The 116508-nt window shown below is 43.0% G+C and overlaps 12 protein-coding genes across 15 annotated transcripts; 5 read left to right on the forward strand and 7 right to left on the reverse strand.

Annotated features, from left to right (window-relative positions):
- Window positions 1-414: 414 nt before the first annotated feature.
- Window positions 415-6897, forward strand: LOC139641638 (DDB1- and CUL4-associated factor 6-like; the record flags this gene model as incomplete). The annotated part of the gene is made up of 10 exons (XM_071516146.1): window positions 415-474; window positions 3001-3196; window positions 3681-3805; window positions 3922-4261; window positions 4468-4509; window positions 5242-5380; window positions 5492-5648; window positions 5771-5859; window positions 6397-6502; window positions 6759-6897. Coding segments are annotated over 10 exons (1313 nt in total), but the record flags the coding sequence as incomplete, so codon positions are not given.
- Window positions 6898-8864: 1967 nt separating this feature from the next.
- On the reverse strand, window positions 8865-13953 carry LOC139641641 (G-protein coupled receptor 161-like). Of its 2 annotated transcripts, none has more exons than XM_071516152.1 (6): window positions 13820-13953; window positions 12578-12965; window positions 10299-11020; window positions 9978-10085; window positions 9405-9530; window positions 8865-9167 (listed from the first exon to the last, which is right to left on the reverse strand). In XM_071516152.1, the coding sequence occupies exons 2-6, from the start codon at window positions 12919-12921 to the stop codon at window positions 8893-8895; spliced, it is 1575 nt and encodes a 524-aa protein (XP_071372253.1). In that variant the 5' UTR covers window positions 12922-12965; window positions 13820-13953; the 3' UTR covers window positions 8865-8892. The 2 variants fall into 2 exon arrangements, with proteins under 2 accessions (XP_071372253.1, XP_071372252.1); XM_071516151.1 differs by having other exon boundaries at window positions 13667-13827.
- A 523-nt stretch (window positions 13954-14476) lies between these two features.
- On the reverse strand, window positions 14477-18776 carry otc (ornithine transcarbamylase). The gene is made up of 10 exons (XM_071516166.1): window positions 18620-18776; window positions 18347-18485; window positions 18171-18252; window positions 17174-17261; window positions 16614-16767; window positions 16374-16496; window positions 16060-16113; window positions 15832-15981; window positions 14944-15081; window positions 14477-14794 (listed from the first exon to the last, which is right to left on the reverse strand). The coding sequence occupies exons 1-10, from the start codon at window positions 18700-18702 to the stop codon at window positions 14735-14737; spliced, it is 1071 nt and encodes a 356-aa protein (XP_071372267.1). The 5' UTR covers window positions 18703-18776; the 3' UTR covers window positions 14477-14734.
- A 613-nt stretch (window positions 18777-19389) lies between these two features.
- On the forward strand, window positions 19390-31535 carry LOC139641651 (X-linked retinitis pigmentosa GTPase regulator-like). Its single transcript, XM_071516164.1, is given in 16 exon segments — window positions 19390-19420; window positions 19824-19887; window positions 19889-19944; window positions 20063-20155; window positions 20399-20461; window positions 20570-20728; window positions 20868-21017; window positions 21257-21415; window positions 21776-21931; window positions 22396-22520; window positions 22663-22875; window positions 23452-23534; window positions 23727-23841; window positions 27387-27611; window positions 28689-31166; window positions 31473-31535. Coding segments are annotated over 16 exon segments (4233 nt in total).
- A 2559-nt stretch (window positions 31536-34094) lies between these two features.
- On the forward strand, window positions 34095-46994 carry srpx (sushi-repeat containing protein X-linked). Of its 2 annotated transcripts, XM_071516184.1 has the most exons (10): window positions 34095-34157; window positions 40029-40085; window positions 41703-41891; window positions 42607-42783; window positions 43696-43822; window positions 44002-44123; window positions 44324-44503; window positions 45032-45165; window positions 45952-46073; window positions 46172-46994. In XM_071516184.1, the coding sequence occupies exons 1-10, from the start codon at window positions 34097-34099 to the stop codon at window positions 46353-46355; spliced, it is 1353 nt and encodes a 450-aa protein (XP_071372285.1). In that variant the 5' UTR covers window positions 34095-34096; the 3' UTR covers window positions 46356-46994. The 2 variants fall into 2 exon arrangements, with proteins under 2 accessions (XP_071372285.1, XP_071372286.1); XM_071516185.1 differs by lacking the exon at window positions 40029-40085 and having other exon boundaries at window positions 34115-34157.
- Window positions 46995-47260: 266 nt separating this feature from the next.
- On the reverse strand, window positions 47261-87103 carry sytl5 (synaptotagmin-like 5). Its single transcript, XM_071516158.1, has 18 exons — window positions 87029-87103; window positions 59101-59447; window positions 58743-58958; window positions 57662-57774; window positions 57409-57541; window positions 56569-56709; window positions 55802-55907; window positions 55554-55683; window positions 54116-54216; window positions 53285-53377; window positions 51746-51811; window positions 50524-50702; window positions 50252-50354; window positions 49977-50138; window positions 49775-49883; window positions 49372-49510; window positions 49041-49249; window positions 47261-48756 (listed from the first exon to the last, which is right to left on the reverse strand). The coding sequence occupies exons 2-18, from the start codon at window positions 59217-59219 to the stop codon at window positions 48614-48616; spliced, it is 2262 nt and encodes a 753-aa protein (XP_071372259.1). The 5' UTR covers window positions 59220-59447; window positions 87029-87103; the 3' UTR covers window positions 47261-48613.
- Window positions 77033-80673, forward strand: LOC139641652 (dynein light chain Tctex-type 3-like). The gene is made up of 5 exons (XM_071516165.1): window positions 77033-77151; window positions 78227-78268; window positions 78373-78496; window positions 78622-78699; window positions 79672-80673. The coding sequence occupies exons 1-5, from the start codon at window positions 77125-77127 to the stop codon at window positions 79746-79748; spliced, it is 348 nt and encodes a 115-aa protein (XP_071372266.1). The 5' UTR covers window positions 77033-77124; the 3' UTR covers window positions 79749-80673.
- On the reverse strand, window positions 80761-87408 carry xk (X-linked Kx blood group (McLeod syndrome)). The gene is made up of 3 exons (XM_071516159.1): window positions 87029-87408; window positions 83979-84241; window positions 80761-83321 (listed from the first exon to the last, which is right to left on the reverse strand). Exons 1-3 carry the CDS (start codon window positions 87271-87273, stop codon window positions 82387-82389), a joined length of 1443 nt encoding a protein of 480 aa, XP_071372260.1. The 5' UTR covers window positions 87274-87408; the 3' UTR covers window positions 80761-82386.
- A 551-nt stretch (window positions 87409-87959) lies between these two features.
- LOC139641662 (lanC-like protein 3) lies at window positions 87960-92349 on the reverse strand. The gene is made up of 5 exons (XM_071516186.1): window positions 91816-92349; window positions 91503-91626; window positions 89909-90106; window positions 89534-89741; window positions 87960-89418 (listed from the first exon to the last, which is right to left on the reverse strand). Exons 1-5 carry the CDS (start codon window positions 92347-92349, stop codon window positions 89259-89261), a joined length of 1224 nt encoding a protein of 407 aa, XP_071372287.1. The 3' UTR covers window positions 87960-89258.
- A 9500-nt stretch (window positions 92350-101849) lies between these two features.
- Window positions 101850-103981, forward strand: LOC139641663 (gastrin-releasing peptide receptor-like). The gene is made up of 3 exons (XM_071516188.1): window positions 101850-102265; window positions 102632-102983; window positions 103667-103981. The coding sequence occupies exons 1-3, from the start codon at window positions 101850-101852 to the stop codon at window positions 103979-103981; spliced, it is 1083 nt and encodes a 360-aa protein (XP_071372289.1).
- A 2528-nt stretch (window positions 103982-106509) lies between these two features.
- On the reverse strand, window positions 106510-109997 carry asb11 (ankyrin repeat and SOCS box containing 11). Its single transcript, XM_071516183.1, has 7 exons — window positions 109872-109997; window positions 109300-109379; window positions 109017-109124; window positions 108666-108816; window positions 108447-108581; window positions 107286-107474; window positions 106510-107158 (listed from the first exon to the last, which is right to left on the reverse strand). Exons 1-7 carry the CDS (start codon window positions 109966-109968, stop codon window positions 107034-107036), a joined length of 885 nt encoding a protein of 294 aa, XP_071372284.1. The 5' UTR covers window positions 109969-109997; the 3' UTR covers window positions 106510-107033.
- A 1063-nt stretch (window positions 109998-111060) lies between these two features.
- Window positions 111061-115390, reverse strand: piga (phosphatidylinositol glycan anchor biosynthesis, class A). 2 transcript variants are annotated; one of them, XM_071516162.1, is made up of 7 exons: window positions 115295-115390; window positions 114246-114748; window positions 113859-114129; window positions 113622-113754; window positions 113402-113534; window positions 112497-112703; window positions 111061-112038 (listed from the first exon to the last, which is right to left on the reverse strand). In XM_071516162.1, the coding sequence occupies exons 2-7, from the start codon at window positions 114690-114692 to the stop codon at window positions 111742-111744; spliced, it is 1488 nt and encodes a 495-aa protein (XP_071372263.1). In that variant the 5' UTR covers window positions 114693-114748; window positions 115295-115390; the 3' UTR covers window positions 111061-111741. The 2 variants fall into 2 exon arrangements, with proteins under 2 accessions (XP_071372263.1, XP_071372264.1); XM_071516163.1 differs by having other exon boundaries at window positions 114246-114407; window positions 115295-115347.
- Between the last annotated feature and the right edge of the window lie 1118 nt (window positions 115391-116508).

Genomic DNA, 116508 nt, shown 5'->3' on the forward strand with positions numbered 1-116508 from the left:
CATTGTAGGAATACATTTTCTCAGCTCTCATTAGGCCTACCTACTATGACAGTTTAAAAGTAGGTCTGTAATGATAAGCATAGGTCTGTAATGATAAGCATGTGTGAACGTGTCACCTGTTAAGTATTAATACCCATATATTTGAACTATTGTGTCTAAAATTTGCAAACCTCTGATGCTCATTTTGCATAGAAAAACTGACGCTGCACTTATGTAACATTGTCTTCCTTGGTTTGCACAGCATTTCTTTATCAGATGAAGCTCTTCCTTAAGCTGGTTTGACAGCTCTTCCTGCTTGGCCTTGGATCCTTTCTAACGTGACTTTGAACTTTAACTTCCTGTGTGCCCTGACTGTGTGAGCCCTCTGGTTTGACCTCTCTGTCCGATGTTTAGTCAGTGTCATTTGTGTTCCAGATTCCCCCTCGTCTGTGGTAAACAAACAGCTGGGATCCATGACTCTTGATGAACAGCAGGGTGCGTCTTCTCCCCCCCGCCTCTTGCTTTCTCTTCTTTGCCCTCCCACACACAAACACTCTAACTCATACCTCTCCAGTCTTTCTTTGTTTTCCTCCTTTTTGCTTTCCCTCTATCTACCACTTTACTTTCCCATCCCCCCCCCCCCCCCCCCCCCCCCTCCCCTCTGCCCCCGTGTGTGATGCAGCTTTGTATTTGCATGGGACATCTCAGGGCTGTTCTGTTTTTTAATAACATACCTATGGATAGATAGAGCATGTCTATTCTGATCCAACTCAATGGCCCTGTTTATTTTTGGGAAACGCTAATGCCTACCAGTGCCCCTTTGTTCTGTTTACGAATCTCCATCTCTGTTGGTTTTGCTTGTTGGTCAGTGGATCGGATTATATTTCGTTTTTCCCAAGGCTTTTTTTCAGCTTGGAGCTTCAATGAACATGGTTTATTTTCGTTATGTCCTGTAACACTCCCTTCAAACACTACTGAGTTCTAAACAATCCTTTTTTTATAAAAATAACGCGGAAATGTATACGATAAAACTGGGCGTCCTGGAGGCTCAGTTGGCACATTTATATAACTGTGTTCGAATTCGGCTTGGGACCTTTGGCACATGTCATCCCCCTGTCTCCCCCCTATCTTTCCTTGTCTCTCTTCACTGTAGACTGTCTAATAAAGGCCTCCTAATAAACTTCCGCCAATGCTGAATTATTCTCCAACTTGTTGTTACACCCAAATACATAATTCCTATCACTTAAATTGGATTGAATTTCTTGAATTGTAAATGTACCCTTAGGATTCGGATCACTGTCTCTGTTAGTTTAATAGTTATGGCTAAAAAATGATGATTGTCTAATGGTGGAAATCCAGATCCAGTTTAATTTAATTAATTGTTCTTTGGCCCAACACCTACCTGGCCAGCTGCAGGTGGTGATTATGGGGTTCAGGCCCTAAATGGTAATGTCAAGGATTTAAGGCTTTAGTGGTCAGGAGCAGTATGGGTCAAAGGAGAGCCTGTTGCACCCATAGCAAGTTTCATAGTGGCATTGACGTCCATCCAGGGAGACTGTGACAGTTGTAACATATTAGTATAGGCAATAGGCATCAATAGGCATCCATCACTGGGTCACCTTTCCTGCCATTGGCTTAGCAGTGCTGCCAATTGGCCAAGTTCTGACAGATTTGAATAAATTTGGTATGCATGTTCCAGATGGAGATCCTAAATGCTTCATAATAATACTAACATTTGGCCGACCCAATTTCAAGATATCAGTTTTTGGTATTTGTGGTGCCCCCTATTGGTTGATTTTAAATGTTTTGATCCCCATGCTTGCTGCCACTGAATAGATGTAAGTTTTCTAATGATAGGACAAGCTGTCATGAAGTTATGACCCATTTTGTTGTAGGCCACACGCTCCTGCAACTTCATGGATTAATATTAGCCAAAAGGTTGAAGTTATCAAACATCTGGGAAACATTTTTTTTTTTAAAGCAATTCGTCCATAGATTAAGTTTTGGTGGTGATCTGGCTGATGATCAAACTTATGATTTTGGAGATATTACCTTTTTTATAAAAGCTGTTTTTTTTTGTTTTTTTTACTTTTAATTATAGTACCACCATCTGGCCAATTTGGGTTGTATTTCTGGAGTAGTTCTATTATCTATCATTTTGCCACATTTCATGTGTCTCACATGAAAAAAGAAAAAAGCATTTCACACTCTAGCTCCACATGCATAATATTTTTTACTGACAGTGTTTCTCCATAAAGCAGCCTTCTTTCAGGTGACATTTTGGTGCCAGTGGTCAGTTACTTCCACACAAAAAGTTCATGTCTGTCCAAATTTACCATTTCACAGGAAATTTTAAAAATGTGGTGGAATATTAAATAATAAACCGGCACAAAAACAAAACTATGGGGCTTGAACCCGTAATTACAGTGTAATTGTCCATATATCATGATATAAATTTCCACATAAGACCCATTCTTACACTGCAACATCTACTGGAACTGATCCTGGTATTGGCCCAGGAGTGAACTAAAATGATCCCCGTCCCCTACATCTACAAAAACAAAATCTACAGGGAACACTGATAATGGCCAACATTAATATGAGCCTGGTTGATCCTCCTTTGTATGACTGTATTCACCTGTGGAGGTGTATGGTGACACCTTCAGGGGCTTGGAGTTGGACTTGTGTCTTTAAGTGTTTCTGTCTCACCTGTCATGTTGCTGTGGCTGGTGACAGTTTATTATTGTGTCCCTTACAGCGTGTGTGCCTTTGTCCACCCTGTCAGTGTCAGCTGCATGTTCCCATTGCCGTTGGGTGTTGTCACTCAATGGGAAGTGATGCAACAGAAGGTTGCATGTTTCCAGTGTGTTTTGCAAAAACCTAGTATGCAATGCGAATAACAGGAAAAAGAACTCAAGACTATTCCCAAAATCATTGGGTTAAGCGGAACAGCCAGTATTTCAATATGATGATGATTCATTCTCACTTTCTTTGCCTCTCTCTCTTCCTCTTCCCTCTCAGGAGGACCAGACGCTGTGAGTTCAGCTCAGGCTGAACCTGGGTCTGTACCAGCCAGTGGGTCAGTGGCACCCAGCAGCGGCGCTCCCACCTCCACTGGCATGAGTCGGCCCAGTACAGCAGAGCCAGTCCTAAGCCTACACTACAGCTCAGAGGGAACCACCACCAGCACCATAAAGCTAGACTTCACAGACGAGTGGTGAGTGATCCGCTTACCAGTGGGAGAAATGTTTAGTAAAGTGGAGTCTAAATCTCACATCTCTCTGAAGTCGTGGTGAAAATCTGTCAGATAATTGGATTAACCTCTGCTATAGTTATGTTTTTGCATTGAGAATATTTTGTTCTTACATCTTGAGAATATTTGTTTTTAATGTGTCGCTTTTTGTGCTCACTGATGGAAGGCATTATTGCACTGCAGATGCAAGTGTAACGTGTGTTGGATTTATTCTACTTGTGCGTTGATTATGTATGCATGCTTTTCTAGCAAACTGTGATCATTTCTTGATGAATATGTTTCATCTTTTGCAATGAAAATGAATGTTTCATATAGTCTGTAACCAAGTTTTATCAGTTTAATCTCAATATGTTTGAGCCACGGGATCCTTCACTATAACTCTGCACATCGTTTGCATCATTATAAATGCATCATGTATTGGGTGTGATTGCTGTTGCTTCCTCTACAGGAGTAGTAGAACATCCAGCTCTAGAGGCAACGGAGGACCCAAGACATCTGAGCCTGTGACTGTACAGGGCAGAGAGAGTCTGTTGACAGAGAGCTCAGCCTCAGAGCGCTCAGCATCAGAGCAAGGTGAGGAACCTCCAGTCACATGAGGAATAATCATGAGAATGTTGCCTTGATACAGTTTGAAAATATTACAAAGTTCTTCCTAGTCCCATACACGACCCCCCTTCTTGCTTCTTCAGCTCCATCTGAGTCCTCCGGCCAGAGCCGGCCCACCGCCGGCACAGACCCGGTGTGTGAGGCTTCCTCCTCCGGCGCCCATGGCAGCTTGTCAGCCCAGGCCCCGGCAGAAGCCTCCTCAGAGGGGGACAGCATCACTTCTTCACCCCCGGAGAGGAGCCAGCCAGAGGGCATGGAGGACACGTCGGGGGGCTGCAGGAGAGCGGAGCCCGCCGGAGAGGAGGGGCAGGAGGCGGGGGGGGGGCAGAGTCAGCCCGCACGGGCCAACCAGGACTCGGACGACAGCGATGACGACCCGATCCTCATCCCCTCCGCGAGGTTCAGAGGAGGACAGGGACAGAGGTATGGACCGCAATGTAATGCTTACATTACACAACTGAATGCACTTGTTTCTATGCACACAACCTGGTGAGCAGGAAAGCTCATGTATTTCAATGTTGGTAACTACTGGATTCAAATATTGCTCTTGTATACCATGGCATTTAAAGGGTGGGTATTCTGCTTTGTTTTTTGTGATTCCTTGCCATTGACTATCTTACTACACATAGATTTAATTCCAGAGGATCTGCAGTAGGAGATAGAATGATCAGGTAAAGTCTTTGCACTGGCAACTAAAGCATCTAACCTGTCAGGCATGTGATATGCCATCAAGAAACTGTGATTTGTAGCCAAGATTAAGGTTTTGTGTTGGTTTGGCCAGTTCACTCACAAATATAACTAATATACATGGCTAAGTGTATAAGAGTGTGCCGTGCATGTGTGTACTGACACCACCAATGGTGTGAGCTGCATCATTACAACAGTGTTTTAAACTTTTTACACACAAGAGAGTTGGAGAATGAAGAATGAACATGTCCGCATGATTTCCTGATGGAAAGGAGCCCAAAAAAATAAAAATAAAAGATTTGATTTCCTCGATGGGATCTGTTGTGAAAAGAGATCAATTAATGTTTTGCATTTGCCATTGCAAACGTACTACATGAACCAGTGTGTGTCTGATTGAATTCAGCAACATTGCTGTCACTTGGTTAATGGGCAAGGCTATCCATGACGGAATAATATTGGCTTGATTCAGATGGGATGGAGCAAGCAGATATTTTACCTTTTTTAGTGGCTGCTTTCTAGCTTGGAGTTGTGTTAAACTGATTTTGGATGAATAGATCAATGGTAGTGTAATTAGAGGCTGTCTCACCATAGCTGTCAAGACTTGGCTCGGTAATAAAAAGAAGCATGGGTGTCACATTAGCAAAAGTGATATATTGGGTTTGTTTAGGTTTTGTGTGCTTTGTATATAAATGTATTGGCTGGCTTGTGTTCCACAGACGCTCAGCAGCCGCCCGCATCCAGGAGCTGTTTCGTAGGAGGAAGGAAAGAAGAGAGATGGAAGAAAGTGAGACCCAGAATATCCGGAGACCCTCAGTCAAAATGGTCTACAAGGGCCACCGCAACTCCAGGACGATGGTACACCTCAGGCCACTTGCATCGAAATAGCTAGCGATTTAGAGAGACCTCAGCAGAAAGCCTCCGGTAGTTACCAAACTTGGAGGTGATTTTTATTTCTTTTATGTCTAGATAAAGGAGTCCTGTTTCTGGGGCAACAACTTTGTGATGAGCGGTTCAGACTGCGGCCACATCTTCATCTGGGACAGGCACACTGGAGAGCACCTCATGCTGCTCGAAGCTGACAACCATGTGGTCAACTGCCTGCAGCCGCACCCCTACGACCCCAGTGAGTGACGCTCTATGCCTCAGATGGCTCTCTGCCCCATGGTGATGTGATGGTGTTTAATATGCCGTGTTACATGTGTGTGTGTGTGTTTGCATCTGGGTTCATTTTCTGCTCTTTTTCAGTTCTAGCCTCATCAGGGATAGACTACGATATCAAGATTTGGTCGCCTCTAGAAGAGTCGCCATCCTTCAACAGAGTCCTTGCTGACGAGGTATGACTGGCAAGAGATTGAGTCTTTTATTTCAGCTGATGGTAATTCATTGTGGAGACACTAGGTGTGAAATGGTGGGGTCTGGTTCAGATGATTATCCTTGGCATAGGCCTCCACCACACTGTTTGTTGTTAAAAAGCGCCTGCTGAGAAGACTGAGGCCAACAGCCTTGTGGGTGGAGCCAGACAGAATCTGAGACTGGCTGTTTTAATGTATTAATTTAGTTTTAAACACTAACTATACATCTATGCTTTTTATCTATGGATATCACAGCACTGCTAACTGATTGAAAAGCATGTTATGGTTGTTCTTCAGCTCTCTAAACATATGACAGACGTATGACATGGCCCACAAGTCCTTAAAGATGTTCTTTCCTTGGTCTTTTCTGTCAGGGCAGCTTTCCCTCCCTACATTTTTATGAGCAGAGAGGAAAAGTCTGGAGAGTTGTTTCTGTCAAATTCAAGCACCCCTCCCCCCGACACACACACACACACACACACCTCATGGCTTTTTCCTTTCCTCTCCTCCCCTTTCAAGGTAATAACTCGGAACGAGCTGATGCTGGAGGAGACTAGGAATACTATCACAGTCCCAGCCTCTTTTATGCTTCGAATGCTTGCCTCCCTCAATCACATCAGATCAGGTATACACTCTCACAGAACCTGGTTATTTATTTATGCAAATTCTGATGAGATTTGTGGCAGTTGAGTATTTGTGCATGGGAAACCACGTCCGGTACAGTAGTACAGTAAGCCTCTTACTGTTACCACAGAAACCAGTCATGATTAATTCTTTCAGTAGGTAACAGGGTAACATGCTCTGCTGTTTTCAGGCCTTTGTTTGCCTTCTCTCGCTCTGTTTGTCTCCCTCTCCTTAATATCCACCTTTCCTTCCTTTAGATCGACTGGAAGGTGATCGCTCTGAAGGTTCTGGCCAGGAGAACGAGGACGAGCAGTAGCCTGCTGACATTTTATTTTAAAGAAAACACTATTTCTTCTTGCTGTAAAGCACTTGAAAACCTGAGATTTGTACAAGTATACTGTAGAATACTTCCTTATGAAAATTAGTTGAATTTCTAGCCCCTCTGTTTTTTTTAAGATGACTTTTCTTACTGATGTTTCTGTATGAGGATATACTACATCTGTGTGAATGCAAGGGCAAGGAAGTCAATATATATTAAGTGTGAGAAAATTATGGTGGCTGGTGTGCAAGGATGTTAAGTGCAATATTATTTTGTTAGGAGAAAGTGAGCTTTGATCAGTGTTAAGGTGTGACATTTCTTATTTGTAGCACAAGGCAAAGAACTCAAATGTTGATGTACTGCACTGGCAGTTACGCATGTAAACAAGAACTTTGATTTAAGTAAACCATACTTTTGAGTATGCTTTAATTTTGTTGTTGAAACAAAGCTGTGCTTCTTGTTCCCAAAGGGTCAAGTCAACGAAATAATCTTTTGCCAAATTTGGAAAAATTTCTAAGCTAAATGGCATCTCAGAGATGTGTCTGTATATGGGTCTAGTAGATAGACCCATAATGACTGTGCAACTGGCCTCTCACAAGCAAATGAATGAAGTGATAAATTCATTCAAGAAATAAAGAACAATCTGATCTTTGCATATTGATTCCCGCAGTGATTCAAAGATTAAGTTGATCCTAGACAGCAGACTAGACTGACAGACAGGTCCGCATGACTGGTAAGGGATTTGTCACACACAGCCAATGCAGGACAGGTGGCCATTGTTTTGGTAGCTGTTGGTCAAACCACTAACACAGTATGGCCTATTATTACACCTCCACCCTCCCACTGATTCACACCACAAGGGAAAAAGTAAAGGGACTAAAGTGATTTTATGGGAGTACAATTCAAGGTCACTTGTTAAGTATTGACAAATTGGCACACGTACAGCTCTTTTCACTCTTGGGGAAAAACAGTTTGCTCATAAAATGTTATGTAAAAAAACTTTAATAGAGGAATCTTAATACAAAACTTTAATACAAATATTTGTATTAAACAGTTATAGTGGAAATCAAAAGGTTATAATACCTTCCTGGTGGTGTATTGCTGCTTCACAAACATAATACAAAAATACAATAATGAGGTAAGACTGAAGCACCAGAATCGGCTACCAATATCCAGTCGTTCAGTTTGGGAATTTGTGCTCTACTTGTGTTGCTTAAATAACTGTGATACTGATGGAGAAACTGGTGGTGTGTGTAAATGCAGGTAAAGCACATGTACCGCTGACATCTACATACTAACATAGTGTTGTAGTTAAAGACCAGTCGTGGCCTCAGACTTACCGTACCTGGACTTGGTCTTGACTACCGCACTAATATACTCCTCCATCTAGGACCATATGGAGTAACACTGACAAAATAGTGATAATCACTTTCGCTGACATGCTAACAGATTCCATTAGAGGAAGCACACGCTGCATGTTCAAGTGCAATTATATGTACATAATCATCTCTGGCAGATAATCATGAAATGTCAGGAACGGACTTAATCCATTGTTCTAATGCGCCTCAAATTACTGTAGGTACCAACCAATTAAGGAACATAAGACTCTGCAAGTACCTTACTAATACTACTGGCTAACAGATTCTGTTAATATGATGAGGCACAGTTCATGCAAATTCTGAAGAAATACTATTACGATAAATATAGTAGTAAACAAATTACTAAAACATTGGACCATTTAGGTTACAGTAGTTAAGGCTTCCTATTTGATTACATGAATACGTATAATTGCTTGCAAGGCACTCTGATGGTGTACACTTGGTCCAACTCAGTGGAATGAATCATGTGCCACTTATTCCTAATGACAATTTCAAGTATGGACTACTCATTTGTAGAGAAACCAGACTTCATAATGTCCACCGGCACAGCATGACCAACACCGGTGCTCAGAATGGTCAAGTTTCATATGATAGTGTTGTGTCTGCAGGTAAAGGGTGTGGCAGCCCTTGCAGTTTACAGAGATACTGAAGTAGGTCTATACAATGCCCAATATTTGAAGCGGCCACTTGTGTTCAGGCTGGTAATTCCTCCGCATCCTGCTCTTCATCTCTGTCGTCTTTGACTATCCCTTCATCTATACTCTCCAGCCTCAGTCTCTGGCCGTCCAGGTATCTGGGCCTTGGCGCCGCCCTGGTCATAAACAGTCCGCCCGGCAGAGCCGAACCCTCCCCAAAGAGGGTGAGCTTAGCGTCGCTCTCTATAGCCTTTGCCAGACAGGAGGCAAAGGTGTCAAGAGATTTGTGTATCTCTGCATGGACTTGGACGGTGGATGGGATGGTGCTTTCAGCTGAGGAGAAAATGCAGATATTATTTGTGTTGTCTACTGAACAAATGGCACTGTGGACACTGTTTAAATTTAGTTAGATTTTCTTATTTTCCTTCATCTATTTCCTCTTTTAGTACTCTTTATTTCCTCTTAAGTGGTAATCGGTTGACCATATCCTCATTTTTCACAGCCTCAAAGAGTATGAATTGAGTTCCCTCTCCTCTAATTTCCTGTTTCTGGGTAGGAAATGACAGATACCTTTGGAATGCTCCACCTGGTCTTCAAAGGTGACTGAGCTCCTCCTCTTCCCGGCTGTATTCCCATGGCACTGGGGATGGGAGGAGCCGTCGGTGGAGAAGTTATCCAGCAGCATCACATCTGTACCTGCGTGAGAAACATGACAGAGACATAAGGGTTGCTTCGTAATATTTGAAAGCGGTGATTTATAAAGAATTTACAGTATAAAAAAAAGTACAAACCATCTCTGTACTATTTGAGACAGAGTGGCCAACACAGTCAATGAAATGTGTGGACCATCAGACATTTCTTTGCATTACACGACATTACATGCCATTACATGAGCTGTGAAGAAGGAATGTGAGGTTGACCGTGGGAGTATGATGCAACAGAATAAATAAGACCATCTGCCAGCAACAACACCTTCATGTTTAAAAGTGCAATGAATCACCTTATCTCCATTTTATCTTCAAATAAAGAACAAGAGTCTGGCTGCTACAATGCAGAATGGACAGAATTTGCAGAAACACCCATGTTAAGGATAATGGAAGGTATTTTCCCCCTTTCCCTCTGCTTCCTGTGTGCAACACTTACATGAGTCCTGAGTGAAACTGAAGCCAGTGTCTCCTGTGCTGCTCCCAGGGGCCACCAGCTGCCCTCCACCAGCCAGCATGGCTGTCAGGTGTGGGGACATACCCAAGTCTGATGGAACACAACAGGTTGACAAGTGGTCACCATATAATATCACATTACATCACAAGAAAACAGCAATCTTAAGTCTATGATTTGGTATCTCAACATAAATGGCAAGTCAGATAACCATACCAATCCAAATTGCGGCCTGCCAGTCAAAATGACTTCAATATGCCTTCAAAATTTCTTGTGCGACAAATAGAGCCAGTGCTGCTCTCCCACCTGTGATTCTGTTGGAGATGCTGAAGAGGCGGGACGTCCTTTGCCGCGTGGCGAATGACTCTCTGTAGTAGCGATCTCCAAAGCACATCCCCAGTAGCTCCTTCCTTACCGTCTTATTCCACAGACCATAGATGAGCGGATGGCACACCGCACTGCAGAAGGACAGCCACGCTACCAGAGTCTCCAGCCCCTGAGACACACTCCCCTGCCCCCATAAGGCCTCGGTACACACCACCCCGACATACGGTCCCCAGGTCATAAGGAAGGTGCCTATCACCACCAGGATGGTGACGAAGGCCTTGCACTGGCTCCCTGCGTACACCAGGCTCCGCCGGCTTCCATTGGAGGAAGTTGAGGTGCTTGAGTTCTTGCGTCCGTTCCTCTGGGCTCCTGTGGAGTCGTCCTGGGCCACAACAACCGTCCCACAGTGCACCTTCCGGGCTTTCATTCGGGCAACGCGGAAAATGACACCATAACAGGCCAACATGGCGATTAAAGGGGGAAGGCTGCACCAGGTGACCCAGAAGGCTGTGTAGCCCGGTTCTCGGTGCCAGGATGCAACACAGGTCCACTTGAAGCAGTCAAACTCGAAGGAGGACCAGCCGAACAGAGGGGGCAGGCAGCCGACCAGGGAGTGCAGCCACACGTAGACGATGACCACCACCGCCCGGTTCCCTGTGATCTTCATGGGGTAGATCATCGGGTAGAGCACTGCGTAGTACCTGTTAGGATGAAAGGAGTGTAGAGTGGGAACCCTGTAGAAAAGCAACTCAACACCTTTCTCATGGGAGCCTTCTGGTCTAAGCAACACAGTGACAGTGACCAGTTAGATATTTACAGAAACCTTGGCTAGAGGCTGCACTTTTTTCAATGATGCTATTATGCGTTTACAAAAAGTTGCAGTGAGAACAGAAAGGGAGGGGCTCGGCAGGAGAACAAAAACATGCACTGTAATCTAAAATCCCCAAAGGTGAGGGGGGTAATTATGACCGCAGTCACAGAACAGTGGGGACTGTATGCTGGGGAGCAACATTAGGTCTTAGTAGCTACATTTCACAGCCCCTTGTGATCCTTCACGACAGGAATAACAATAAAACGTCAACCAAAGTGGCATTCAATGTTAATTCCAACCAACCTCAAGTGCAATTCCTCTACACACCAACCTCAAATGATGCTTGTTTATGGCATACTACTTCTCAAAAAAGCTACAGAGTCAGTCTGTAATCCAAAAAGCTGAAAATAGAGTTAAATTAGATGGATCAGCTGTATCTGCTGACTATCTGATTTTTACTTCCTAAAAATAGGGAGGGATGAGGAAAAGAATCTTCAGTTGACAGTGTGTTAGCTAGTCTAATGCTTGTCACTTGAGCTTGGAAAATCTCCAGAAAATTACCACCACTGGAGTGTGTGGTTAACCAGTCTTATTTACAAGTGTACATATTGACCTAGAAGGGAAATACATCCTAAAAGAGAATTCACAGAGTATGTTATTCCAACAACCTTGGACAGTTTGGCTTTGATATGTGAACATGAACATGTTTCTTTTCATCTAGAAACAGGAGAGACAATATTTTTTATCCCTTATTTAACCAGGCAGGTTGACAAAGAACATATTGTCATTAACAGTAGGTAGTTGCAGGGAGCGGAAGGGTTACACCTAAGAGCTGCCCATTACAGTGACAGTCCTCTACTGTTGGCCACAGAGCGGTTCCACTGGAGCAGCCAGGGGTTAAATACCTTAATCAAGAGCACATAAGTTGTTGTCTCGATTTTCCCAGCTGGTCCAGGAACTCAAACAGGCTACCTCTTGGTCAAAGTCTTGATTCTCTAATCATTAATTAAGGTCATCAGGAGACAAATACATGATCTGCTCTATTAACAACTAATGCTGAATGACTTTTGTGGAAACCGTGACAGTACCCATGCTGATTGTATGTGGATTTGCACACTTTTTCTGGTTCATGACATTACAATGAAACAAATCTCAGTTTGACTTAAAAGCTCCAACATTGTGAGTCCACAATGTGAGTCTCCAAGTAATTACCAATCGAGCAGCTCCAGGTTCTCCAGTTGGTCAAGTGCATAAACAGGCGTAACTATGAGCAACCCAAGATCATAGGAATAAAATATGTCAATTCTGCTTTAAGGAGGAATTTTCACTTTAAGGACATTACATTCTCACATGATTTCATTATTTCTGAGTCATAGTAGACTTCTATCTATAATGTTTAGCCAAATGCCTACAACTGTGATTATGATGTGGGCAGCTTGGCACAAACCTGTCAATGGCAATAGCTCCCAGAGTGAGCATGCTGGCAGAGCTGATGAGCAGATAGAGCAGGGCAGTGAAGTTGCACCACACCACTCCAAACACCCACTCCCTCTTGGCTGAGCTCACAGCCACGAACGGCAGCACCAGCACGGACAGCAGCAGGTTGGACAGCGTCAGGCTGAAGACAAACTTGTTGCTGGGGGTGAGCAGGTAGGGCCTCCTGTAGAGGGTTGCCACGATCAGGAAGTTCCCCAGGCAGGCCAGCAGTGTGATGGTCACGATGGAGACTGACTCCAAGACCGCCGGACCCTCTCCATTCCCCACAGGGGTGCAGTTCCTACTGGTGTTCATGGTGAGAGACTGGGCCACCAGACAGGTGAAGGCATGGTAGGAGACTGGTGAGGAGAGAGAACACAGTTGCAAAAAACATGGGAATGCTAGAGTGTTACAGAGAGAGACCCCTGCTGAAACATCTGTGGTGACATGTCTGTGGATTATCTTCACATAGCTACTAATCCAATGCTTATCTTCATCATATTCACAGTTAAACTTCAGCTGCTAGCCCTTCATGGCTTCGGGAACAGTACATTTTTACCATCCTAGGGGGGTGTGAAGCACAGGAAAAGACCGTATCATATGACTGGACCATTCATTACAGGCTTTACATCAGATGGTTTACAAAAATCAAAGCTTGGGAGGCTCAGGTCCATGGTGAAAAATAACGTGTGTTCAAAGTTCAAGTTACAGCCTCAAAATGTGTCCCATCCATGAGTCGTCAGCCATCGCAGCAAAAAAAAAAACAACAGAAGTCAGTTTAACTACTAACGCAACGTTACTTGGTAACGTTAACTTTTAGAGTGAAAAAATAACAGTCATGTAACTGTTAAAGTTCAGTTAACAGTGACTGAAGCGATTTTTTTCCAGATTCCCCCATGGCTATTCAAGCAATACATTTAAAGACCGTATGTAAACTAACTTATCTGAATGTGTGAAGAAGGTGCCGCACTAGCATTAGCTAAAACAACTAACGTTAGCATAGGTTAGCTAAAACTTTCTCCATTGTCCCTCAAAACACAGTTAGCGTATCCCTCCTTACCTGGTTTGGTATGGCGTAGTGGGTCCGCATTCTCTCCCCCAAAGGGAAAATGTCCATTCTACTTGTTTGTTTCTACACCAAAACACTGTAGCTGGCCGCTGAACCTGAAACAGCCCCGAAATCCCCTCGCCATCGTTAGTGATCCCTCCTCACCAGAAATCCAGACGGCCAGCTGCGGCTGCAATGGCGACGGCGTCCTCCCACCCTCAACTCAGCTCTCTGCCTCCAGTGTGTGGGTGGTCGGGGATGAGATCTGGCTTATTTTGATGGCAGCTATTCCTCTATGGTTAACGTGTGTAGCTGATTATTGCATTGCATTTTGACGTGCACTATAATCACAATCACACAGCATCTGCTGAAAAAAGTAGCCTACAGTACTCTATTTCTGATACTCGAAGTAGTGAATTAGTAGGGTGGGGGGGGGGGATTAGTATCAGTGTTGATGATAGCCCTTTAACTGTACGCATGCACAATTTCTTCATAGTAGGCTTGTAGTGCTTTATGAATGAAGTACTAACTAGCATCACTTTTATCCCGCTGGCTGGACCACCCAAGTAGATCAAAGCTTCCCGCACATACACGTCATCCTCAGTCAGCCAATCTGAGAAAGGGGATGTTGCCGACTCCGTCCGCTGGATGGCGCACTTTGTCTCCAAGTCAGCATGATGAACCACTGAGATATAAACCCTGGCATTAAAAAACATATTTGTAAAGTAATTGAGGTTTCATAGTCACAAAAACTGGACGTATAAGTGATAGTAATCTTACAGTCTTACAAGATTTATGCACACAATTTTATTTTGTCACTCATTTGTGTGATGTTTTACCCTTGTTCTCCAGCAAAGGCTCTTGGAGACAATACAAAAGATACAGCAGTATCACCTATACACCTGAGTTGTAAACAAATTTAGAGAGCGTGGTGTTAAAAGGCACATTTGTGTACACTCAAACCTTACAGTGTCTCATATAAAACTGATTTCAAAGTCAGATTTATCCATATGGTAGGAATATTCATCTTAGAAAACATTGTTCCCATGTAGACAAGGCATTTGGCAGTAAGACCTCGAGTTACAGCTTCAGCATTGGGGTCTGTGGAGTGTAGTCAGTCAGCAGAGACACCATCAGACCCTGAAAGAGAGGAGAGTTGTGCTGATGAATTGCCTGAACACAAGGAATAAGACAGACTATTCTGACAGACTCAAACTTGACCCAAACTTATATTATCAACATATACAAAGCCATATCTTGGATAATTGTATTTCATCTGGGTTACTTACCATGATGGTCCACTTCCTGTTCTCAGCCTCGGGGAAGACGAGGGAGCGGGATGAGTAAAACACCTGGTCATCCACCTCCTCCTGCTTCCGGGGAAGACAGTGCAGGAAGGTCCAGTCTGGCTTGGCCACACTTCCTGTCTGTAGTGGGCAGAATCAGACCACAGAGGAGTTATGACCTGAGTCAACTCTGCGTGACGAAACACTGTGTGGGATAATGCAAGGGGGACAGTACATCCTCTACTCAAGCTTCTCTCTTGTCCTCTACTGTTTGCCTCCTTCTAGTGTTTATTCTTCTCTACCCAGTGTCCGAAATGAACTTTTTGGCTCATCTGCCACAGACTGGTGTTTTGAAAAGAATTTACTTGCCAAGAATAATTTTACTGGCCAAAAGAATTGTTGCTGTTTTCCAGAGAAATAGGTCACCCTATCAGTTTTCAATCATGCTATTCTGTGTATAGAATCAGGTACTGTGTGAAACATTCAATAAAGAGACAAGCAGATTTTCACATAGATCTTCAGAATTTCATTTAAAACAATGGAGAAAGTTTGTAACTTTCATCATGACGGGAATAATGTTAAGTTTTAACTAATGTTAGGCTAGTTAACCATCCAGGCAGGTTGGCAAAATTTGGACGTGACCGCTTTGTGAAGAGCTAGTGTAGCAGGCAGCCAATCAGGAGCCTGTTTGATACAGAGCCATTGTTTTGTTTTGATGGCAAAGACCAAAGATTGTACATAACCAAGACACTCAAATGTTATCATCGCTTTAAGTTACCAGTCAGTGTGGCGGGTGACCCTTACTGATTTGGCCACCAAATACAAATTTTACAAACAGGTGTTAATTTTGGACTCCGTCTCTACCATTATCGTAATAGTCACTGTCTTTACCTGCATGGTAATCTGGTAACCATGGAAGTCTTTGATCCTCTTTTTCTTCTCCTCCTCCTGTCCCATGCTGACCCAGGTGTCAGTGACCAACACATTGCTGCCATGGGCTGCCTCCATCGGGTCAGAGGTCAGAACCAACTGGGTCCCATGCTGAGACAAAACGGAAAGTCATTAGAAGTGGTTTATAATAATGTATAATAATGATACTGTACCTGAGGAGAACCTCACCTGCTTGGAGAGTCTCTGTGCCTCTTGAATCACACTGTTTTCTGGCTCATACCCCTGAGAATGAGGATACAGTTTGAGCTTCCTCTCTGATTAGCATTAATAAGCATGAATAATGTACAACATAATAGAGAACCACACCCAGTAACTCCTGTCACTCAAGGAGCAACTGGGGAGATGAGATGCTGAAGGCTGACTGCATGCATGTCTACCACAAGAAACTATAAACAAGAATAGTAGAGCACAAAAAGGGAAATGGATGAACAAATACATAATATAACTGGCAAGAGTACATGATCATGTAAAGAGAAGCAAACCTTGGGAGTGGCAATCCTGAGATGAACTCCCAATTTGGCTGCAGTCATCATGAAGGAGTGGAGGACGTTGTTCCCATCTCCGATCCAGCTCAATGTTAGTCCACTAAGTGACCCGTAATGCTCCTACAAGGGAATGTATTAGTTTAGAAAGCAGCATTTCAGCATCATTTGAAACTTGTAGGAACAGTATAATGTGGAGTTGTAGATTAGAGGAACATTCTGTTGGAGACGTTGCAGTACCTGTAAGGTGAGGAAGTCGGCCAGGATCTGGATTGGGTGGTAGAGGTCTGACAGGCCGTTGATGATGGGGATGGACGCCTCCTTCGCCAGCTCCTCCAGTGTGGAGTGGCTGTACACCCGTGCCAAGACAATATCACACAGTCCTGAGAGAACCCTGTATTGGTTCAAAGAGCAACACAGAGATTAGAGAAGCAGACATGTACCGGAAGGTCTGCGGTTCATATACCAGACCGGCTGGGAAAAACTGGGTAGGAAACACTCTCCCCTCCCTCAGTAACTATTGTTGAGAAGCCCTTGACAGTGGAGCTGTTCAGTGGCCAACAGTAGAAGACTGCTGCTGCACTGGACAGCTCCCAGGTATGAATGTGTGTGAAGCACGGTGATGCTGAAACAGCATGCATGCTCACTGAACTTTCCTTGGATAAACAGAGGTAAAAAAAAAAAAAAAAAAAGTGCACATGTGGCAAAATGAGACTCACATTTAATTTGCCATTGTAACACATTTTGATTAACATTTCTAATAGTTATAGCATAATTTACTAAAGTGTCAAAACACTCACCTAGCTGTATCTGTGCCACTCTCATTCACACCCAGGTGGATGTCCTGGGAGGTAAGGAAACAGGGGTGCCCACCCAGCAAAGCAAAACCTGGAAGGAATAATACACAACAGGAGCTTAAGCAATGCAAAACATGGCTTATTGTGTGGAAAGAAATTTGCATGTCTATTCTACTTATCAGCCAGGTTCAACTCAACTTTATTGTCCCAAATGGACAACTGCTGCTTGACAAATGCATGAATCTCTCACACTTATGGAAATAAGTACATGGCCATGCTTTGTTCACATAAATAGCAACAGATACATACATTTTGAGGGGGCAAAGTATACAGAAAAAGAGCAATGGAAATAGATGTTCAGAGTTTCTTTTCAGGGAGGCACTGAAAGCGGCTTTTCAGCAGTTCTATTGTATCCTGCATTAGCGTTGACTTCTGGACCACTGAGCACGGTGGAGAATGGCATCAGCCCAGCTAATAGTATGGGAGCATGCATTTCTATCAGATCAAAACCTACTCATAAAATGTACTAAGCTTAAAGGGGAATGCCACCCATTTTAAGAATTAAAATGTTATTTCTGCGTCCCAGGACAGCCAAATGAGGCAGGTTCATACCTGTTAGCAAAGCAAGATTAACTTAATTTTGGTGTCACAACTCAACTCAGCATCTTATGGCTGCACGAAGTCAGTGCCCCATTCATTGTCTATGGAGCAGCCGCTGATTTTCCTAGTGACATCACAAATTCAAGGGGTTTCTCTCTGATTTCTAGCTTTACAAATGAGTAGTGAAAATTCACAAATATTGACTGAACTGTTCCAGGGCACAGAAATAACAAATGTGAATTCTTAAAATGGGTGGCATTCCCCTTTAAGTATCCATGTGGCTGTACAGACTTGAATGAACTTGTTACTAGTTAGTGCTTTTATCAATGTTTACAGTCAGGATGTTTGACTAAACTACATAGTATACAAGTGGGCAGACCGTGACACACAAAACTCACACCTGTTTCAGTGGACATTCTTGTTCTGGTGCTCCTCTTCTCAAATATCATACCAATCGACTTCCCTTGCAGAAGAGGCAGATACTGAAATAGAAACGACAAATGACTAACCGAATCAGAGGGTGCACAATAAAACTCGCGGGTTAACGTGCAATGGACACACTGTGTTTATCGATACCTGCTTTCCATGTTTGATCCGATGTTTCAGATCCCCTGACACCCACAGCAGCCTCTTGATTTCTTCTGAATTGAAATCTTTCAATGTGAGAAAGCTGCGACCCTTTAAATTCACTGAACCAAGGCATGCTGCTCCAATGCTGAAAAAGTATAACAAAGTCATAATGCATTTGTTATTAGTTGTGCTGGTGATTCTTTCGCCCGACAGTGACTAGATAGCTAGCAAAACCTCTGTGCTCGCCTGCAAAAATCGAAGTAATCCAGAATCTCTTACCTAAACTCCCGCACCCGAGTGTTTTGGAAAGTTTTCAAACATTTGAAAACGGGATTGCTAACAGAGAACAATTTAGTTGACATTGCAGCTCAAACTGGAAAACCAATGCGGTTAGATGCTAGCAATGCTGACTAACTCTTTCATCAGAAAGAAAACACCGTTTCACTGCCAACACCACACAGCACACAGCCTGCAGCGGCGTGGCTGACAGGCGGAATCAGCAGAGAACGTGGAGGCGGGGCGGGGCTTCTCGCATAGTGGTTTACTCTAGGGAATGAACAGGAATGTTTAATACAGAATTTATTTTAATAGATAGTAGTTAAATGTTAATAAGTAAATGCAATTTTTCCGCAAAGCAATATGGTTCTTGAACTGCCAATGTGGTTGATGAGCCACACATAACAACCAGTAGTAGAGTGTTGACTTTCGCAGGTGTGCGTTTCCATAGTGTTTTACAACGGCTTCGAACGTCTTCAGCCAATCAGAACAGAGGAACTATCCCTTTAGAAACTTTATTTCTGTTTGTGTGGCGTGTCAGGGCACGTCTCGAAGCCCATCACGGCAGTAGCACGCTGTTTTGCTCACGAAATTGCCTATATTTATACCAATATTATTAATTATACTGTTATTTATTATAACATTATTACCACGGACTGTGTTGGCAGAAGGATATTATGCCTCTTCCGGTTCAGCCCCTCTGACGTTTCATTCATTCACCTGACACCGGTAGACGGTGAGATGCGAGGTGTGAGAGGGATAACGGACTGGAGATGACAGGACAGACCGATGTTGACATACCTGGTGAGAGTATTTTCTACATGTAAATTATGTGGCATAGCCCTCTGCTTATCCGTGGTTCTTACCTGCCCAATGTACTCAAGTATCAATTAGAGCGGCCTCTATGTGTGTGTGTGTGTGTGTGTGTGTGTGTGTGTGTGTGTGTGTGTGTGTGTGTGTGTGTGTGCGTGTGTGTGTGTGTGTGTGTGTGTGTGGTAAACCTGTTGCTATTTCTGGCTTGCTGCTGCTACTTAAATGGCTAGAGATCTGACAGCAGGTTGGGATTTAGCCGGCAGTAGTTAAGAGAACATTAGTCAGACTGTGTTGCCATTTAGTCATTTGAACATTTAGTTAGTGGGCATTAATCTTACAATTGTCATAATAAATTATTCCGGCTTTCTAAAATGAATCATACGTTTCTCATCAGAAACTGGAGCCATCTTCACATTTGGAAAGAGCAGTTTTGCTGACAATGTGCCTAGTAAATTCTGGGAATGACCATCCAGCGCACATATCATGTGGAGGAGAGCACACTGCTGTCATCACAGGTGGACACCCTGTCTCTATGTTAATGATGAATACATACTGTTCAGTCATGCATATTAATGTGTATTTCTCCTGTAAGTAAACCTTCCAGGTCTCTAATAATTCTTGCTGTGTCTGCAGGCAATGGTAAGCTGCTCATGTTTGGTAGGAATAGTTGGGGTCAACTGGGACTGGGGGTAAAGCCCACTACCAACAAACCTACATCTGTCAAAGGTCAGTTACTATACACCTGGGTGGGAGAAACATTTATTTAAGTATTTTATTTTATTTTATTTTTTAAAATCTTTTATGCTGTGTTGTAATAATGATTATTACTTATTACCCACCTCTTACCCTGCTCTATCTACTGCTACCTTTTTTTCTTATGTCTTCTGCTTCTTGTTTTTAAATAAAATAAATAATTAAAATAAAATAAATGGTTTTAGTGCTAATAATAGTTTGTTTTTTCTCTTTCAGCCTTGAAGTCTGAGAAGGTGAAGCTTGCAGCTTGTGGGAGAGATCACACAATCGTCTGCACATGTAAGATGAAGAACAAATATTTGGTTTCTCCTTGACAAATGTTTCTATGAAAGGAGGTAGTGGGAGTTGTTTGTTTCTGTGTTTCATTCAGCTTTTGCATCTTTCCAGGGCGGGGGAGTGTGTATGGAGCTGGCAGTAACCAGGAGGGGCAGCTTGGTTTGGGTCATTGCAGCGACACTACATCCTTTCACCTGCTGCCCCCCTTCTGTGAGCATGCACCGATCAAAATGCTTTCTGCAGGATGCAACACCTCAGCTGCCTTAACAGGTTAGAACGGTGACAAGCAGTGATAGATAGTCAGGATCTAGTTCTGGACAAATTCCCAAACTGCGTGTGTGTGTGTGCACTTATGATTGTGTGTGTGTGACATTTGTTTTCCACCGTCTCTGTTTGTATGTGTTGGTAGAGGATGGGAGGCTGTTCATGTGGGGAGATAACTCAGTGGGTCAGATTGGATTGGGGGACGAGGGATTTGCACCCGAACCCAGAGAGGTGAACGTGGGGCAAGCAGTGTCATGGATGTCCTGTGGGTACCACCACTCAGCATTTGTCACAGGTACAACGCAACAAAACACAGCACAACACAACACAACACAACACAACACAACACAACACAACACAACACAACACAACTCAACACAAGAGACACTCATACTTCAGTGAATCATTTCATCCTGGTGTAAACCTTTCATGATGCACATAATCCTGAAAAGCGTTTGCTGACAAAGTATCAATCTTTTGAATACCGTTAACTCAATTGATTATGCTTGCTGTGTTGTCTTGGGCTTGTCCCAGTCGATGGAGACCTCTACACATTTGGCGAGAGCGGAAATGGAAGGCTTGGTCTCTACCCAGAGCAACTGGCCAATCACAGAGTCCCTCAGCGGGTGCAGGGCATTCTGGGTCGTGTCATCCAGGTGTCCTGTGGCGGGGAGCACACTGTGGCACTCACAGGTATCATGCAGAGAGACTGTTGGTTAACAAATTAAGAGCTTTGTCCCAAAATGAGACAGCCACCATTTGAAAACAGTGACACCTTTACTTACTAAATGACCACTAGCACAAACTTAAAAACATGTTTTGGTATTTTTTTAAAGGATAGTATGTAAGTTAAGTCCTTTGTTGATAAGTTGATGACATTTTAAAGACTGGACTGTTTCAGAAATTAATGTGAGTGAATGTGAACTTCATATAATTAGTTTATTCAAAACGAATGTAAAGCATTTCGTAAGTGAACTCTGAATTTTCACCTTGTGAACACTGCAACCTCTATTTTCCCCTGTCTGTTACTCTTCTGTGTGTTTTCTGTGCCAGAGGAGGACGTGTACACGTTTGGCAGGGGTCAGTACGGTCAGCTGGGCCATGGGACATTTCTGTTTGAGGCTGATCTGCCAAAACCAGTGGAGCACTTTTGTAACGGCATCATCAGCCACATCACATGTGGAGAGAGCCACACTGCTGTGATCACAAGTACGCTTTAGATTAAGAAATACATACAGTACTATTTTGGCCCAATGAAAAAATCGATTAAGATTACTGTAGTCATAATGATATATTGTGTTCAGCTTGGTTTTCCCTGCCCTGGCTGTTCAACTTTTTGGTTTTCCACATGATTTTCTGACCACATAAGTGAAAATATCAAATATCCAAAATCCCCAAATCCCAAAATGTCATGGAAAACTGTATTCTATCCTTGCAGAAGACTTGTGAATTAATTACAATAATGTCTTTATTTATATTGCATATGTATTTTTAGAAGATGTTGAAACACCCCTCCCCATTGGAAACACTGCTACGTTTCCACCCCAGCCAGTCAGGGAAAACCCCAATGTACAGCACTATGCAACAGTTACAAGGCCATCACACCTGATAAGTGCAGCAGTAAAGTAAACATACCCTTCAACCTTATATAATGTATTTGTCCTCCTCCACAGACAGCGGGCTGCTCTACACTTTTGGTGATGGCCGCCATGGGAAGCTGGGGTTAGGGGAGGAGAACTTCATCAACCAGTTCAGCCCAACTCTCTGCACACGCTTCCTCAAGTACAGCATTCAATTAGTGAGTGAATGCAGTGCAAGTGCTGTACACCGTATGTGTGAAAGTAAATGAGCGAATGAAGAAGCAAACCTCCAATCAAAAAAGTAAGAAAACAAAATACATTAACATGGTGAACTGAATCCAGGTGTGCCTTTGTGTTCAGGTGACCTGCGGTGGGGATCACATGCTGGTCCTGGCCACACCAAGACCTCCAGAGAGCGGAGGAGAAGTGATGGAGAAGGACAGCAACATCACAGAGGACCTTTTGGAGCTGACTTACACAGAAATACTCTTGCGGGACGCTCCCATCGCTCCCAGCACACCAGCCGCACCCCCGCTCTTGTCCCTCTCTGCTCGAGCCCGCCGCAGAGAAAAGGTGAAGAGCTACACATTAGTGCTCATATTCCTGACATTACCAGATGCTTACAAGTAAAAAACGTATTTAACTGTAATTGTGGTCAGCTGTGGTCATGATTTAAAGTCCCCATGAAATGAACTCCCATTACTTTAACAGAGTATCTTTCATGGTGACCTCATGCTGCACTAGTAGGCGTAAATATACATTTCTAACCAATAAAACCATCAGATGTTTCAACAGTCTCGCCCCTCCGCACCCCTCCCATCACATAAAATTGCCTTTCTCTCCCTGACCCATTGAATGACCCCCTGACTTTTGAATGATCCCTCACTGCGTTATGTCCCGCCCCAACATCCAAATCAAGGAAGTAACGATGCCATTTCATGGGGTCTTTAATTTCAGCAAAGTTTCTAGTTTCAGTCATGGATAATTGTAGGCTAGTCACTCTTTACTTCCAGTAGGGAGCAGTGTTCCCCCATATTGCTGCTGTGTAGCAGTGCCACTAGCTGACTGGTTGGGGGAGCTCCATAGCTGTACTGTACTGCCACTCTTATTCAGTAAAGTTTTGCTGTTTTTTTTGCCTCTGTGATTCAGGAAAGTTCTGTGGAGCAGTTTGGAGAAATGTTTCAGAACCTCCCGCCTCTACATTCTGGCTTCCTTAACACCTCTTTGCCAACGTCCAGAAATATCCAAAACTCTAAAAGGTCGTCAAAGGATGTTACTACCCCTTCATCATCCCCCAAACCACAATCAAAAGCAACTCCAAGCCCACCGCTCTCCCCAAAACCTCTATCCAAATCCACACAGAGTCCAATGTTATCCCCTAAGTGCACAAGCCCCGTCCCTTCCTACCCCTCTCCAATCCCGAGATCCCCGTTTCAGAGTAAAGCCTCCACTCCAGCCTCTTCTAAATCTAAATCCAAAGAGTTGTCTTCTCCCTTCCTGTCCCCTAAGTCCACACCTCAACGCAGCCCCAGCACCCCAGTGACCCCAAGGACAAATGCCAAAAAAACACTGTACCCAAAGGCAGCAGCCAGAAAGGCCTTAAGCAGCAGAACATCACCTCAGCTCTGGCCTGAGGAGTCCCCCGGCCCCACCGGCCCCATCAGCCATGTCTCCGATAAACATCCGAGAGAGGAAGAACAGAATTACATCGTGGAACATCCTGCCTCGCCACAAACAGGTATTTTCAACCTACAATTTTAGCAGCTTACTGGAATCTCTAGCTGAGCTGAAGTTTACCTTGCAATCCCATGACTGAAAATATAGAGATGCTACTTCGGTGAATCCTGATTTAGCAATGTCTTGTCTGTCATGTTTTTTTATTTCAGAGGTTGAATCCCTTCCAAAACAAAAGGTCATTGAAGATGTGGAGGAAAATATCTCTGAGAAAGGAGTCGACTATGACATTTTGATAAATATGGTGAGAACAGTGATTTTTAATAGCTGTTTGCAGTGTGCTTTGTCTTTGATGGGGTAGAGAAATACAGTAATTGTCCATATATTGCGTCACTGCAGTACATTATTTTGCTCTTCAGGCTCCCTGGTTTTGGTCTAGATTAAGTGCACTCCAGGGCAGGAAGCAGCAACGCTGAAGGCTCACTGACTTTTCCAGGAAAATGTGCATAGCTCAGCATGCAAGTGTGTGTATGTGTGTGTAGGCACATGTGTGTGTATGTGTATGTGTTTGTGGAGACATTTTCCACTTGGTGCAACACTGAGGCGAAATGTTGAACCATCAATTTTAATTCAACTTGGTCTTTTGGTCTCTGCAGTTTTGTCCCACATTCACTTGTTTTTCCAAGAAAGTATGTAATAAATCTCCTCAAAACAGACCCAGAGATTAGGATTGCTCCTGCCAATAAACAAATGTGTTGGAGCTCAACCCTCACACACACGCAATCATGCACACACACACACACACACACACACACACACACACACACACACACATAAACAAACACAGACAAACACACGCCAATGTGTTCCAATGCGTTGGAAAAGTTGGCAGGAATGTTGCCACATTTCATCAGTGTTTCCATAGCCAGTGATGAAGCAAGCTGTGAAGGAGTCTCCTGCGTTGTTCTGTGTCACAGTGCAGCAGTGTGGAGCCCAGTATCTCCTTCTTGGCTAAGCTGTAGTGTTAAATACAGGCTTCTATGCGTGTTTGTTTGTGTGTGTGTGTGCATGTGTGTCTGTGTGCTCACACAGGTGCAGCCATGAATGTGTTTTAGAGAGAATAATTCACTGAATATTTCTAGAGAGGTACGCTACGTGATGGATTATGAAATAAATCAATGTGTTACATTCTAATGAATGTGCATGTGTTAATGAATTTGCTTTAAAATACCTTGTGGTGGTATAAAGCTTGTTGTGACAGTGATTAAAACAGGCTGCTTTTAAATCACACCTCACTGACCCCCAATTAACCACATTATGTTTTCCTCCAGCGCAGATGGAAATATAAAGGATTTATCTTCTTTTCTTCATCGTCACCATGGTTCTCTCTCCTCCCACCAACATCTGCTTTTAAGCCTGTGATGACATTTGTTATGTACTGTATGCCCACCATGCAGACATGTGCTGTGAATACAGTGATATTGTTGTTCTAACAGTTAAATCTGCTTCTACTGAAAAACCCCCCCATCATTTTACCACGTCAAAATAATTTTAGAGATTTGTTTCAAAATATACAAGAATGGGCCAAAATGTATTTTGCAAATGGCATTTATTCTAAATACATATTGGACACTGGAAATACATGTTCTTCTTATGCACTGTTGACAACATACTGTACTGTATATCTACAACTACAGTCAAAATATATTCGGGCCACATTTTGAATTAATGTCATCTACATGTTTGTATATTTTGAAACATAACACCTTAAACTCATTTTTGCTACAGTTGCTGCAGTGAATATGGTGCAAAACACATTCACACACCCGTATCAAATAATGTGAAGTCATGGACAAAATTTGCACATCCGCAAATCAGTATGTGAATTCATGCAATGAGAGTTGCACACCTGTAGAATATTTTCTCACAAATACATTTTTTTTCTTGGATATTTTTCTAGCACAAACACAAGTCAATCACTACAACTGCTTGAATCTGCCGCTATGAGTCTCAAATGCTGTTTTTTGCTCACAAATGACAAGTTCCACGCGCTCTCACTTTTGCACCACATATCTCAGTGAAATGTGGATTTGATGATTTGTGCACCTGTAGGCGTAGTGGCCAAGTCACGTGACACCATCGGGCCCAAAAAGACTTTTTCCCATAGAGATACATGGGAAAAGAAACGCCTGTAAAACTCCAGGATTTTTTTCAAAATGGAGTCTTTGAATTATCAATTTTTAAATCATTGGGTTAATTTTTCTTTGGAAGCCACCAAGAGCCGTATAAAGCTGTATTTTCTGGAGCTCCGTGAACGCGCCTCCAGGCCACGGGAACGCTCTGTGCGCATTCACTGCTTTACTTCCACTGTTGACAAGCTATACAGCTAGCTGATTGTTAGCAGAGGCTGTTAGCTGTATGTGATCAAACTAGTAGCCTAGACGTGCGTTCACGGAGCTCCAGAAAATACAGCTTTATACGGCTCTTGGTGGCTTCCAAAGAAAAATTAACCCAATGATTTAAAAATTGATAATACAAAGACTCCATTTTGACTTTGTGCAATACCCAGAAAAATTTTCCCGGAGTTTTACAGCCGTTTCTTCTCTACGGAGCCCCTAAAGTCCCGAAAGGAGATATTTTTTTATTTTGTGCGCACAAGATAAAAAAATATCATCTTGTGCACACAAGATAATTAACTTGTGCGCACAAGATAAAAAAATATCTCTTTTCGGGACTTTAGGGGCTCCACACTTTTCCCATGTATCTCTATGGGACAAAGTCTTTTTGGGCCCCATGGCGTCACGTGACTTGCAATGCCGAGCTTGGCCACGCCTACAGGTGCAAAAGTGAGAGCGCGCGGAACTTGTCATTTGTGAGCGAAAAAACAGCATTTGAGACTCGTAGCGGCAGATTGAAGCAGTTGTAGTGATTGACTTGTGTTTGTGCTAGAAAAATATCCAAGAAAAAAAATGTTTTTGTGAGAAAATATTCTACAGGTGTGATACACACGTGTGACTATTTTCTACAACTACAATAATTGCTCCAATAATACCTTCATAGAAATGTATGTGAAATGCATTTTTTACTGTTATTGTATCTTGTATTACTGAGCAAGAAACCACATCCTTAAATTAGTAGGCACACATACAATGTATAAATTAATATATGAAGTCAGTCTGAGACTGTTAAAAGCTGAAGTCTGCTGGTTTGCTTGTATGAGATAATGTGTGTGTGTGTGTGTGTGTGTCTGTGCTGTTAGGGACAGCAAAATCGCTGCCTGTTCCTCAGTTTACTTTCCCTTTATATCACACTGTATTGTCCGGCCTATGACCTTTTTTCCTGTGCATTCCCTTGGTATTATTTTCATGTCCATTTCTCTGAATCCCTATTTTCTGTCTGACTCTTTCTAGGAAAAGAAAAAAAAGGGTAGAGCTCTTAGGAAAACTGCAGAAGAGGCAGAACCAGTCCAGTCCAAAGGGAAGACAGAGTTAACTGCTCACAAGGCCTTACCCACAGAGCTCCTGAGAGGCTCCAGCTCGCTCTCCTTAAAGAGTGAAGTCTCTCCACTAAAGAGCGCCAAGAGTCTGAAGAACTCCCAAGTCGCATCTAAAGGCAAGGAGAACATTACCAAGCAGGTTAAGCCCACTAAAATCAAAACTCAAGCTGGCAAACAAGCTCAAAGGGAGCTCTCTCATGTACCTGGCACAACAAAACATGATAAAAGCAGGTTGTCCGAATCTAACCGAAGAACTCCAAAACCTGGCCGGAAGACACTGACTGAGGCGCAGCAGAAACTGACTGAAATGAAGGAAAGCGCTGTGAGAAAAGGAAATTTTAAAGAAAGTAACATAAACAAAGAGCCTGTAACAGTCAGTTCTTATATGGATAAAGACTTGAAAGGGATAGCAGGCACACCAAAAAAGGAGAAAACTCAAGCATCAAATGTGGAAGTGAAAAGTCAACCTGTGGACAAAATATCCGCTGGGGTCAAGGACACTGAAGGAAGTGAAGTGGCCAGCGCATCTGGCCAAACTAAAAGTTCGACATCCATAGAAAATGTTACAGAGGAAGTCCAAAGTAAAATCACTGAAATCAAATCTACCAGAGTCAAATCAACTCCAACAAAAGATCTGCATAAACCGCAGGGGGTTAAATCTACACCAGTCAAAAAGGTAAAAAGTGGATCAAAACAAACCATCACCACACCTATTAAGGTTAAAAGCGGTAAACCTGCAGGTATGAAATCTACGCCTGTGAAGGTTAAAGGGAAGTCACAAGAAGCCAAATCCACTCCAGTCAAAGTTCAGAGTAAGCCTGCAGCGTTTACTCCAGTTAAAGGTAGAAGCAAAGGAAAGGATGTAGAAAATGAGTTAAGCTCTGCCAAGACTACCACTCAAAAAATGAAAGGTAAACCTGTAGACCAGCAGAAGATACTTGAAGTTGGTAGCACTGGACTAAAGGGAAACAAGGAGGCAAACGAATCTGAAAATAAAATGACGGCAAAAGGAAAGCCAGAGCCAGCAGAATGGGAAGAAAGCACAGTTAAAAGTGAAGCTGAACACAATGAAACAGCGAGCACACCCGCAAAAATCAGAGATCTAGACATTGAAGATAATATGAAGGCCACTCCGAGGAAGGCGAGAAGCAAGCCGATTGAAGTTTCCAGCCAAAATAAACCCATTGAATTGATGAGCGACCCCTCTTCCTCACAGAGCCCCAGGAAAACACGGGTGATTTCAGTCAGTGAACCTGCTGAGAAAGATCTGCTTGTTTCTGCGGGAGACAAACTGAAGCTCTCAGGAGAGGATACTCAGCGCCTGACTGAAGATAATAAACCAAAATGGGGGGAAATTCTCAGTGATGCAGCCTCTCTTCTTCCGGCCGTGGGGATGGCAGCTGCGGCCATGGGGGTCCTGAGTGAGGCGGTGACAAGTGTGAAGGATTTCCAGTCTGACAGTGACACGGCGGCGACCCCCACACCGCCCAAGAGATCCGGTCGAGCTGAGCGCTTCAGAAAGCAGAGCGCAATCACGAAGCCTTCCCTCTCCTCGGCCTCCTCGCATTCGTTTTTGACTCATGCCGCTCAGGAGACGTCAGAACAAGAAGCAGAGAGGAGGGACATCTCCCAGCAGGCTGCAGTGAGCGATAGGTCAAGAGGTCAGGCAGAGGTGGATGAGGATGAGAGAAGCAGAGATCAAAGTTCACAGATAGAGGATGAAGAGGTTTCACAAACGGAGGGGAAGAACAGCGGCACAGACGTGGAGAGTTCCCAACAAGAACATGGAGAAGAGGAGGATGAAGATGACAAAGTTAGCAAGGTTTCAGATGAGGACGTGGGAGAAGAGGATGAGGAGGACGAGGGTGGAGGAACAGAGAATGAGGAGGATGAAGGAGGGGGAACAGAGAATGAGGAGGATGAAGGAGGGGGAACAGAGAATGAGGAGGAGAAGGAAGAGGGAGAGAGTGGAACTAGCGTGGGGGACAAAGAGGAGGAGGAGGAAGAGAGAAGTGAAGGGAGTGATGAGATAGAAGCTGAAGAAAACAGCGATTCTGGGAGCGGTGGGGAGGGTGAGGAAGAGGACAACAAGTCAACTGAGGGGGAAGAAGGTGAGGAGGAAACAGACTCAAGCGATGAGGGAGAAGACGAGAGTCGCGAGAAGAGTGACGACAGCGACGCTGAGGCAAGTGTTGAGGGGGAGGAAGAAGAGGGAGAAGAAAAGGCTGAAGAAAGCAGTGAGGGAACAGGCGAAGGAGGGAGTGACTCCGAGGTGAGTGAAGCGGGAGAGGAGGAGGAGGAGGAAGGGGGGAGTGAGGAAGACTCCAGTGAAGGAGATAATAAAGAGGAAGAGGAAGAAAGCAGAGTGAGCGATGATGACGAAAATGAAAGTGGTACAGAATCGGGTAGCAAGAGCGAAGAATCAGAAGCGGAGGAGGACGGTGAAGGAAGTGACGCAGCAGAGTCGGAGTCTGCAAACAGTGACGAGAGTGAAGAAGAAGAAAACGAGGAGGAGGAGGGGGAGAGCGGAGCAGAGGAGGAAGGAGAGGATGAAGATTCCACCGGAAGTGATGATGAGGAGAAGGAGTCAGAGGAAGATGAAGAGACAGATAAGAGTGAAGGAGAGGGAGAGGGTGATGATGAGAAAAAGGATGAAGAGAGTGGAGAGGATGAGGCAGCTGTGGAGGAAGAGGAAAATGAAGAGGAGGAGGAGGGGGAGGCTGATGAAGAGGAGGGAGAGCAAGATGAAAAAAGTGATAGAGAGGAGGAAGAAGAGGGTGAGGAAGAAGAGGGTGAGGGCCAGGCTTCATTAGAGGAGGAAGAAGTTGAGGAAGAGGCTGCAGATGAGGAAGAAGAGGGTGGTTTAGAGGCTGCAGATGAGGAAGGAGAGGATGATGAAGATGCTGCAGATGAGGAAGAAGACGGTGAGGAAGATGCTGCAGATGAGGAAGAAGAGGGTGATGAAGAGGCTGCAGATGAGGAAGAAGAGGGTGATGAAGAGGCTGCAGATGAGGAAGAAGAGGATGATGAAGAGGCTGCAGATGAGGAAGAAGAGGGTGATAAAGAGGCTGCAGATGAGGAGGAAGAGGAAGAGGCTGCAGATGAGGAAGAAGAGGGTGAGGAAGAGGCTGCAGGGGAGGAAGAAGAGGGTGAGGAAGAGGCAGTGGAGGAAGAAGAGGGTGAGGAAGAGGCTACAGATGAGGATGAGGAGGGTGAGGAAGAGGCTGCAGAGGAGGAAGGAGAGGAAGAGGAAACGGAAAGAAAGGTGAAAAGTATGAAGGATAATAAAGAGATAACGGTAGAGAGTGATGAGGAAGAGGAGGAGGAAGGGGACGAGGAAGAAGAGGGGGAGGAAGCAGATGAGGAAGAGGAGAATGAAACAAAAGCAGAAGAAACAGATGAGGGAGAGGGTGACATTAAGAAAGAGAGGGAAAGAGAGAGGGAAAATCAGAGAGAAGAGCCAAAAGAGGAAGGAATTGAAGGAGAGAAAAGAGACGAGGGAGATGATGATGAGAAAAATGAGGAAGAGGCTAAGGAGAAAGAAGATGGAGCCGAGGTAGAAGAGAACAAAGACCAGGAAGAGGAAGCAGAGGGCGAGGAGGGAGAAGATGAAGAGAATGAGGAAAAAGACAATGTGGCAAAGGCTGAACAAACTGAGAAGCTGGCTGAAGAGGAACAGGAGAGCGAGGAAGAGGTGGAAGAAGAAGAAGAAGAGGAGGAAGAGGAGAAAGAAAATGAAGGAAATCCCAAAGTGGAGGAAGAAGAGGAAGAGGAGGAGGGAGAAGAAGAGGGAGAAGGAGACGAAGAAGATGAGGAGGAGGAAGAAGAGGAGGAGGAGGAGGAAGAAGAAGAGGGAGAAGAAGAAGAGGAGGAAGAAGAGGTCAAAACAACACAAGCAAAAAGGAAGAAGGCACAGAAATTGCCACCTAAAGCAGCTCCTCCAGACAGCAGAGGGAGGCAACAGAGAGAAACCCCCAAACCGGCTCCCAGGACGAAGCAGAGGGCAGCGGGGGAGCAGCAGTTCTGGAACAATGTGCTGCCTCAGTACCTGGACCTGCAGTGAGGGACAGGCTCAGTCCCAACAACACACACACTGTCCTGTCACAGTGTCCTGTCAGTGTGTGCTGGAGTAAGACATTGGACCCTCAGTCTCTCTAGATGAAAGTGTCAGCTGAATGCCTAAAATGTAAATGTAAGTCAAACTAAAGAGTGACTTTAAGAAATACTGGCCCACAGTTACATTGCAGAACTTCAGTGAAGCTTTTGCTCCATTACTGTGTGTCATTTGAGATACACACAGAACAAGACTAGGTCAAAACGTAGTATATGGCTGGCCGTGCCACGTGCCACGGCCGACCAATGGTGTAACTAACTCCGCTGTAGACTGTTAATACACAGAATAATAGTCCATACATCATACTGATCTCCGTTCCAGTGCGCCCCGTCTCCTCTCTCCGCCGCTGTCGTCAGAAACAAGATGGCGGAGAAAACGAAACTTAAATTTCTGGCTCTGTGATCCTATGATGTACCATGTGCCATGGCCGACCAATGGTGTAACTTGATTACTCACTCAGTCAGTCAGTCAGTCAGTCAGTGAGTGACAGACATTTGCGTTTATAGGGCTGTTGCGGTCCAGCCAAAAATAAAGAACCATATATGGCTCTTTGGGATATTAAAAGGTTTGTAATTCTTAGTTATTGGATGGTGGGCGGTGGCAATTCCTCCATAGTATATATTGTGCAATTGCAAATGAGGCTATACATGGGCAGATAAACAAAAACACAATGTAGCTGTCTATGCAAAGGAGTGCAGAAACAGTTCTTCAAAGAACCTTGGTCTGAAAGGTTCTTTGAGGAACCAGAAATGGTTCTATGGCTGAAGAACCATTTTCAGTTCCAGTTTGCACCTTTATTTTTCTGTGTAGTTTCTCTCACCCTCTTGACTATTGTTAGGTTTGATGTAAAAGTCTTATTTAAGTATATTTGATTTATGCCTATTTATAATACCAGTTGTGTATTTTGTTCTCCATGTTCTCTTAAATGTATTTTGCACTTGTAACGCTGAGTGTGTGCCTTGTTTCTCCATAGATGGTGTTGAATGTTGTTTTCTATTGATGTATGTATCATCACCTCGGAGGCAGGCAGTGTAGAATTGTACAGCAGTTACGTTTAGCAGCAGTCAGACAGTTTTTCAAATTGTAGCCCATTATACATTAAAATCAAGACACGCTGTCTGTGTGCTATGTAATAAAATATTCACTACCTTTATGGTGGAGTGCCTGCAGTAATTACATGCGAGTGCACTGTATGTCTGGGTAGGAGGGAGTTTCCTTAGCTGGAAAAATATCCTTTAAAATGCTGAAACCTAAAGGCAGTTCTTCAATAGCCTATGCACATGAATAGAACACCAACTAAGTGTAAGTCCACATAAACAACAGTTAAACAGGGCAAAACAAAACCCAGAGACAGACTTGATCCATAAATCCAAAACCATCGGCTGTAACTGCCACATCAAAGTGGGACCGAGCCTGCAGACCCAGGTGAGCAAAGGTAGAGCTGGTGAACTGTTCCCTCATTTGACCCGAGACGGACATTTTCTGCCCAAGCAGGCCTCACGGTTGGATGCACCCTCATGAATAATTACAGATCAGGAGAGCCGCTCGCGGGGGCCCGGTTCACCACACGCCCTCCTTTCCTGTCTCCTGTAAAGACAAGGAGCTCTTCAACACCTTCATGTGCAGACTCGCCCCCTCAGACTGCAGAGTGGGCTGCAGCTCAGCCTTATGCTGTGGAGGAGAAAATTAAACAGTGATTAGTCCTTCACCAGCCCTGTACTTTCACTCAATGCTCCCACTATGTGTGTGTGTATGTGTGTATGTATGTGTGTGTCAAGCCAAAATATTTTGCAGCTTGTAGAAAATCCATAATAATAACATAGATTAAAAAAAATACAATAAATTACAATATGGTTACTAAACTTATCACAAACACACTGAAGATCCCTATATTATACTATTATCACTATATTATAGTGGGGGTTTTTTGGTGTTGGGGCGTGTGTGTGTCTGTGTCTGTTTGTGTGTGTGTGTGTGTGTGTGTGTGTGAGAGAGAGAGAGAGAGGGAGAGAGTAGCTAGATATAATGGCATGACCAGGGATGTAGTGGAGGCAAAACCCACCTAAACTCAGTTTTACCCTCCTTTTTATTTGCAAAATGGAATTTACCCTCCTTTTAGGCTGAAGATGAATCTTAATGACATAAACCCATAGCATATATCATAGCAAGTATATGAGGATGTGGAATCTTATAGGAAAAAGCATGTTTTTGTTTTGTTTACATTGCCTTGTGATGATAACCGACTAGAGGTCACAGTTTATCCTCATTTTTATTTTCCCCTAGGGCTACATTTCTGTGTACATCAAAAGGGTATAGGCGTATAGCAAAATGAGTAAAAAAAAATATCTCTACTACTGTATCTGCCGTGCCCCATGCCGGCCGGGCCTCACTCTATTAGGAAAATCCTGCCTTGTTTCTGGAGCAAGAGGCGGGCCTTTGGAAAGCAGGAATGCGCTGGAAGTTTTCCTGCAGGCTGCCTTCATATGTTGAAGAGCGTCCCGCGCCTGAATATGGACATGTGGCCGCTGGTACTGGTGTTTGTCCACCTCTGCTTCTGCTCAGGGTATGAAGGTAGGACTGGCAAAGGCCCAATTTCACCTCTTTGACATATTTAACCCTACTGACACCAGAATGGTCAAACAATCTAATAGTTTATTTTCATCTGTAAGTACAAAATTGAAATATCACTGTTTATAGGCTGGACATAGATGAACCGCTTTGATCGCGTCGTAGGTGAAAATGTTTGTCTTTTACATGCTTTTAAGGTTTCTTATCTGCACCGCTGGGTTTTGGTGAACCGCATTTGTGTTTACGTGGAGGGGGAGGACAGCGGGGGGAGTGCAGTGTGCATCTGGGGGACGTTTCTCTGCACGGAGCGCTCAGCCAGTGCCGTTAATGAAAACCTAATAGCTGCAAACCAGTGTGGCCAGCAAGTTTGAAACGCTAGCTTAGTTCTTTTTACTACAAATGAGGGCAATTTTTCACTTTTTTTTATTTGCCTTTCCCCCACTTTTTATTGCTTTGCTAAATTTACTGAGAGGGGAATTCTCATCAGCTTTATGAATTAAACAACGGGAGAGAGTTTCACATCTGCATGTTTGTGAATGTTGGTCAGGCTGAAACTATTTACAGTACTTGGCTGATGAGTTTCTATGTCTTGGTGCTGAGTAAACACTGAAGGGAAATACTCTCTCTCTCTCTCTCTCTCTCTCTCTCTGTCCCACATCACATACACACACGCCACGCTGAAAACCATCAGCACTAACATCCAACACAGGAAACATTCACATACAGGCTATCCAGATGGATGGACTCAAACAGAGCAGGGACTGTAGCCTGCGGTGAAACACACAGCCTGGACAGTAATGAGAAGCTGAAATGACTTCAAAGCTCAGATAGGGCTGGGATAAAGTATAGATGCAAGAGTTTATATGTGTGTGCGTGTGTGTGTGTGTGTGTGTGTGTGTGTGTGTGAGTGAGAGAGAGTGTGTGTGTGTGCGCACGTAAGTGTGCAAGTTCAATCATATATATGTCCTGCAGAGTGGGGCTCACCACTGATGTATGATCATACAGGCTGAAACATGAACACAAGCTGCTGGGCAGATTTACACTGACAGGGTAAACACAGCTTGTCAAACTGACACTCAGGACGCTGGTGTGTGTGCATGTGTGTGTGTGTGTGTGTGTGTGTGTGCATTTATGAGCAGTTTATTTTACAAGGCTGTGTTTGTGTTTGTTTTGGGGGTCAGTTAGCCCATTATCAGCTGTGTGTGCATGCCTACAGATGTGGCTGGTAGTGCAACAGAATGAAATGCTTGGTGTGTGTGTGTGTGTGTCACTGTCATTTGATAAGAAAGTTTATGAAAAGAACTGGTGTTGCAGTTTTGAGGTGGTTCACAGCAGCCCTCTTTTTCAAAATGGGAATCTTTGGGATGACGTTTTCATGCTTGCTCTGTGTTCTACTTTGCTTCTCACATTCAAACCCATCTACAGTAAAAGCCAGCTCATATTTTCCATGATGTCTTGTACTGATGTGGGTCTAGGGCAGATAGGTCCTCCTGCCGCTGTGATGTAACCCAGGGAAATGCCAGTAAAGAACCATCACTGGAGAACGGTTACTCTAATTGTGCAGTTGCATTGTGTCTCTGCCAGAGAGAGGGAAACAAAAACTCATGAGCAGGAGTTGGTGCCTGAGGCTCAGAGACGGTTGATTAAGTATGGAGCGGTAGGCATGCTTGTATGAAACCGGATAGAAATCATTTAAAAAATGTTTCAAAAAGAATGATGTAATTATAGGATGTTGAACTGAGAGAGCGAGAAAGAGAAGTGACAGACACTTTATTTTTTTGGCTCAGTGTCTTCTATGCCGTGTGAGAACTGCCTGTAGCGATAGTCCAACATTTATTCGTAATAAGCTTCTGTATGGTGACAGTTCCTATTACAGGCCTGCAGAGAAAAGCTAATTGGACTATCAGGCTCTGTAACTTAAAGGTTATTCTCTCGCTGAGGTTTGTCAGAAAGGCAAAGCTGCTCTCCTGCCTGCTCTATAAACATTTTGATGTCTTTCTCTCCGAGGAACTCTTTGAAATGGGGAAAGAACAAGGAGAATGAGATGTTGAAAGGAGATCCCACCTCAGCCTGTTGACAGATTTATTTGAGATGCATGTGAATGAAATACAGCTAACGCTCTCTTCCCGTATCCATTTGGATTGGTATAGCCTGGATCTGGCACAGGTTTCACTGCAGTAAAAAGGTGAAAGCAATAAGGAGGAGATCAAAGAAGTCTCCATCCTGTCAGCTTTCTTTTTCCAGACTCTATGGAAGATAAAATGTTACAACCCCTTGTCTGTTGTGGATTGTAAACTGAAAGCCTTCAAGTGTATCATTGCAGGAATGTGTATGTATGTATTGAAGCTAATAAAGAAATTGGACACAAAATACTGGAAAGTGCATCCACACTATACATCTGCTCTAATAGTAATATTAGAGGAGAGAAGGCAGGCTACACTGTAAGTGCAGCTTCTCCATTTTCACAGTGATGGATGATCTATTTTTTCCTTGAAACCCCAGGCAACACAGGTATTGCACACTGTGCTCCAGATTTCTGATGCAGAATACACCCCACACCATAAAATCTTATTAAGATATACCGAAGGGACATGGTTTAAGCGTTTCCCCGCAAGAAAGGTAAAATTAGAACAAGTTTGGAGAGAGATAATATATTCAAAACATCTAACTCTGACTCCAAGATGAAGTATAAATAATATATTTTATGAAATGCTGAACAAAGTTTTTTCCGGCAAGACCGTTTGCCCCAAGTGAGTAAAACAGATAAATACTTCTAGAAACTAGATTTTTCTGTTATTGGAATATATTCCTTCCACATAACATTTCTTGACTTTCCATTCCTCTATGATAGAAAAGAGGACTTGAGAGAGTTTTGACAAAAAATCCCAAATGGTTGTATATTGAACTTCTTTGAAGTTTGGAGCATAAAAGTCTAGGGGAGTAAATCAATTTTATGTATAGTGACAATCTCCTGTCTGTCGGTGGCTTGAACTTGGCTTGACTCGACCCGACGGACAAGTCCGTCAGGTCGAGAGGGGAGATGTTTGAGAGGGGAGATTAGGTGTCAAACAGTGCAGACTTTCTCTGCTGCATGTAACTTCCTCTAACAGGAGTTGAGTGAAGCAGCCCGCCCGCCTCCATCTCTGGGGAAATATGGTGTGCTATCCGTCCTGGGCTTGTCTGCTGGGTATCCAGGCACACCCAGAAAACTGTTGTGTCCACGACGAAATACTTGGGCTATCACCTAGACTCAAAGCTCAGTGGGGACACTCATATTGAAGAGACAGTAAAGAAAGCCTCCAAGCGGCTACATTTCCTCACCATTTGGCCAGAAATGGACTACCTGCAGATGACCTAGTCATGGTCTACACTATACTCACATAAGGCCATGTCTTGAATATGGTGCAGTGCTCTTGGTGGGATGCACTAAGAAACAACAAGCAGAGTTGGAGCGAGTTGAAACACTTGCCTCTAAAATTATTAGAAGAAGGGCTGGTATCACCTCACAAGTACCACCTTCACTTCAAAATAGGAGGGAGGGGGCTGCTGTGAATTTGATAAGGGACATGCAGAAACCACAACATCCCCTGGATGATCTGCTGCCACCAACGTGAGGCAGCTGTACTGCCAGAACATTAAGAAACCAAGACAAACTGGCGGAGTTCAGGGCCAAAACAAACTGACTGAAAAATTCAATTAGGCTAATTAATCAAGCATCTTAAAACTGTGTAGGAAGTAACTATTTAAATGTATTTACTTATTTATGTTTTTGTTTTTTATCACTTTGAACAGCTCTTACATTGTCATGTTTTAAAATATACTCTGAGCTCCACTTATTCCTAGCGGTCTTGTACGTAAACATATTTCTATTTTTTTTTACCTTGTCTTGTTTTATGTGTACAAAAGTTTCCTTTTTATGTCCATGTTTTATGATCTTAGTGTTACTGATGTCACATTCTGCGGCTTTTTCAGTATACCCTACTGCAAGCATGAATTAATAAAGTCAAGAGTAGAGGAATTAAGGGATTGGGATAAGAGCAGCTGATAAAGTGGGCTGGTTAGTGACTGTGTGAGTGTGTGCGTGTCTGTGGGAGAGAGAGAGAGAGTGTGTGAGAGATTGTGGGGAGGTGTTGTTTGAGAGGGGAGCTAGGCTAATTAGGTGTCAAACAGTGCAGACCTTCTCTGCTGCCTGTAGCTTCCTCTAACAGGAGTTGAGTGAAGCAGCCCGCCCGCCTGCCTGCCTGCCTCCGTCTCTGGGGAAATATGGCGTGCTATCCGTCCTGGGCTCGTCTGCTGGGTATCCAGGCACACCCAGAAAACTGCCTGGGATTGTGGTGTTAAAATAAAACTGAACTGAAACATAAGGATGCTGAGATGTGATGGAGGATGTGAATCTATTGTTTGTTACTAGTATACAAGTCTGCACCATTCGTGATCACGTTGAGGACAGCGGATGCTCAGGAATCAATGCTCTGCTATTTGACAAAAGGTGAAGCCCTGCTGTGCGGTGCTGTTTGCTTGGTTACCACAGCAGATACAGGGGGTGTTATATTATTAACACCCACTGCTATGAATGTCCTCTAGGTTGTTACAGAGCTGATCAATATGCTGTAAGCAACATTCTCACGCACGCACACACACACACTCCCTCGCACATACCTGTAATTAGTTTTCCATACCTTCCTCTGCTCCCTCCATTAAGACTGTCTTGAGTACCAGAGTCTAAAGTTTTCCCCTTAGACAGCTGAATCTGACTCACTGAGTACGTGGGCTTGCTCAGTAGAAACCACGCTGTGTGATCTGACTGCTAAAACCTCAGCGCTTGTTGTGTGTATCGACAGTATGTTTTTTCTTTTGATGACTCGCGGCATTTGGTCTAGACAGCTTTTATCTCGTTTTATTATTTATTTGATGAGGAGTGCGGAGGGAGACGCGCTCACCCCTCGGTGACGCACTGTATCGGCTCCACTGACCAACATGTGGCTGATATATGAAGCCGGGAGCTTGTGGCCGCTTTGGAGGGTGGAACACTTCTCTCTTGTGTCCATCATGGATCCTGAACAGAGGACACATTCACACCGGGGTTCATAACATCCTGGGGCCAAGGTTAAACAACACCCCCCCCCCCCAACCCTCCTCCTCCTCCTCCCCTTTAACCCCTTCTTCGCCAATTTCCTCATTCCTCTCCGTTTTAACACTTCCTGACCTGCTGTATCTCCCCCATCCCTTCCTCTGCCTTAAAATAATCCTCCTTGCTCATCACAATTCCCCTCGCGCTTGTCTTTTATCAGAACCACTCCACTCTCTCCTCTAGCAGACTTGCATTATGGCCACTACTCAGAAACATTTCAATTCTCCTTAAAATCTACCTCGGAAGCTACTGTTTTGTAGTTTAAATATCTCTGTCAGTGTTTTGATGTTCTGAGTGATTTGGTATTTTGCTGTTAAAGGTGCTGCCTGCTTAGAAAAAGGTCAAATCAGTCAATGTGGATGCTAATCTAGAGTAAGTATGAGCTATGGTGATCACACAGCACCACTGAACAGAAGTGGTGGTAACTACAAGAGACCACTGCATTGAACAAAGTGAATCTTTGTATTTAAGAGATTCATTTTTTCAAAGCAGCTGGAAATAAAGGATCTTTTGAGGTTTATCCTCAGCATGTGTCCTGTCCAAGAGATCCTTTACAGATTACCTCATGTGGTTTATGTTGGATGAGAAGTTTAGCAAAGCCTGATCTTGTTTTGTGTTGTTTTGCAGTAAAAGCCTGCAGGACAGCCCAACACAATAGTTTCAAACATTGCTAAACATCTTGAACGCAGCCTTGCTCTTTTCTTGCTTATTAGTTGCTTTTCCTCCTCTTCTCTTTTTCCCAGGGTCGGGACAGTACGCCTATGGAGATGATGAAGACTGGTATTCTCGTAGATATAAAGGTGACCCCCCCTCCCCCAACCTCCCCACCACCCCACCCCCACCCCACACACACACACACACACACACACACACACACACACAGAGTGATCGGATCATAAATGCACTGTGAAAATTTACTCGACTTTCGCAAGGCAAGATTCTCTTTCATTTTAGGGAGAACCTCTACTGAGATTAAAACAAATGTGTTTTCTTTCATTTTTATGCAGATCAAGGTGTCCTGACCCCATACAAAATGCAGCTCTACCAGAGTTTACTAAGTTCCTCCAGTCACAAGGTGGCATAAGGCAATGCCTCAGTCAGCGTTACCAACTGACACAATTACGTAAAAGTAGCTTCTAGCTTTAAATTCGGGGTCAGTTAGACACGGAACATTATCCTCCAGGCCAAACCAAACTCTCCCCTTGTGTAAAAGCTCAAATGTAGTATTATTTTCTCTTACTCAGCGGTTGTGGAGATTTTGCCAACACACACACACACATGCAGAGAGAGAGAAAGAGAGAGAGGGAGAGGGAGAGAGAGAGAGGGAGGTCCGCTATGTTATGAATACTCATCACCATTCCAACTGGAGATTAGCCTAAGCTGGTGTGTGTTCTGCTCTGCATGTGTGTGTGTGTGTGTGTGTGTGTGTGTGTGTGTGTGTGTGTGTGTGTGTGTGTGGGTGGGTGTGCCTGTGTGTGTGTATGTGTAGGTCCACAGGGGTGAGTGTTTGTCCCAAGCCAGCGGGAAATAGACTGCAGATTTTATTTCCCTGAATTGGAATACGAACCTTGTGGCCCCTCAAACTTGGCATCAAAGAAGGAATTTTTACGCAAGCGTTGTAGAGATGGGCAGAGGTATCCAACGTGGGAGGAGGAAAGCTGGAGGCAAAGTCAGTGTTTTGATGGATCTTCATCCCTCATGGTTAGGGCTATATTGTTCAAAAATAACGCTGATATGTCCTTGGTTAATCTAATCACCCACATGATTTGGGGCTCATATGATGCCACTAGATCTGAAGAGATGAACAGACAAAAGCTTCCAGAGATGGAAATGGATTCAGGGATAGTGCAATAAAGAGAGAGCTGATATATTAAATCAGCTCCCTCTAAGTAGAGTGATAAGTGGCAATAAAGAGCCGCACTCCGCAGACTCACTCACTCTCTCTACTGTGTTCTCTATCACACACTTACACACACACACACATTCAGAACCTCAAGTGCTCTCTACACATCATTATCTGTCCTTACCCTCATGCAAGACTTTTCTTTTTGCCTCATGAGACACTGTGGGATATGGCAAGTTGCAGATAAGGTAATGACAAATCCATCGTATCTGTCTGTACTCAGAGGATGGGTGGGTTTTCACATTTCCCATCTTATAAAGTCTGTCTTTTAAGATCTTTGGGTAAGTACTTTTGACAGAGGCTGCTGTGACTGTAAAACTATCTGCTAGAGCCCACGCTTATTGTTGAATACAGTTGTTAACAACATTTGTTCTCTCCCTCTTTGTGTAGTGGAGCTTCAAAAGATGTGCCATGAACAGATAACAGCATTTCCTTTAATAGAAATTGCACTTATCAGGTGTGAGCTGTTTTTCCTTATCCCGTTTGAAAGATGCAATTCTCCCTCCATTTTTAGGGACCCCGTGGTGCGCTCCCATTAAGGTGAAGCATGGTGACGTGAGCTGCCGCACCCCCAGAGGGGAGCACTACAAGAACGTCATGGGGGCGCGCTGTAAGATCCGCTGTAAGAGGGGGTACGAGGCCGAGAGCACAGAGGTGGTGTGTATGGCCAGCAAACACTGGTCCGCTAACTACGCCTGCCGAGGTGAGAGCTAACACACCTGAGCACACACACACACACACACACACACACACACACACACACACACACACACACACACACACTATACATAATCTGTTGTCATTGTATACAGTGCATATATGCACACACGCATGCACACATGCACACTAGGGTGCAACTGATATGGGTTTTTGAAGGCGGATATTTTTTAATTGAAGCTGCCAGTACCTGTTATTCAGGTTTTTTAAATGAATGAATTACAAGTATTCTGTGTTTCCCCCAGAATTTTATTCCTGTCATGGTGGAAAAGCCTCTTCAGAAACAGCATTTAGACCATAGGACATTAAAACTCTCCATTGAAACCCAGGATAATAATACTACCACTACTACTACTACTACTACTAATAATAAGAAGAAGAAGAAGAATGATAATAATAAACATATTCCTACATAGATGGAAACCAATTAAGAGTACATTAGAATCAATTCAGGTTAAGGGCTCCCTATAGATAACCAGTGTAATATTGATCAGTTATACAATAAATATGTGATCAAACAACCTTGTCATATCCATCATATTGGTAGACGACACTGACTGCACTATATCCAATTTTTAATAACATGCCAATATTGGCCTCATATATGTGGCAAACGGATACCTAAGCTTACTACACACATTAACACTGAATGAAGGAACGCTGTTTAGTTGCTCAGAGTAACAGTGTGCTCCCTCTGACAGAGATCCGCTGTCCCAAGCTGGACATGCCTGTTAACGGCGGCTACAAGTGTTCGGACGGCTCCTACTTCAGCTCTCGCTGCGAGTTCTTCTGCTCCCCTGGATACACTCTGAAGGGACCGAAGACGGCCACCTGCCAGCACAACAAGCTCTGGAGTGCTGGAGACAGCACCTGCGTTGGTAAGGCTGTGTGTGTTTGTACATGAGTGTTTTATGTGTCTTTATACGCACGTGCTTGTGCATAATTTCGACTCCCACTCTGTTATCAAGCCAGAGGAATGCAGCCTGCAGCTCGCTCTTCAGACCGTAGGAATACTAAACGATGAACCAGAATCCTTTTGCCTCTGAATCCTAGCCCACTGCATGAGATAATGCCCGGGCTGCACTGTGGAAACCTGCCGTGCAATAAATTGATTTAATTAAGAACTTTAAATAAGACCTTTAAATAGGTTTAGTATCCTCATGGCTGCAGTGCTGGCCAAAGCTTGAGACACCAAGCCAGCTTCAGAGACTGCTGGATGAGAGCCTGCTATGAAGCTAATCTCTCTTACAAGACTATATAATTAACTTGGTAATTGTACAAGACAGACCTGCAGACACACAACTCTCACTCACACACACACACACACACAGACAAAAATACAGCTTGTTTCTCATCACCAGGAAGTGATAAAAGCCTTTGACGTCTTTGCAGCCTTTAGTTTTCTATTCTGAAAATTGGAGTCTGTGCATGAAAATGACGCTATTTTGCAGGGGAAAGCTGAGGTATAATGACTGCACTTATGTAATCATATGCGTGGCTGAATAGTCCTGCAGCCTTGATAAAGGTGGATAATCATAGCGTTTGCGTGCGCTTGCACAGACTCATTCAGATCTCGCTCCGCCGCAGCCATCACGTCCTTGCTGGAGTACTATATTGTTTGTGGCATGCCATTGATTCCCCCTAACTTTCTGTGAGGCAGCTTCTCAAGGTTGTTTCAGCTCTATGTCACTACAGAGCAAAGATTCACTTTACTTTTTTGATCTCTCTCTCTCTCTCTCTCCCTCTCACTCTCACTCTCTCTCTCTCTCTCCCTCTCACTCTCTCTCTAGATATTGATGCTCCAGTGATCAAGTGTCCTAATCTGAAGGATAAGTGGGCAGAACCAGGGAAGCTGACAGCCAGAGTGACTTGGGACACTCCAGAGGGCGTAGACACTGCAGATGGCATCCTTACAGAGTCAGTCTGACCTTTCAACCTTTCACCTCTCACCTTCTACCCCCTCTTTATACCAGACTTTTCCCCCTCCATTTTGCTTCAGTACACTGTGTTTTTATCCTGTGATCTGGACAAGCTGTCATTCTACTCTGAACAGGGAGATCACAGTGTGAGACTGAGACTGAGACTGTCTTTTGCAGTGTGATCCTGAAAGGGAAACCTTCAAAATCAGACTTCCCAGAGGGGCTCCATAAGATGTCCTACACTGTGTTCGACCGCGCCGGGAACAAAGGGTCCTGCCGCTTCTCTGTCAGAGTGCGAGGTGGGAGAAGGAGTCTTTTTGATATGCCCATCAAATGTTTCTGTGGCCTTGTGTTGTGTAGCTTGTTTTAGGACACTTCAGCAGGGCAGATGCCTGCCAACACAGGAGCTTGAACCTGGTTCCTCTGATTGAAGGCCAGTCTCTCTACTCTCATACTCCCTAACGTTTTGTCTGGTATGATTTGCTCTTGCTCTGGGCAGTGCGCCGCTGCAGCCCCCTGTTTCCTGCAGACAACGGCTACATGAAGTGTGACAGTGACGGAGACAACTATGGCGCCACATGCGAGTTCACGTGTACCGGCGGCTTCGAGCTCCAGGGCAGCGCTGCCAGGGTGTGCCAGTCCACACTCACCTGGTCCGGCACAGACACAAACTGCGCGCGTATGTACTGCATGCAGATGGACACACACACACACACACATATACACACACAGACATTACATTCTGTCCCTCATGTACCCTTTGCTAAACCGGTTCCATGTGAGTGGTTCAGCGGAGGTGAAAATGGGAATGTCTGCTTTCATAGCGCGCTGTCCATTGATTAGAAACGTCCAGCTGATCAATACTGGATGCCCCTCCATCGACCGTCTGCATCTGTGAGACGTGAATGAGTGGATCGCTGTCTGATGGGAGTGTTTTGCAGCTCCCATCTTATACAACACGCCCTCAGCACTTATCCTCAATATTGCGTTTTTACTGTTTTTCTGGGATGTGTTTTACTGTCGAAGGTGGACCAGCGCATTATTTGATTCCATCTGCTGAACAGCCTGAGAATGAAATCATGCAGCGCCACACTGTACGTCGTGTTGTTGTGCTGTTGTGTGGTGATTAAATCTTGTTTCAGCAGCCGGGCCTGTTGTATGTCATGTCTTGTCGTATCACTTTATTTTACGCTCCACGTTGTCACAGCCATGAACATTAACGTGGGCGTGCGTACGGCCGCGGCGCTGCTGGACCAGTTCTATGAGAAACGACGGCTCCTCATCATCTCCGCCCCCACAGCTGCCAATCATAACTACCGCTTCCAGATGACCAACTTACAGGTGAGACGTGACTCGCAGGGAAAGAAAGAGGTGTGGGTGTGGAGACTGAGAGCGAGGGGAGGAGAGGAATGAAGCAACTGATGGAAGTTAATGCCTATGAGATGCATTTGTCCTTCACTTCAGTGCAGTGATTTTGTGTGTGCTCTCCATTGTTGCATGCAAGGAGGTACTGCTTTGTGTGTGTGTGTGTGTGTGTGTGTGTGTGTGTTTGTGTTTGTGTTTGTGTGCTGGGTTTTCTCTGTTGCCCATCTGCTTGATTTGGACAAAGAGAGAGAGAGAACGAAAGCGAGAGGGGCGGGGTGCAGCATTTCAGCTCCTGATGAACAGAAAATGTCACGGCAATGAATAAACGATGCTGACACCCACTCTGATAAGGCTATTCTGGGGCTGGATGTTTCCCCGGCTCGTCAGAAACCATTAAGTCAGAGCTGTCTTTAAAAGGCCTGACCTTTCAAAGTGACTGGGTGATATGCTGAGAGACAAGCCCGAGCTAAATTGCACTCAGCAGGTGAAACACCTAAAAGTGATGGGCCTTGGGATCTGTTTGGTTGCTTGGTTATCAAGAGTTATTCTTGCTCTCCATCTGACTGGGTGTTGGTGTCAGTTGCCAACTTTGTCCAAAAGGGTTTTATATCCTCTCTAATATGGGCTGCGCTCAATTTACTTTTGCCTGGATAGGAATCAATAGCAAAGCTATAAAATGGCAAACCAGGCCAATATGCTTCAATTTCACTCCTCTCTCTCTCTCTCTCTCTCTCTCTCTCTCTCTCTCTGCTGTGGGAACAGCATGCCCAGTGTGGATTGGACCTGAGGCATGTGACAGTGATAGAGCTGGTTGGGACTTACCCAGCACAGATTGGTCGTATTCGACACAGGCTTCTCCCTCCAGGGCTGGCCCTGCAACTCAGGTACTCACTCTCACACACACACACACACACACACACACATTCATAACTTCCAGCCCCTCACCTCACCTGCGTACTGAGCTGATGTGTGTATCACCCAGGTTACTGCTCCAGATTTCACAAAGGTCCTACAACATGGTGCTGATAGACAAGCAGGGCACGGACAAGCAACGCTACACCTTCCCCATTACATCGGCCGAAATATTCACCACCATTGACACCTTCCCCATCCGCAAGGACGAGATGGTGCTGCAGCAGGAGGCGGGGCAGACCTGTCAATCATAAAAGGCCGTGGTCTGTTATCGTACTTCCCTGTACCGTCACCCATCTTGTGCCAGACCGCACCGTGAAACTTTCCTACTCAGTCACAGCAGACAGTACTATCTATAATCTTCTGTTTCAGTCAGAGACCTGTCAAACCATCCACACTCCTACCTGAACTCATGGCTCATTTAGTCTTGTTTTAGTCTTGTATCCGGTAGCTGTGTGTGTGTGTGTGTGTGTGTGTGTGTGTGTGTGCGCGTGTGTATCTGCCATAATAGGAAGGGGATGTCAGTCATGGTGCTGGTCTGATACAGAATGAGGCAAAAAGATTTATTGAATCCAAAGAGATCACTAAAGAGAATGGGTCATACATTACAATCATATTGATTCCTGTGTCTTGTCTATCTGTATGGTTTTTTATTATTATTTTCAAAACAGAAATGTGTTTCACTATTTTGTACAAAAACATTCTTTTTATGTATGAAACTGGAAAAACTTTCAGCTGTCTAAATATTTATGTCTCACTTTTCTAATAGCGATGTATTCAGACACTCTTTGGAATATGTGCATATGTGCAGTGCAGAGACAGTGATGCCGGTCTGTCAGTGCGCTGTACATCTATACGTCTGAATTTACATGACATGACATTAAAAAACATCTCTCAAGACTATCACAGCGGACGTGATCTTTCATGTGTGAATGTCAGTGCAAGAGATGTGCGCAAATCCAGCCAACTTGGGCCAAGTGCTGGGTAGAAAAGTGAGAAATGGAGGGGAGGGAGAAGAGATGGAGGGAGAGAGAGGGTTTCATGAGTTTACAAAAAAAGCAAGAAGAAAACCTCTTAGTCAATCATATAAAATCGTTTATCATCAGAAATATTTTCAAAAGAAAAGAAAAAAGCAGTCTATGGAAAGATGTGTGTTTATTTCAAAATATTCCTGTAACACTTTTGAGACAAAATAGGATTGACTACAGTGAATTCGATGCTATGATACCAGACTTGCGGACACACAACAGAGAAAGTACATGCTGTAAGTCTAGAGTTTCTTCAGTAGTCGGGTATTGCACACGCCTCTCATCTACATTATGCTGTACAGTAAACACCATGTATTATTACTATAATTGTGCACTGTGAAACTCTTGTTTTCTCTGGCAGTTCAGAGCAGAGGATTTACCAAGGACAAAGGGGGGCATAATTGGCATTCCACATGAAGAATGGCACTACACAGCTCAACTCCAGAATCCATTTTCCGAACTAGGTGATTCATTGCAGGATGCGGTAGCGGTGGGTCGCAGAGCCTCTGGGCGACAGGGACAAGGTGACAGTCAGTGACTCATTATTAGGCTCCTCCTGAGATGAAGGCCCCGCCTGAGTGCTGACTCACTCTATAACACATAGCCCCCGCCTCAGGCTCCCTGGGAATGCGGTTACTCACAATTACACTCCCTGTTGTAAGTGTAAAGTTAGCAGGTTTCAGAGATGCCATACAGTTGTGCCATTGTTCTATCATTATCAGTGCTTTACCTGGTTTTATGTTCTGCTATTTCCGTTTTCCTCGAATATCATGCAGTTTTTTTTATTATCACACTGATACAGTGTTATGTAAATTTATGTCTATTTACTATTTTCAGTAGTGTAATCATCCTTGATCTTGTGCCACAGATTTTTCACACAAGTGTTAATGAGGGGATAAATCTGAACATGTGCTTCATTGTGTGCTTTAGAACAATATGCAGTTTGGTTGCCTGCAAAGGGAATGTAAAACTCTCCACATGCTTTGATCAATGCCTCGCCTAATGCCTTGCAAATGGAGTCTGTCAGTTGTCAACACAAGCAGGAATGACTGTTGTACAGGAACCACAGAGAAGTGGACAGACACATCAGGAGTCACACCATGTGCTTATTCAGTAGAGTTAAGTTACATACAGTACATGTATTTAATATACAGTAGTAAATAGCAGTGCTTGGTCATAACTAGATGCTTTGGAGGGCAGAGGGGGCTCATGGGAATGAGTGTGTAAGGCATGACTGGCTGTTCTGGACGGGAGGAGGAGTCTGAACAGGGTGGCTCAGGGGGCAGGGAGTCGGGACAGGGGATGGCATCAGCTCTGTATTGCAGAATAACACATCAAACTCTCTCAGCCGCCGTTTCCTTTCAGGCTTTTGAGTCCTTGATTGTTGCCGGACCCTCTGTTGTTTCACTTCTTCTCACATTTTCACTTCTTCTCGGTTCCACTTCCTCTCTTTTTCTCTCTCTCCATCTCCGCTTCAGTCCGGCTCATGTGCTGTTCCTGCGCATGCTGGATCTCAGCATCAGAGTACACTCCTGAGGGACTTCAGGGTTTTCAATCATGCGTTGCCATAGCCGCTGTTCTTCCCCATATGAGTCCATCCAGTCCACCTCGTTCCCATAGCTGTTGCCTAGAGGGAGACGGGAACACACAAACCATTTGTTCTACTTTATCTCTACTAGAGAGCCCAGAGAAACCTCCTTATTAATGCTATCTCAACACTGCGGAGCCCCCAGCAGCTGAGGCGGGCTTTGTATGCATATCAGATGAATTGATATGCGTGGTAAACATTAAAATATTAAGACCAAAGTTGTTTGGAGACTCGGGCGCACAAACAAAGTATAACCAGGGATTATGCTTTCCAGCAGACACACACACTCACACACACACACACACACACACACACACACAGACCTGTGCCAGCTCCCAGCCTGACTCCTCCCAGGAAGACGTTGCTGGCCAGGGCTTCCTTGTCCCAGACAGTGAGCTCCAGACAGACGTTGTTCAGGTCTCCTGGCTGGAGGCCGCAGTAGGTGAAGGTGTGGTTCCACTGGGGGTTCACTGTGCGTCGCTCCACTGCCGTCTTGTGCTTGGTTGACTTATTGCTGTCGGGGAGCAGGTACCTGGGTGAAAGAGCACAACTTCAATGTAGCTACTGTGAGAATACATTATGTTGAATGCTCAGGCTGTTTTTTGGTAAATCATCCATCCATCATATCGAAATATTAAGAAGAGATCATCTCACCCTTTTACAAAAGGATCAGACGTGCCTCCAGACTTGACAGCAGTCAAATTCTTGGCTTCTTTGACCAGCAGCTCAACCATGCCCCCTTTAGGCAGTGTGAAGCTGCTGGTTTTCTTGCTTTTCAGGAACCCTTTCTTTACTGAGGTGGAAGGGAGGAAGAGGGAAACCACTTAGTGAAAAAATAAACCATCTTCAGCAACAGGCCCATTTATCAATTTAACTTGGTCTGCAGCCAGGTGTCTTACATTATTTTAATGTAGGTACCACCATTTCTTTCACTTCATTTGAAAACCGACAGCCATAAATCAAGCAAGGCCAGCTAGAGCAAAGCTTTTTCCCCATTTAGGATCCAGACACACAGACATAGCATAATATATAACACACATCACAGTTAAAGATGTACCTTGCACTTGGTCCAGTGGCAGCATGAGGTTCTTCTCTGCAGGAATATACTTCAAGACGACAGTCAGCTCTCCTTTATACTGCATTGTGGAGTCCATATTGCTCTCCGCCTACACAAACATCAGTCACATACCTTTCATACATTTATCTTCATATGTTTGTGTATGAAGTTCAGCATTTATACTTTGACTTCTGTTCTTTACCTTGGGCTGTAGAGCGTACCACTGCTCTATCTGGGAATCAAACTCCCAGGAGTCAAAGGTCAGTTCCACCTCTCCCAGGAAGCTGTTGTGTCCAAATCGGTCGTGATGCCACACAGAGAGCTGCAGGGTTCGCGTCTCCAGCTGCGAGTGGCTGATCACATACTACACAACATGAGAGAATATCAGCTTAATGACTTAAGGGTTTTGAATTGAGCTAACCCTAAACAGGAAAACCATTATAGGGGCTATGTTTATTCAGACTTACAGCCACTTACCCTCAGATTCTCATTGAAGACAGGGTTTATGGTGTTGGCCTTGATGCTGGTCTTCCTCTTGCTCTGGCGAGACTTGTCTGGCAGCAGGTAAGTCTTCACATAACTGCAATGCAAGACAAAGCAAGTGAATCATGCTCAATAGGAGGAGATGGATGCACAGATCATTTGTTCTTGCTAAGGCTCTGGGTTCATGCCTCCAATGTGGCATGTCAGCTAGGATGGCCAGGCACGCGTGTGTGTGTGTGTGTGTGTGTGTGTGTGCACACTCTTACGCATCTGTGCGTTGTTTCCTCTCATCCCCTGTGGCCAGGTTGTGGCACTCTTTCACCAGGACGTTGAGAGCACCAGTTTTGTAGCTGTAGCTGATGTTCAACAGTATCTCACCGCTTACCCTGGCGTTGCCATAGTCACCGGTCTCACTGTACATGCTCATCATGCTGTTTATGCTACTCTGTTAGGCAAAGACAGTGGAGAGAGAGCAGGATGTGAGAAGAGGAGCAGGTCAAAAGAGGAGGAGAGAGTTGAAGAGGAAGAAAAGAAGAAGAAGAAAATGGAGAGCAACACATTAGATACAGAGCAAAAACAATAAAGACAGCTCAGCCTAACTAGAGGAAGACTGGATGAGAGGAGAGTGGAATGGAAGGGTATAATCAGAAGAAAGAGGGAGAAACACGGGGGAACATAAAAGAGACAAAAGACAAAAAAAGACAAAAGCTCTTTCTAGCTGACATCAATGTTACCAGGGGTTTTAAGAAAAGTGATAATTGCCTCTTAAGTGCTAAAATTAAATGTCGATCCACGTCTTTATTATTACCACAGATACCCAGAGAGTTGACTTGGCATGTATCTGTCAACAGCTGGGCATATTGACCTGCACCTCGTGAGTCAAATAGATTATTAAAGTAAAACTCAATTGCTTATGCCACAGTGTAGGTAGCCTGAAATATAAATAAATTGTGCTACCTCATACTATGTGCCTTAAAAAAAGACTCATAAACATAAAAAAGAAAGGTAAGGTAATTATGACAGGAATTTTTATTTTGGGAAGGCAAAAAACACTGCTGTGGTCGCTCTGGACAGGATAATACTGATTTGATGTGCTCAGGAAATAAAATACAATCCCTGGTAATATTGCTGTCCAGAGAGGGCTTAAGTCAGGAGGGCGGAATGGACCCACACTGTGTTACTGCTATTGTAAAGTCTAACTCATTTATTTTCCTGGAGAGAGCCAGCGAGATGAATGACGCGTTTAGTCTGAGGAGCTTAGGAGAAAGATGCTGCTGCTGCTATCCCATTAGAAAAGGTCCAGGCACACAGGCACACAGACACAAAACACAAAACACAGAACACACAAGACACAATTAATCTATCAGCAAATGCCATACATAATGTTTCTGCTCTGGTAAGTCCATGTGGTTTGTTGCTGCTGGACTTTAACTGTCCGACAATGTAATGTTGAATACAAACGTGCACACAGAAACAGAGGAGACTCACAGTCTCGGCATCCGAGTCGGGGACATTGAGGTAGCCCCACCTCCTCTCCGAGCCAGGAGTAGAGGACTAGCAGCCAGTAATGTAGGAAAAAAAGAGATAAAACGGGAAGGAAAAGGAGAAAGAAGAGAGAAGGAGAGAGGGCTGGTATGTCAGTGAAAGACCTGGACCCAGAACACAGATCCCTGGCCCCTGAGGAGGAGCTGCAAAAACCCCATCGGCGGCAGCCCAGCCAGAAACCACATCACACAGGGTTACCATGGTGATTATCAGATGAGGCCAGAGAGATTACAACTCATCTGGAATCGATTGCGATATAAACAAGGACACACTGGACATGCAGTCAACACAGGCAAATATAAACCAGACTCTGTTCTCCACAGTCCACACAGAATGAAAGTAATGTTCTTAAATGATGCTGATGATGTCTGTCTGCCAAATAATAGTATTTTCTTTTCTTATTTATTTTTCATAATAATTATTTTCCCTATTCCTTTCCCCTCAAAAGGAAGTGGAAAAATGTAAATAATAGAATTAAAATAGAATTAATAAATTAAAAAGTTACTACGAAGCTTGAGAAACATTAGAAAACAAATAATGGTAAAATGGTTAAATGCTATTTAAGTTCTGCTCTCATCATCCGCCCCAAATCCTCCGTAAAATGAATCATTTGAGACAGAATTTCGAGGACAGACTCAGCTCTTGTATCTGCATAATCTCCCTCATCACCTCCTTCCACTTCCATGCATATTGACAACGGCGCAACACAATGACTGCTGTTAGTCATCTATGAGATGACATGATAAATGTCAGACAGGAAAGATATCTGTGTCGCCTGTTTACCTATAATGGCTGAGATGGCACATGCACGCACACACACAGATACAAATGGTAGTTTAGTGACTGGATCAGTGAACATGGCATGAGTCACGAGATAAACCAATTGTTTTAGTCATTTTGTAACTAGATTTTCAGCCAGATGAAGTGCTTAGTTCTGTTCAGACGATTCTGAGGACATTCGGCGCACGCAGACACACACGTAGCTTCATCTAAAAATTTGTTTAAGCAAATTTAACAGACTTCCTAAGCGTGCTGTGTTAGTGGCGGTTGTTCGAGACACAAGCCGGCTGTCCCCGAGCCGCACCTTGTTTACACAGTCAACAGAATGGCTGGAACCTACGGCCCTGACTCACTCATCAGGTGGTGGTGAGTGTATGTGTACATACAGTGTGTGCATGTACGGTATGTCGTCGATGTCAGGTGAAAACACTGCCTGTCCAAAATGTTTACTTTCAGAAACAAAAAAAAAAAAAAAGCCTTGTTTGTAGCTTGAATGGTAGAATTTTCTCAATTCATGAAGAATCATGTCGTCCTTCAAGTGAAGTTAAAGCATGAAAGTCAACAAAATTATGTGAGTTATGAGGTTTTCACATGACAACAGCGCTGTATGTGTGTGTGTCTGTGTGTGTGTCTGTGTGTGAGCGTGCAGCTGTTTTCAGTCGCTGTGCTTTGTGTTTGCACTCGCTTCAGCATGGGCGTTACCGTGGACACTGCACTGCTGAGGCGGCGGCTGGTGGCTTTGCTGTGGGCCGACATCAGAGCGTCGATGTCCTCCTCCCCGTCCTCGTCTGAAAACTCCTGCAGACAAACAGCAGTCAGATTTAATCAAAAGGGAGACAGCATCTTGGAAGCTGGCTGACGATTCTTTGAACTAGCACAATTTGCAGTAAACGCAGCGTATCTGCGTGGGCGGATGCAGCCCGCTTCCTTAAATGCAATGAGACAAGTCAGGACAGAGTATGTTAATTTGTTTACGCGCTTATCACACGCAAAAAATGACACAGCTCACAGTAAACCTGTGAGCATGAATGACTGTGTACGTCTGTGTGCATAGTTGTGTGTGTGTGTGTGTGCATGTACTGTATGTCTGAGTGAGTCCATGCGCCTGTGTTTGTGGGAATAGCTCTGAAAGTAAATGAACGCTCGGGAAATACAGAGACAAAGCAGCTCTATACTGGCCGTCAGATCCTCCACCTGTTTCAGCCTACAGCCATTTAGCTGCTCTCCACAGTCTTTGAAGTGAGCTCTGAAGTGAAATTAAAATTCAGCCCCCTATCTGACACATCATGTCGAGTTAATCAGCCCACAGCCCATGAGCCTGATATGGATGTGGACGTATGGATCGTAAGAGGTCCGGATTACGCCTTTACCGAGAATCAGAGAAGCTTTTTGAAGTCCCCATAGAAACCTGCACAGTGCAGCCTTTGATGTGATTGTGGTCTGCAGTGAAGGTCCTGGTGAAAATCAAATATGTGAAGAGTGAGAGAGGGAGAGAGTTGAGGGAGGAATGGGAGGCGGATTGATGCTGCTTACTGTTTCGTTGAGCCCGGGGACCGAGCGGCTTCTGAGGCTGAAGGCGTCTTCGCTGGGTTCAGAGCCGGGAGCTGACAGGTCCATCTCCGATCGACTATGATCTGGCAGGGCGAGGGAGGGGAGGGGAGGGGGGGCGTTGGGGGAGTGCGGAGAAAGAATGAGAGAACATTTACTTTCAAGGATGCTGTTTGAAAACAGAATGAGCCGGGAGAGAATGGGAACACAAAGGCTGACTGAGAACTACAGACAGACAATGCGAAGGAGGGTGGGAGGAAATAGTGAAAGTCAAAGTGTTATCTGCTTAAACAAATGGATAAACATCAGGAAGCTGTGCAAAGTGACTTTGACTATACAGTCAAAATTTGGAAACACCTGATTGAATGTACTATGTTTTCCATTATCTTAAAGCCATTTTGATCTAACGGCGTATGCTTAAATGCTTGAAATTTGTTTAATAGACAAATGCCTTTGTATGAATTTATTTCCAAAGCCTTTGCCTTTCCATCAAGGCAAAGGGCGACTACTTTAAAGAATCTAAAATATAAGATAGTTTTGATTTGTTTAACATTTTTTTGGTCACTGCATAATTCCATTTGTGTTATTTCATAGTTTTGATGTCTTTACTGTTACTCTAATATATGAAAAATAGTAAAAAATCAAGTAAAATGTGTGTCCAAACTTTTGACTGGTAGTGTACATATAATGTTAAGTCAGAATATCTGCAGAGACAATGCAATAAAACAAAAAGTCTGAAGATCACAGTGGGCTTGGGAGTTCTTCAGTGTATATTACACAGGATACATGATCATACATGTAACATCTGTGTGTGTAAACAGAGATCAAATCCCTTTAGTGCCTCATGGGCATCAGCTGCTCTTTCACAGCTTTGGCTAATGACACTAATTGGAGCTTTTTTGAATCTTGACATGTGCCAGAGCACCATATGTTGCTCCCAGAGCCAGCTGTTACTGGTGGAGATAAGAGCCTGAGAAGTGACACCAACAGAGACAAGATTGTACCGAAGAAGGGGAGAGTTCAACGTATAAAGACAGCGATGGGGGAGAGTAACGGTAATTTAAATAAGTGCAAGGTGACATCTGCCCCTGACAGTGTGACACTTGAATGAGTAATTTTGTCCTTTACAAGGTACTTAACAGTCCGAGTCGAAGCGCAGCTGAAGGCTTGTGCACGATCCTAGTTAGACCGTCTATCCTCGCCTCGGACATGATCTGTTTCCAAATGACTGTTGCACAGCTAATCTTTTCCCATTCCTCTCTGCAATACTGTGACTCAATTATGGGAATGTGTTTTATGCAAGCTGAGAAACTGCGAAACAAAAGCAGGTGTTCTGGAGGGTCATGTGTCACCCCTTCAGTGTTGAACAAAAAAGGGGATTGCTAGGTGTGAGGAGGACCCCGCTGGGTTGTCATGGAGATACCTGATGAGACCGAGGCCCTGGACACAGAAATGGTGGGGGTGCCAGATTCTGTCCTGCGATGCCCGCCAGCCGTCTTCTCAGACACACAGTCACTGGAGTGAAAACTGGCAACGCTTTCTGCTCCGTCAGGCTGTGTGCATACACAAATACACACATCCACTATGTTAAAATAACTATTCAATCTGTAGAGGTGTTTTTCCTCCCAACGTGTGTGTGTGTGTGTGTGTGTGTGTGTGTCAGTTGCTGACCCTGACCCTCCGGCTGTGGCTGGGTGTGGATCTGTCCAGAGTTTGGGAACGCAGGTTGTTGGGCACCGTGGGCATTCCTGAGGACTCCAAGGCCACAGCGCTGCCCCTGAACACACAACACAAACCACTCAAAACACCAGCAGACTGCAAGGTTCACCCAAACATATACTAGTCAACTACTGTGAAATTTTTCAGGTTGTTGAATGTGTAATTACACTAATCACTGTCTTCCATCATTGTGTTACTCCCAGGGAACGACCTGCCTAACGCACCTAGGCTGGCTAATAGAAATCACTTCTTAAAACTCACTTTTGTAGAATTGCTTTTATGTAATGATCTTTTAATAATTGTGCTTGACCTCTTGACCTCATGTTTTACTTTTATATGTTTTGCTTTGCTTACATTCCCAGCAAACATTTTGAATAGATGTTGACACAACGGTCTGCACCAACGCTGAAAACCCATGTGGCGCCAAAATGAAAGTTGAGTGAAATCGGGAACTAGATATCTTTCTAATATGAACTCAAAACAGTTTCCAAAGCTGTTTTAATATGAATGAATGAATTTTTACTGTGCCATAGTATTATACTGTGAAAATTTTGTGTTCATTTGGGTTGACATTGAACCTCCATGTTGGACCCACTTGCTGGGTTGCCTTTTGCTTTTAATGTTGATTTTCTTTTTTGTTTTTATTTATTCCGTCATAAAGCACTTTGTAACTGTAGATGACTCTTTCATGGGTTAGTAATGGTAATTTGGACGGACACCTGTGTGAGCGTGGAGCCGGAGCAGAGCGGACGCTTCGTACGCTGTGAGTGTCTCCAGCAGGAGCAGAGTGAACACTGCTGCTGTCGAGTCCGTTCTCTGGCTTCAAGCTGGGCCGGCTGCCCCTTTTATCCATCTTCATCCTTCAGCGCGCGCACACACACACACACACACACATACACACACACACACACACACACACACACACAGGGACACATACACTTTTAACCAGGCAGGAGATATTCAATGATGCTCTTAATTGCATAAACAGGTTCATTACACTGTCTCTCTGCTCTCTCTGCCTTATTAGAATCATCTCATCCACTTACAGTGTGCAGTGTGCAAAGGAAATGCACTCCAGTGTTCATCAGAGCTGAAACACACGTCCCTTCCAATAGATGCTTTTCTCTATACAGCTGCTTTGTTAGAAGAGAGTGTTTTGAAACACTGTGATCCCCTCAGGAACCGTAAAAAGGAGTGTGCAACCAAGCTGAGTGCTGAAGTTTGCAGGGGGACTAGAGGAAAATCCAATTACAGCTGTGTTGCCACACCAAATGTATTATAAAAGGACATTGAAGGTCTTTGAAAAATCAAATAAGTGTTCAGCTGCTCTTTTCGAGTGCCTTGGTACTGCAGTGTGCCTTGAACATGCTGCACACTTCTTTCAAATTTGGTCTGAGATGTTTTTGCCACAGCCACTCTCTGCTTACCACATAATCTGCATATTTTTGTGTTGTATACTTGTAATTTAAAACATTAAATAATTCAAAACCTATAAAACACAGTGTTACATGTGTTTGTGTGTATATTAGTTCTGCTATTTTGTATGTTTCAGTCCTTACCCTTTCCTCCTGGCTCCATCCACAAGGTTCTGTATTGCACTTTTGCTGGATCTGGGTGTGTCAGGCCGCTCAGATTCAGGAAGGCCTTGTTTATCTTGGGTTGACATGATCTCTGGAGACTTCTTGTCTGTGGCTTGCGATCAAAAACATCATCAGTCAATCAACAAAGTCAGCCCACATACTATTTCCACAATTATCATTATGGTTTGGATTACTGGGCTACAGTTTGCAGTACATTAGCGGTCATGCTCACCGGTGGGACTGCTCATGATCGTCTGTTTGACCACATCGCTGAGCACCGTCCCCTGCTCAAAGCGCTTGGACCGCTCCTCCAGAAACCACTCGCCTGTCACCACCTTCAGCTCCCTGCCGTGCAAACACATCACCCACCTCATGCTCATACCGGAAAATCAACGCCTACAAACATATTTCCAGTCGCTGTTAAAGGAAGAATCCCCAAGACACTCTTACACTGTTCGATAGCAGCAATCTGCAATGTACAGTGAATTCCAGGAGTTGTTTTGTGATGAAATATTGTAATTTACATTTTTGAGCACCCACGTTCCCTCAGCCTGCTGTGTCTACTTCGAGTGATTTCCTAAATTTCCCAGAATGACTTTTGACATCCCCCAGAGAACTTGTCTGAACTTGTTGCATTCAGCTGTTGGCTATATGTGTAGGAGGAGAGGGCAAAAGGGTTAGCCATAGTAAGAGGCAGACAGCGAGTCGGGAAGAAGCAAGAATCATGCCCCTTACTCATGTCTTGTGGCTGCATTGCATTCTGGTTTATTGAGGCTACTGTCGGTGGAGAAATTGATATCTCTGCCTCTTCTACAATGGACTTCTCCCTGTATGAGTGTTGAACGTCTAGTCTAGAAAGAAGTCTTCGCTTTTTGATTCTCAGGGACTGACACCAAAACGTGATGTGCACTGTGGTGTTTTAGATAGTTGAAACATTTTCTGCTATCAAACTCTATTGTACTGTAACTGCACTGGAAATATCTTGACGTGATGTCACATTGTCTGTGTCTGTGTTTGGACAGTTATCCACATGAAAAAGAAAAATACACCACCAAACAGCAAAATGGGCCCAAAAATGCAAGGTACATCACCAATAGCTGTTTTGGTAACAGTGTTAAAGTGTTTTAGGGTGGATTTTTCCTCTAAGAATAAACCTCAGCACTGGAGAGGATCACAGCAGCGAAACACCTGAGGCCCTCACAGACAAATGGAGACAGATGTGGTGTCATTAAGCATCAAATCCAAACCATCTGGAGTCAATTCCAGCCATAAATACTAAGCTGTTCTGTTCCCTGCTGCGATATCACACTTACGAGATCTTGGCACAAACGTTACACTTCCACTGGCGTCCTTTAGGAGCTGTCACGCGGCATTCGCTGCAGACGCGCTGCTGACACTCCTCACACAGCTCCCCGCGGTCGAAGATCAGGCCCAGGGTCTTCAGGCAGCGGGCGCACTGGCGTTCCCCAACCTCCTGGGGCCGGCAGGAACCCCTCCGCTTGATCTCCAGCAGCTCATTCTTCAGCTTCCTACAGGAGAGAAAGAGGAGAAGACGGAGAGATATTAAGAGAAGTTGAAAGCGAGAGAGAGATGAACAGAAGTCAAAGCCTAGGAAACATGATGGTTCACCACAAAATAATCATAGGCTTGTGATAATATCAAAGTTCTCACCGTATCCTCTTCTCCTCTCGTTTCCTCAGTTTCTCGTCTTTCTGCAGCACCTTCAGGATCACTTCTCTTTCATGTTCCAGCAGAAAGGAGAGGTTCAGGTCCTCCCCGGCCCGCTCCATTGGTCCAGACAATCAAACCAGTCGAGGGACGGTGGGGTTTTGTTGCATGTAGGGAGTCAGAGAGAACTACATGACCCCGTGACGCACTCTGGTTTGGGTTCTGTTACGTTCCGTTAATGTTTGGGCTGCTGTTCTTTTGGCATTCGCATAGTCGGAACTTGTAATTCGGAAAGCTCCCCAGGTCCCTCCGGCGCTCCTCTTCTCATCACAGAGTGTTTCTCCGGTGCGCTGAGGAAATTACAACCAACAAACGGCAATCACTTTCACCTCCACAGGAAACCTAAACAAAGTCAAACAGACACCAGGGACATGTGCTTTAGTCAATAAAATATGGCTGATGTTACCAACTTAGAAAAGGCCACTGATGGTTAAGCCTGGCTTTGCACTGAAAGAGCTGCTGGTTAACATGCTTGTCTTTTCACATGGCCGGTGTAAAAAGTCCTAATTAAAACAAGACATTGATTGGCAGGATTACAAAAGGAACTACGATTAATTGGTGGACCTGACAGCTACACAGCAGCCTCACAACCTACCAATTAGTCTCCACCGCTGACCTCCAGAGCCCAACACCCACATTTCTCCACACAGTATGGCATTAATCAGCTTCTATTAGTCAACCTCTAGCTTTCCATGAAATTCAGAACACCAATTATGGATATGCATGCAGACAGGCATGCGCACACATTCACATGCCAGTCTTCTGTTAATTATTTTGGACATTTCCTCACTAGTGATAAATGGTCCACAGGGTACATGGTGTTAAACAGTGCAAATGCCACTCCTAGCCCTGCTGTGGTGCACTGTGGGAATACTAAATGGCCCTTTGCTGAATACCTCTCACACTGCTGTCAATAGACTAGATAGGATTGCTGTTCTTTCAACGCTGTACATACACTCACAGACACACACACGCACGCACACACACACCAAGATTTTCTATCCAACTGTCTGATTAAGTGCAGTCTCAAGATGTTGCTGTGAGAAGGACAACATGGGTGAACCTCTGGAGGATGAGAGGAAACAATATCATGCTATAATATGTTGCTCATTTCTATTTTTAAGGTCCTGTGATGAGCAGCGTCACACAGTTACGCTGCTCAATGCTTAGCAATTATGATTCAGGATTTCAAGTAGCAATGTTCTGCTTTCCAGCATCTTACTGAGAGAGGAAATGAGATGATGATGTGGCGACAAAACAGAAACTGGAAAAAAAGACATGATGCTGTGGGAGAGGCAGAGGGGAAGAGGTTAGATGGAGGAACTGAAAAAGAGACTAAATGAGGGAATATTCAGAGAGAGAGAGAGAGAGAGAGAGAGAGAGAGAGAGAGAGAGAGAGAGAGAAAGAGGCCATGACAAGAATGAAATCTGAGCAAGCCAAGTTTTATAGTGCTGCAATGTGATTTATCATTGTGTTTTAATTCAAGAACATTACCTAATGGGTTTATACTGACACTGATGTATAGCTTTAACAAAGCCATATGGATTAACACAAATCGGCATCTATTTGAGTTATCCACACCGTGCAAATTCAAAAACTCATAAGAGAGTTTATATGAGGCACAGAGGAGACATTTTGCCACTGCTTGTACATAAATAAGGTTGGGATAAAATGGGTGGAGATTAAAGCGGGATAATATAATAAGTGAATGCAGTGGAGGGATCTGCAGGAGCCCACGCCAATCTCCTTCAGTCCTTATTCATTACTGTCTCTTTCATCCTCATCCTGTCTTCTCTTGCCTCTTATCTTTGCTTTACATGAATTACTGCTAATGAACCGGCAGACACCCTCCCAGCTTCAGTTGCAGCCCAAGACGCATCAAGACATCAGTGATTAGCATTTTAAGTTGCACTGCAGCTGCATTGTTACTGATGAAGAGATCTTTGTCTTTAGGAAGCCAGGCAGGGGTTTAATTGAGCAAATAATGAAGATTTACAGATTTGATTCAAAATGATGCATACAAACCTGCCTTTCTCCACTATTAACTCACTGTTTCTTCTCTTGGAAGAACTGATACTTGGGCAGCTGTGTAATGAGCATTGTTTTTGCTTCACTTCTTTCACTGAGTCACTGGGTTTGTGCTCAGCCTTCACAAAGCAAATACACACACAAGCATGGCAGTTATGCTCCGACAAACACGCATGCTGTTTAAGACAGGTCATCTAGGAGCGGAATAAAAATCAATGATCTGAGTTTGAAACAACTGACCACCATTTGAATTTAGAATTCATCGTTATCTAATCCACCTGTAGTGAAAACAGCCTGGTATGCAACTGTTTTTGCAAAAAACTGCATTGTATACACAGACGCAGATCTGACAAAAAACGGTCTGTGCAACGAAGTGGATAAACATGATTCTGAGTGCAAAAGTAAAGTATGTCAAATATTTGTTGCATAAGTCTTATTCCAACATGGAAATTTTGGCAGCAGCACAACTGTACCACATGATGCCCCTGACTTGTTGGGTACATACTGTATATGACTAACACTCGGTCAACAATGTTAATAAATTGGAGCCAATATTTATCTGAGCTGGCATCATATCATTGTCATATTGCAAGCACAGTACTCCACTGTCTTTATCTGGGAGTTTGAAATGTGTGCTGCAGTAGGCGTGGTGTCCTGACACAGCCCTCCCTGAGTACACACAACACACATTCCCGCTCCCCTTCCCTCGGCCCTGAGTAAACACAACAGTGAAGAGACGCTTAAACCTAGGCTTCTAGGCAGAGGAAATGCAATCACTCAGCCCTGTACTAATAATGTGGCTCCAAGGGAAGCACAGTGACTCACCGCTTTCTCAACAGAGTATAGGGAAGGTATTCATCTTTTTCACCAGCTCATGTTTTTCAAGGGTAGAGATCCAAAAGGAATGATTTGTCATGAAGTCTCAGCTACATTGGAGACACGTAACAGAAGGCACTATAATGCCAAGCTATGCTCTTTTCCTCCTTTCTTTGTAGGTTTAAGAGCAGGAAAGGTTTCCTCTTGGTACTTCTCCTCTCACTATATGGTTTATAGTACAACCGCAGATGAACGCTGTGGCATTTTACCTCTGTTCAATTTGGTTGTGAAGTTCAGTTTTCTGCAGGTGGCCAAACTCAGTGACAGGAGAATCAATCTGCCAGTTAAACACCACAGGTGAGTCTGAGAGTGGCTGGGCTCCAGTTGGCAGAAAAGCAAAGGATACATGGATGAAAAAGGGACACAGGGTACCAATAAAACACTATGATTACTGAACATACAGGGGGCGGTGGGAATAACAGAAACACATCAAGTAAGGAATAGAGCCACACTTTGCCTTCAGAACAGCTTCAGTTCTCCTTGAAATGCTCTTATCCAAGTCCTGAACTGTGTGTAGTGGGTCTTCAAGAATGAAAGCCTCCAGTTTTTTGAAGGAGGTGGAAATCAATTTCACACTCTGCGCTCCAGATTTTCCCATGAAGGTTCAATGATGTTTTGATCTGGTGACTGAGGCCATGGAAGGTGTTTGACTTCATCCTGGTGCTTATGAAACCACTCTAACTGTGTTTATGGGGCAATATCATCTTGGAACATGGGAACATCATGCGGGAACAGTGTTTTACCCCACAGGATAACCCGGTCCTGGAAAATGGCCTCATATTCCTTCGCTGTTACATGACCATGCAGAGAAATCATCGGACCTAATGGCTCCCACTAGACGGCTGCTGAAATCGTTACGGATCCAGCTGTGGGTTGAAGGCATCCTTTGTCTTTCTCCAAACTTAAATCAAATGTAGGAAAAGTGGTGGCAGACAACTCATAGGACTTTACTACTATTTTCCAGAGCTCAGGGGTCTGAATGTTGTGCTCCTTGCACCAGGTTATGTGCCTTTGTGCATTGGCCTTGAAGACAAGCAGTTTGTGAATGGCAGCCCTGTTACAGGACACCGGCTTTGTGAAGCTTAAAAGATAGTTTTCAGACAGTGTCACAGAGGTGTTGATTAACTCTGTGGCAATAAGGCCGTAGTTTTGTGGTGTTAGGCCACTATCCTATTAGATATCTGTATATCACTATCAGTGAGGTTTGACTTGTCACCGCTGTTCCTCTTTGCTGATGCAGTTTGTCCATGTTTGTCATATGTTGCCATGATTTTCGAGACTGTTTCCCTCGCCACATTAAATACGTTTGCAGCTTTTGTCACCAATGCACCTGCAATTCAGGTACCGGCCTCTTTGGAACTCATTAATTCCTCATGTTTCTTTGAAAACGTCCAGATAGTGGTGATCATCAGAGCTCAGCTGGCACATACTGCTACTTGGAATTCAACTTAATATGACCGGCTTGTCTAGCTGCCTTTGTAACTGCAATCCAGTTATTTCAAAGTTGAAGCTGCACTATGTAAGATTTTTATGCAAATACACACACATCTTATCAGCCTAAATCACAAAGTAAGGCTGCAGTAGAAAAGGGCGTCCCATTCCCACTAATTGAAGCGCCGTCAATTTGCCCTATTTGCCCAAATGAAATTCTGGTGTCGGGTATGGTAACTAGTGGGAAGTCTTCTCCACACACAGGAAGAGATCAATTGAAACTTACTGAAATAGTGAAATACAAAACTTGCTCCTAAACAGAAGCGAGCAAAAGATGGACTCACCAATGTCAGATATTTCTCTCAGTCACACTAGACTGCATACTACATACAGTAGATATTTACAATAGAACCATATATTTTTCCCCCACATCAGATGGTCTTGTCTTTGTATGAACCTTGTTGCCCTCTGCTCTGCTCCTTCTTCTTCTTCTTGTTCTTTCTTCCCATTTCAACTTCAATGTGCTCCCAGCAGCCTCTGGGGCAAAAAACTATGAATGTCTTAAGCCTAATGCACCTTTTACTCTGTGTGAATGTGTGTGCGCAATTGCGTGCGTCTATGAAAGATTTAAAGCAAGATGAGAGAGGTGGGGAGACATGGAATATTATAGGGAGACTTATATAGTGAATTTGTGAGTGTGAGTATTTGTGCAGGAATGTGGGTCACCCTCCGTCCGCTCAGCTCCCACAGCAGCCTCAGCCTCGTTATTTCAGCTAAGATCAGCACAGATCTCTGACTTAAGAGGTCTTCCTTTGCCTTTAAAAACAGCGGTCATTTCTAAATAAAACATACAATAGCTCAGCCCACAGGTCCTTCACCTTATATCAGCACATTCTCCATCTCCTGTGAGGCCGATATTTGACCAGATAATTTCCCCAAGGGCTACCATTACTAGCCTGTATGGCATCGCACAATGCTCAGAGATGTGGCTATGAAGAGCAGTTGCTGGGGTTTCAATTGGTACTCCAGGTCATTAATAAATTATAAAGCTGCCTTCTCTATTTAATGCTCAGCCACACTACTCTATTAAACATTATTCTGTCCTTACTGCGAGGTCTAGAAGAGATTTGCTTATGTCTGTATCCTATCAGTGAGATTTAATGGGATTACATCTTTAATACATCATGGTTGCGTTGTATTATTCTTGCTGTAATGTAAAGCCTTAGTTCCCTGATGGTAATTTACAGGCTGCTGTGTGGTTGCCTCCTGAATTATTAATGTCAGATAGACAGCCATAGAAATTGATGATGAATGTCAGAGAGTATCTCTGGTGACCATTAAACGGCAGGAGGCTTCCACTCAGCCAGCAGCACTGACCAGAAACCTCCTTTGTCCTGCTGCAGCCAGCCAGCACAGCACAACCACAATGGGAGATGTGATGTAAGTGTACAGCACATTAAATATTCATCAGCATATGGTCAATAATGATACACTTTACAATTTACTATGTCCAACTGTACCATGGCATATATAGGATATAAAATACGTCTTCACTGTGCTATTTTATGGTCCAATTATTAGGAACAGTTTTCAGGATCGCAGTTAAACCAAGACCAGAATTTGCCGGAAAAAACATCCATAACGTGTCCATTGTCCAAGAATCATGCAGGATAACGGAACCAATTAGGCTTTAAAGCCAAGCAGGATGTTTAATTGCCATAGAGCCTTTATTCAGGGGATGATATGAGAAAAATCATGAGCAATGACAGATGAAGCCGTGGTTCACAGCGCAGCAATGCTGAAGAGACATAAAATTGCATTGCTCTCCTCGGTAAGATGGCATGGAGCACAAAGCTCTCAAGATGGATTTCCGCACATAAAACCCAGAGAGCTATACCGATTTGCCATGAGTGATTATAACACTGTGTCAACAGACTGAGTGGGCCCTTTATAAAGAAGCAAGCAAGCACGTTTGCTTAGGCAGTATCTTTCTCATGCTTAATGCCTTTTACAACTGTACAGCTGTGCATGGACTCACATGGGGAATGACGATCCTTTAGAATTTCCTTTCTACTGAATGTTAGTTAACAACTCTACTTAAAAACTGTAGATTCCGACTACGAGCCTGTATGGATGGTATAGGGTGTCAAAGTGGTTTTCAATTCAATAAGCTCTCTACTTTATGTGAAGTACAAGGAAATTAAGCAAATAGAATTTATGCCAGTATCTCAGCTGTATATCTTACTGCACATAATCCACTTCCTGGGATCGGATGCGGACCTCTGTGCACAGCGAGGTGAAATCAATAGACAGCCGTCGTCTTTGCAGACAGCTAGAGATGAGATCTGGCATGCTACAGGAGATCGGAGAGGCTTCTGGTAAGAGAGGTTGGGTTTGGGCAAGGACACCACATTCAATGATACATGACATGTTTGTCCAAGTGGAAACTATCCCTGCCTATGTGTACTTTGCAGCTACGCGGCGAGCCCTCTCCCTTTCTCTCACTCTCTCTTTTTCTCTCACTCTCTCTTTTTCTTTCCCTTGCTCCCTCTCTCCTCTGTCTCATCTATCTCTGTCTCTCTCTCTCTCTCTCTCTCACACACACACACACACAGCGCCTAAGGGAAGATAACACATCGGTACTAGTGCACTGCACTAATGACCCTCTCCACTGCCTGGAGACCTGTCAGTCACACTCTCCATGTCACTGCCAATCAACCGAGACCCTGCCGGTATACATACCCATCACTCCTCTTCATTCTCTGGAAGGTGTGCGTGTCAATAACTCTCTGGAAAAACAGCCTATCATACTTTGTCAATCAGAATTAAATTTCAAATGTTAATTACTTTGACACCGCAGCAGTAATGAAGCAATGTTAGACGCTGATATGAGCAGCTCGCCTCCACCAAGGCTCAGACTCTATGGGTAACTAACATTCTTCCCTCGGCAGATTTGGCCTTTTGTGTCTGATTATGAGTTATGGAGAGGGTGTTGATCTCAAATCTGTGAAGGACAGCTTCCACCCAGACAGCAGCGGATCCCCTGATCTGATCTCATTTGCAGCGGTGTGCTACCCAGCAGTCGACCGGCTGTGTGATGCAGCTCTTGTTCTGCTCTCACTGAGACAGCAACAACGAAGATGTGTACAGCGCACAAGAGAGAAAGAAACACTTTGTAAAACATGCAGCAACAACAAACATATCTGTAGAAATCTGGGAACAAATGTTACTGTAATGTTACCTTTAAGAAGTCATGCAAAGTCCAACCATGATCCTTCCCTTTCAACCATGGAGCACGCATGTCAGAGCCACAGTAACATTATAACTCTCAGAGGAGCCATCATCAGTAATAACCCATCAGGCCTGCAGGCCTCTCCAGTTTCTGACAGAGTTCAATGGAGCAGAAAATAGGAAAAACAAACCAACTGAGCGAGTGTTTCTAAACCCTTATCTAGGACGCTCCCTGTCACCTGTCTTCCTCACAGCACTCCTTCCCCTTTCTCCTTGTGTCAATTTACGCCTTCAGTGACCTCTCTTGCATTCTGTTTTATTTCTATCATCCTTATCTGCAGCCTACCTGCCACAGAGAGAATACAGCTTCTTGTCCGTTCATTCATATGCTGCTTGTGTCATTTTGTCCACTAATTGAGAAAGGCCAGCGCGGCCTCTGGCAGCTTGTGATTTGCCAAAACATCTTCCCAGCCTGGGAGAGGACTTTCTCCTCCAACCAAACCCACACCAGTAGACAGAGAGGGAGAGAGGATGATTTGTTTGTGTGTGTGGTGTTGGGGGTGATTGGCGGGATAAAGATTACCAGAAAGAGAAAGGCAGAAATGGATTGAAAGGTGAAAAAAGAGGGAGAGGAGGAACAGAGTTACACCAGGTGCTCAGCGATGGCCTCCACATTACTGGTAAGTGGTCTAACCTTGAAAGCTTTAATTTCCATGCGGCTGGACAAAGCTCAGTGCAAGACAAATACAAAAAGTCAAGCTCAAGACTGTTCCCTTCTGCCTTTTAAGCAGATTAAACTAAACTATGGGGGAAAGGAAAATGGTATTGTGATCCTTGTTTCATAATACAGAACTTATGTTAATCCACTGCATTTATCATTTTCATGACCACTTTGAAGAATATCACTTTGTTACAGCCTCTTAACTTAACTACAAAAGTTAATCATATTAAAAATAAGGTATTACATTATAATTACATTACAACTGCATCACCAAAGATAAAAAGGCGTCAGAAGATTTATTGTGCCGCTCTGTCATTCTCATGCAAATGTGGTGTCTAAAACCAACAAAACAAAGAAGAAAAATAGTCCACACTCAACATTTACAATGTTCAGCTTTAAATTCTTTTAGTGCAGAATATAAAAGACATGCACAGTGCAGACGATTCAGCCTCCTCCGTGTGGAGCGTGTCATGTTTAAATAAATTCAATGCACTGCAAACAAAATGCTCTTTGTATTTTAAGTAGTAGCAACTGCATTTTGTTGAATAGCGGCACTCTTGACGGTCTGTTTAAATAAAGCATGAAACTGATGACAGCAAACCAAACTAAAAATGCAAAGGAAAATGATATAGTAAAGGCAATGACTGAAATAACTGCTTAGATTAAGACCTATAATGTCACATCTAGACATCTGAGTACTTCAACTTGACACATCTGAGACATATTGGTTTAATTATGCAGGTCTTTCTCTTTTTTTGTCCTTATATTTCTACTACTATATTTCTACTTTCTGAAGTGCACTTAGGTCTTCGACAAAAAGTGAAACCAACTTCTGTCCAAAGGCTTATCTAATTCCCTTCCTCCTCCTCGTCCCCTTCTGCATCCATCTGCAGTTTTCCCAATGCATCTTCTGATAATCAACTTGTGTGATTATTACATAATGAGAGCCTCTGTGTGCTAGGTGACAGAGACAGAGTCGCTAAAGAGAGGGACATTCTAACTGATGAGAGCAGGGACCATTCCTCCCTCAACAATCAATGTAATCAGCCATTCCCATGTCCTTCCTGTGAAATACAACCACAGTGACGTCTCTATCTGCAGCCCTGCTCTCTGAGAGGAGGAGCAGCACAAGGGTCCATTTTACTAAAGCCGGTCATCCGGTAGTCTGGTCCAGCAACAGTCTGCTGTCTACCCTACAGATCTGGCATCATTTAGGTTTACGATAACAAGTGTAAGCCAAGCCAAGTGCAGAGAGGCTGGCTGTTGGATAAACACACATATGCAGAAGAAAAGACCAAGGAAACTCCTCTTTGTATCAAAAGGCTAAATACTTTATTACATCACAAAAGCATTAAAAAACACCAACATGTTCCGGCCATAGGGAACTTCTTCAGGGTGTCAAAGCCACACAGCTGCCAATCAGTCATTTTAAATAGGTTAAGGTAGCAGTGGGTGTTGTCCAAAATGAAGACTAATCAAACAGCCTACGTCAGTGATAGAGAATAAAAACATAGCAAATGAATGACGAAGCACAGTCACATTGTACACAATGAACAACCACATACTGTATAAGAAATAGCAAATCCTGCATAATACAATTCCATACCCAGACTATAAACAGCAACCACACCTTGCTATGTTTTTTGCCCATAGACCAAAGAGCATCCTCTTATACTACAGAACCCACCAGTAGCAGTCCTATATCTGCTTTTTACTTCAGTGTTATTTTTACTAAAAAGGAACAGGTTTTGTATAAGAGCCTGAAAGTAATCAAAATGGCTTAGGGATTCATATGCTTTTTAAAGGTAAAGGTTGGAAAACAGATGCTTTAGCTCTTCAGTGAGAGAACACTGGGAACCTTTGAATGACAGCAACAGCAGTGACACAACTATGATTAATAAAGTAGGCTGGTGTACATCTTTGATCTTTCATGACATGGATGTACCTCTCCTGAAAACTTTACATGGCGAAAACCCTTTGTTCCTCAACCAAACATCTAACGCTCGCTGTGCCGTTACTGTGTTCCTCTCTTTTTGAGCGCTTACAGAACAAGAGATGAGAGGGCTACAGATTGTGGCTGGATCTTATTAACCCAGTTTCAGGGTCTGCTCTCTGTTTCTGCTGCTGCCTCGCAGAAAGATGCCGGGGTTATAAACAGCTTCCCTCCTCTTCCCTTCATTCACCAGCAAGGCTGAATATTTCATAGGACTCATTTCTGTTTTACTGCTGCTTGCCTGCTACATTTTAGCAGAAGCAGGACTAATGGAGAGAAGGGAATCCTCTGTGTCTGTGAGTGTGTGTGTGTACTGTATAATCTTATCATTATTCAGAGTGTGAAGACTGTGGATAATGGATAATGATTTCTTTTAGAGCTATGAGCTCTATGGCATTTCTGTTTTATGGGGTTGTATACATTGGAGTATACATCAGGCACAGCAAAGGGAGAGATAATCAATAAAATCCGCTATGTGTTGAGTATATGATTGGTACCTTGGCTGGCTGAGCAACCAGGACAGATCAATGAACAGAGTCCTCACTGTTGGTTCAGACCAGTGGTCCAGAATACTGCTGGTTTGCTATTCTGCCAGGTAGTTAATTGCATTTACCCTGGTGGATTTGGTTCATTGGTTTAGACTGTTTCTGCGCTGCTGAAGTCCCAAAGCTGTGCAACTAGTATGTGTAGGTAGTAGAGCTGCAATGATTAATCGATTAGTTGTCAACTATTAAATTAATTGCCAACTATTTTGATAATCGATTCATGGGTTTGAGTAAATTTTTTTAAGAAAAATAAGTCAGAATTCTCTGATTCCAGCTTCTTAAATGTGAATATTTTCTGGTTTCTTTACTCCTCTATGACAGTAAACTGAATATCTTTGGGTTGTGGACAAAACAAGACATTTGAGGACGTCATCTTGGGCTTTGGGAAACACTGATTGACATTTTTCACCATTTTCTGACATTTTATAGACCAAACAACTAATCGATTAATTGAGAAAATAATCGACAGATTAATCGACAATTAAAATAATCGTTAGTTGCAGCCCTAGTAGGTAGGAGGAAGCATGCGCTTAAAAATGTCACTTTTCTGAATGAAATCAGACACAGCAGCGTTTCGATTAGGTCTTCATCAGGGGAGTGCTGTGCTTACAGTATCATATAAATCCATTTAACAAAATAATTGTTATATGGGTTTATTCACTTATCTTTTGTTGTATGGCTGGGCAATATGGTTGAACTCAATATCAAAATCAATGTTTTCTTTGATACCACTATATATCACAATATGGCTTATGTACACAAAATTATGTTAAATAAATTGATCTTAATTTCACTGAACAACATGGCAATGTTAAATGTGATGTCAAGACTCTGACATTTTCAATTAATATTCTTTAAAATGTTTCACACATCATTCTTTCATTTTAAATAAAATTTGCTTGCTACCATCAATTTAGACAGAAAGGTGTATCACAATATCTTCATGGTATGATTCCACTAAAATTATATACACGATAAACAATAATATTAATTATTGCCCTATTTTGTTGTGATGTTTCTTTATTATTGCAAAACACTGTGGTTGTGATTCCAGGTTCTACTTATTCCTTGTATCCAGTGATGTCACAATGGCTGGCCTTGTATCATGTGTCATGTGTCATGTGTCCACATATGAACTAAGCATCATCTTTGTTGATTATGAAAGACCTTTAAGCGTATGCATTCCTGTTAATGAATCTGATTAATGATAGTAGTGATGCTCACTCCTTTTTACATGATCTGTGCTGACTTGACTTTTCCACTCAGCACCTCTGATGAAGACCCAGTCGCTTGCACCCACACATTCAGCTAATTTCTAGGGAGAAAGCCCATACAGTGCGGTGGGTGGGCAGTGGCGGTAAGGAGTGGCCACAGTGGGATGTGTCCTTACATATTAGAGGTTCGGAGATGGCGACACTGTGGCATCGCTCCCTGACCAGCCACCTATTATCCGGTTGAGTCATTCCTCTCTGCACTATCTCCAAATTACATTTCAGCTTTTGAGATTTCTTTTTTTTTTTCCACATCTGCGGAGTCGGTGTGGGGATGGGGTTCCACTGATTGCCTGGCTGTGGCTGTGATTGAACGGGGACGCGACATATCTCTGAGCCCGCATGGGGCTACAGGCTGCATACCAAATGGGCACGCTGCATGCACTTGAGAGTTACGAGTGCGACGGATGAAAGCGGATAAGAGAAGCATCAGTGAGTGGGAGGGAGGGAAACCCACCCGGCACAAAACAGCATTGTAAGGCACAGACATAATTCAATGCAGTGGCACAGCAGATGTATAGAATAAATTCTGTTTCATAAACTAACATTAGGAATGACTCACACACAGTTTTCCCCTTCTCAAGGCAGACCAAGTCTCTCCCTCCATAACTCTTGTCCCCTCATAGCCCCTCAGCAGTCATTGTTTGTGGGGATACAAGGGAATGTCCAGAGTAAATAGGATTTGTGTGGCAGTCTGAGAGTGGCAACATAACCTCATTACATCAGTCTGGCAGCATTGGCAGCAGCCTGTCTGGGTTAACAGTGCCTGCCACATAATGCATGCACGTGTGAATGCACACGCACACACACACACCCCCTACTCCCTCTGGCCAGATCCTAGAAAGGCTGACCTCTAATGCTGTGTGACTGCGTTCCCCCAGGCTTCTTCCTGCTGTGGTAGATGTGCGCTCTGCTCTCTGCCTGCCTGCCTGCAGAGAAATCAGGGAATCCCTATTTTCCCCGGCTCCTCTCCTCCTTTATTCACCCATTTATTCTCCTCTAGCCTTGTGTGTGTGTTGTATAAAAGCTCAGTTATTGTTAGGGGGTTATTCTTCATGTGACATTGATAAAACATCTTCAATTGTCCTCAACAGATGCAGTATCTATTGCTTATAAGGACTAAATGAGGCAATTTAGGGAAGGCTTACCATGACAGATTATAATATGGCAAGATAATTTAGATAGAAAACGCTCATTATTTATGAATAGATGCCATGTAACAAGATAAATTAAAAGACAGTTTGTCAGGGACGTCCCTAATATCAGTGTTTCTCTTTTTTTCAGTCTCAGGTAGGCTACTGGCAAATATTTGTCATCTGGTCTTTGACATTGGCAGCAAGGTTAAATGCACACCTAATGGGGACGGCTAACTTTAAAACGACATCCACTTACAGGCCTCTGCTATAACACTAATGATAATATATTAGCTCACAGTTGTTATTCATACCCTTAAGGACTACAGCTTCATTTTAATTTGCGGCTGTTCTCAGTCTTAAACCCATGCATCTTATGCTTGCCAGCAAGGCTCAAGATTAACAGCTGGTACAAAACGCTGGCTACATTTTTTCTGTGGCTAGTTTGTTAATATTACTGGCCGCTTTGGCAAGCAGCCGTCTTTCAAGTCTAATAGCCACTTGGTAAGGTTGCGTCAGCCTTTTCTATTTTCAGACTACTATGGCTGCTAAGAAATTAAAGTGGCTGTTGAAAATCTGAATCCTCTTTCCACTGTAGCAGACAGACATGAGCTCAAGCTTCGTGACACACTGGAATAACACAGCTGCCCTACCGACCGGCTGAAAAATATGATGCTGAATTAGTCCCAGTGTTTTGACCAGAGGAGTAAACTTACTCACATCAAAACTAAAGCCTCACCTGGGCTCAACCATCTGTCAATATTACACATGTTATTCATGCATCCTACATGCATCATGCAGTCCAAAGTGCCAGACTCAAGGTGATAAACCTTCCTAACGTGACTTCTGGTTTCTGATTAGAGCCATGGCTTCAAATCCCCATTTCTGAGAATGCTTTACCAAATCTTCCCACAGACACCAATGAGGTTTCATCTTATTTTATCCTAGGGTTAAAGCCACCACCTTCCACCTTGGATCAATCTCTTCCCATAAGTGCTGTCACTGCCAGCACCAAAGACAGGCACACAACCGACTGAGCCGAGGTGAAATTAGCTTTGAACTAGAAGAAGGATAGCCTAGTATTTTGTTTTATCAGAGGAGTGACTGTATCCAGCCTATTCAGTTCTGTTAGACCTAAGCTAGATAACCGATCCTGCATCCATTTAGCAGCATCTTAGGAGCAGAGCTGCTCCCCTGGGCCTGAGATACAGACACACTGATAATAAGACGACTGGCTGTCTGTCACCTTTTCCCCTTGGCCAGACACACACAAGTTAACACAGTCGAGAGCTGGTTGAGTAGACCTTTAAAAAAAACCCAACTGTAATCCTTTTTATACATTATAGAGGGATGTTATAGGGATACGGTGACACCATATGAGAATAAAAATGCCACAGGGAATTCACAGGCATAAATATTATAGTGGTTTTTCATTTGCTTTTTGTAAATGCCTCAGGAGGAAATGCCACATTCAAACCCCAGATGGATATTTGATCTGAATGACGGCAATTTGCCTATGATAATGTAACTGAAGCAGTGAGTAGCCTACTTTCTCCAAGTGCTGCACTCGATATTACAGACTAATATTATAGCCTTGGTGAGGCTATGAAAAGACTCACATATCTACCTCCGGCTGGGTTGTTGTATTAAGTTTGCAACCAGTGCTTAATTTGTAAATGATGAGGTCCCGGAACACCAAGGGCTCGGTGTTCCCGCGAGTCGGTGTGGAGGGAAAAGGTTCCGGAACATATCAAGACAATAAGCGCATTGGAGGCACGGTGGTGCTCAGTGCAGCCACATAGCTTACTGTAGACCTAACAGCCTAAACATTACTAAATGACCGACTATATGACCTTAGAGCTCCGACTACTGGGGACCTATAACAATATTTGATTATTGCATAGGCTACATAATGCTAATTTTTACAAACCTGCCCTTCAAGTAGTAGACTAAAGATATAACTGCACTGTGCACAACAAAAAATGACCACATACTATGAGACATCCTAATCATAGGCCTACATAAAGGAAACTGCAATGGCTTCAACCATTTACCAGAGAAATTCTGGTTCGAGTAGTTACGCATCAATATTCGATACAAATACTTTCATAGGATATCGATTTTGAATGTAGGAAACAATGTCAGCGAATAATGCAATAAAACGTGTCGTGGTGCAGCTAGAAGTAGCCTACACCTAAATGCGACACTCAGCTGGACCGCGCTGGTTTTGAAATGCCCACAGTGATGGGGCTTACAGCCCTTCATGTCAACCAATTCTCATGATATTACCAATTATTTCTGGACACTCAACATAACATGCGCAATTGCCCGCATATTTAACTGTGGGATTTACAGGTCCACGCTCTAAAAAAAATTCTGTTTCTGTTGCAGTCATCTATGCAAATTTGAATTTTGATTGTCCCAGCAGAGACCTAATAGATTATAGAATATGCTAACACGTTTACAAAAAAAAATCATGCTTACCATGTCTAATTTTCCAGAATAGTCCACACAGCGGACATATGCACAGCAAATTCTAACTTTTAGCCATGACGCTGTCTGAAGTTTACCATAACACACTCTGCAGAGCAGCTCACTCATGTGTGAAGTGATTACTATGCGCTTGTCGTTACTTTCTAATAGGGTAAACAGCTGTCTTCCAATGGAAATGAGACAGTTAGGTTTTTGGAAGGGAGGGGAAAGGAAAGAAGAGTCAACTATTGGGAGTACTACATGGCAGACAAAAAAACAACAAAAAACGTTTCATGCCACCAGGTGCCGGGTCCACGCAAATAGGTACTGGAATGCAGGTAGTCCAAAACCGCGAGGTGCGGATCCTGTTCCGGCAGGATCCGGCACAATTTAAGCACTGGGTGCAACATATTCCCAGCAAGTTTCAGCAGATGCAGCCTGGTTGAAGAGTTGACAGCAGGTTAGTCTACTGTCAAACCGGCAGAGGCAACACCAGCGAAAAAACAAAAAAAGAGCTTTTTGCTGCATTGCACCTGCCCAAACGCGCCTAACTTTGGATGGGAAGTGGGCAGTCTGGTCCCACGGCCGTGTGATTAATTCTCTGAGGTCATGGTCGTGATGGTGGAAAATCAGCAACAAAAAAAGGAGATAAAACATCCTTAACGGATAACAGGCTTTAAATGGATCGCTTGGGTTGTTGGTGATCAGCGCTGTCGCCTGTCACCACAGTCAAACACGTTTCACACACTGATTGTGCCATATGCTGCTAAAAAAGACTGAGTTTTCGTGCAAAAGTAAAGCTACTGGACATGCGGAACAGCGGTCTTACCTGGTGGCTCTATCGGGCGGAGAGGTGCCAAAGGAAAACAGATTATAGGGAGTCGGGGGCTCATGTCAGGGAGTTGCGGATGTCGGTGCGCCTAGGCACAGTCTGAACGCAGAAATCCAGGCAGGGTGTTCCCGAGTGGAGGGGGCGTGGTGTGTGTGTGTGTGTGTGTGTGTGTGTGTGTGTGTGTGTGTGTGTGTGTGTGTGTGCGTGCGAGAGAGAGAGAGAGAGAGAGAGAGAGAGAGAGAGAGAGAGAGAGAAGAGAGCCCATGAGTGCCCATGAGTAGCCTATGTCCGCACACGCAGTTCTTACAAATAGGCTTATTTCTGACAATGCGACAATTGTTGTTTGTGCAGCACGCAGTGAGGCTCTGCCACAATAAACTAATTAACCACATTAAAGGAGAACTCCGCCCAAAACAGCAAATATGACATATAGCATGTGCACATCATCTTACATCAGTCTACTGTATATATTAATGGCAATGGTGCAGTGCTGGGCTCGTTGAGGAGGTGAGTAGCTATATTGTAACTCCCCCCATAGTAGGCTACTGTCATGTCTATTAGACCATGTTCATTCAGCACCTCAGCCCTCAGACATCACATCATTCATTTCTCCCAGACGTTTCCATGCAGGTTTTCCAGCTGAGAGCCACTGGATGGTCTATATATATTTATTGGCTGTGTAGTGACCTGAAGAAGAGTTAATTTTACTGTGTAGAGTGGCAGTTTAGGCTACTGGATACCATCTCACTAACACTGTCAAACTCTGAATTTACAGATGGTTAAATTTGTTGGCAGACTATTTGGTGACTACAAATGCATTTAAAATGTGGATGCTTTGTATGGATGATTAGGCGGGCTAGAAAAACGGCAGTAGCCATACAGCACTCACATTCGATTTGGTGTAGAAAAACACTTATGAGGGTCATTGGAGTTCTGATAAGGGCTGCATGGAGCCCCACAACATAAGTAGCCTACAAACATAGGTACCAATAAAAAATAATAACGATTATTACCTTCGCCAAGGAGGTTATGTTTTCGGTGCCGTTTGTCTGTCTGTCTGTCTGTCTGTCTGTCTGTCTGTCTGTTAGCAGGATTACGGAAAAACTACTGGGCCGATTTTCATGAAACTTCGTGGAAGGGTGTAGCATGGGCCAAGGAAGCACCCATTACATTTGCAATTCTAGTTCAGATGTGTTATGAGTGAAATGCCCTTTGATCATCCTTTGGGTTTGGAGAAAATGTAGGCCTAGTATCTACATTGTGCCACTGGATGGCGATATATAATATAATCGTAACGTTTAGGATGTAGAGATTTATCTTGTCTGCACTCGTTGACTTTGCACACGAACAGCTGAGCAGGAACAATAAAGCATCCCGGCAGCGGCATTATTAAAGCTATTTTGGAGAGACGGGCGATATTTGTGTCAGTGACAATGGAGGAGTATAATTCCGGAGAGGAGGTAGCGCTAAATACACTAACATTTAATGTAGTCGAATCTAACGTTGCTATCTACAACGCTAGAAAGAAAAGATGAAGGGAGTGGCATGTTAGCTAACATTAACATAGGTAGCTAGTTAGCTAACATTAAAGCTCAGCTAACGGCTTTTTCTACCAGGGTGTGGTCAAAATGATCAGCCGGACTGACTGTCAAATAATTCATAAGAAATACAGCTGTTGTAGCTGTTGTCTGTCTCAGTTTAAGCCTGTCCTGGAAAGTTGTTATAATGTCATGAGTTACGGCATGTATCGACTCGGGTTACAGAACATAACCAGACTGGGGACCATGACTTAGATGAAATCACGATGTATCACAGTAACTGTCAGTTACCGTCATCAGAAAAGCACATAACGTTCTTTATAAGTCAGAAAGTGCCGGCTGAGTCACGTCGGAAGCGGTTTTAAAATGCGTGATAAACACACCTGTGACCGCATAACTGTTCATTTAAATATAAATTCGCCTACCGGTACTCATGTGTCGCTTAGCAACCACTGTAACTGCTGTCCAAACTACATCCTTGGCGTAAGAATATAATTTAGGCTAACTATTATAATTTAATTATTATCATCTAATTATAAATCTTTCTATTGCAGTTTGTTAACTTTAATAAAATGTTTATAAAGGCACTTCATTAGTTATTTGAATAATTCACAATGGCTTAATATACAACGTGTTCATTTGCTGAAAATTTGTATAATGCTTCCAAACAAAATAAACTTTCCTAATTTGTATGCTAAATGTCTGTAGCCTATATTTGTGTACTGGAACTTATTGACATTCATAATATGTGAATAGTTCCTTCCTATGCAGCAGCTGTCACACCTAAATATGATCCATAGATGTGGATCAAAGCCACCCCAAGTGACACCCATGAGTATTTCAGCCTTCCTTCCCATGCAGTATAGAGCCACTGCCTGACTGTAAAATAGTTCTGTCTGTAAAGCAGCGTCTCTGTGCATTAGTAATAGGAAGAGAAAACATCTCCATGGTTACACTGTCCTGACACCACTAATTAATCACATTTTTGTCATTGCAGGTGGTCTTCAATGCGGATGAGGCCAGTATCTCTGTTAAAGAGGTAGATTTTTAACACTGGATTCATAAACCTTTGTATTGTAAAGCCACTCTCATATGATTTGATATGACAGTGTACATAACATTTTCTCTATGCTTTTGTCTCAGTGTATTGAAGGTGTCATTGGCGGAACAGATTATAACCAGAACAAGGTGAACCAGTGGACTGCCAGCATAGTGGAGCACTCTCTTACACACCTGGTCAAACAAGGGAGGCCATTCAAATACATAGGTGAAGTAGCTGTTGTATAGTTCCATGGTGAGAGTGTGATGCCAGGGGATAGTGTTGATATGTAGACATTGTATGTATGAGGTGAACATGGGATGTGACTAACACGGCTCTCTGGTGTTTTGCAGTAAACTGTGCCATCATGCAGAAGAGTGGTGCTGGTCTCCACACAGCCAATTCCTGCTACTGGGACACTGCCACTGATGGTGAGAGGCAACCTGTACTAGTAACTAGGCTTAACCCGAATATGTCTACAGTGGGAATATATGTCACTGTAAAGTGAGGTTTTCTGAATTAGATTTATTCTAATGAGATTAATTTACCCTGGTCATACAAGTAAGGATTTGTGTGTACTGACGAATATAAAATATTTAACCTACAGTCTTTGCATTCAAGAAAGGCATTTTGATCATATGAATATCATATGAATCTTACCTTTTCCTGTCATTAATGGCTGGCAAATCAATAATTGTGACTCACAACTAGACAAAGATTGTAAAAGTTGGAATACTCTGATCAGTCACTCACTAATCAATATTAGCATATAGTCACTCTAAACTATTAGACAAATAGACTGCCAGTTTAGGCCACTGGGCCTACCCTGGTGCTTCAATTCAGCTTCATGAAAAAAAAAAGTAACCCATTTGCATAAAATTTTAGCCAGTAGGAGTAGGTTGCACCTATTTGTAAATGGAAAATAAAATTTGCTACCGTCTATAAGCAGGAGCTTACTTACTCCCACATCAGTCCAAAGAATTATTTTATTATTCTTCTGCTTCAGCTGTTCAACAACTTGCCTATAAACATGCTCTATAAATAAACTCACCAGAACCTTTTGCCAGAAAAAAATCTGAAACTTTCTGTTGACTATATTAACAAAATGGGCTAATATCAGTATCTGCTGATTTTTGCATTTAAGGATCGCTGGTCGTTTTCAGCTCAAAATATCCCATTCCCAAGAATCCCTAAATATAATATCTGCACAGGCAGCTTAAAATTCTTGTTCTTCAGCAAAGTATAATTACAAATGTAAATCTGCTGGAGATTAAACTATGTGTCCACATATATTAACAAGCCCTAATACCTGTTTTCTTGTAGTAACTGTCTAGTTTTTATTGTTTGAATAAAATTAAGATTTTCCCTTTACTGTAATTGCTCCTCCTGTGATTGTGTTCCAGGAAGCTGCACAGTCAGGTGGGAGAACCGCACCATGTACTGCGTGGTCAGTGTCTTCGCTGTTGCTGTGACACTGTAACAATACAGAGTTACACCCTGCATCCTCCTGTACAGAGCTGCACGCACGACGACCGGCAAGCCTTGAAGATCCTATGTTGAACCTATAATAGAAATTAATGTACAAGTCGCTTATCTCTCCCCGCAGGCAGGAACAAGATAACCTCTGAATAAGAGCGAAGGTTTTTATGAGAGGGAAGCCTGTGTATGTTCTCCTGGACTGAGAGAAAATGTACAGAGTCAAAACAGACTGTTGCTCTGTAGGGTCCAAGGCAGTGGCAGAACCCAAGCCAGATGCAGTACTTTGATCAACAATTACACTTTAAACATCTTGATGTTTTTAGAAAGGGCATTTTCTCTTGATCAACAGATGCCCAGTCTTGAACACTAAACATTAAATGTTGTGGCTCATCAGCTGTTGTCAGTTGTTGTGCCAAAGATGCGATCATCTTTCCATATTGTAGAACTTTATTAGTTCATGTTCAGTACATTCCCAAATAAGACATACTAGGTAGGTTCTTCTCAACTGAACTATTATTTAAGAATACTGTATAGAAAAGCTGTAAACTATTTATTTGAAGAAAGCCCTTAAAATCTAGTGTTTGTCATGTTTTATTAGGTATAGTCAACTTGCTCCTTGTATAAACGGTTTATACTAGACCACATTGGCATTTTAATGTTTTATATTGACCTGTAACTGTAAAGGTTTATGGAGGTTTGTGTTTATGGATGTGTTGATGTGAAGTTCCAGGCCTGGGTCCAACACGGGGCTGTTTAATGTCCAGTCCACAGGACCAGAAGTTTTCTTTTCTGAGCTTCACAAGAAGCTCAGCTTTCGCCTACAGAACGCCTGGAATTCTGCTGTAAACAAACAGTATGTTTAGTTCATGGAAGCGGTTTAATTAATTCATTGTTTTAACGTATATTGCAGTCATTAAATGTATTTAACAAGCTAGCAAAACTGTCTCTTTAACTCTCATGAGATCATAGTAATTGCAGAAATGCAGTAAGTCATGAAACAAGTGTTTGCTGTGAATAGTTTATTCAACTTCGATTGCGGCAAATGTCTAAAAGGATGTTTGATAGATAGGCCTGTTTCAGACAGGGGTTCAAGTCCAGCTGAATCAGAGGGCCTGGCTGTTTCTGATGATCAAACTAATGATGCTGGTACATAATGTAATGCCATTACTACTAAACACTGTTGGTGCACTGTTAGCCCACTAGAGGTCAGCATAAGACAGTATGGAATGTCTGTGACTGTGCTCAGAGTAAAACAACTCAAGACAGTTCTCACATATAAATATAAATTTACTTGAAGTTTTCAGTAGAATTTCCATCTTTAAAATACCTCTTTTATCTTACTTTGTATGAGAATGTTCTCAATGTGTACATAATAGTTTTTTTTTTAAGTATTTTGTTTGGCTTCAAAGGTTGCTTGCCTTATTTGTACAAACAGGAGCATTCATGTGATACCCGAGGTTGTCATCCCTCTGCAGTTACAATGCAAAAAAGTTAGTGCAAAAAGGAAACAAAATTGACACTCACACATACACAATTATACATTACAGGTTGAAGCTTAGCAAAGACACTTTTCACCATTCCAAATATTGAAACTTTTTAAATTAGATATTATCATTTTGTGTGCACTCAGTGTAAATATTCTAACGAAACACACTGGTATTGGTGTGAAAAGACAGACTCAGCTGACAGAGACAGAAGACAGCATGAATTAGCAAAACCCAAATACGTCCAAACAAAGCATTTCACATCAATAACAGCTGTTGTTGCTCAAGGGTTGAACCAAAGCCACTTAAATCCTTTGTAAACATGCAAAAACATGACGCAGAGAGATGCCCATGCCTTTACAGTAATGTGTTAGATGAGAGAATAGGCTCTTTACATACAGTGGTGTGTGGAGATTCACAACTCGTCTGTCATCATAAGCACAAACACATCACAGAAGCAGCGCATATTAATGATAAAGCTCTTATCAAGGAGTAAAAAAGCAGAGTTGCTTGCAGCCATAAAACTAGGGGGTTAAGAAAAAACCCTGTACAAAATAGACTCAACCCCAGCAGATCATTAATAGTAATTAATGATCTGCTGGGGTTTTTGAAGCTCCACACATGCACACCCCCATGCCAAAGTGAAATACTAAATACAATCAATCCAAATACATGGCTCCTTGTGATCAGTAATGCAGCATATAAGTAAATACTGTTATGTGGACTGAACATTTTCTAAACCTAGGGAAAGTTATGGTATTGGACAAGGGCTTTCTATTAAAGCTGCAGTTTCACAAGTTGGGTTGATGTCTACGCTCTGATGAAACGGGTGAGCACCACGTCTCCAGTATCTCTGATTGTACATGCCTGCTGAAGTCAAGTTAACACCAGTGGACACAGGTTGTGTGTTTGCAGCCACTATCCATTTCAAGATAAGGACACATTTGTATCATTTCTTTGAGGATAGTTATGGACTATGGTTGAGAACAGATTCAAGATGGATATTATGAGATTAAGATCATGGGGTTCAAGGTGTAAACTTAACTGATAGCACAGAAGGATCCATGTGGCACTTAAAGGGTTACAGAGGGTAAGATTAGAGATGCTCTGTGCAATTGGGTTCCTCTGAATGGCACATCAAACAATTGTGATGCTTTAAGCATTGCAGGATACAGTGTGGCTAATGCCACCATTCATTTCACCACCTATATTAGGACCCATCTCATTGGGAATGTCATAGGCTGTGTCATTGAGCATGTCATAAGTTGTGTCATTGGGTATGTCATAGGTGGTGTCGTCAGGTGTGTCATAGGCTCCTTCATTCGCTGGCTCTGTGTGTGGGGTGGGGCTAGGTGGCTCCAGGACAGCCTTTCCTATTGGCCTGTTCTCTGGTGAAGTGCTGCAGAGCAGACAGAGAAGGGAAGAACAGTCCCAAAGCCCCTGGGTCATGTTGGAGGAGAAGAGCTTCCTACATGGATGACAAAACTGATAGAACACCAGCATGAAGAAGATGCCGATGGCGTAGGCCACCAGCAGCTGCAGCACCAGCAGTGGGGCACAGATGAACTTGTAGAAGTCTGTCTTATAGACGTACCAGAGCAGAAGCAGCGAGGCGTTCTCCACAAAGCGCAGCATGTAGTACACAGCCATGCGATACCAGTTCTGGGACTTATTGATGAGATCTGGGTCATTGAGTTTTAGCTGCACGGCTGACCAGCAGAACATGTTGATGCCGGCGTAGAGGAAGGTGAGCAGGCAGAGCACAATGGTGGTTCCTACCCTAGTCAGTGTCTTTTCAATATTCTCAGGGAACGGCGAGTGGCTCTGCCAGAACAAGACCCAGGGGTAGAGGAAGAAGACTAGGAAGTTGAGCAGAACCACAGGCAGGACCCAGAGCTGCAGCACAGAGCTGAACAGAACCAGGACCACGACACGCGTGGCGATCTCAAAGCTCCGCCACAGGAAAATGCAGACGTACGCCATGGGCCGGACATCTACTTCATAGTCATCATATTTGATCTTGATGGCCAGGATGTTGCAGCGCAGGGCCCCATACACGATGGACAGAAGGGAGATCACCATTAGTGTGCCTGACATGGAGAGGGATAGAGAGATATGAGGACACCATCACATAGAGGCTGTGCTCACATTGAGGTTGTTAAGTTAGGAAGCGTGAAATAGAGGTGTCAGACTGCTAGTAGCAGAGCAAATAAGGGCACAGATTTATAACTTATTATTTGTAGTTAAGACCAGATGTCCCAGTTTGACTTTGTGTGAACCTTTACTAAATCTCTGAATCCCACAGGAGTGGAAGTACTGGCTCCAACATGCACGCACACACACACACACACACACAGCCTGACCCCAGACCTCCATCAACTGGCAGACAGAATCACCGTTTTCCATCCTCGATATCAGAGAGGCAGTTACATAATACCACTTTGACTCATGAAAACACCATCCTCTTATTTCCAATATGGCACTTAGCTAAACAGCCCACACGCCACAGTGAAGCTGTGTTTTGTGACAGGGGGACAGACTGCTCTCTCAGGGGACTGAGGGAACTGTGATGGCTGCATCCCTGTGGAGGGAACCAGCTGATATAACTGTATCTGCAGCGCTCCGAGGATGAACGTACCTAGAGTGAAACACGTGACTGTAAGCAGGAAGGAGTCTGGAGGAGGCAGAGACAATCACAGAGAGACAGACGGCCAAACACACACAGACACAGACGCATCCCCCCTCACCTCTCCCGATGGACACCCCTTGTTGCAGGACACAGATGTAGAGCTGCAGGGTGAGCTGGGGGGCAGAACCCAGGAAGGCCTGAATGACAGAGGTGCGGGCGAAGGCTGCTCGGTGTGTGAACAGCTTCCCCTCCGCCTGCCCCACCTGCCGTTCCACCTCCTCAGACTGACCCCCGCGAGGCATCTGCTTCTTCCTGGTGATGCTGACATAGGGCTCCTCCACACGGCCCACGCTGCCGTAGATGCAGAACGCTTCCAGACACCTGCAGCCACAGGAGGGGAACGGCACTCATCAGCACACACACAGGAGCATATAGTCGCTGTCAGGTGAAAACCCTGCATCTCCAAAATGTCAACTTTTTCAGGAATGAAGCCTTGTTTTAGCTTGATCACAATAAATTTTTGACTTTATCCTGTGGATTTGATTTCTTTTCTCAACCCTCTGAGGAGTATATAATCCTTCAGCTGAAGTGAAAACATGAAAATCACCAAAAATTGGAGTGACATTGTTTTCACAGGACAACAGTGATATTCTCACATTTTGTTGTTTCTGGGGATGTGAGAGGCGCTGAATGCAACATGCCCACCTGCACGCACATACCAACATCAACACCCACACCCACATTACAAACAGCTACCACACAGCATACATCTAGAAATAGCTGAAAATGAAATTCAGCCATCATAAACGGCTATATAAGCCCAACAGATGAGAACCAGACCAGAGATGCTTCTCCCAACAGCATCATCAATAGCAACTGTTGGCAAATAATAGAGAAAACCTCATATAATAGCATCCAAACAACAACATTCTGACATGCACACCTGAGTTCAGCTCTCTGCTTATTATGAACCTGGATGTCTAAAGTCCTCTCAGTAACAATGAGTGCAGCCCGGTCATCTGCCAATGTGACAGTAAAGAGACTAGAGTGCTGAATATGGGCAAAGTGCCAAGGGCCGAGGCAATGCTGTCAGGGTGAAGCAGCGCTGATCCACAGTGCCAATAAAAAACAAGCAAGGCAGGGGGATTTAAGCCACAAGGGTGGTAAGGGACAGATTGTTTATCAGCCTAAACTACACTGGAGCAGCAGGCACAGTAGCGGCATCGCTGGTTTGGTCAAACAACTGTGCTGGTTCAACTGACGCTCTCCAAACAGAGGATACATAAACAGCACCTATGTCTAGGAACAACTTTTGAAATGTTAAGGGAAATGCCAAAGTTTCATTCAAGGATGAAGAGATAAAGATCAGTCCCACGCTTTCTCTCAGCCAGCTGGTTCACTGCTTTAAGTGCATATGTGTGTGTGTGTGTGTGTGTGTGTGTGTGTGTGTGTGTGTGTGGGTAAAGGAACAATTGAAGACTGCAGACAGTAGACAGAAGATGTGTTTAGTGTAGCGTAGGAAGGAGTGATCACACATGCCCACTCATGACCTAATTAAGGGGAACTGGAGTAGGGTTGATAAATTGGGATAATGCTGGAATGAAAAATTAAACAAGTAAACCAATCTGCCTTATCAGCACAACAACCTGCAGTATGTCGATGTGATAAAACACAATGAGATGCACTCTGGGAAGATATTAGAAGTGTTATTTTGGTGCAGATGAGACTTCTGCGTAGAGGAAGCACCTCGGCGCTGGCAAGGGTAGAGACGGACATTCCCCTCTCTGCTTGTGTTGTGAGAGATAAGGAGCCGGCAGTGACACGTGCTATTCTTAGATCTGCTCTTCGCTGGGTGGAAAGAGGGGGAAGCTCGTACACTAATCATTAGATTGCACACTCAAGGGGAAACGGACCAGGCAGGGTCAGGTCCGCAGAGGCCCTTGCTGGGGAATAAACAGTGTGCTGCAAGAGATATGACATTACACATCCATCTGTTCAACCGGTCTACGAAACACACAGCCCCAGTGATGGCCAGCTCAAAGAAAAGAACATTAATGTCACTTCAATAAACTCACAGGGTCAAAATAAATATTACTGTCCTCAAATGAACCAATAGGTTCTGAATGATGCATATCTCACTTAATATCACTAACTGAATTGTTTGTTTTCATACTCAGAAGCTGAATATTATAGACATAATGATCTGTGCGTGCATATTTCAAGAGAGGAATGAATTTTGCAGCTTTTAAAGGCCATAATGGGCTCACCACAGCTAGAGCTCCTGTTGTTTGTACATTCGGTAGCACTGTGGTTTCCATATTGTATAGCTGTGTGTGGTCCGTGAAGCTCTCTAGATGTGGGATTAGGCTCAGACTCCTATAGAGTTGCAGGGGCAGATGGCCGGGCCGGTCCAGGGCTTATTCAGGGCAAGACCAGGCCTATTATGGGCCAGTTTACAGATCTGATGTGCACATATTAAAAGCTTCCTCAATCACATATATCAGCATATAACTATCATATGTCATCTTCATCATACTCTCCAGCTGGGCTTGATGTTTTTTTTTTATGTCGTTTCAGATGAATGAAGATGAAGAAATCATTGATCATCAACAGAGGAGGCCGTGAGATCATGGCTGAAGGTGATAACACTGCACCTTTAACTAAGCTGCAGCTTTTCTAGACCTCTGTGTTAAGATGATGTAAATGCAAAGTATTCATAGACCTAATGAGTCAATAGTGGTGAATGAACAGGCTGGCTGCTTCTTTGCTGCGGCAGTTGCGATACATGGAATAGACTGTTATCAATAGTCAGTGGGAATATTGATCAGCGGTGCCTTTATTTCCGCACTAAATGGGGCAGACATACATTGTATCAGCAGGGATACATGTATGCAGCCAGGGACAAAAGGCCAGCGAAAAAAAACACAAACAATAAAGACATGTGCGTAATGCGTTCATCAAACATTCTGTAAGCAGCTTATGGATAGACACGCCGGACATGTTATTAAGAGAAAAATCATTTACGGCCACAACACCTGTGGGCAATAACAGATCCTTCCTTGCTTGACACCATCAGAAGCACAGTGGTCTGTCTGTAATCCAGTGCTGTTTTGGGTCGACCATTGGTAGAACAGAGATAAACAAGGGAGGACTCGACAACCCACTAACCTGACGATGGGTCCAAGCTGCAGGATATGCAGCAGAAGCACCAGCGGTCTGTCTCTGCTGAGGTCCCGGTGGATGAATGTGAGGGTGAGCTGGACGAGCACGGACGGTACAAGCGTAAAGAGGAGCGTGAGCCCTTGCCAGATTTGGTCGCCCGCTGAGCGGTATGTGGAGCTGAGGTAGAGAGCTGCCGTAGTCTCGGCCGTGAACAGAGACACCGACACAAATATGGAACTGGGGAGTCGCATCCTCACTCACTCCGCCATTGGGGAAAGCGGCGCGCTGCTTTCCTCAAGGTCCACAGATCCATACCATCGAGCACTGACCAGGAGATGAGACGGGTTTCTGCTGGACGCACGCCGCTGCAGCGCATCCACTAGTGACAGGATGTTTCCCCAGCCGAGTGCTGTCCCGCAGAGAGTCTGCGGGTGGCGCAGTAGGCAGTGAAGGTGCCAGTGCGTCCCATGCGCACATGTGAGATGCATGTCAGAGTGACAAGACTACGCCCTGCATACTGTGATGTAGCGGCGATGAAAGGCGATTACTCTATGACCTGCAGCCGGGGATCATCAAAAGCAACAGCCACCAATACAGGCCTACTGTATATATTGAACATCTGTATATTGTCAGAAATTCATTAATGTAATCTATCTATCTATATATTTAATTCATATTTTTATGTTTAAATCATTTTATACCACGCACTATGATGTAGTATATTATATATTTATCTTATTAAGATTTATGTCAGTCTAAAAGGTAGGTAACTTCTATTGCCCCAATAAAGCTGGGTAAACTGAGTTTAAATGCGGTCACCCTCCACTACATCCCTGCCTGCATATCTTTTTCTTCAGAAAAAAAGAAAAGAAAGAAGAAAAATCATCCACATCTTTTTTTTCCCATCTCAACATTTTAATAATCATGATCATCCTGGCGTTGTTGTAGATACCTCTGACAGCACATAAATACATATTAGATATTTATAGATATTTCAAAATGTTCCAGGACAGGCACAATTATCACTGGGAAACTACTTTGTATTTCACAGGCCTATTTTCACTTTCAACTTCAGCCACACGTCCTAAACCCTACCCAACGCGTTTTCAGTTTCCAGTGTTGTCTGTCATTTACTCTGAAAATATGAAATCATATACAAATGTTAGAAATTTGTTTTTTTAAGGCCCCATTATGGAATTTATGTAAAGAATTTGGTTCAACTACAATTTAGATAACTGAGTTGCAAAATGTAGAGTTGGATAGATGATCTAATTTGGAAACAAACTCAAGTTCTCACATTGTTGACATCTTTGCTCTTATAAATGCTCCCAGGCCCCATAACTGCTGGTAGACTACCACACACTCAGGTTCTCTACAGGGTAAAATTTTGAGAGGAACAAGTCACAAGAAACAGGACATTTCAAAGGTCCCTCTAACAGTTTGAAACATCAAATAGACACAAATAGATAATGTAACATTGCTATATAGTGTAACCTCAGTTCAAACAATTAACTGAGTTGGTAATAAAGCGACAGGAAGCTACAGTCGACTCTTCTGTTGTGTATTTGCATCAGCATCTGTTAGTTGCACTTCTCTCTTCCTATGATTTTGCAACTTCAGTGTCAAAAACCTTGCAAGGTTGTCAATATCTGATGAGCAAGTACTTCTAATCAAAGGATGTGAAAATGTCTTTCACATTAATTTGAGACTATCTGAGAAAACTTGAACTAAAAATTTTGGATTAGATCTAGACTGTAAGTGACGTTGAGCTGGTGAAGTGGTGAATTTTTTTTAAAGGCATTATATGGTAGTGACTCGTTTTTATCAGTTTGGTGTGAATTAGGTGTGTTTACTATTTATTTCAGATACATCTATGGTGCGCGTGTATGTCTATTTCTGACCTGAGAGCAGAGTATGCTGCAATTCATTCACCAAACCTGCAGTACCACTTTCAAAACTCCCAACACAAGGGCTTTAGTGCAACTGACTACACTGTAAAGTGAAATGAGCAACATTACATGAAATAAATATGGTAAAGCCTAGAAGCTGAACATCTACTTCATAATAGACACAAAACAATAACATTTTTAGACCAAATGTAATTTTCTAAACCCTAAACTAATACCATCCATCCCTCCTCTCCCTTTCTGATCACAGATTCAGTTTCTACCAATCCAATTCTTACTTGAGGGATAGGAGGGAAGGAGTGATGTCTACTCAGGTCAGTGAATGCCATTCACACAAATACACTAAAAAGAGGGAATTCTGATTGGTCCGGCTGCAGGAGGTCGACCAGGAAGCAGACTGTCCCCGACAGGCCTTCATACAGACTGTAAACACTGGTCACTGAGGAGGAGCCTGCCTTGAATTCCTCAGTGAACAGGAACTCGGCAAACCTGCAGGGAGGAAAGAAGTGTGGAGAGACATGAAAGGACACTGAAAACTTAAGTGGGTAGAGTACAGCTGATTGAGGAAGGACATGTAACCAGAATACTAGCTCAGATCCCTTGCCTCTGAGCACGGTAGATGTATTTGGAGTTTCCTGTGAGGCGGTAGAGCAGCAGGAAGACGTAAGCGCTGCCTGCAACTCCGTGACAAATCCCCGGTCCCTTCTTCAGCAGACCCTTCTGCCACACCAGCTCCCCACTGCGGATACACGTGTCCAAATACTGGGGCTTCTTATTGATGAGATAGGCTTTTGCAAAAAGATATGCTACACCTGCATGGGAAGAGGATAGCATGAAATACACAGGGAGGGATGGTTTATCATCTGAGGCATGATCTAATCTTCTACACTACCTTGATTACAAATGGCAGAAGGAGACGCTGAAAAGCCATGTATGATTACTTGTGTGTGTGTTCTTGTATACAAAATAAAGAGTATACCCGGGGCTCCGTGGCACCAGTGCACCAGTTCATTCTCTCTCTCGATCATGGCGCCCAGCTCTGCAGGCCAGTTGCAGTTCTGCTCCTGATTCATGAGGAAGTCGACGCTTTGCCACACCAGGTCTTTCTCTGTCCCGCTGAGTACGTCCTGGTAGCACAGCAGCATCTGCAGCACCGACGAGAGGCCATGGGCTGCACCTGGGAGGAGGGGGGGGGGGGGGGTACGGGGAGGGACACACACACACACCCACCCAACCAGGCATGCAGGGAAGCACCATGCCAAACACGCGCAGACAGACAGAACCCTGAGCATACGAGCACATTCACAAAGCACTCCTGAAGGAGTTTTTTTCTTTTTGCTTGTTAACTGTAACTTGAAACTGTAGCTCTCGATACATACTTGACAGTTTTGTCCAACAGAGATTTTTTTTGTTTTCCAGCATTGACAAGTCATCTCCATTTACAAATGTAATGATATATAGAATTATCTTGATAATTCCCAGAATAGTTAAGCTCCTGTCAAGTACATAAAGCAGCTGCACAACCATTGTCCAACTAAAGCGCACTTCAAGACCACTCTGTGGGGATATGAAATTGATCACAACTTAAATACTGAACTATACTGTTGGGATTTTGAATAGTTATATTAAAAGATTAAAAATAAAAGTGCTATTATAGTAAAGTATATAGGTAATCAATTAAATATGTCATCCGTTCAAGCTTATCTGAAAACTGTTAAAATCCAAAGCCTTTGTAGAGTAATTTCTATGTTTCTGAGACTGGGTCACCTGAACCTTTGGTGCATTTAAGATCATCTTGTTGTTCATCTAATCCCTGAGAGTGATCGAGTCACACATGCTTCCATCAGAAAATGCAGGGTAAAATTCAGAAAGTAGAGCAGTCCTGTGTGGCTTTCCTAATGCTGGACACATGCAGGAAAACTTGGCTCTCTGGGACAGGAAAGCCAACGTCTATGTATCCCTTCAGATTTGGATCTTATTCATCAAATGAGAAACCCCTTGGTGAAAGATTTTACAGTATAGGCCAATCTTAAAACATGCAACACCCTTAACCGTGTGTTCACATAAACATTGATATATTTCTAGGTTCAAAATGTTTCAGAATTTCACTTATTTCACTCCAGCTTCCTCAGTGTCCTCATCTTCAAGGTATAGTTGCTGTATCCATGCAAATGTGGCCACAGGGCCTATATGCTTACTATGCACTTTGTGTTGGTGTGATAGTTACTGAGGATCTTCAACCCTGACGGATCTCTTCGTCTGATGCAATCAAGGAAAAGGAAAGTTAGCTTCACACACGTTAATACACCAATCCTACATCAATAACTGCCTCTGAAATCTCTTTGTGTCTGTATATCCTCTGTGGAACAACAGATGTAAGAAGATCTTCTCTGAAAACCTTCGCTGGGCTGAGTTAGAGTTTATTCTTACTTTCTAAATAGTAATTCACACTGGAATTCATAAAGGATACAGGATAACAAGGGAGGTAGGTCATCACAGACTGATAGAGGGGGATGTATTCCTCCATCAGCAACCTAGAAAAGCCTAGACTTGCTCAAAGCCAATACTCTTACCAAGGTACTCTGTCCCATAGTATGAGTACATGAGGGGAAAAGGCTTTCTCTTTCTCCTGGCATACTGTTTCCCCGACTCGATGATGGCCTGGCAAATACACTTGATTTGATCCTTGCTTAGAATCTGCAAAATAATAAGCACACAGTTATTGCAAAGTGGATAATCTCTGGAGATAAGGCTGTAAGATATTAATAAACCCCTGGGGAATGTGGGATACATCTGATAATGCAAAATCAAGATCAATAACTTCTCTGTGGAAAACATAATGCACAAACACTAAATGTTGCAGTATCGTCATGAGAAGGAGCTCACCTCTATGCCCAGCTTCTGTTTGAGGATCAGAGCAGCGCACAGGTACCCAGCCCGTCCCACAAACAGCTCATCCGAGCCGCACTCCAGAAAACTGATGGGCGCGCACACCTCCCACAGGTTACGAAATTTGGTCAGGGGCTTAACGAAATCAGCCAAGCCCAGGGATTTGTATATCATAGCGGCCACTGCGTAGATGCCCGCTCCGCCGAGAAGGAAGGCGGCACGCATGTTTTTGTCCTGCTCCGCATCCACATATCTCACCGACACGTCGATGATCTGCTTGGCCGTCTTGAGATAGGCGTCCCTCTGCTCGGAAAACAGCGCGCACTCGGTGACATGGAACAGCATGTAGGCCACCCCGGCCGGGCCATCGTACAGCCCGCCGTCGCAGTCGCCAGAGTCGAGGGGAACCTTTTTGAGGATTTTATCAACGGTGGCGACGACGGCGGGCACGACAGCCTCAGCGGCTTGGCCTGGGAGGAGCGCACCTTTGAAGTCGGAAAAACGATTGGCAAAACGACGGGTGTTTTCCATCACCGACGAAAAGACGGACGAGCACAACACCGCTACAGGCCTAGGCTGATAACGCAAGATATGTGTTATTGCCTGCCTCAAGGTGTCTGAGGATGGAACAAAAACAACTTTGATTGCTCATCCAATCCCGACAGCCCGCAGCTGATTGGGTGTCAGCCGGCAGCGGGTTGAGTGAATGGCACCCAGAAATAAATAGTTATGGCTGATGGGACTTGCAGCCAATCCCCCCATTCTCTAATGATGTGCAATTAATGGCCAGCGGTTTAGAGTTTAAAACTACCTGCAGAATATCAGTTTAATATCTGCAGACCATGAACTGGCTAAATTAAACAAACATGACTATACAACATGGGACATGAGTCACTGTGGTACCAGAAGCATTAATTCAGTGCTGTCCTGCCCATTTGGGTTTCTGTCCTGTGTAGGCTACATAACTGGATATAGAGCATTCTGGTGACAGTGGTTTCAGCTAATACTGGGGTTGATAGGCCACATACTATATAGCCTAATATTGTTATTAGTGAACACTTGAAGAAACCCTAGCAAATATTCAGCAGTTTTCACACATATATAAAGGTACATTGGAAATACTTTCTAAATATATGTATATATGAAAATAGAAATAAACAAATAAGTAAAACAAACAAACAAACAAGACAAACAAACAATAAATAAATAACTAATCCTCCTCCATGTCAACAAGCTCTTTGGAAGGGTTGCAGGAAAGTAGCCCTTACTGAGTGCAACCCATAAACTGAAGCGCCTGAACTTTGCCAAGCATCACTGGAACTACAATTGAGATTGTGTGTTGTGGTCAGATGAGACCAAAATGGAACTTTTTGGCCATGCACGCCATTTTGGCGACAAAAGACGACTGCATACAAGGGAAAGCACTGGATGCCCACGGTGAAATATGGTGGAGGATCGTTGATGCTTTGGGGCTGTTTTACTGCTAGTGGTCCAGATCTTGGCATAATGAATTCCACTAAGTATCAGGATATTTTAGCCCAAAACCTGGTTGCCTCTGCCAGGAGGTTGAGACTTGGCCGTGGAAGGACCTTTCAACCAGACAACAACCCCAAACATACATCAAAATCATCACAGAAATGGTTGCGGGATCACAAAATCGATGTTTTGCAATGGCCATAATTCATGTAATTCATGATCCTTCCTCATATTTCCCACCAATAGATAGGCCTACTTATGTTTTACATTGTCACACACACATTGGTTTATGTAACCCCACTTTTATATGCAATTTTAGCACTTATATTTTATTAGTATTTCGCCCCTTGCTGAATCCTATTATGTTATTAATTATTATTGCTTGCATTTATTTGCATTTTTGCACTGTTTCTATAGTTTTATATTATGTACATTACCTTTAATTTTTTATCCTATTACCCTTCTCTTTATCTTCTGTACTCATTTTCCTCTGGTACTATTCCACCAGTTGCTGCTGTGGCACCCGACTTTCCCCAAGGGGATTAATAAAGTGATATCTTATCTTACCATTATTTTTTTTTCAGCATTTCACTTCAGCGCCACCAGATGGCGCTGAAGTGATGGCGGTAGAAGCTTACAGCCGTAACCAGCTGCTCTCCGTGGTGCTGAACCCGGCGCTGCTGCACCAGTAACCAGGTTATTGCCCATGGTCTGGCTGAGGTCTTGTCCGGGTTAAGCTGTTTACATGCAGCTTTGACACCTTGTGATTGAGACTCCCTGTTGCCATGAAATTACCAATCAACAGAATATTCCTGTCACCTACCAGCCACCCGCTCCCTCTTTGACTGAGCAACAGTCTCAGTCTCAACAGGTTACTTTTAATACATGGAAGAGAAATGATGACCCCAATAGTAACCTAAACTGTGGCATCTTTTTGTCGCTCCAGACAAAATCCACAATTATATTTTTTATTAGGCTATCATGGACGTCAAGAACGCCAGGCTTTAGTTGCTACATACTGATGCCAACACATGCCATAATACAATTTCATCCAAACCATAGCTCAGGATGAGGGGGTGGTTGCTAGAGTTTACAAAATAAGACTGCAAAGAAAATAATTGCATGTCAAGGGCCTCATTTGTGAACTCGTGCAGCATTTTGGAGCCTGTTATGAAGCCTCGCCATCCCGCAGCCTACTGCATACCGCTTGCTAAAATCAATTAAGTTAGGCTATGTTTGAAAAATAAAGTTGGGTCAGAGCCTCCGTGATGATTTTTGGGTGGGAAAATACAGCTTCAGTTTATTCAGTTGTAGACGACTGGGCAGGGTTTCACTTGAATGCAAATGGAATTACAATGTTCCGTTGTTTCACACTGTGATATTAATTTGTTACCATATTTAATCTTAAAAATCAAGGTAAATCAGGTAACTGTAATCTGTAAAAAAAAAACTATTCATATGAAAAGGAAGTGTAACCTTCTCCAAAGACATGCTGGTCTGATTACACTTTCATTTTTTCAAATGAGATTTTTATGATTAGGTTGAACCAGTGTCCATTGCTGCCTTCCCTTTCTAAGAATGTGAGCTGAGATTATGAGAGGTAAGATCTGTTTCAATTTTAATTTGAAAATCTTCCCTCCTGTGTTGTTATGAATAATAAGATAAGACAGGTTGAATGTCATGGAGATTTGAATGTAGAAGCAAAGGTCATCTTTTGAATGTAATTTACAGCAGAACCACGGTACATCTGTAATTAACTTTCTGACCTTTGAGTTGAAAAAGGTTTGGTCAGGGGCCAGTGCACAGTTTCCTTTAAAAGAAAAAAATTGAATTGAACAAATCCATCCAGTCTATGGCCTTTATTTTGAAGGGCAAAGACATTGTTCCCTAACCATTATTTTGACATGATAACATCAAAAAGACCCAACTTATTACTGTCCCCCTATGGTCGGCATGATATTTGTCACAGGAGCTATACAACACTTAGGGGTCAAGCCTTTCTTTCAGGCACCATGGCAGGTCATATAACATGTTCAAGAGGGTTCAAATGCAAGTGGAGTGTGTAAGCTATTCAACTTTCAGATGACCTATTTTTGGCTTCTCAGTCATATATGAATAATAAAAAATGAATAATAATAAGCAAATTAATCATATCAGTTTGGGATTAATACCTTTTACATTTAGCAACTCACTCTGCAATCACTCTCTTCCTTGAAAACATATTAAGAAAAAAAAAGCAATTAAAATAAAGTGGCATGGCAAAGAGAACAGTCAGAAAAAATAAAGTGAAAGTGCTCAAGATAATACAGTCATGCATCTATCATAAAAGCATATTTGCATCTGTCACATCCATTGCTCAAATCTTGAAAACTCAATTTGCATTTATATTAGATGTGTTGGGTCTTGGTGCCATCTGGGTGCATCAACACATAATATCCCACCAATGATCCATAATGTCTCAGATATGAGGTGCAGGGACAGTCAGTGGGACATTGCAACAAATTAAGCACTGTGAACAATACATAGGATGAGGTTTTACTGGAGATTACAAGCATCATTAACAGTGCTTAATTTTAAAGTTTAGGCTGTCATTTCCATGGAGACTAAGGTAAAGGACACTTGCTTTTCAAGTGACCCAGAAAAAGACAAAATCAAAAGGCTCACTGGTGAAGGCAACTATATTTCTGCTTCCTCTATCATGGGCTGATAAAATAATACATTTTGGTTGGTTTTCAGCTCAGGAAACAATGCTAATGATCTAACTATTGGTTCTAAAGCAGCAGGTTCATAGATGCAACGACACAATCAAGTTGTTAATTATATTCACCATCTTGATTTCAGCAGTGGTCCAAATAACAATAAGGAAGACCATCCTGTTCACTGCACTAATCTGATTGCAAAAAGTAACTATAATCCATTTACACTGACATGGATGCATAATGGTCTTCTTTTGAAAAAGAAAGTGATTACATGTCACAAGCATATCTGAAGATTAGAAAAACACTTAGGCTAAATTGTGCAATAATGAACAATCAAAACGTTGATAATGGGTGAGATAGCTTTCCATATGTTAACTAGAAAAGGTGCATTTTCTGGAGAAAATGCATGTGACTGCTGAGAGTGCAAACTGTGGCACTAGTGCAGTTTAGTGTGGGTACAGCTCACCCTTTCTGTTCGCTGTCTGTGACTGGTCTATCACTCTCCTCTTTCCCTCTTTCTTATCCTATGGTCTGTCTCCACTTGTTGTCTCTGTCTCATCTGCTTGACTCTCTTCCTGTTCTTCAGTTGCTGTCTCATTCTCTTGGTTAAAACAGGGATAGGTAACATCAACTGACTGCATCTACATACTGGTGCTGATACTGGTCCTATATATGTACCAGTGGCTGCATGTTGTGTGTTTGTGTGTGTGTGTGTGTGTGTGTGTGTGTGTGTGTGTGGGTGGATGCATACGTACCAGCAGCTGTGTGTGTGTGTGCGCGCGTGTTTTTGAACATGACTGTGGATCATCTGTTCATACTGAAACGGCTGAAGAAAAGTATAATATGTGTATTGGTAAAACTGTGAGAAATGTGGCAGTTTAAAACATTTCTGTGAAGGAGCTGTAATGAGTGTCAAAGTGATCAGTAATAATGTTAGAAATGTACTAAAATCTCATAATAGTAACAAGTACAAAAGTAAGAAAAAATGTAGGAAGGCTTATGTGTAAAAGGTGGAAGGAGTATGAAAGGTATGAAGTAGGAAGGCTATTTTGTGAAGGGTAGAAGGAGTATGAAGAGTAGGTATATATTCAGTAGAAAAAAAAAACAACGTAAGAAAGTGACAAGTACTAATGTTAAAAATGTACGAAGGCTTATATATAAAAGATGAAAGGTACAACAAGTATGAAGTATGAAGAGTGGGTATATATTCAGTAGAAAAAACAGAAAATACGAAAGTGACAAGTAATAATGTTAGAACTGTACTAAAATGTAACAGTACTAAGAAGTAAAAAGGTATGAAAATAATGTAAAAGACATGTTGAAATGGAGAAGAGTGAATTAAGCAGAAGAGCTGCATGTGTAAGAGAGCAGCAGTGCAGCAGAAACTACTGTGAAATAGAGTGGAACACTAGTGTCAAACAAACGTTAATATCTCAAAAACTATACATCGCATCGCTTATATATTGACATTGTGAGTGAGAGCAGAAATAGCTGAAGGGTTTGATGTATAATATGTGTATGTAGTGTTAAAGTTGTGTGAACTGTCACAGTTTTAAAATGTGTGAATTTAGTCAAAAGTACAGCTTGTACAGTCTATTAGAGTGTGTTATGACATCACGCACTCTAGGCTGGCTCCATAGGATCCAATTATAAATGTTGAAAAAAGTATAAAACTTAAACTGCGATTGCTCAAAAGGTACAAAAGGTATCAAAAAGCTGAAGAAGAGTAATAAAGTACTAAGAGTGGTGACCCGTTTAAAGTTTGAATTGAGTGTCTAGCTTACAGTATGAAAGAGTAGTTAGAGTTCAAAGAGGGCATGGTTTGAACAGTCCTCCCATAGACTTGCATTGTAAAAACAGGTACTAAAAAGTTGAATAGTTCAAAAAGTATAAAAGATATAAAAAAGTTTAATACATGTAATAATGTCCTCAACAAGCTGAACAGTTTAACGTTTGAATGAAGTTTCTAGCTGAAAGTATGAACGAGTAGTTAGAGTTCAAAAAGTGCTGACTTTGAACATTCCGTCCATTGACTTCCATTATAAAAAGTGGAAAAAAGTAGAATATCTTAAAAAGTAGAATAGATATCAAAAAGTTGAATACAAGCCCGCATGTCCTAAACAAGCTGAACATTTAGAAGTTTGAATGGAGTTTCTAGCTGAAAGTATGAAGGAGTAGATAGGTGCCAAAAAACGTACGGAAGAAAAATAATAAAGAGCGAGAAGATTATACCTGTGATTGCTGACTCAGCAATCACACAACCAATCAGAACACGGCTTCGCTTTGACATGCTTCCATTCTGACCGATTATGACATCATTGGAGCTGGACTGTGCTCTACCAATCAGAGCCTGTCTCAGCTGCACTGATGACATCACAATCAGAATTCTGGTGTTTGGTCGCAGCAGCCCAGGGGATAAAAGGCCGCGCTCGAGGTCTTGAGCTTCATACCTTACCTCGGTAAGGTATCCTCCCCTGGGCGCTGGTAAAACTGATGCTTGGACCGTGACAAGAGGCTCTCTTTGGCAACCTTCTTACACGGCCCTAATTTCAGACCAGATTGGACGCTTTATGGGCGTGTTTGGAGACTTTCTCTTTATTTGTATTTTTTTTCTAGCTAATTTTGATAGTTTGGAACAGGTGGCGTGGTGGCTAGTGGACGCGGTTCGTTGAAGAGCTGGTGGTTGGTACAAAGAGATGCAAACCCACCACCCAGTCCAAACTATCAAAATTAACTAGGAAAAAACTAACAAATTCTAGTTAATTTTGATAGTTTGGATAAGGTGGCGTGGCAGCTAGCAAACGCGGTTCACTGAAGAGCTGGTGGTTGGTACGAAGAGGCGCCGTTTGCGTCCCGCTGAAGCCAACCTGCCAGCCACTCCAAAGGTGCGGTCTGGCGGTTAGCGATCGCGGTTCGTTGAAGAGGTGGTGGTTGGTACGAACAGACGCGGTTCGCCTCCCGCTGAAGCTAGCCTGCCAGCCAGGAGCCTGCAAAAGATGGTCTGACGGTCACGATTGAGGTGCAGTTCGTGTCACGCTGCACCTGCCAGCTGCTCTAAAGAAGTGGTCTGGTGGTTAGCGGTGGCACTTCGTTTAATGCTATCTTATCTTATCTTATCTAATCTTATAGAGTTGTAGGCCCTTGCCAAAGTCCACAGTAAGAGCTTTACCAGGGGCTCCAGGGAATGCGGTGGGTACCACTGCTGGTGCTGCTGCAACAGTACTTTTAAGCCGTGTGGTAGGCCTATTAGTCAGTAGTGGCAAGCAACAACACTGCTGCTGCTGCTGCTACTACTAGGCCTAGCAGTGGTAATTCCAGGAGTTCTCATTACAGATATCTGAAATATTTTAAAGTAGCATTTTGGCTAGTCATAATGTAATGAGCGATATTGTAAATTAGCATTTAGGATATCTCTCATTACATTATGACCAACCAAAATGCTACTTCAAGATATCTCTAATTACATTATTACTAGTGAAAATGCTAATTTAAGATATCTTTTTTTACATGATGACTAGTCAAAATGCTAATTTAAGATATCTCTAATTACATTATGACTAGTCTACTTGAGATATCAAACACAAAGCAGAGTCCAGTTTGGGATGAGGTTGGGATATGACTGGCATGCTTGGTGACTGATGACATATGTGGTTTCGATAGTGAATGTCCTGCATCACAAACAACCTGAATTGAACAACATTGAAAAATGAGATTAATTTTGTTTTGTATTGCCCACATTACCATGATTTAAGAATGAGACTGTTTAATAAAGTGGAGCACAAAGATGGAGACAAAATGAAAAACCAAACAACATGGATTGTCATGGATTATCACTTTAACTGCCTACAAAAAGTTGCACATGAGAGTCATGGGTAGAGTCTTCCAGAAGTTTAAAGGCCTAAATTACTATGGATACCTTACAGAATGCATTGATATTGCAGACAATTCTTTCTTGAATACTAGAAAGGTGCAGAAAGGCTCTTGACAGCCACTTAAAACACTTCTTTGAAGCCAATTAAAACACTTCTTTGAAGGAGCTGTAATGTGTGTCCAAGTGATAAGTAGGCTAATAATGTTAGAAATGTACTAAAATGTAACAATAGTGAGAAGAAAAGCAAATTTGTAAAAGACACTTTAAAATGGAGAAGAGTGAAAAAATGAGAAGTATGTGTGTGTGTGTATCCAACAACGTGAGTGAGAGAAAAGCTGGAAGGTACTAGTAGTATGAAGAGTAGGAAGAGTAGGAAGGCAGTGACAAGTAATAATGTTAGAAATGTACTAAAATGTCATAATACTAACAAGTAAAAAGGTATGAAAATATGTAAAAGACATGTTGAAATGAAGAAGAGTGAAATAAGCACGAGAGCTGCATGTGTAAGAGAGCAGCAGTGCAGCAGAAACTACTGTGAAATAGAGTGGAAATGTACTAAAATGTGCTAAAATGGAACAATACTAAGAAGTAAAAAGGTATAAAAATATGCAGTTGGTAGGAAGAGTAGGAAGGCTTATGTGAAAAGCTGGAAGGTACTAGTAGTATGAACAGTAGGAAGAGTAGGAAGGCTTATATATAAAAGATGAAAGGTACAACAAGTATGAAGTATGAGGACTGGGTATATATTCAGTAGAATAAACAGAAAATACGAAAGTGACAAGTAATAATGTTAGAAATGTACTAAAATGTAACAGTACTAAGAAGTAAAAAGGTATGAAAATATGTAAAAGACATGTTGAAATGGAGAAGAGTGAATTAAGCAGAAGAGCTGCATGTGTAAGAAAGCAGCAGTGCAGCAGAAACTACTGTGAAATAGAGTGGAACACTAGTGTCGAACAAACGTTAATATCTCAAAAACTATACATCGCATCGCTTATATATTGACATTGTGAGTGAGAGCAGAAGTAGCTGAAGGGTTTGTTGTATAATATATGTATGTAGTGTTAAAGTTGTGTGAACTGTCACAGTTCAAAAATGTGTGAATTTAGTAAAAAGTACAGCCTTTAAAGTCTGCTAGAGTGAGTTGTGACATCACGCACTCTATAGGCTGGCTCCATAGGGTCCCATTATAAATGTTGAAAAAAGTATAAAACTTAAACTGTGAATACTCAAAAAGTACAAAAGGTATCAAAATTAAAGTGATAAAGTACCAAAAGTACCCGTTTAAAGTTTGAATGGAGTTTCTAGCTTAAAGTATGAAAGAGTAGTTAGAGTTCAAAGAGGGCATGGTTTGAACATTCCGTCCATTGACTCCTATTGTAAAAAAAAAAGTGGAAAAAGTAGAATAGTTCAAAAAGTATAATAGATATCAAAAAGTTGAATACAAGCCGGCATGTCCTAAACAAGCTGAACATTTTAAAGTTTGAATGGAGTTTCTATCTTAAAGTATGAAGGAGTAGATAGGTGCCAAAAAACGTACGGATTAAAAAGAAGAAAAAAAATAATAAAGAGCGAGAATATTGTACCTGTGATTGCTGACTCAGCAATCACACAAATAGCCTACTTTAAAATTAAGTCTGCAAATTGGAATAAATAGTTAATTTAAATTGCATTGTATGGATTTTGTAGGTGACGTAATCCAAAAGTAACTGAAAGTAGTTCATTGAGTTGTTAACCAATGGATTATGCTATTCTATACATTTTCAAACAGGTCTGCCGATACATACTGCATGTTAAATTAAAAATGATGCTTCCCCTTGGTCCTCCTCATCCTGATAGCTGCTACAGCGCAATGACGCACGCAACAGTATAGTTTATAAAGACAGTCCTCACCAAACGCATCAGACGAGAAGCGGGACAATTATTGTTAACTTCAGAGATTTCAGAATTGGTGAAGCTCTTCTGTTTCCTCCAGGCTAATAATTATGTCTTTGGAGGATTCATTCGTTTTCAGTCCCGAGGAGAACAGGCTCTTGGTTTTTAATTTCTCCAGAGTATCTTGGAACTACACAGGAGACCTGCAGGACTATTACATCTGGCTCCCTGGTATTGGGATTGCTGCTGTTTACGGAGTCATCATCCTCATCGGTGTCGTAGGGAATGTGACTTTAATAAAGACGTGTCTCTCCGTCAAGTCCTTGCGGACCGTGCCCAACTTGTTCATGTCCAGCCTCGCTCTGGGCGACCTGCTGCTGCTTGTCACCTGCGCCCCGGTGGACGCTAGCCGCTACCTGGTGGACGAGTGGCTCTTCGGCCGGGTGGGATGCAAGCTCATCCCCTTCATCCAGCTCACCTCGGTGGGGGTCTCCGTCTTCACCCTCACAGCTCTCTCCGCTGATCGGTACTTTTCAAACATGTGTGCCATAAGGGCAGTGTAGCGGTCAGATACTGCTCTCAAAAGTGCATTTTAGTAAATAGATGCTTATTGTTACATATCAAAATATAAGTCCCCATAGGAATATTGCAGTGATACTAAAAGAAATAGCCTACCATAAAATATGATAAGGTCACACACTGTAGATCTCTATAGGAATATTCTAGTGATTTTTGCGTTGTAATCTATCCAATACCAGCAATTGTTATTTAAATTAAAAAAGCAACCTTGCATTTTCACTTTTATCACTAGCTCTTTACCCCAGCCTATATTTCAGGTTCATTCTTATTTCAGGCAGCAGTGATGGTCCACAAAGTTTTCTTCTCCGTGTAGGTACAGAGCGATTGTCACCCCCATGGATATCCAGAGGTCCAGCGCTACAGTCAGTATCTGTGTCCGAGCAGCTGCCATCTGGCTGCTGTCCATGACGCTGGCTGTTCCTGAAGCCGTCTTCTCCGACCTGCACACCTTCAGGATCAGCCAGACCAACGAGACGTTTGTGACCTGTGGGCCCTACCCCCATGCCGGGGAGCTGCACCCCAAAATCCACTCCATGGCCTCCTTCCTCATCTTCTACATCATCCCTCTCCTCATCATATCTGTTTACTACTGCTTCATCGCACGCAGTCTGGTCAGGAGCACTTTGGAAATACCTGTGGAGGGACACTTGCATATTAAGAAACAGGTGTGGCAGGCTGTGAGCGTTGGTATGTTTGTCATTGTGAGGATATACACTCGAGTTTAAGTTAATATACTGATTATACATATTATTTTAATTTGCCATTTTATTTCCAAACCAGCCATTTGATAATAATTTGAGTATGCAGAATAGTTTTCATACGTAAAAGCATATGCATCAAACTGACAGCCCTCCCCCCATATAGGCCTATCTACACATATCCCAACTCTAACACACTCAAACACACACACACACACACACACACACACACACACACACACAGACATACACACATACATACTCAGTGTGGGTGTATTTTTAAAAAAGTAAAAAAAATAAAAATAAAAAGGATAAGAAAAAAGATGTCAGAAAAGACAAAATAGAAAATTAACAAGTACATAGCATTAACACACAGTTTGAGATGTAATTGGTATGAATTTCTCAGATTTTATTTTTTTTTCTTTCTGAACATTTGGAGGCACAGGAAGTCTAAAGTCTTCAGCTAAATAGTTATTAGCATTGTTTCTAAACTTCCTCTTAGACCAACCTATGTATCTTTATACTCAGAAATCCATCCATATACATTGTGCTATCTTTTTTTCAGAGATATAATAAATAGTATGTAGATTCTCCTAATGATTGCACCGTCTTGTCTTTTGACTTCTACTCTCTCTCTCCTGCCCCCTCAGATTGAGTCCAGGAAGCGTCTGTCCAAGACGGTGCTGGTGTTTGTGGGGTTATTTGCTGTCTGCTGGCTCCCCAGTCACGTGATTTACCTGTACCGCTCCTACCACTACAGCCAGGTGGACACGTCGCTCGGCCATTTCATCGCCAGCGTGTGCGCTCGCATCCTGGCCTTCACCAACTCCTGTGTGAACCCCTTTGCCCTCTACCTGATGAGCAAAAGCTTCAACAAACACTTCAACAAGCAGCTCCTGTGCTGCCGCCCCCCAAGTGGGTTGTACAGTCAGAATACTGGAAGCACAAATACAACCTTGGTGTAGAAGTGTCCATCACACTGTGGGCAGCTTGTATGTTGATGTGTGACTCTGTGAAATATTTTCTGACAATCCTATCCTTACATTGATTCAGACAGGGCATGTGTTTCATTCTGAGTGAGGAGTTATGGTCATATGGACAATAGGTTGTCAAGCCATTTTATGTATGAATTATTACATGTCTCTGCAGTATTTTTCCAGATCATTTTGATTTCTATAAAACACATAAATAGCCTAAATAATGTAGATGCCATTTAATAGGGAAATGGCAGATGATGCAAGGGGGTTCAAAAGGATTGGAAGAATCATTTTACTCTTCCATTAAAACAAAATAATAACTGTTGGGTGATGTTGGGTCTAAACTTAAGCTCAGGGGTGACCGCGCCTTTGCTGTTGCAGCCCCTAGACTGTGGAACAGCATCCCCCTCTCTGTCAGATCTGCCCCCTCCACTGATTCCTTCAAGTCCAGGCTCAAAACATACTTTTATTCTTTAGCGTTTGGATCCTCCTGATGTAGTTTGATATGTGCCTGTGCCAATGACTTGTCGATTTGTACCCATGCGCTGTGTATGTTGATGCTTATGTTGGTGTTTTTGTTTGTTGTCTTTTTATTGTGATTTTACTGCCTGCTCTGGTTTGTACAGCACTTTGGTCAATGTGAGTTGTTTTTAAATGTGCTTTAGAAATAAATTTGACTTGACTTGACTTGTTAATCAAACCAATAGGCTGCTGTTTGATACACTGCTTATTAATTGATTATTAATTATTAATTGCAGAACATTAATTAGTTTAATATTGTTCCCTGTTGATGTGTAATGTACTGGTGATATACATTATTTGCAGTTTAAAAGTGCACTCAACGTATTACAATACTATAAATTGTGCAAATTACAGAGCTGTGGTGTGCTGTGTGCAAATTTCTTGTTGTTTTTTATTGTCTTAAACCTCCACTGGTCTCTTGTGAGTGTTTGAACTGTAAAACCAAGCAACACCTCTAATAATAGAGAAAGGTCTCTTACACACAAGAACATGCATGGAACATCATGCACTGCAGGATTGCTAGTACTGACAAGGAGGTTATTTTATTAAAACAATTACTATTCTTTTGTAAAAAAAAAAAAAAAAAAAACTCTGGAAAAAAAAAGGAAAACTCTGTCCTTCTGTCTGTCTGTCTGCATCCATTTTGCTCCTCAATGGGTTGGCCAATCAATCTGAAACTGCACGTGGGCATTGAGCATTGGCATAGGCAGGGACTGACGAAGCTGATTTTTCCATTTTCCCAAATTTACGCTGTTTATGCGCATTTTTGGCAAGTCTGTGCGGAGTTGTGGCGCACGCATCCCCAGAAGTCTGCATGTAGTTGTGGTGTGCGCATCCCTGGGTATGGACTAGTGTCAGTAAAGTCAGGATTGTATTTTGTTTGAAAGGCAGATGACAATCATCTAAAAAATACCAGAGTTGTATGAACATCATGTGCTGAAGATGTTTGGATGTATTTCTATGTGTAACCCCTTACAGCATTAATCTTTATTAGTGAGTTTTGTGATTGTTACACCCTACATGATTTTTCTTTGAAAAAAACTCAAGAGTTTTAGGCGAGTTTATTGGTATCAGGAACAGAGGATAAGAAAGGCAAGTCATTCATCCTGCTGTATTTCTAACATTTCCATGAATGCAATATTTATTCCATTTGTCATCCAGATGGTGTCAACTACTGAATGAAGCTGCAGGTCAATTGGATCATAACATGAGGATAAATCAGTTTATTCTATTCTAGTCTTGAGATGCAGTTGTAGGACTCAAGGTGTCTTTGTTATGCCTAAGTGCTCAGCTTCTCCTTGTGTGACTCATACTTGATTCAGATTCAGAGTGAATTTACTGGTTGTCCCCCTCTTGTTCCTGACCCGGTCCCTTGGTGTGAACCCACTGTGAACTGTGCTCTAATAGAAACAGTCAACATCCAGGCTGCTTGATCTAATGTGGCCTTTGCATATGACACCTTCAAATGTCATTTTTGTCATGGTGTAAATATCAGTGACAATTAGACAACATATGTCTGTCATTAAGAAGTTTTGCTGAAGGCTGCGTTTTTGTTTCCTGTTGTTTGGGTAAAGAAGTGTCCAATTAAATCAAACTCAAACAAGACTCATCAAGTTTCTGTGGAGGTGACCTTTTCCAGATCTATTTAGTGTGGCATATGAATAAATTCGCCTTGAGCAACATCAGGTACACACAACTCTTTTTTTTGCCTCCTCTCACCCAATTCCTTAATACTCTCCATTTCTCACAGTCTGTGAGTCTGTATCACAAATATTATGCAACCTGGGACATGTCCCTAGAAGATGTTACAGGGCCACTTCAGCTGATTTAAGCTAATCACAAAATAGATTTTTGTACTCTTTTTATGCCTATTTGGCTGCTGCATGACAATATCAAAGTGTATCACCATAAATGCATTTTGGAATAATGAAAAATACATAAAATGTTTTATTAAAAGTACAAAAATGCAGCACAGATCTCATTTTTGAATGTATTCAAATATACGGTATATCACTATAATATGAGATTGACTTGACTCACCAGCCTCTAACTCACCACAATGGTTTCCAAAATATTTTCGTAGAGCAAGTTGTAAAAGGCTATTATTCAGTTAGTAACCCTAACCACAGTGTCATAGATGCGAAGCACCCTACACAGTTCAGCAGTATTGCAGGTCAAACAGTGACTCTCAGCATCCTGTGTGCCATGCCTCCTAACGGCCTCTAGGGGCAGACAGGCTAACTATGAGTGAGTGAATGAACGAATGAATGAATGAATGAATGAATGAATGAATGAATGAATGAATGAATGAATGAATGAATGAATGAGTATGTGAGTGAGTTACTTTCTGGATCCATGAGGCGCTTTGCATCTAAAAATAGAGATGACTGACAAAACTCCAATAAATATTTGTTCCCGTCTCAGAGTCTGGATGTCTTTTCCTCACATGCTGCACTTTCCCTTGCTGGTGAGTGACAAAGCAAATATGTGAGACCACACAAGACAGGATGGAGGAGTGTCACTGGTAGAGGAGGAAGTCCTTGAGACTGTGAGGAAGGAAGAGGCCGGAGGCTCTGTGGAGACGAGTCCGCCCCAGACTGCGGCGAATACAGAACCGACACAGCTGAGACAGAGAGCAGAGGCCTGGACACAGGTGAGAGGGAGAGAGTAGAGTTGTTATATTATCTTCTATTACTTTCCTGAAAATGAATGATGTTTTGGTTGTGTCTGTAATGTGTGTGTCCATGCCTTCATACTCTACGCAACATACCTCTTTTCTGCAGCGCGGTCCTCACTGCGCTGCTCGGTGTTGTCAGATCCAGAGGAGTCTTTCCCTCTGCGTTCCTGCAACTCCCATCAGCCCCGAAGTCCATCAGAAGCTCGACTACGCTGGCCCCGCCTCCTCGAACTGCGGCATGTAAAGGGCTGTCCTGCCCACACCCTAATCCAACATCTGCTCCTGCATGTATAACCCAATCAGAAATGGTTAAGCTCCTGACTCAAGGCAAGACACCAGACTGGCCCGTTGATTAGCTTCCCCATAAAGTGACGATAACATAAACACCAAAATCATCTAATCCATACTATCAAATTACTATACTAGCATTATCTCAAAAGTCAGAACTTGTGGTAGCTCTGAAACTAAATGGTAAATAAACTTAAATGATAGAGGATAGGTCTAGCAGTTTTGTGTAGGACATTAAAACATTTGCACGAAACATGATACAAAACTAAAGTACTGTTTTGAACAATGAAGGACTACTTTCCCTTTTTCCATAGGAAGTAAGTGTGTAACTTCTGCTAACTTTTTACCACTTACTTTGGATAATGCTAATCGCCTACTATCACTTTAACATAGTATGCTAAAATGTTAGCATGTAGCACCACAGCAAATTATCTACCAGGGACACATGGATGATTTTGGTGTCTGTTATCATCACTTGACAGGAAAATTGACCAACTTGCTAACTTCCCAAAACCTTGATGTATTCATTTAATCTTGTTCAGTATGTGGCATGTATGATTAATGTACACATCAATCAGAAGGAGTTGATAACACATGGGATTAATACTGTTTTTCCTTCAAGATATTGAGGAGGGGTGCTTGTTGGTGACTACATTACATTACATTACATCATTTAGCACATGCTTTTGTCCAAAGCGACTTACAATAAGCGTGACTGGGGTTCCAATTACTGTATAGCACACAAAAGGCTCAGAACAAAGTGAAACCAATGAGGAGCAACACTTTGAGATGCTGATCTCATGCGAACCTGAATTTTTAGAAATACTGCTTTTTTACTCCACACTTTTTGATGAAATTTTTATGTTTGAACATAAAAGTAGATGAAAGTACGATCTCCTTGTGAGTTATGACTGTCACTGACTTCTTATTAGAATACAAAGAGGTTACAGATTCATTCAGTCTAACCTGAGTGTAGCAGCCTCTCCACACAGTCTGTGGTCTGGGCCAGGCAGGCAGAATACAGCGGTGTCCCCAATCCTGGCAGCTCCAGGTCAATATGAGCTCCATAGGACAGCAGCAGCTCCAGACACTCTCTGTGACCTGAAGAAGAAACACCATGAGGGACTTACACCTGTCTCTGCCATCCCACCTCAAATGCACACACACATGCACACACACACTCACCTTTCTTTGCGGCCTCATGGATGGGTGAAGCCAGGTGGTATGTGGTGTGGATGGTGGGTCTACACTGCAGGATCAGCCTGACACAAGCAGCACTCCCGCTGCTGCAAGCGTTGAAGAGAGGTGTGGCACCATCTGTCGATACTGCCTCCACCTGTGGAAGGATATGTGAAGAGGCAGAATATAGCTGATGAATCAGTGATTTAATGATATTCACACCAAGAGACATGAACTTCTGGCATCAAAGTAATTTCTTATCCATGATTTGTTCACTCGTTTCTCTGCGTCTAGATCAGAAACATCCTAAAGTACCTAACCCTTCTTTGAATAGAAAAAAGACATTGTCCTCCTTACATTTGCACCATTGTCCAGTAGAAACCTGGCACAGGCATAACGGCCGGCCAGGCAAGCCTCATGGAGAGGAGACACTCTGTCCATGGTCAACATGTCTACATGAAGGCCCTGGAGGGGAGATGATGGAGGGAAAGGCTGTCATGACAGGCTTTCATTTGTATTTCATGATACGGTCATAACCAATTGGCTTCTATACAGCCTATGAATATTTGTGTTGTTAGTTGTGTGTGCTTTATGTGCATACTGTATCAGGTCAGTTAAAAAGGAGCTTTATTAGCTTTACCTGAGCGACAAGGGTTCTCAGGTTGAGCAGTCGACCCTGGTAGGCTGCTTCATGGAGAGGAGTCCTGTCTGACCAGCAGTCTGAGACACACAAAGGATACGATCAGGAAAGTGCCCACGTTCAGAAAGCACACAGATATGCGCATGGCCGACGACTCTTGCTTTCTGCCCATTTTAATGTTAAGCTGACTTTATTTGAAAACACGTTTATCTAGTTTCAGGGTCATCCTAACCCCAAACACTAAACTCTGCAGAACAAGACTGAAATAAGGAAGACTCTGGGCTTTGTTGGCTACTGCAGACCAATCCATAATCTCTACTATGCACATTTCTAGGTCTCAGTCATCCTGATCACAAACATTTAACTTTCTAGAACAAAACAATGAAGGCTCAGGGCTTCGTTGCCTAATGCAAGGAAATTCAGAACTCAAAGCCAAACCACAGTCCCTCAAATTTCTGTACATTTGTTCAAATAATTAACAATAAGAAAGATAATGCAGTTGTATGTGTGACTAGTTTTAACTTCTCTCATAATACAACCAAGTTGCCCATAGAAGACAAAGCAAAGCTTACCAGCCATGAGTGAGTTGCATGCCAGCCCTCCGTATATGTGGAAGGGCCTCTGCCAAGGTTGAGAGCACAGGGGAACCTCTGTTTGAACAACAGCCATGATGAAAACAAAACAGCAGCAGATTCCTCCTGAACTTCACAGCGCGTCAGCTCATCCGGTGGGATACACAGACCTGGGTTCAGCCTCCCACCCCTTCTTATCTGGACCCTTGGCCACCTCCCCCACACTGTTACCTCCCGCCCACCCTTGTCCCAGTCCAGGGAGGTACTGTATGTGCATAACAATAGATGCTAGGGTGGCGCTCCAACAACTTGAAATGAAGCACTCTCTCACACACACACACACACACACACACACACACACACACACGCATACCATACAGGCATATGCAGAGGAATGCACACTGGCTTGGAAAACTTTCTCAAGCTGGGTGATTTCAGCTTGTCCATTCCTTGTGATGTTCAAATAGAAAAATCAGTAAACTATGGATGTGTGCTAAAATATGTTCAGCTACAAGGAGACGTTACCCCTAAAATATCTATATAATTTAAAGACTGTCAGTTTAGAATCTAAAGATTAAGAACGGGTTGCTGATAAAATACATTCTTAACTCTACAACTCTACTTTTTACAAGAGTGTATTCTATTGAATTCAGCGAACACATTTCAATTTTTCCCAAGTGTCCAAAGCAAATTGTCAAAAACACACAGGTCTTCACTTCTCTCTGACCAGTTCCCAGAGTAACTCACACTACACGCTCAACATATTTCATGTCCCACTATTTACACATAACCTTTAATCCATAATAACACAAACTTGCATTCTCAGTTTTAGTTCTCTCAACATAAAACTTGTCTTATGTTGTATGTCAAGGTAAATTCTTGTTTTTTTGCATCATGAAAACGTTACATCTCCAATACTGACGATGTGCAAATGGAGTCTCTTTCAGCCTTGAAACGCCATGCATCCCATCCCTATCACCTCATGGTTCACAGCTATGTGTTTTGTCTAGCACTCCTGCATTCCAGAGAGCCAGCTCTTTGAAAAACCAGTTCCAGTGAAAGTAGTTATCTAATGTCCTTCTGGACACATAATGACTTCGGCTGTAACAGCCAGTAGGCCTCAGAAAGATAAAAGTATCACATAATCCTAGATAACCCAATGAAATAAAAATGGCAATGAAAACAGATGAAACATTATTAAGGATACTTTATTTTCCAGAGTGTGTCACTGTCCGGCAACCACAGTCATCTAGTTAAAAACTCTCAGGCCTCATATAAATAACCAACATCTTAGAAAACAAAAATAAGGTTATTACACAAAGCCATATACAAAGCATACATCATATCAAAAGGTGGCAAACAAAGAAAAACAATGTGCAATGATATAAAGCTTCAGAAAATATTGAATTTTAACAAAACCTTTATCCTAAATGAGGTCTGGACCCAACTGTTCATGGAAACAGGAACAAGGAGGCTACTGCAACTCTGTCCCTGCATAGCCACTCTATCTACTTGGCATTGCACGAATCTGTACAATTAACAAGCCTTTTTTTATTCCCTCTGTTTTCAGTGCAATACATGTATAACAAACAAAAAAGAGAAAAAAACAAAGTGCTTATTAAAGCCCAAAGGGGTGCCATAGTTTTCAAATTCAATCAGTAGTAATTAAACATATTCAATTTCAAATCCTTGATCAAATGCTTTCACACAAGGTTTGTAGAGTCCCTTTTTAGTGCTAAATGTAAACAATATTTGGGTCACCATGTGTAGATTCTAGTGGTTAATATTATATCCCAAGTTGGAATCAAGGAGAGTACAGTCTAAAACCAGGCCTCCCAGCAGCTGGGAGTGAGGCAGAAGTATGGAGTGATCACTGCAGTTTAGTGGATGAAGTTTCTGGTTCTGCTGCTGGCATCATGGCACATTTAGAATGAGTTATTTTTTTATTGCCCAGTTCCTGCCTCCACAGGCCATGAGGGCCGGTGGCATCCACAGCAGCATCCATGACCCGATCCGGCACCAGCCACTGCAGGAGGAGCAGGAAGAGGAAGTCTAAAACAGCTATAAAGGCAAAGATGGAGCCAGCCACTGGCCCACAGTGCGTCCTCAGCCTCAGCAAGCGTCTGTCCAAGGGAAGCACCTCCTCTCCAGACACCCTGTCATAGACCTGAGAGGGGCGACATATACTGCAATGAGCACAGGGACCAAACACTTGACAAGCTAGCATTTCATGTGAGAAAAAGTACACATCACTCAACTGTGTGAACCATGGCTCAACATTACTTTTCAGTGATCAAACTATCCACTTCTTTTACTTTGAGACATAATTCATGACAAAGTTTGTGCTCAGACTGTGGCAAGTTTTGGTCTGAAAAAGTTATTTTCAGTTTGATATGTGAATTGACAACTAGGTTTCTGGTGCTTAAAGTACCAGTTAATGAATGCACTTGAAATGTGGGTGCTTGGCACCAGCTGGAATATGAAAAAAATAACGTTGAACCACCAGTCACTTACATGGTCCACATGGTCCATTGTAAATGTATAGTCTGAGGTGACACTGGTAGAGTATGATTACAACAGACTTCGGCAAATTGATTAAAAATACCAAGTGTTGTTGAAACTTGCCTTTTCCGTCCTCTCTGTGACATTTCTCCAGGTGTAGAGGTTCTGCACACGGGCATGGATGGACGCGGGGGAGAGGACCGACCCTGAACGCTGCCGGGCAATGACCGTCTCCAGACCAGCACACAAAGACCGTACAGTAGGCTCACACAGAGTGATCAACTCCTCAGGCAACACTTCAGGAATGCCTCCAACACGAGTGCTAACCACCTAAACAAAGCAGAAAAAAAAAAACTGTATATACTCAGACATACATTTACAAATCTGTATATCACCCTTAACAACTAGAGTAAAACCACATTAACATTTGAACACGGCTGGTACCTGTCTTATCAGGGTTAAGTAGTTGATTTTTAAACTAACTAAAATCGAGTAAGGCCACTAAGTGGTGCTCTGAGAAGGTGTTGAGTAGTTACCTACAAGAACTCACACCATAATAAATCTGTCAGCTGAGTTAACTACATTCATCCATTACTCCAGGTTCTGTCCATCGGCCTGTGCTTCATTCATCTATTTTCAAATGATGGAGGACTGAGCTGTCGGTGCAAAAGTGTTTTTTTCAGCTACTAAAAGTCTTTTCTCTGCAGCTGACGATTTGTTACTAGCATATTTTTCTTTTCTTATTGTTTTATATAGTATTATATACTATATATAATATTATATACTTATATAGTTATGAACCATCTATTACAGGGACAAGACTTCATGTGCCATGGAGGGCTGAGAGTCTGCAGGTTTTCATTCCAAACTACATCAGATGGTTTCACTGATTAGGTCCTCCTTTCAAGTTGTGTTAATCAGATAAAATCACCTGCTGCAGTGATTGGTTGGAGTGAAAATCTGCAGATTCTTGCCCTCCATGGCACATGGCTGCCCATACCTGATTTAGTATATGAATGACAGCAAACCTGCAGTCCGCAACTGGCTCCCTCTACTATGGCCATGCAGAATGCTTCAGTCAGAGAGGTGTTGAGGAAGATGTGACCCTGCACCAGAACTCCACGTACATCTTTATGCTCCAGAGCCCCGAGGAGACGCACCCTGCGGAGACCCAAATGAAAAGTGTGTTAGGCACATCTAAGCGTTATCTACCATATAATCTCAGGAAACATGAGAAACCAACAGTACCTATCATGGAGCTGGTATTTCTCTCTCACTTCCTCCAGCACGATTCTTTTCGGCCCCTCTCCACCGATTAGAAAATGCAGATCAGGATGTTTGAGGCAGAGCTCTGGGATTATTCCACCAAGAAGATCAATTCCTAAAAAGAGGAGGAAGAACAGCTGAACAGTTGCTCTCACAATTAATGTAATGCAATACTTTATTGATCCCTATCCAATGCTTAACCTAATAGCCTCTCCTTACCTTTGCGGTAGACGAGACGGCTGATCACAACAATAGTAATCCTGTCGTCTTGGCGCTGTGAGGGGTCAGGAGTGAAGTCTGTGGGGTCAACAGCATTGGGAATGACAGACACTATCTCTGGGTTGAGCGCTGCACGGAGCACTGTGTTCTCCTTACTGGTGTACGACACACACACGATGTGGTTGGTGTCACACAGTGACACAGTCAGAAGCTTATTGGTCAGCACCGAGCTCACGTCCGCAAAGCCGAAGAGTGAGTGGTCGGTGAACACCTGTAAAGTATAATCCTGTTTAGGTTTATGACACCAGATTGTATCTAGGTCTAGTAAGAGAAATAGACCCACAAATTCAAATAATTATTTCCCCTGGTTCATTACCAGTTACACACCGTGTTAAGGCCCATGGTCTTAGCATGGAACAGTGCATCATGGCCCATGGCAGAGAAGGAGCTATGTGCATGCACCACAGTGATGCCTTCCCTGACGAACACGCAGCGCAGCAACGGCAGGCTGTGGAAGCAGGTGGTGGCTGTTGACTGGTTGTACATCACCTGCAGGGGGAGGTAGTAGACCTTAAGTCCATTGGTCAGGTACCGGATCCCCGTCCTCCTGCCATAGGCGTGGGTGGCTATCACCACCTTGTGTCCCTTCTCAATCAGACACTGGGACAGCTGGTAAATGTGACTTTCTACTCCTCCCATATTTGGGTAGAAGAAGTCGGACACCATGCAGATGTTGTGCTTCCTGCCCGGGACCTTGGACGCCTCTGTGGGATCTCTAGACACTCTTTTGGACGAAGGACCACTGACGGCCGGCCCCCTCCTTCGCTGGCCCATTGTAGATTCCTTGCGTCGCTGTGCGCGTCACTCATGCGCAGTTTGCAAACGTACACCTGGAGGAGAATGCAGCAACATCTAATCCAACTTGATGTTCACCTGTTCTCTGAAACATCTTACTTTATATGTAGGCTATTCCTTGTTATCACACCAGATATAATACACGATGTTACAACAAATAATAAAAAAACAACATCTAACCCAGTCATCCAACAAGGCGAGCCTTCCATATTTTATCCATTTATTTAGCATTAACTAACGTCGCTGTGATCAATGCAATCACAAACTGAGCAGCAAACTGTGTAGCTAACGTTACGTATTGACAAACACTTACTGACTCTATAAAGCACTTAACCGACTAGCTATTTTAACGTAACCTGGCTAACTACTGGCAAAATTACGCCATGTCTGCCTGGCCGTCATTGCCATTACTTCATGAAACGATAACATCTCGCTATCTCTCTATTTATCGGTTAGCTCACTTAGCTAAGTCAGCTAACCAACAACGTTATACATATCTAACCAGCTGACTTATATTCACGTCGGCCTGTTGATTTTATCACTGGAACATACAAATATTTGCTGTGGTCCAATGGCCTTACCGTGTACAAGAAGTCCAACTTATGTCCACATGTGGAAATACACTAACTTTTGGATGTAACAACTGTTAGCTAGCTAGTTAGCTGTCTGTACCACTTCCTGGTATCTAACTACGTCATAAGCAGTGACCTGAAAGTAGAGCAGTGCTGCCACCTGCTGTGTGGAAAAGGAATGTCTTCTTCTTCTTCTTCTTCTTTTTCTTTAGTTTTGAGGCGGTTGACATCCAATTGAAAGGTGTATTACCGCTAATTACTGGGCTGGAGTGTGGGAAGAGACTAGACTAAAAGGAACGTGGCATAACCAAGGTACCGTTTATTTCCCTCTCATTACATGTCTGCTGTGGACCAATTTAACCCATTTCAGCTGTGAGTGGGCTGAAATACTGGTTAACCTCACCTTATCTACATGAAATATGGCTTTTAGGGTAAAACCCCCCCCCCCAAAAAAAACATGGACACACGTCCAATGTGTTGTGGAATGTCTGTGCTGATGTCCTATACAAAAGTGTCTTTGATGTGTTTTATTTTTATTTAATGTATCTATATTTAGACTACATCTGACTGTATGTTATAATCTGAATCATCTCCCCCTCACAAATATAGCATGTTTTTCAGTGTATGTATGTGTTATACTGTTTATGGGAAATGTTGCTTTGCTCCAGAGCAGCAGCTTGTATTGCAAAACCCTCGTCAGAGCTGCAGATACGGTTGAATTGGGAAGACTAAGGGAAGGACTTTACATGCAGTACATAATTTAACTTTAAGTGCTTGCTGTTTGTGTTAAGAAACCTATGGAGGTCCAACAATTTGGACTCTGATGCAGTCCATATCTAAAATATCTAAAAAAAAAAAAATCTGTCAGTGTTCCTCTTATAAAGGTAAAAGTGTGTTGAGTGTGGAATTATGTTCCAGCAGGCCACAATAAAGGGAACCAAAACTGCATTTTGTCCAACCTCAGCATTAGTCAATCATTTGACAGGATGCTGTAGTATTGTTCTAAGTTTTTATTCCCCATTTAAGTGGTTTAGAGGCACCTCTAATAAGAGACGGGACAGTTTTTTACTTCTTGACTGCTGACACAAGCTTCTGATGGTTTTTGTGACCTGATGTTTTCATTCTTTGTCAAGTTGTCTCAGATTATATATTTATTGTGTATACAACATGGGTTTCTGTGACGAGACTCTTTGTATACTGTCCATGTTATATTTGTAGATGCT

The sequence above is a fragment of the Centroberyx affinis genome, unplaced genomic scaffold (genome assembly GCF_046629955.1).
Source record: "Centroberyx affinis isolate AG114_WGS23_722 - 3 ecotype Tasmania unplaced genomic scaffold, CSIRO-AGI_Caff_v1 ptg000393l_1, whole genome shotgun sequence".
NCBI lineage: Eukaryota > Metazoa > Chordata > Actinopteri > Beryciformes > Berycidae > Centroberyx > Centroberyx affinis.

Bases quoted from the DNA above. Each gene is read 5' to 3' on its own strand.
- LOC139641663 (XM_071516188.1), top strand. From the start codon at position 101,850: ATGTCTTTGGAGGATTCATTCGTTTTCAGTCCCGAGGAGAACAGGCTC. The intron at 102,266-102,631 runs GTACTTTTCAAA...TTCTCCGTGTAG, and splicing joins ACAGCTCTCTCCGCTGATCG to GTACAGAGCGATTGTCACCC. The intron at 102,984-103,666 runs GTGTGGCAGGCT...CTGCCCCCTCAG, and splicing joins ACTTGCATATTAAGAAACAG to ATTGAGTCCAGGAAGCGTCT.
- LOC139641652 (XM_071516165.1), top strand. From the start codon at position 77,125: ATGGAGGAGTATAATTCCGGAGAGGAG. The intron at 77,152-78,226 runs GTAGCGCTAAAT...TTGTCATTGCAG, and splicing joins AGTATAATTCCGGAGAGGAG to GTGGTCTTCAATGCGGATGA. The intron at 78,700-79,671 runs GTGAGAGGCAAC...ATTGTGTTCCAG, and splicing joins CTGGGACACTGCCACTGATG to GAAGCTGCACAGTCAGGTGG.
- otc (XM_071516166.1), bottom strand. From the start codon at position 18,702: ATGTCAACTAAATTGTTCTCTGTTAGCAATCCCGTTTTCAAATGTTTG. The intron at 18,486-18,619 runs GTAAGAGATTCT...ATACTTTTTCAG, and splicing joins ACTCGGGTGCGGGAGTTTAG to CATTGGAGCAGCATGCCTTG. The intron at 15,082-15,831 runs GTAAAGACAGTG...TGCCCACTACAG, and splicing joins GTTACCAGATTACCATGCAG to ACAGGAAGTGTGGCCAAGCC.
- sytl5 (XM_071516158.1), bottom strand. From the start codon at position 59,219: ATGGAGCGGGCCGGGGAGGACCTGAACCTCTCCTTTCTGCTGGAACAT. The intron at 57,775-58,742 runs GTAAGTGTGATA...TTTGCACGGCAG, and splicing joins AACGTTTGTGCCAAGATCTC to GGAGCTGAAGGTGGTGACAG. The intron at 55,684-55,801 runs GTCAGCAACTGA...GTATGCACACAG, and splicing joins GCCACAGCCGGAGGGTCAGG to CCTGACGGAGCAGAAAGCGT.
- LOC139641641 (XM_071516152.1), bottom strand. From the start codon at position 12,921: ATGAACACCAGTAGGAACTGCACCCCTGTGGGGAATGGAGAGGGTCCG. The intron at 11,021-12,577 runs GTTTGTGCCAAG...TCATCCTAACAG, and splicing joins GGAGCTATTGCCATTGACAG to GTACTACGCAGTGCTCTACC. The intron at 10,086-10,298 runs GTGGGAGAGCAG...GTGTTCCATCAG, and splicing joins CATCTCCAACAGAATCACAG to ACTTGGGTATGTCCCCACAC.
- piga (XM_071516162.1), bottom strand. From the start codon at position 114,692: ATGGGCCAGCGAAGGAGGGGGCCGGCCGTCAGTGGTCCTTCGTCCAAA. The intron at 112,704-113,401 runs GTTTGCTGTCAT...TGCTTTGTTTAG, and splicing joins GAGCCAGTTGCGGACTGCAG to GTGGTTAGCACTCGTGTTGG. The intron at 112,039-112,496 runs GCAAGTTTCAAC...CGCCCCTCTCAG, and splicing joins TCACAGAGAGGACGGAAAAG to GTCTATGACAGGGTGTCTGG.
- asb11 (XM_071516183.1), bottom strand. From the start codon at position 109,968: ATGGCTGTTGTTCAAACAGAGGTTCCCCTGTGCTCTCAACCTTGGCAG. The intron at 108,582-108,665 runs GTGAGTGTGTGT...TTTCTTCTTCAG, and splicing joins CCATGAGGCCGCAAAGAAAG to GTCACAGAGAGTGTCTGGAG. The intron at 107,475-108,446 runs GTTAGACTGAAT...TTATACATGCAG, and splicing joins GGAGAGGCTGCTACACTCAG to GAGCAGATGTTGGATTAGGG.
- srpx (XM_071516184.1), top strand. From the start codon at position 34,097: ATGGACATGTGGCCGCTGGTACTGGTGTTTGTCCACCTCTGCTTCTGC. The intron at 44,504-45,031 runs GTATGTACTGCA...ACGTTGTCACAG, and splicing joins CACAGACACAAACTGCGCGC to CCATGAACATTAACGTGGGC. The intron at 46,074-46,171 runs GTACTCACTCTC...TGTATCACCCAG, and splicing joins GGGCTGGCCCTGCAACTCAG to GTTACTGCTCCAGATTTCAC.
- LOC139641662 (XM_071516186.1), bottom strand. From the start codon at position 92,349: ATGGAAAACACCCGTCGTTTTGCCAATCGTTTTTCCGACTTCAAAGGT. The intron at 90,107-91,502 runs GTAAGAGTATTG...CCCTCCTCCCAG, and splicing joins CTATGGGACAGAGTACCTTG to GTGCAGCCCATGGCCTCTCG. The intron at 89,742-89,908 runs GTATACTCTTTA...CTTCCCATGCAG, and splicing joins CTGGTGCCACGGAGCCCCGG to GTGTAGCATATCTTTTTGCA.
- xk (XM_071516159.1), bottom strand. From the start codon at position 87,273: ATGCGACTCCCCAGTTCCATATTTGTGTCGGTGTCTCTGTTCACGGCC. The intron at 84,242-87,028 runs GTTAGTGGGTTG...CTGTGGCTGCAG, and splicing joins CAGCTTGGACCCATCGTCAG to GTGTCTGGAAGCGTTCTGCA. The intron at 83,322-83,978 runs GTGAGGGGGGAT...TCTCCATGTCAG, and splicing joins AGGGGTGTCCATCGGGAGAG to GCACACTAATGGTGATCTCC.